Source organism: Triticum urartu, chromosome 1, assembly GCF_003073215.2.
Source record: "Triticum urartu cultivar G1812 chromosome 1, Tu2.1, whole genome shotgun sequence".
NCBI classification, from domain to species: Eukaryota; Viridiplantae; Streptophyta; class Magnoliopsida; order Poales; family Poaceae; genus Triticum; species Triticum urartu.
The window spans coordinates 206,792,122-206,936,300 of NC_053022.1; positions in this window are offsets into that span (position 1 = coordinate 206,792,122).

Below are 144,179 nucleotides of genomic sequence, written 5' to 3' on the forward strand. Positions count from 1 at the left end.
TTATTTTTCAGGACTGAACAAAGAAGGCGGAGCGGATTCTGTGTCCGGCTCCGCTGCCCGCAGAACCTGCTATCTCGCTTCTGACGAAGGTGCTGGTTCCGGCGCCCTATCAAGCGCCGGAGAAGAAGGCCAAGAAGGAGGCCAAGGGGACCAGAGGTGGCCTCCGCCATAAGGGCACTTTGGACGTGACGCCCGAAGATGCCGAAACCTACTCCCCTCCCGCCACCGACGACAAGGAAGAGGAGGAAAGCAACTCTCGCCCTGAGGGGGGAAGGAAGAAAAGGGCGGCCTCCACGCATCTGGAGGCAGAGGCGTCCAAGAAGTGGAAGGCCTCCGCCGCGGACAACTCCGCGTGGGAGATTGATAGCAGCTGCGAGTGGCGCCCCAGGATAAGCCCCTGACCCAATCGTAAGTACTCGAAGAGGCAACAAATACCTAGCCTCTTTGCTTCATAATTTTAACATGTTAAATCATGCACTTGCAGTCTAGCTCGTTCCGATCTCGAGCAATCCTTATCTTCGGGAAATTCGTTGGATCCGAAGGTGATGCACAACGGGTCCCGGCGGCCTCCTCTCCCAAGACTACGAAGGACGCTGAAGTGCTATCCCGAAGGACCCTCCCGGCTTAGGGGGAGGCATAGGAGGCCATCATGGTGGCGCCATAGGATGATACCTCGGCCACCGGACACATGGGGGAGTAGATCCCCATGGAGCGTAGCGTTGGGGGCCATATCCAATTCGGCCCCCAGCCGAATACAATCCCGGAGACCTATACGACTCCAGAATCCGGCAAGCAGCCTCCTTCGAAAGAAGGAGGTGCACTGATTCAACCAGTGACCTCTGTCCATCCAGAGACACCGGATACTCTAAGAGCTTCCATTGTTGAGGGACACCGTATCCTTATGGGTACGGTGATTGAGAGTGATCAATCTGTTAATAGCAAACTGAACGAAGCCTGCACCATCCTCCTAATAGGCTTTGAGGTAAGCGATGCAATTGTATAAAAAGAATTTCATATTATAGATAGTAGCCCATGATACTCTGTCCGGTGTTCGGAAAGAAAAGTCGGACAGAGGATCAAGTAATTTTCGCAGGAGACTAACCAAATATGTCTAAGCAGGCGTCGTTGCTGGCTGCGACCTCTCATGCTGCTGAGGTCTCCGGACTAAAGCAGAGTCTGGAGCAGGCCGAGGAAGAGCTCGGCCATGTAAAGAAGCAGCTAGAAGACAAGCAAGGTATGCAACGACATTTTGTATGTCCGGAAAGGATGAATGATTTGTGCTGACCGTAATGCCAAGATATTTGCTTGAAGCGGTGACCGAGGTGGAGGCCCTCAAGAAGGCGCTGGCCGAGGCCGAGGAGAGAGCGGGAAAGGAACAAGCCGCCCGCGAAAATCATGAGGCCAGGGTCGGTGAGGTCCAGCAGGAGCTCCAGGACACCATGAAGATTTATGAGTACTTGGAGCGCCGCGTTGTGGATCAAGAGTCTGAACTCGCCAAGGCCCACCAAAGCACACAAGATGCCCGGGTCGAAGCCCAGGGCGTCCTCTAGGAAATCCAAGAGACCAATAAAATCGCGGCGGGTCAGGTGACGGTGTCCTGGACTAGGGGGTACTCAACACGTCATCTCCCGATCTGATTGATTGGGCCGAGGACCCCTGTGGCCGTATACTCATGGGCCAGTTCGGACAACTGCCGCATACAAGGAAGATTCCACAAGACTCGGCGATCAAGACAAGGACTTCTCCCCACCGGCGTATTCGGCTAGGACTCTTGTTAACCTAGGCCTCTGGTGCATTATATAAACCAGGGCTAGGCTAGTCGATAGATCATATATACACATCAACAATCATACCATAGGCTAGCTTCTAGGGTTTAGCCTCTCTGATCTCGTGGTAGATCAACTCTTGTACTACCCATATCATCAATATTAATCAAGCAGGACGTAAGGTTTTACCTCCATAAAGAGGGACCGAACCTGGGTAAAACATCGCGTTTCCTGCCTCCTGTTACCATCCGGCCTAGACGCACAGTTCGGGACCCCCTACCCGAGATCCGCCGGTTTTGACACCGACATCTGGCCTTCATTATGCAGAGAAAATATGTGAGGAAGAGGAATCTCTTACTAACCCGGATTTGGAGTTCTCCAGGAGCGTTTGCGGATTTACCGCACAGTGTTATTATTGTTCAGGCTAGCCAGCTATCTTCGCCCGCGCAAAACCGGGTCATAAGTGTTGTGAGGGCCGCCATGGACTTCGGCTTTTCTTGGCCGAGGTGTCGGGCGAGCCATTCGTCGCGGATGCTATGCTTAAAGGCCGCTAAGGCTTCGGCATCTGGGCAGTCGATGATCTGGTTCTTTTTAGTTAAGAATCTGGTCCAGAATTTCCAGACTGTCTCTCCGGGCTGTTGAACTATATGACTTAAGTCATCGGCATCCGAAGGTCTGACGTATGTGCCTTGAAGTTATCGCGGAAGGTCTCTTCTAGGTCTTCCGAGCTGCCAATAGAGTTTTCAGGTAGGCTGTTCAGCCATTGCCGGGCCGGTCCCTTGAGTTTTAGGGGGGGGGGTATTTGATTACATGAAGATCATCACCGTGGTCCATATGAATATGGAGAATAAAGTCTTCAATCTATACCGTGGGATCTCTTGTTCCGTCATACGATTCGATATTCATGGGTTTGAACCATTCTGGGAATTCATGTTCCATTACTTAATCAGTGAAGGAGAGGGGGTGTGCGGCGTTTCTATATCGGGCTAGATGGCGACGTTGTTCGGATGGAGTCCATCTGCGGTTTTCGGCCTCGACGTGAATGTGCTTGTCATGTTCGGCTTGATAGCTGTCTCGCGCATCGGGGCACGGCCCCGCGATCCGTAGATCAATCCGGCCGAACCTGCTTTATTCTTCAGGTCCTGCCGCAGGTCATATGTATATTCCCGAGTTGTTTTATCTCTGCCTTTACGGCGAAGTGGGACGGGCTGGTGTTCGGCTTTAGTTGCCGATTTGTCCCGGCCACGTGGTGGTCGGTCAGCGGCATTACGTGCTGCTTGTACGGGCTCGCGTGCCTTGTCGTTGAATTGAGGTAGAAGTTTACGCTTCGGGTAACTTTTGGTTGGGCGCACGAGGCCATATTCCTCGGTTGCCAGGATATTAGTCCATCTGTTGTTGAGTAGATCTTGATCAGCTTGGAGTTTCTGTTGTTTCTTTTTCAGGCTCCTTCCAGTGGCTATTACCCGTTGCTTAAAGCGCTCCTCCTCGAGAGGTTCCTCAGACACGATAAAGTCTTCGTCGCCGAGGCTCACCTCATCCTCGGAGGGTGGAAGGTAATTACTGTCCTCTGAGTCTTCGTTTGCAGCCTGTTCATCAGGGCTAACTTGCCCATCCTCCCGATCGTCTTGTTCAGAGTTTTTCTTGACAGGGTTTTCTTGGTCCTCGACATCATCCAGAGTATTTGTTGTCTCTCGTGCCGGTATTGCTGTCTTTGCTGTGGCATCATTTAGAGTGGAGCCGTCGGTGCTTTGGTTGTATCTCAGGAGGTTTATCCTCAACTGGGTCTTCTTTGTCATCGTCGTTAGCTTCTTTGGGTGTATCCACCATGTACATGTCATACGAATAGGTGGTCCAGTGTCGGTAAACGACGGGTTTTTGGCCTCCTCTTCTCCGGCATCGTCGTCCATACCATCGATATTTTAGTACTCACAATGGAGCATGTCAATTAAGTCCTCGACAGTGGCTATAAAGTGGGTGGTGGGTGGGACGTAAAATTCCCCGCTCTCAGCCCCTAGTTCGGACGCTGCTCCTTTGTAATCACGAGGGATCGCATCAAGTCCAGAGCCTCGCTTAACAGCGAGGTTTGTCAAGGGAGAAAAGAATCCATGGAACATGGCGGGAACGGAATTCCTTGGCCGAGCTCACACGATGCTGACTCTGAGAGTTTGGAGCCAGTGTCCGGGAAGAGTCCGGCTTTGTGATGGTTGCCGGCGACACTGCTTCCTCCGGCTCTCCAGTACTAGACAAGTGGCCACAGATAGTCCGACGGGTTTAGAAATCCCGTCTTAGGTCCTCGCGAGGCGCTCCGGTTCTAAGGCTAGAGAGGAGGTTGGGGTCGTGAATCCATGGAAGATCAAGTCTCCTCGGATATCAGCGACATAATCCAGGTTTCCAAAACTAATCTGGTGACCTGGGGCGTAGTTGTCGATCTTCTCTAGATGGCCAAGCGAGTTGGCCCGCAGTGCGAAGCCGCCGAATACGAAGATCTGGCCGGGGATAAAAACCTCCCCTAGGGCAGCATCGTTGCAGACGATAGATGGATCCATCGAACCTTCTAACGGCGACACAGTGGAACTCTGAATGAAAGCACCAATGTCGGTGTCAAAACCGGCGTTTCTCGGGTAGGGGGTCCCGAACTGTGCGTCTAAGGTCGGTGGTAACAGGAGACAGGGGACACGAAGTTTTACACAGGTTCGGGCCCTCTTGATGGAGGTAATACCCTATGTCATGCTTGATTGATATTGGTGAGTATGAGGATTACAAGAGTTGACCTTCCACGAGATCATAATGGCTAAAACCCTAGAAGTCTAGCCTGTATGATTATGATTGCCTCTACGGACTAAACCCTCCGGTTTGTATAGACACTGGAGTAGGCTAGGGTTGTAAAAAGTCGGTTACAGAGAAAGGAATCTTCATATCCGAATGCCAGGCTTGCCATCCACGCCAAGGAGAGTCCCATCCAGACACGTGAGAGATTCTTCTGTCTTGAATCTTCACGGCCCATGTCCAACAGGTTGAATGCCCGAGGAACCCTTAATCCAGGACTCCCTCAGCAGCGTATATCGTTTCACACTCAAAGGTGACACGTTCCCTCTCAGAACCACAAGCCTTTTTGAGAGAAGCTCCGGTTAGCAAGAAGCTTATACCAAAACTTGTTGCAAATATGCCCAATTTTTTACCACAGCATGTTAGTGCCATGACATGAAAGCATGCCAAGTTTCATGATTTCCATGCGAGTTTTGGATTTAGATGAATTTAAAAACCAAGTTTCTCGATGTTCTCGGCCGAGTCACGATGCCTAGATGTTTGAATTTCATTCCCATTTCTTGCATGGGACCTAGAAGTTGACCCAAGTACACACATGTGATTTTTCAACCAACTTTGGTGCACCGAAGGATGTGCTTGCAGTTCCAATTTGGATTATGCTCATTGAATGTCCAGAAACTCAATTAATGTATAAAAAATGCCAAACGAACCCGGAATAATTCCAAAATTTAACAGGGCACTCATATAGTCTATGTTGCCTCTGTAAAGAAAATCTGGGGGGGAGGTAGTGTATATCGTTTCGCACAAAAAGGTGACGCATTCCCTCTCAGAACCACGAAGCTTGTTGAGAGAATCTCCGGTTTTGCAAGAAGCTTATACCAAAACTTGTCCCAATTCAGCCAAGAATTATAGACATGTGGAAACAGGGTTTAGATTATCCCGAACATCTCACCACCTAGAACAATGTACTCTGATTTGAATTCAACATAAAATGGATACAAATATTTGAATTGGAGATCGTATGTCACATGTAGTTTATATTGAAATATGATTACTGGTATATGCATGTTTTTGTTATCAAGATAATATTTAAATGATTGTATAAGTTGACAACAATCGTATTCAAATAAGAAAAATTGATTAAAATTTAGTCCATATGGTAGACGACAATATATATGTTCATAGGGTGGAGTAAAATGTTCATATATGATGGAAGATCAAAATGTTGGACTACATCCATTATAAACCACAAGGTCACCTAACGATATATTCGAATTCAGCATAACGTCGATTCAAAAATTGAAATTTGAGATCCTGGCATTTCTAATCATATAAAAATGTACATGATTCTTTCTTTTGGTGGGAATTGATTTGTATTTTGTTTTTGTTGAGGGAGGTGCGAATCGGTTTGGTACTGTACATGGTAATCTTGTTCTCCCGATATTTTTTACTTTTTTCTTGTTGTTTTTTAAATGACATATATAGCAATATAGTAAAAGGGGACATGACTCTCTTGTGTCTTGTATGAATTGTTTTTTTGTACACGTTAAGTTTGTTCTGCCGAACAAGGAATCTGTTCCTTGTTATCCCGAAATTTTCGAGCTCGAGTATCTTTTGTCTCATTTTCTTTGAAACTCCTGCCTCTTCAACCCGCGCCGTGCCTTGTTATCCCGAAATTTCGATGCACGTGAAAACTCCCTCTTCATCTGAAATCAGTCCCGCGGCCCACACACGCGAAATCCCCCTTCTATCCCTCAGCCGGAAATACCGGTTCAACGTTGCGGTCTCGAAAGCGGTGGGGGTACGCTGGTAACTACCCTACATTTCAGACAAGCGCGTCCCTAAGCCATGGCTCCCCCTACCTTCCCCTTCGTCCCCCAATTCATACACCGAGGCCGCCAAAATACATGAAACCCCACGCTCCTTAGTCGGCCTCCCGACCGCCGCCTAGCCGGAGACTCTTCCCCGACGACGACATCAATGCAACAGCTCGACGTCCCTCATCTACCGCACCAGATGAGGGTCTACCATCGATCTAGTCATCCTGCCAGATCAGCCGCCCCGTCCTCCACCTCCACGGAGCTGCCCCGACATTTGCCTCGTATATCGCGCCACCTACATCCCCACAACACCGTCTTGACCTGCCCCACCGGAACCGTAGCACCCTCGCCAATTCCTCCAATGAAGCCGAGGCCAACTCGGCGCCACCAAGGAGGTTCTGCACTCACCGCTGCATTTCATCTCACAGGGCTGCCGGTGCTCGATACCGAGCAGCCATGGTGGGTCTCCATCGACGGTGCCGTCGCCGGCCACTTCATCCACGGCGTCTCCTCCCCATGTTGTTGCTTCCTCGGCGATGACTTCCACACCGGCACTAGCTGCAGCTACTCCACCTCTCGCTCACTCTGTTGCTGCTGCTCCGGCTCTCGCTCACGCTGCGGCTCTGTTCTTGTTGTCGTTCACACTGGTGCACTGCTCTTGCTTTTGTTCGTGCTACTGCTCTGCTCTGATATTGCTGTCGGTCACGCTGCTGCTCCTCTCTTGCTCTTGTTCGTGCTGCTGCTCTGCTCTTGCTCTCTCGCGCGCTACTGCTGCTGCTGCACGACCTCCGGCAGCTACAGGAGTTGCCGTTTTAGCACTCGATCGCGGTTCTGCTGCATGACTTGCTCTCTGCTAGTGCATTCCCTGCTCGAGCGTCTGCCGAATTAGGCCAGTGCTTCTCTGCTACTAGTTCTCGAATGCCCTAAACATCTATTGCAATGCTCTTCTACTAGTTCAATCAGTTTTGACAATAAAATTTAGTTTTGACCGTAAAGTTCATTTTCTTCAGTTAAATTCAAAGTAAACAGTATTCACAGCATCTATCGAAGCGGCCGTGGCGCGGCCAATGCGTGTTACATCTTGCACTTTTTGGTGATGTATTTTACATCATCTATTGCAGATGATATTAGAGTCCCACTTCAGATTAACGTTGTATGTCTTGTCCTGCTTCAGCCTCGCCGCCATACACCTCACTGGAGCTGCTCCAATGACAAAACTATCCATCACAGTGGAGCAGTACCCTCAGCGCCGTTTCCAGAGGCCTCAGATCTTCTTCCCCACCTCCGATGATCACACCAGCATCATCATCCTCCACGTCCAACCCAATGATGTTGAGGTCGACAAGGCTATGCCAAAGAGGTTGTACACTTGTTGCATCACTTTGTTACTCTGCATTCATGTCGATCCCTCAGGGATCCTTTGTTATGGAATTCCTATGGTACTACTATTCGTGCATTTCTTTAGGAGTGGAGCAAAGAAAAACTACATGATTTTTTCCTTTGGTGTCTTTCAAATAAAAATGGTAGGAATTTTAATATCTAGTTGGACGTCCTTTTCAAATTAATATGCATTACTGTCATAATAAGATTCTTTTTTTTCATTTTCACGTGGTTTGACTTTAATTTGACCATGTTTCTACATTCTTGTGTTCTTCCAATTCATGTGAACAAAACACCGAGGTTCGCAGAAATCCTATGTTTCCAAATGCTCTGTTTTGCACGTGCATTCCTATCATATTCCTATGTTTTTCCTGTCCCTGTGTTTATAGAATCCTCCAATTCTAAGCAGCCCTTAAAGATTTACTTCACTTTCAGATAGGCGACAGAGAAAACTCTGTGTGTTATGTCCTGCTCCTGTCGTGCCGTCTGAGGGAGTCCTGGACTAAGGGGTCATCGGGCGTCCGGCCTGTTATCCATGGGCCGGACTGATGGGCTATGAAGACATGAAGGCCGAAGAGTGCACCATGTATGGATTGGACTCTACTTGGCGTGGAAGGCAAGCTTGGCGACTGAAGATTCCTTCTTATGTAACGGTATCCATGTAAACCCTAGATCCCCTCGGTGTCTATATAAACCGAAGGGGATATTCCGGAAAGGACACCACATATACTCATTACCATATTCATGTAGGCTAGGCTTCCAGGGTTTAGCCATTACGATCTCGTGGTAGATCAACTCTTGTAATACTCATTTCATCAAGCTCAATCAAGCAGGAAGTAGGGTATTACCTCCATAGAGAGGGCCCGAACCTGGGTAAACATCGTGTCCCCCGTCTCCTGTTACCATCGATCCTAGATGTACAGTTCGGGACCCCCTACCTGAGATCCGTCGGTTTTGACACCGACATTGGTGCTTTCATTGAGAGTTCCACTGTGCCGTCGACAAAAGGGTCGATGCCCCCTTCAATCGTCAATAATGACGCTGTCCAAGGAGGAACCTTCCTCCCCAGAGAGATCTTCTTGTTTGGCGGCTCTGTACTGCGGGCAAACTCGCTTGGCCATCTGGAGCACATTGACAGCTACGCCCCTGGCCATCAGGTCAGATTCGGAAGCTTGAACTGCGTCGTGGATATCCATAAAGACTTGATCTTTGAGGGATTAGAACCCGCGGCGATCTCTCCCCCTCATCCCGATGAACGTGACTTAAATCTGTCATCGGATCACACCTAGGAGATGGATCCTGCGGCTGCAACGACCTTAAAGCCGAAGCAGATCAAGCCATCCGAGGCCGCAGAGTCCGCGGCATTGGAGCCTCACATGGACTCGATGCCCTGCAATATTCGCTTTAACGGAACTTCAGACTCGTCTCCGGCTATAAGTTTCAGACTGTGTATGCCCGCGGACACCGAGCTAGATCGGTTATCGATCTTCGAGTTCAGCGCTGCTAATGTTTTCCAGCACTCACCTTTGGGTGACGTGCTAAAATCTTTAAAGAATCTGTCCTTGGAGAAGGACTCGCAGCCGAACTATGTATGGTTCGAGCTAGAGACAGATGATGAGGAATTTTGCTTCCCATCCGCCACCCACTTCATAGCCACCGTGTCACATCCCTAGTTCTGGTATGACCTAGACTAGCTAGTCATGTGTGCATCATGTTTAAATTTCAATGAATTTGAAATGGGGACATGTGAAAGCCTCAGAAATCATTTCTAAAAATGATCAACATTAAAAATTGCTTCGAATAAACCCAAGAAAATGATCCTGTTAAGCTATAAAAATATTGGCAAGAGGTAAAATTCAAACCAATATTTTTGAAGTTTCAGAAATGTTTATTTTGGACATTTGAGTGAATTCAATAATTAATTGCATTGGATTTATATTTGTTATATATTAAATATAAATCCAATAATTCTGAAAGTTTGTGAGTGGCTTTGAATACTTTGTATGAAGCCACATAAATATTTTCAGAAGCTACAAAAATGATTTGGGTTAGAAACTAAATCAAAACAGAGTTAAAGAAAATAGAAAACTTAAAGAATTAGAAATAGAGAGAGAGAGAGAGAAAAGCCACCTGGGCTTCTTACCTGCACCAGAGCCGGCCCAGCTCCTGTTCTGGCCCAGCCCACCAGGGGCTCCCCGGTCTTCTTCCTCCTTTGACAGAAGAACAGCGCGCGTGTGGCCGCCGCGCGCGAGCACACGCCCCGCCACCTCCTGCTTGCCGCCAAGCTTCTGGACGCCCTGGACGCCGACACGCACCCCCCTGGAACCCTGTCACTCTCTCCCGTGCTTCTCCCCTCCATTGCTCTCTCTCCCTCTCGCGTACGAGCGCAACCGTCGTCGCCGCTCGTCGTTGCCGCGACCACCGCCTCCTCCTCGCCCCCTGACCTGTCCATGAGCCCCGCCACCGTTGCCTACGCCTCCCAGTCGAGCCACATGATGAGGGAAGCCATGGAAAGCCACATTGCCGTCGACTTCACCTCTGGCCGCCGGAGATCTCCTTCGCTACCCCGTTGACCTCAGCGCGTCCCTGAGCCCGCTAAGCATCTAGTCACACCAGCCATGAGCTCCTGCTCCTGCTTCCCCTCTCCGTTTTTCCCCTCGTGCACCGTAGCCGTCGCATCGCCTGCAACCGAACGCGCCACCGCCCGTGCTCGTCGTCGGTGATGCTTTGGTGACCATTTGGTCTCAGGCATGCACCCATCGTACCCGCGCACCACGTAGACGTCGTAGGTGCTAAACGAACATCGCCACGGCCACCGCAACCGCGTCCCCGCTCACTATCGACTCCGGCCGCCACAAACCTCGTCGCTAGCGCTGCTCCAGCCACTCCCGGCCGCGCCACCACCATGGTTTGATGCGGAGGAGCATCCGCATCCCGTAGCTGTGCTCCGCGCGCCAAACAGCACTCTGTAGGCGAATCCCGCAGCGCACCGCCGCGTATGGACTCGCCGACAGCTAAACGCCGGCGACCGCTGACCCGTTTACCGGCGTGGGTTGACCCCACTACCCGGATTGACCTCCCCCTTTCTCTCACTAACTTGCGGGCCCCACCAGACTAATTACTCTAGTTAGCACTAATTAACTAGTTAGGTTAGTTACTACAGTCACTAACTAGTGGGCCCTACTACATGCATTAGTACAAATCACAGCATATTGCCATGTCATGATCATGCATCATATTGTCGCATTGCATTGATTGTGTTCTTTTTGTGTTGCTAGTGTTTGTCCCCTCTAAGTAGACATGGTTTCGACGATGAGTTCGATGACACCGATGAAGAGTTATACTATCCTCAGAAGTGTCGGGCAAGCAAAACCCCCTTGTTCATTCCGATACAATCCCACTCTCTCGCTCCTACCCTCATTTACTACATTAGGACAACAACGATTCAACTGTTACATGCTGCGATAGTTGAACCCCTTTCCTCTACATGACCTGTCATTGCCACAGTAAATAGATGAAACCCACTAGCAGGAGTAGGAGTTGTTTGAGCCCTGATGTGCCTACTCATTCATGCTTGTTTGTCATGCCTACTATTGCTTAGAGTTGTGTCAGGTCTGATTCATCGGGGATGAATTGGAAAGTTGTGAACATGTCCTACTGTGTGTGAGCTAAGTGTATTAAACACGATTTGGTAAAGGTATCGATGAGAGGCCATGTAGGAGTACATGGTGGGTGTTTCATTGGAACCGTCCTTAAGCACCGAGATCTGTATGTGTGATTTAAGAACCAGCTACTACCACGCATTTGGCCTGAAACCAATGGACACTCTCGGCTTCTTAACCACCCCTGTCCTCTGTCCAGGAGTTGCAATTAGTTTCTAGTGTTTATAGGATATGTGTTGGGAGCCGTGCGTAGCGCTGACCCTAGGGGTGGGCTATGATGCGGTAGATACACCGTGGCACGGTGTACCAGGTCGCCCGTTTGGTGTCTCGGGAACCCTGTACACATCATTCAAGTCCGTATGTGGAAACCTCGGTCAGACTCCCTGCAGATGGAACCTGGATAGGCGATGAACCTGGACTAGAGACTTGAGTGTTTAGGTAGGCCGTGGCCGACACTGTCACTGGGCTTCCGCTTGAAGGTTGCCGAGTACATGTCGTGTAAAGGGCGGTAAGTGGTGAGAGCATGTGTGAAGAAGTACAGCCCTGCAGGGTTAACATCATCTATTTGAATAGCCGTGTCCGCGGTAAAGGAATACTTGGTTGCCTGTACAGTTCATAGACAAGAGAAAGTGGATACCCTAAAATGCGCAAGATAAGCGCGAGTGTTATGGATGGCGTTCTCGTAGGGAGACAGGAGCGAATCCATAGTGGTGTATTGATATGGTGAATATGTGGACTCGTGTGCGCCACCTCAAAAGAGTTACTTGCAGTAGTAGTTCAGGTTAGCCACTGAGTCAAAGCTGGCTTGCTGCAGTTAAACCCCACCATCATTTTGTTGATAATGATGCATATGTAGTTAGTTCTGATGTAAGTCTTGCTGGGTACATTTTTACTCACGTTTGCTTAATTTATGTTTTGCAGAGAGACTTCAGTCTCGCTAGTAGTTCCATGTGGACTTCGACGTTTAGCTTGATACCTCAGCTATGATCTTGTGCCCTTGGCAGGATCTGATAGATAGTCAGGCTTCTCAGCCTTTTTCATTTATAGATGTCTGTACTCAGACATGATTAAGATTCCGCTTGTGCTTTTGCTTGTAAGACTTGATTGCTGGGTCATGAGACCCATGTTTGTAATATCTTGGCTCCTCGAGCATATTGTGTGTATGATTGAAATGCTTGGTATTTGTGGGATCCGACAACCTAGTTGTTTATCCTTGGTAGCCTCTCTTATGGGGAAATGTAGTCTAGTGCTTCCATTGAGCCATGGTAGTCTTCTTCAGCCCGGTTTACCGGAGTCCTGCTAGCCCAGTACTACTGCTCCGGAACACTTAGAGTGGACGGCATGTGATTCACTTCGTTCCTGTGTCTGTCCCTTCGGGGAAATGTCACACGGTGACTTCTAGTGTCTTGCTAGCCTGCTACAGCCCGGGTTCCCGGAGTCCTGTTAGCCCAGTTGCTACAGCCCGGATTGACACGCTAATGACCGACATGTTCGATGTTGTTTCATGTATGCATGTTCCCATCAGTTAGTGACACTTTGGGTTCCAAACTAGTCATGTCGGCCCGGGTTTGTTGTCATATGGATGCTAGCGACACTATCATATACGTGAGCCAAAAGGCGCAAACGGTCCTGGGCCAGGTAAGGTGGCACCCGTGGGAATACCGTGCGTGAAGCCACAAAGTGATACGAAGTGTTACATGCTAGATCAGTGTGACTTAGGATCGGGGTCCTGACAGCTTTGGTATCAGAGACTGACTGCCTGTAGGATTACCAGGCCAAACTGGTCGAAGTTGTGTCTAGAAATGCTTTAGTTATGTAAGGGAATTGATTGTGGAAGGGAACGTAAGGCTCTTTTTACTCCTTTACCTTATGCCTTCTGATCTGAGTCAACCTCTTCTCTTCTACGGGGATTAAGAACTAGGCTTCTCATCTTTCTAACAGGATCACGTGTTACTAATCCGTAGACTCCTAGGATTGTTGGTCTCAAGCCTCAGTTCAGTTTCTACTACTTCCATGTGTTGACAGTTAATCTCGGAACCTTGATATTGTTATTCTGAGTGGTTATGCCACCATTTTTGCAGAATGTCTCAAATCTTTTTAAGCATTTATAGCCGTTATGCTATCTGAGTCATCCCAGGTTTCTAAATAGTCTGATGCATTTGCAAATTTCTTCCTACCGTTCCAAAGTTCCTTTGTGCCAGATCAACCACACTAATTATTGCGTTGAGGTACTTTACTGCCTCGACATTTATGTTGGAGCTATTATTATGACCCTAGGTGTCTAGAGTATCACCTAGTAATCTAGCCATGTTTTGTGTTCCCAGTGTGATCATTCTGGCCATCATTCTCGAAAGCATCCTATGATGCCATTTAGTATGTAGGAATTCTATTTCTGGGTTCTTGAACCCAAGATTCACCCTACTTACTTCATGTTGATAGTGTTTGCTCGTTCCTTTAGGTTATTAGTAACCTTTGCATTAGTCCTCGAGGTCCGTCGTATTTCCTTCTTCCAAATACTACAAACCACTTAAGGTAGAAGTTTGTTGGATCAAAGGATCACAATAGGAGTGCTCTCGATGAGTTCTCCATTCATAATTGTGACTCTGCCAGTTCTACCTTCTCTGCATGGGTTATTCGGAAGAAACCTATTGAACTTGGTTCAACATATTAATCTATGCATCCACAACTCAGAAAGATATATGTCCCTTGAGTTGTCCCTCTTCATTTGTATTCCGACCATCGTCTATCAATTGATAGTCAGGAGTAATTGTGCATCCGTGTTATTGATGCTTATTATTCTTATGGTCCGTCAAGCCATTCTATTCTGGAATGACTAGGAGAAACAACCTCCTGTACCTTGTCCATTTCTACGATTTGGTCAAAGCAGTCATGTTCCGCGGATCAAATGCAATCAAGCTTTTGGTCTGTTCTACCCTGATGCATTACCCACTTTATGTCAGGAATGTCATGAGAATTGCAACTTCTCTTATGAATTGTTGATGTAGTGATACTTCTCACCATCATTTTTCATTTCCTCGGTGTCGTGTTGTCGTAACCAGAATGCCGACAAGGGAATCATGGTGTGTGAAATCAATACTCCTAGCAACTGTGTTGCTTGGTAGTTAATGGACAATATTCTCATTCTTAGCATGTTGGTTATTGAGTCATCATCGTAACAATGATCGTGCTACCTAATCCATATTTCCTGGTGCACTCTCTGATCAATGAGTTAGGATTGTGTCAATCTCTCTCTCTTTTGATCATATCATCTTGTTTCGAAAGCAAGATTGCTCCCGAGCTTAATAACATATCGGTGGTTCATGATTTTCCGAATGTCTTCTCGGAAGTGTTACCAGGTTGTCGCCTGACTGCTATGTTGAGTTTGCGATCAAGTTGGTTTCTTATAACCACCCCTCCTCCAAGAATTTGTGTTGGATACCCCGTGAGCTAGTTGGTTAAGCCAGACAACAACTTGGAGAGTTGGAAGATAACAGCTCGTCTGACTTAGTTCATGTTATTGGATCTATTGTCTTGTTCAAACTTTGATTTGAGTGTGGGCTATCCTCAAATCAAATCAGAACCAACGATGTTCGTAATGTTGTCTTACCCGTGGTTGATCCCTCAGGCATACACCATTACATCGTTTGTTCTGACCAATGCTATCACCGTGTTCACTTAATTGTGGAATTCCATATATATGGAAGCCTGGATGGTTTGTTGTTGAGCCCATCGACAACATCCTTATCTTCTCCATGTTTTTGTCGGACATCAAGCTAGTGTTGGAAACTTGTGTAAGCATTTCTGCGTGTTACGTTCATGAAGCATATGTTTGGATGAAAGAAGTGACTACCTCCGATTCACGTGCATTTGGTGAAAGTTGCCGCCGTGAATTCGAGAAAGTTAGTTTTGCTTCCTCTGGAATCATCCCAAGTCAATCATGCACATGTGCGATGTATTCTATGGTTTGGAGAGTTGCAACCTTCATTCGATATGTATCCCTAGCACACCAAGCCACCGATTGACTTGTTCAAGGCAAAGAAGTCTAGCGCGCGTAAAGACTTCGAAATCCTTGATGATGGATCCTAGCCTGAACTCGATAGTGTTATATTATAAGACTACTGTGTGGTCATTCTTGTCTTGGACATCATGCTCACATGTATGTAGCCGAACCAGCTAGTGTTTTGGAGCTTGCTATTTTAGTTCATTTCCCAAGAATTTTGCAACGTCATCTCATAGATTTGTGTTGCAAACTTTCATTTCTCTTTCTAGACCAATGAGTCTAGACTATCCTGACACCAACTAGATCTGAATCTCAGGCAGGTGTGATGGTTGGAACGTTTCCCAAGAACAATAATATTGGTCTCTTTGTAACCCGGTAAAGTGGATGTCTTGGCCAACACACCCAGCCGAAAGACCCATTATTGTAGTATCTTGATTGAGAAAATTCGCCACCTCCCCATAATGATCTCATAGAATTTATTCCAGTAGTCATTCCTTATGGATTCTTGCTCTCCCGAAGTCCGACCTTCTACCTGATGTTCTAGATACCAAGCCATATAAATAAATGGGCTATGCTAGCACATCAAGGAGAACATTAGAAGAAGAGTGCCAAATGTCTCTCGGTCAATCATTAGATTTTGTTTCCTTGGCCTCGCTAAGGAGAAATCTGAGAAGGTGTTATCTCCCTTTGCATCTTCTTTGTCCATCACTATTTATCATGGCAGTATGTTATGTTGCCAGGATCCTTTACACGGATACTGGTAAAACTTGTTGAATATGGAAATGCTTAAGTTCTTGAGAGCATGCACAATCACTAGGATTTATCGTCAGCATTAATTGGGTTCCGCTCTCAGTTTCTTTGATTATGCCATAACCTTTCAAATAGTGGAATCACTCTCTACTGTTGAGTTTCTCCCAATTACTAGAATCATTCCCAGCATTAGCATTTTGATCCTAGCTTGCACCGCCATTGTGCCATTCAACCTTGGACTACCCTTCTCGGTAATTTCTGGTCAGGATCACCTTCAAAAGTAGTCCTACCATGGGTCCCATCCATTACCGATGATAAGCAAAAATCATCCATTGTGTTGTCTTCAACAAGGTAGTCCACATCATCCATCCTAGTCTGAGTATGTCAATTCTTCGAACTCTCCGAAACGATCAATTATGATTTTCCCTAGGCTGGTATGAAAAGTTTCAATGATGTAGATATCAAAAGTAATTCTTTTGGCCACTTAAGGGAATAATTCTACGAGTCACCTTCCCCGAGGTGTCCCGTTATGGAATCATTGCAATTATCTCCTCGCTACTTGACCCCATTGAACCCCTTCATCTGTTCTTCCATCCCTTCTGAGGTGTGTTTGAATGTGTCAGCTCGAGAGATGTTGCTATGTTTCATATTGTGAGTTGATCCTGAGTTGTTCGATCTTCGAGAATATCGACCCTTCTAGAGTTTTCTTTTCCTCTCGTTGCCATGTTGACCGGAGTTCTCAGAGAAAGACGACGAGACAAAGATGGTGAAGAATCAACGTTCTTACAAAGTGCAACCTGAATTGTGAAAACTGTGTTAGTTTGCGTTTCCCCTTCATCTTACCCTAAGCTTGAATCTCGGGACGAGATTCTTGTTTAGTAGGGGTGAGTTGTCACATCCCTAGTTCTAGTATGACCTAGACTAGCTAGTCATGTGTGCATCATGTTTAAATTTCAATGAATTTGAAATGGGGACATGTGAAAGCCTCAGAAATCATTTCTAAAAATGACCAACATTAAAAATTGCTTCAAATAAACCCAAGAAAATGTTCCTCTTAAGCTATAAAAATATTGGCAAGAGTTAAATTCAAACAAATATTTTTGAAGTTTCAGAAATTTTTATTTTGGACATTTGAGTGAATTCAATAGTTAATTGCATTGGATTTATATTTGTTATATATTAAATATAACTCCAATAATTTTGAAAGTTTGTGAGTGGCTTTGAATACTTTGTATGAAGCCACATAAATATTTTCAGAAGCTAGAAAAATGATTTGGGTTAGAAACTAAATCAAAACAGAGTTAAAGAAAATAGAAAACTTAAATAATTAGAAAGAGAGAGACAAAGAGAGAAAGAGAGAGAGAAGACACTTGGGCTTCTTACCTGCAGCAGAGCCGACCCAGCTCCTGTTCTGGCCCAGGCCACTAGGGGCTCCCCGGTCTTCTTTCTCCTTTGACAAAAGGACAGCGCGCGCGTGGCCGCCGCGCGCGAGCACACGCCCCGCCACCTCCTGTTTGCCACCGAGCTTCTGGACGTCCAGGACGCCGACACGCACCCCCTGGAACCCTCTCACTCTCCCACGTGCTTCTCCCCTCCTCTGGTCTCTCTTCCTCTCATGCCCGAGCGCAACCGTCATCGCCGCTCATCGTTGCCGCGACCACCGCCTCCTCCTCGCCCCCCTGACCTGTCCACGAGCCCCGCCACAATCGCCTACGCCTCCCCATCGAGCCACGTGACACGAGAAGCCTTGGAAAGCCGCCATCGCCGTCGACTTCACCTCCGGCCGCCGGAGATCGCCTATGCTGCCCCGTCGACCTCAGCGCGTCCCCGACTGACGCTGTTTTCAGCAGAATTACCATGGTGTTATTTATGTGCAGAAACAAACATTCTCAGAATGACCTGAAACTTCACGGAGCAACTTTTTGGAAAATACAAGAAATACCTGCGAAACATGAAGTCCAGGGGGCCCACCACCTATCCACGAGGGTGGGGTGCACGCCTGCCCGCCTAGGGCGCGCCCCCCTACCTCATGGGCACCCTAGAGCTCCTCCGACTCCAACTCCAACTCTATATATTATGTCTTGGTAGAGAACAATCGAAGAGAAGGATTCATCGCGTTTTACGATACGGAGCCGCCGCCAAGCCCTAAAACCTCTCGGGAGGGCTGATCTGGAGTCTGTCCGGGGCTCCGGAGAGGGGAATCCGTCGCTATCGTCATCATCAACCTTCCTCCATCACCAATTTCATGATGCTCACAGCCGTGCATGAGTAATTCCATCATAGGCTTGCTGGACGGTGATGGGTTGGATGAGATTTATCATGTAATCGAGTTAGTTTTGTTAGGGTTTGAACCCTAGTATCCACTATGTTCTGAGATTGATGTTGCTATGACTTTGCTATGCTTAATGCTTGTCACTAGGGCCCGAGTGCCATGATTTTAGACCTGGACCTATTATGTTTTCATCAATGTATGAGAGTTCTTTATCCTATCTTGCAAGTCTATAGTCACCTATTATGTGTTGTGATCCGTTAACCCCGAAGTGACAATAATCGGGATACTTACCGGTGATGACCATAGTTTGAGGAGTTCATGTATTCACTATGTGTTAATGCTTTGTTCCGGTACTCTATTAAAAGGAGGCCTTAATATCCGTTAGATTCCATAAGGACCCCGCTGCCACGGGAGGGTAGGACAAAAGATGCCATGCATGTTCTTTTCTATAAGCACGTATGACTATATTTGGAATACATGCCTACATTACATTGATGAACTGGAGATAGTTCTGTGTCACCCTAGGTTATGACTGTTACATGATTAACCGCATCCGGCATAATTCTCCATCACCGATCCATTTCCTATGACCTTTCCATATATTGTTCTTCGCTTATTTAGTTTCCCGTTGCTATTGCTATCATCACTACGAAATACCAAAAACATCACTTTTGCTACTGTTACCTTTTGCTACCGTTACCACTAAATATTACTTTTGCTACTGTTACCTTTTGCTATCATATTACTTTGCTACTAAATACTTTGCTACAGATATTAAGTTTCCAGGTGTGGTTGAATTGACAACTCAGCTGCTAATACTTGAGAGTATTCTTTGGCTCCCCTTGTGTCGAATCAATAAATTTGGGTTGAATACTTTACCCTCGAAAACTATTGTGATCCCCTATACTTGTGGGTTACCAGTCGCCCGTGATGCTCCGGTGACCATTTGGTGCCGGGCATGCGCCCATCGTACCCACCGCACCACGTAGACGTCGTAGGTGCTAAACGCACATCACCACGGCCACCGCAAACGCGTCCCCGCTCGCTGCCGACTCAGGCCGCCGCAAACCTCGTCGCCGGCGCCGCTCCGGCCACTCCGCGGCCACGCCACCACCATGGTTGGATTCGGACGAGCGTCCGCATCCCGTAGCTATGCTCCGCGCGCCAAACGGCGCTCTGTAGGCGAATCCCACAGCGCACGACCGCGTCTGGACTCGCCGGCGGCTAAATGCCAGCGACCGATGACCCGTTGACCAGCGTGGGTTGACCCCACTAACCGGTTTGACCTTCCCCTCTATCACTGACTTGCGGGCCCCGCACGGCTAATTACTCTAGTTAGCACTAATTAACTAGTTAGGTTAGTTACTACAGTCACTGACTAGTGGGCCCTGCCCAGTTAGTTAGGGCTAACTAACTTAGTTAGTTGACTGGGTCACTGACCAGTGGGTCCCACTTGTCAGGTTTGACCTGGTCGACGCCTGTTGACTGCTGACGTCACCCTGACATAGTGCTGATGCAATAATGTAATTTCTAGATTAAAAACAATTCTAGAAATTCCTCTAATTTCTTTAAACTTCAAAAAATTCATAGTAATTCACTTGGGGTTATCAAGACTATTTTCTGGCACCGTTGCCGGGGAGCATAGCTCTATTCCTTGAGTCACTTGGGATTTATATATTCTTATCATTATGAAGAATTTGAAAGATCCAAGAACTAAGATTTATCCCTCAACTACGAGGGGGGGTAAGGAACTGCCAACTAGCTCCGCACTTGATTCACCTTCTATTTTGAGTAAGCTTGGGACACCTAAACCTGCTTCTGCTATTCGTTCTGATATGTCGCATGTTATTGATGATGCCACTTCTGCTATACATGATACTTATGATGAAACTACTTCTATGCTTGATACTACTGTGCCACTTGGTGAATTTTTTGATGAACAACTTGCTAGGGCTACAGAGATTGAAAATATTGAATCTGATAATACTGATGAAAATGATGATGAAGACTTGCCTGTTATTCCTGAGGGTTATGTTTTTGATAAAGAAGCTTCTTTAGCTATTTTAGCTTGCAAAGATAGATACGAACTAAAGAGGTTATTAGCTAAATGGAATAAGCAATCTCTAAATGCTAGGATGAAACCTGACTCTACTTTTGCTAATTCACCTATCTGTATTACTGATAAGGATTATGAATTCTCTGTTGATCCTGATATAATTACTTTGGTTGAATCTGATCCTTTTCATGGCTATGAATCTGAAACTGTTGTGGCACATCTTACTAAATTAAATGATATAGCCACCCTGTTCACTACTGATGAGAGAACTCGTTACTTTTATATCCTTAAAATATTTCTGTTCTCATTAAAGGGTGATGCTAAGATATGGTTTAATTCTCTTGATCCTGGTTGTGTGCGTAGTCCCCGGGATATGATGTATTGCTTCTCTGCTAAATATTTCCCTGCTCATAAGAAACAAGTTGCTTTAAGGGATATATATTATTTTATGCAAATTGAAGAAGAGAGTCTCCCACAAGCTTGGGGGAGGCTTCTCCAATTACTTAATGCTCTGCCTGATCATCCTCTTAAGAAAAATGAAATACTTGATATCTTTTAAAATGGACTAACCGATGCCTCCAGTGATTACCTGGATAGTTGTGCTGGTTCTGTTTTCAGGGAGAGAACACTGGATGAAGGTGAAATTCTATTGAATAATATGTTGACAAATGAAAACAATTGGACACCTCCGGAGCCAATTCCTGAGCCAATTCCTAAACCAACTGCAAAGAAGAGGGGTATTCTATTCTTAGTCCTGAAGATATGCAAGAGGCAAAGAAATCTATGAAAGAAAAAGGTATTAAAGCTGAAGATGTTAAGAATTTACCTCCTATTGAAGAAATGCACGGTCTTAATTTACCGCCTATTGAAGAAACATATGATCCTAATCCATTACCTATTGAAGAAACTCATGGTCTTGATAACCTGACACAGGTAGTAAAGGTAAATTCTCTCTATAGATATGATAAAGCTAAAATCCCATTTACTAAATTTGCTAGCCCATGCTTAGATGAGTTTGATAAATTTATGGCTAAGAAAGAAGACTTTAATGCTTATTTTGGTAGACAATTGAAATACAATTCAAATATGCTTGATCACTTGGGTGATTATACGGCTAATGTCAAAGGTGAGCTTCAACTTATTAGTAAACATGCTTCTATGGTTACCACTCAAGTAGAACAAGTACTTAAAGCTCAAAATGATTTGCTCAATGAATTAAATAGTAAGAATAATGATAATGCTGTTAGAGTTGGTACTAGAACTAGTAGAATGACTCAGGAACCTTTGTATCCTGAAGGCCAGCTTAAGAGAATTGAGCAAGATTCTCAGAGAAATAATATGGATGTACCTAGTCCTTCTAAAAGGAAGAAAAAGAAAAATGATAGGACTTTGCCTGCTTCTAGTGAACCTGTTACTGAAACACCTGAGAAACCAAATAATATTTCTATTTCTGATGCTGAAACACAATCTGGTAATGAATCTGAATCTAGTGATAATGTTAATGATAATGTTCATGACGATGCTCAACCTAGTAATGATAATGATATAGAAATTGAACCTGCTATTGATCTTGATAATCCACCATCAAAGAATCAACGTTGTGATAAGAAAGACTTTGTTGCTAGGAAACATGGTAAGGAAAGAGAGCCTTGGGTTTAGAAACCCATTCCTTTTCCTCCCAAACCATCCAAGAAAAAGGATGATGAGGATTTTGAGCGCTTTGCTGAAATGATTAGACCTATCTTTTTGCGTATGCGATTAACTGATATGCTAAAAATGAATCCTTATGCTAAGTACATGAAAGATATTGTTACTAATAAAAGAAAGATACCGGAAGCTGAAATTTCCACCATGCTTGCTAATTATACTTTTGAGGGTGGAATACCTAAGAAACTAGGAGAACCCGGTGTACCAACTATACCATGCTCCATTAAAAGAAACTATGTTAAAATTGCTTTATGTGATCTTGGAGCAGGTGTTAGTGTTATGCCTCTCTATTTATATCGTAGACTTGATTTGAATAAGTTGACACCTACTAAAATATCTTTGCAAATGGCTGATAAATCAACTGCTATACCTGTCGGTATTTGTGAGGATGTGCCTGTTGTAGTTGCAAACATTACTATACGGACTTTGTTATTCTTGATATTCCCGAGGACGATAGTATATCTATTATTCTTGGAAGACCCTTTTTGAATACTGCAGGGGCTGTTATTGATTGCACTAAAGGCAATGTCACTTTTCATGTTAATGGTAATGAGCATACGGTACACTTTCTGAGGAAACAACCTCAAGTTCATGGTATCAACTCTATTGAAAAAATTCCATCAATTATATTTGGAGGTTTTGAACTTCCTCTTCCTACTGTCAAGAAGAAATATAATATTCTTATTATTGGGGATGTGCATATCCCCGTTGAGGTAACATAGTGTTATTCAAAATTTCTCCGGTTCCATGTTATTCGGAATGAGTTCATTAACAAGACTTGATCAACCTTGTTAGTTGATTCCTTTTGATGATCATGAGATGGATGAAACTAGAAGGCACAACCTGATGTATCCTCCTTTTACTTTCTGTTATTTATATTAAATAAAATAAAAATATGATTTTTTCTGTCTGTTATCTGATTATCCATGCAATATAAAAATATCCTGAAAATAAAAGTTCTCCAAATGCCCTGAAATTTAAATATGATTTTTCTAAAATATTTGAGAATATTTGGCACTAAGAACACAGCAGGAGGAGCTGGCACCTAGCCACGAGGGTCACGGGCGCGCCCTACCCCCTAGGCGCGCCCCCTGCCTTGTGGGCCCACGGTGGCCCTCCTCCACTTATCCTTTCACCCACACACTCCTTGTTCCTCCCCCAAACATGAATAACCAATTCATACCCGAGTCCAAGCTCGTTTTGCTGCCATTTTCGATCTCCTTGCTCAAAGCACCTCTCACAAAACTACTTGGGGAGATTGTTCCTTGGTATGTGACTCCTCCATTGGTCCAATTAGTTTTTGTTCTAGTGCTTTATTCATTGCAAATTTTTGCTGCTTAGGTGACCCTGTTCTTGAGCTTGCATGTCAAATTTATATGGTAAAAAGGAATTTTGATGCATGATATAGGCCCTAGGCACTTGTAGGAGTAGTTCCTATCAATATTATTGAGTTTGGTTTACTTTTATTTTGAAGTTAGTAAAAATTTCAGAATTTTTCAGAAAATGATGAAGAGACTCGTGAGGGGCTCATCGAGCCGAAGCTCGAAGGAAAAGGCACGGAAGCCTAAGTATAATCTGCCTCGCACCGTGGAGGTTCGGTCGTGTGAATGGCCTTCCGATGATTTCTTGAGAGCAGCCGAGATTTATGAAGATTTTCATGAATTGGCTAAGAATGCAGGCCTCCCGCTTTCCTCCACGACCAGCGCGATCAGTATCTCTTACTCACAAATATCTTTGTGCAAAACTTTCATTTCCATTCTAGGAGTTCACCACCTATGGTGGAGTTTCGTTTATATGATGAGCATAAGGAGATGTCACTTTATGATTTTTGTCGGGTTTGTTTAGTCCCTTTTGAGGGCAAGACAGAGGAACCACATCGCGAGGATGTGGATGGGTTTATTGATACTATCACTGTAGGGGAAACAAGGAAGGTTTCCGATACACGAATCACTAGCATACATTTTCCTGTTTTACGCTATTTTGCATTATTTGCTAGTCGTTGTTTAATTGGTCGCAGAAACTGTGGAAACCTTAGTGTCCCTGATATGATTATTTTGCTCCATGGTTTATACGGTGATAACTCTGTTAGTATGGGCGGCATTATTGCTAAACGGTTAAGTCTGAACCGTACCAAGGGCCCCATCTTTGGAGGCATCCATGCTTCATGCCTAGCTGCACATTTTAACATACGTATTAGGCATTATGAGAAGGAAGAAAAGGTGCTGCCTCATGTTTATTTAGATTATAAAAGTATGGTGGCACATGATTTTATTGTTAAGAATAGGGAAGGAGAGCTTAAATACAAATTGTTCTTTGATAAACATCATCCTGAGACTATTTCCCTGCCTGCTCCTTCTTTGTTTGATTTATCTGCAGGCTAGTCCCTTGTTCCATTAGAGGCTATTCACGCTTACCGGAACTCTACACCAGCCATGGAGCCAGAGCCGGAACCACAAGTTGATCCTTCACGACAGTCTAATTACAAGTGGGATCCGGAGATGATTTCAAACGAATGGCAATCAGAGTCTTCTTCCTCTTCACAGTATGACCCCAACTACTATTATAGATATCCGCCAGGCCAGCCGTGGCCATAGACCAACTTAGTCGAAAAGCCTAAGCTTGGGGAGTACGTATTTCCCATCGACATTACATTTATGTTCACACACTCATTGCTAGATGTCGATGCTAATACTTTTTCATTTGTATCATCCATGCTAGTTTATTTCCTTTTTATGCTTTCTTCTTGTGTGTTTAATAAACCTTAAGAAAAACCAAAAAAAATTAGTTGTAGCTTTTAATTAGTTTACTTTCCATGCTTGTAGTAGTAATTAAAAAGAAAACCCAAAAAGATTGCATGTTCTTCTTTTACTTGTTGGGAGCTCTCCCCTGTAAATAGTTTTATTTCTTTTCTTTTCCTTGGGGGTCGATAGGAGAAGACCTTAATTAAATTGTTGAAGCGGCTCTTGTATGCATAATTGTTGATCTGACAAAAGAACCCATATTGCCTTGTCTTCTCCTGTTTATTGAATGCTTGTAGATTCCAGCTTAGTCTGATGCACGTGCACTATTATTAATATTCACATCATTCGGTCGTGCAAGTGAAAGGCAATTATGACGATATATGATGGACTGGCTGAGACGAGAAAAGCTGGTATGAACTCGACCTCTTTTGTTTTTGTAAATATGATTAGTTCATCATTGCCGATTCGACCTATTATGAATAAACATGTTTGCAATGACAACTAGGGATCATAGTTCTTGTGCCATGCTTTATTAGCTATGAGTTATAATGGTTTACCTTGCGTGCCAACATGCTATTGAAATGGTTGTGATGTGCAATGATAGGGTGGTATCCTCCTCTGAATGATTTAAGTGACTTGAGTTGGCGCATGTTCACACATTTAGTTGAAACAAAATCAACATAGCCTTCACGATATTTATGTTCATGGTAGATTATATCCTACTCATGCTTGCATTCAGTGTTGATTAATTTTAATGCATGTTCATGACTGTTGTCGCTCTCTAGTAGGTTTCTTCCCAGTCTTTTGCTAGCCTTCACGTGTACTAAGCGGGAATACTGCTTGTGCATCCAATCCCTTAAACTCCAAAGTTATTCCACATGAGTCCACTATACCTACCTATATACGGTATCTACCTGTCATTCCAAGTAAATTTGTATGTGCCAAACTCTAAACCTTCAAATAAATATCCTGTTTTGTATGCTCGAATAGCTCATGTATCAACTAGGGTTGTCTGTATCTTCCATGTTAGGCGGGTTATTCTCAAGAGGAGTGGACTCCGCTCCTCACTCACGAGAAAAATGGCTGGTCACCGGGATGCCCAGTCCCATGCTTTATGCAAACTAAATCAAAATAATTGCAAACAGAACTCCCCCTGGGACTCTTGTTAGTTTGAGGCACTCATTGTTTCGAGCAAGCCATGGATTGATGCCTATAATGTTTGTAGCATGGAAGATATCGCCATCTCTTGGTTGTTATGTTGACAATGAAAGTATACCGCTCAAAATATTATTCATCTCTATTTCAAAACCGAGCTCTGGCACCTCTACAAATCCTTGCTTCCCTCTGCGAAGGGCCTATCTATTTACTTTTATCCTGAGTCATCATCCTCTTATTAAAAAGGCACCAGTTGGAGAGCACTGCTGTCATTTCATTCATTATTGTTAGTTTACATTGAGTATGACTTGACTAGATCTCTTTTACCATGAATTACAATGTCTAGTCAGTCCTTGGTCTTTAAAGGTGCTCTGCGTTTTTGTTTTGCGGTCTCAGAAAGGGCTAGCGAGATACCATCTTGTTATATCATATTATATTTGTTTTGAGAAAGTGTTGTCATCTGAGATTTATTATTATTGCTCGCTAGTTGATTATGCCATTGATATGAGTAAACATGAGACCTAAGCGTTATTGCGAATGTGGTTAGTTATAATCTTTGCTGAAAACTTGAATGCTGGCTTTACATATTTACAACAACAAGAGCAAAGAGAGTTTGTAAAAGTTTTTCTTTATCACTTTTAGTTTGTCAACTGAATTGCTTGAGGACAAGCAAAGGTTTAAGCTTGGGGGAGTTGATACGTCTCCGTCGTATCTACTTTTCCAAACACTTTTGCCATTGTTTTGGACTCTAACTTGCATGATTTGAATGGAACTAACCCAGACTGATGTTGTTTTCAGTAGAATTACCATGGTGTTATTTATGTGCAGAAACAAACGTTCTCGGAATGACCTGAAACTTCACGGAGCAACTTTTTGGAAAATATAAAAAATACCTGCAAAAGATGAAGGCCAAGGGCCCAACACCTGTCCACGAGGGTGGGGGCGCGCCCCTACCTCTTGGGCCCCCTGGAGCTCCTCCGACTCCAACTCAAACCTCTCGGGAGGGCTGATCTGGAGTCCGTTCGGGGCTCCGGAGAGGGGAATCCTTCGCCATCATCATCATCAACCATCCTCCATCACCAATTTCATGATGCTCACCGCCGTGCGTGAGTAATTCCATCGTAGGCTTGCTGGACGGTGATGGGTTGGATGAGATTTATCATGTAATCAAGTTAGTTTTGTTAGGGTTTGATCCCTAGTATCCACTATGTTCTGAGATTGATGTTTCTATGACTTTGCTATGCTTAATGCTTGTCACTAGGGCCCGAGTGCCATGATTTGAGATCTGAACCTATTATGTTTTCATCAATATATGAGAGTTCTTTATCCTATCTTGCAAGTCTATAGTCACCTATTATGTGTTATGATCCATTAACCCTGAAGTGACAATAAGCGGGATACTTACCGGTGATGACCGTAGTTTGAGGAGTTCATGTATTCACTATGTGTTAATGCTTTGTTCCGGTACTCTATTAAAAGGAGGCCTTTATCCCTTAGTTTCCATAAGGACCCCGCTGCCTCGGGAGGGTAGGACAAAAGATGTCATGCAAGTTCTTTTCCATAAGCACGTATGACTATATTCGGAATACATGCCTACATTACATTGATGAACAGGAGCTAGTTCTGTGTCACCCTAGGTTATGACTATTACATGATGAACCGCATCCGGCATAATTCTCCATCACCGATCGATTGCCTACGAGCTTTCCATATATTGTTCTTCACTTATTTACTTTCCCGTTGCTATTGCTATCATCACTACAAAATACCAAAAACATCACTTTTACTACTGTTACCTTTTGCTACCGTTACCACTACTATCATATTACTTTGCTACTAAATACTTTGCTGCATATATTAAGTTTCCAGGTGTGGTTGAATTGATAACTCAGCTGCTAATACTTGAGAGTATTCCTTGGCTCCCCTTGTGTCGAATCAATAAATTTGGGTTGAATACTTTACCCTCAAAAACTGTTGCGATCCCCTATACTTGTGGGATATCAGTCGTCGGGGATGCTTCGGTGACCATTTGGTCCCGGGCATGTGCCCATCGTACCCACCGCACCACGTAGACGCTGTAGGTGCTAAACGCACATCGCCACGGCCACCACAACCGCGTCTCCGCTCGCTGCCGATTCCGGCCGCCGCAAACCTTGTCGTCGGCGCTGCTCCGGCCACTCCCCAGCCGCGCCACCACCATGGTTGGATGCGGACGAGCGTCCGCATCCCGTAGCTGTGCCCCGGGCGCCAAATTGCACTCTGTAGGTGAATCCTGCAGTGCACCACCGCGTCTGGACTCACCGGCGGCTAAACACCGGCGACCGCTGACCCGTTGACCGGCGTGGTTTGACCCCACTGCCCGGTTTGACCTCCCCCTCTCTCTCACTGACTTGCGGGCCCCGCCCGACTAATTACTCTAGTTAGCACTAATTAACTAGTTAGGTTAGTTACTACAGTCACTGACTAGTGGGCCCTGCCCAGTTAGTTAGGGCTAACTAACTTAGTTAGTTGACTGGGTCACTGACCAGTGGGTCCCACTGGTTAGGTTTGACCTGGTCGACGCCTGTTGACTGCTGACATCACCCTGACGTAGTGCTGACACAATAATGTAATTTCTGGATTAAAAACAATTCTGGAAATTCCTGAAATTGCTTTAAACTTCAAAAAATTCATAGTAATTCAACCATAACTCAGATGAAGATAATTTATATATGAAAAATGATCAGAAAAATACAATCTATCCATTTATTCTACCTTCATGCATGTTCAACCAACTTATACCCACTGTATAAGTGAAAACATGATAATGGCATTTTAAATACTTCTTATGGAGTTTGCATATGAACCCTTGGTTCATATGTACTTCATTTAAATTGTTGCTAGATGCATTAGTACAGATCACATCAGATTGCCATGTCATGATAATGCATCATATTGTTGCATTGCATTGATTGTGTTCTTTCTCTGTTGCCAGTGTTTGTCCCCTCTAAGTATATGTGGTTTCGACAATGAGTTCGATGACACCAATGAAGAGTTATACTATCTTAAGAAGTGCCAGGCAAGCAAAACCCCCTTGTTCATTCCGAGACAATCCCAGTCTCTCCCTCCTGCTCTCTTTTACTGCATTAGGACAACAATGATTCAACTGTTACATGCTACGATAGGTGAACCCCTTTCCTCTGCATGACCTGTCATTGCCACAGTAAATAGATGAAACCCACTAGCATGAGTAGGAGTTGTTTGAGCCCTGATGTGCCTACTCATTCATTCTTGTTTGTCATGCCTACTATTTCTTAGAGTTGTGTCATGTATGATTTATCGGGGATGAATTTGAAAGTTGTGAACATGTCCTACTGTGTGTGAGCTAAGTTTATTGAACACGATTTGGTAAAGGTATCGATGAGAGGCCATGTAGGAGTACATGGTGGGTTGTTTCATTGGAACTGTCCTTAATCACCGAGATCTGTATGTGTGATTTAAGAACCAGCTACTTCCATGCATTAGGCCCGAAACCAATGGACCCTCTTGGCTTCTTAACCACCCTAGTCCTCTATCCAGGAGTTGCAATTAGTTTCTGGTGTTTATAGGATATGTGTTGGCAGCCGCGCGTAGCGCTGACCCTAGGGGTCGGCTATGATGCGGTAGATACACCATGGCACGGTGTACCGAGTCGCCCATTTGGTGTCTCGGGAACCCTGTACACATAGTTCGGGGCCGTATGTGGAAACCTCGGCCAGACTCCCTGCGGATGGAACCTGGATAGGCGATGAACCTGGACTAGAGACTTGAGTGTTTAGGTAGGCTGTGGCCGACACCCTCGTTGGGCTTCCGCTTGAAGGTTGCCGAGTACATGTCGTGTAAACGGCGGTAAGCGGTGAGAGCGTGTCTGAAGAAGTACACCCTTGTAGGGTTAACATCATCTATTCGAATAGCCGCGTCTGCGCTAAAGGACTACTTGGTTGCCTGTATAGTTCATAGACAAGAGAAAGTGGATACCCTAAAATGCACAAGATAAGCGTGAGTGCTATGGATGGCGTTCTCGTAGGGAGACGGGAGCGGATCCATAGTGGTGTATTGATATGGTGAATATGTGGACTCGTGTGCGCCACCTCAAAAGAGTTACTTGAAGTAGTAGTTCAGGTTAGACACTGAGTCAAAGCTGGCTTGCTGCAATTAAACGCCACCATCATTTTGTTGATAATGATGCGTATGTAGTTAGTTCTGATGTAAGTCTTGCTGGGTACATTTGTACTCACGTCTGCTTAATTTATGTTTTGCAGAGAGACTTCAGTTCCGCTAGTAGTTCCGTGTGGACTTCGACGTTTAGCTTGATACCTCATCTACGATCTTGTGCCCTTGGCAGGATCTGATAGATAGTCAGGCTTCTCAGCCTTTGTCATTTATAGATGTCTGTACTCAGACATGATTAAGCTTCCGCTTGTGCTTTTTCTTGTACTCAGACATGAATAAATACTCTGAGTCTTAGAGTCTTGTTGTGATCCCATGTTGTATTTGCACATATCGAGCATATTGTGTGTATGATTGAAATGCTTGGTATGTGTGGGATCCGACAACCTAGTTGTTTATCCTTGGTAGCCTCTCTTATGGGGAAATGTAGTCTGGTGCTTCCACTGAGCCATGGTAGTCTGCTTCAGCCCGGTTTACCGAAGTCCTGCTAGCCGAGTACTACTGCTCTGGAACACTTAGACTGGCCAGCATGTGATTCACTTCGTTCCCGTGTCTGTCCCTTCAGAGAAATGTTACGCGGTGACTTCCGGAGTCCTGCTAGCCTGCTACATCCCGGGTTCCCGGAGTCCTGTTAGCCCAGTTGCTATTGCCCAGATTCACACGCTGATGACCGACATGTTCGATGTTGTTTCATGTATGCCTGTTCCCGTAAGTTAGTCCCACTTTGGGTTCACGACTAGTCATGTCGGCCCGGGTTCGCTGTCATATGGATGCTAGCAACACTATCATATACGTGAGCCAAAAGGCGCAAACTGTCCCGGGCCAGGTAAGGTGGCACCTGTGGGAATACTGCTACGTCTTGAGCTTGCGTTGGTTTTCCCCGAAGAGGAAGGGATGATGCTGCACAGTAGCGTAAGTATTTCCCTCAGTTTTTGAAAACCAAGGTATCAATCCAGTAGGAGGCCATGCTCAAGTCGCTCGTCCCTGCACAAAACGATAGCTACTCGCAACCAACGCGATTAGGGGTTGTCAATCCCTTCACTGTCACTTACGAGAGTGAGATTTGATAGATATAATATTTTTGGTATTTTTGGTATAAAGATGCAAAGTAAAAATTAAAGGCAAAGTAAAAAGCAAAGCAAGATTAAAGTGATGGAGATTGATATGATGAGAATAGACCCGGGGGCCATAGGTTTCACTAGTGGCTTCTCTCAAGAGCATAAGTATTCTACGGTGGGTGAACAAATTACTGTTGAGTAATTGACAGAATTGAGCATAGTTATGAGAATATCTAGGCATGATCATGTATATAGGCATCACATCCGTGACAAGTAGACCAAAACGATTCTGCATCTACTACTATTACTCCACTCATCGACCGCTATCCAGCATGCATCTAGAGTATTAAGTTAAAAAAAGAGTAACACTTTAAGCAAGATGACATGATGTAGAGAGATAAATTCATGCAATATGAAATGAAACCCATCTTGTTATCCTCGATGGCAACGATGCAATATGTGCCTTGCTGCCCCTTCTGTCACTGGGAAAGGACACCGCAAGATCGAACCCAAAGCTAAGCACTTCTCCCATGGCAAGAACTACCAATCTTGTCGGCCAAACCAAACGGATAATTCGAAGAGACTTGCAAAGATAACCAATCATACATAAAATAATTCAGAGAAGATTCAAATATTATTAATAGATAGACTTGATCATAAACCCACAATTTATCGGTCTCAACAAACACACCGCAAAAAGAAGATTACATCGAATAGATCTCCATGAGAGAGGGGGAGAACTTTGTACTGAGATTCAAAGAGAGAGAAGAAGCCATCTAGCTACTATGGACCCAAAGGTCTGAGGTAAACTACTCACACTTCATCGAAGGGGCTAGGATGATGTAGAAGCCCTCCGTGATGATGGCCCTCTTCCAGCGGAGCTCCGGAACAGGCCCCAAGATGGGATCTCATGGATACAGAAAGTTGCGGCGGTGGAATTAGGTTTTTGGCTCCTATTCTGATCATTTGGGGGTATGTAGGTATATATAGGAGGAAGGAGTACGTCGGTGGAGCACCGAGGGGCCCACGAGGCAGGGGGCGCGCCCTAGGTGGGCACGCCCCCACCCTCGCGACCTCCTCTTTGATCCCTTGCAGTAGGGTCCAAGTCTCCTGGATCAAGTTCGGTGAGAAAATCACATTCCCGAAGATTTTATTCCGTTTGGACTCCGTTTGATATTCTGTTTCTCCAAAACACTGAAATAGGCAAAAAAACAGCAATTCTGGGCTGGGCCTCTGGTTAATAGGTTAGTCCTAAAAATAATATAAAAGTGGAAAATAAAGCCCAATATAGTCCAAAACAGTAGATAATATAGCATGGAGCAATAAAAAATTATAGATACGTTGGAGACGTATCAGGCATCCCCAAGTTTAATTCCTGCTCGTCCTCGAGTAGGTAAATGCTAAAAAGAGAACCTTTGATGCAGAGTGCTACTTGGCATAATTTCAATGTAAGTCTTCTTCATTGTGGTATGAATATTCAGATTAGACAGATTCAAGACAAAAGTTTATATTGACATAAAAATAATAATACTTCAAGCATACTAACAAAGAAATTATGTCTTCTCAAAATAACATGGCCAAAGAAAGTTATCCCTACAAAATCATATAGTCTGGCTATGCTCCATCTTCACCACACAAAGTATTAAATCATGCACAACCCTAATGACAAGACAAGCAATTGTTTCATACTCTAACTTTTTCAAAACTTTTTCAATCTTCACGCAATACATGAGCGTGAGCCATGGATATAGCACTATAGGTGGAATAGAATGGTGGTTGTGGAGAAGACAAAAAGGAGGGGAAGATAGTATCACATCAACTAGGCGTATCAATGGGCTATGGAGATGCCCATCAATACATATCAATGTGAGTGAGTAGGGATTGCCATGCAACGGATGCACTAGAGCTATAAATGTATGAAAGCTCAACAAAAGAAACTAGTGGGTGTGCATCCAACTTGCTTGCTCATGAAGACCTAGGGTAATTTGAGGAAGCCCATCATTGGAATATACAAGCCAAGTTCTATAATGTAAAATTCCCACTAGTATATGAAAGTGACAACATATGAGACTCTCTATATGAAGAAAATGGTGCTACTTTGAAGCACAATATATGAGACTCGCTATATCATGGTGCTACTTTGAAGCACAAGTGTAGAAAAAGGATAGTAGCATTGCCCCTTTTTATTTTTTTTCTTTGGCCTTTTTTTATTTGGGACAATGCTCTATTAAAATATAATCATCACACTTCTATTTATTTACAACTCAATGATTACAACTCGATACTAAAACATAGTATGACTCTATATGGATGCCTCCGGTGGTGTACCAGGATATGCAATGAATCAAAAGTGACAAGTATGAAAAATTATGAACGGTGGCTTTGCCACAAATACTATGTCAACTACATGATCATGATAAGCAATATGACAATGATGAAGGTGTCATGATGAACTAGATTGTGGAAAGTTGCACGGCAATATATCTCGGAATGGCTATGGAAATGCCATAATAGGTAGGTATGGTGGCTGTTTTGAGGAAGGTATATGGTAGGTGTATGATGCCGGCGAAAGGTGCGCGGTATTAGAGAGGCTAGCAAAGGTGGAAGGGTGAGAGTGCGTATGATCAATGGACTCAACATTAGTCATAAAGAACTCATATACTTATTGCAAAAATCTAGAAGTTATCAAATCAAAGTACTGCGCGCATGCTCCTAGGGGGGATAGATTGGTAGGAAAAGACCATCGCTCGTCCCCGACCGCCACTCATAAGGAAGACAATCAATAAATAAATCATGCTCCGACTTCATCACATAACGGTTCACCATACGTGCATGCTACAGGAATCACAAACTTCAACACAAGTATTCTTTAAATTCACAACTACTCAACTAGCATGACTTTAATATTATCACCTCCATATCTCAAAACAATTATCATGCTTCAATCTTTTCTTAGTATTCAATACACTCAAAAGAAAGTTTCACAAATCTTGAATACCAAGCATATTATTATTAAGCAAATTACCATGCTATTAAGAGACTCTCAAAATAATTTAAGTGAAGCATGAGAGATCAATAGTTTCTTTAAAACAAATCCACCACCTTGCTCTAAAAGATCTAAGTGAAGTACATAGAGCAAAATTATAATGCTCAAAAGATATAAGTGCAGCACATAGAGCAAAATTACTTAGCTCAAAAGATATAAGTGAAGCACATAGAGCAAAACTACTTAGCTCAAAAGATATAAATGAAGCACATAGAGTATTCTATGAAATTTAATTCATGTATGGCTCTCTCAAAAGGTGTATACATCAAGGATGATTGTGGAATACTAACAAACAAAGACACAAATAATAAAAGACGCTCCAAGCAAAACACATATCATGTTGGTGAATAAAAATATAGCTCCAAGTAAATTACCGATGGAAGTGGACGAAAAGAGGGGATGCCTTCCGGGGCATCCCCAAGCTTTGACTTTTTGGTGTCCTTGGATTATCTTGGGGGTGCCATGGGAATCCCCAATCTTAGGCTCTTGCCAGTCCATGTTCCATAATCCATCACAAGAATTCACCCAAAACTTGAAAACTTCACAACACAAAACTCAAAATAGAAAACTCGTGAGCTCCGTTAGCGAAAGAAAAACAAAAGACCACTTCAAGGTACTGTATTGAAATCATTATTTATTTATATTGGTCTTAAAACTACTGTATTCCAACTTCTCTATGGATTATAAACTATTTTACTAGCCATAGATTCATCAAAATAAGCAAACAACACACGAAAAACAGAATCTGTCAAAAACAGAACAGTCTGTAGTAATCTGTAGCTAGCGCAAGATCTGGAACCCCAAAAATTCTAAAATAAATTGCTGGACGTGAGAAATTTATCTATTGATAAACTGCAAAAAGATTTAACTAAATAGCACTCTTCAAATAAAAACGATAGCAGTTCTTGTGAGCGCTAAAGTTTCTATTTTTTACAGCAAGTTCAACGAGACTTTCCCCAAGTCTTCCCAATGGTTCTACTTGGCACAAACACTAATTAAACACAAAAAACACAACCAAAACATAGGCTAGATAATTTATTTATTGAATAACAGCAAGGAAAAATATTGGGTTGTCTCCCAACAAGCGCTTTTGTTTAAAGCCTTATAGCTAGGCATTGGTAATTTTAATGATGCTCACAAGAAAGACAAGAATTGAAGCACAAAAGGAGCATCATAAAGCATGTGACAAATACATCTAAGTCTAACATACTTCCTATGCATAGGCATCGTAAAGGCAAACAAATTGTCATACCAAGCAAAAACTAGCATATGCAAGGAAGCAGAAAGAAACAATACCAATCTCAACATAACGAGAGGTAATTTAGTAACATGAAAATTTCTAAAACCATATTTTCCTCTCTCATAGTAATTACATGTAGGATCATAAGAAAATTCAACAATATAGGTATCACAAAAAATATTCTTAACAGGATCCACATGTATGCAAAGTTGACACTCTTCCAAAGTAGTGGGATTAACATTAACTAAAGTCATGACCTTTCCAAATCCACTTTTAATATTATTGCAAACATTATAATCAATCTCATATTCATCATGGGGTTTAAATAAATTTTCAAGATCAAAAGAAGAATCACCCCAATCATGATCATTGCAACAAGTAGAGGACATAGTAAAACTAGCATCCCCAAGCTTAGGATTTTGCATATTATTAGCACAATTGACATTCATAGAATTTATACTATCACCATTGCAATCATGCATTCTATTCAAAGATCTATCGTGAATCGCTTCATAAAGTAATTCATCACACTTTTCAGATTCACAAATTTCGAGCAAAACCTCATAAAGATAATCTAGTGCACAAAACTCACTAGCAATTGGTTCATCATAATTGGATCTCATAAAAAGATTAGCAAGTGGGTGAGGATCATAGATCTTAGGTTCTCTGTTTAGTAATAAATAAAAAACTATTCCAACCATACGAGCAAGCAAGAAATAGGCAAAAGAGGCAAATTGGTAAAGAGAGGGAGGATAGAAAGAGAGGGCGAATAAAACAACAAGGGTGAATTGGGGGGGAGAGGAAAACGAGAGGCAAATGGCAAATAATGTAATGCGAGAGATAGGGATTGCGACGGGTACTTGGTATGTTGACTTTTTGCATAGACTCCCCGGCAACGGCGCCAGAAATCCTTCTTGCTACGTCTTGAGCTTACGTTGGTTTTCCCCGAAGAGGAAGGGATGATGCAGCAGAGTAGCGTAAGTATTTCCCTCAGTTTTTGAGAACCAAGGTATCAATCCAGTAGGAGGCCATGCTCAAGTCCCTCGTACCTGCACAAAACGATAGCTACTCGCAACCAACGCGATTAGGGGTTGTCAATTGCTTCACGGTCACTTACGAGAGTGAGATCTGATAGATATAATATTTTTGGTATTTTTGGTATAGAGATGCAAAGTAAAAAAGTAATGGCAAAGTAAAAATCAAAGCAAGATTAAAGCGATGGAGATTGATATGATGAGAATAGACCTGGGGGCCACAGGTTTCACTAGTGGCTTCTCTCAAGAGCATAAGTATTCTACGGTGGGTGAACAAATTACTGTTGAGCAATTGACAGAATTGAGCATAGTTATGAGGATATCTGTCAGGACCCCGATTCCAAGTCACATCGATCTAGCCGGTAACACCTCATGTCACTTTGCGGCCTCACGCACAGTATTCCCACGGGTGTCGCCTTACCATGGCCCGGGATCGTTTGCGCCTTTTGGCTCACGTATATTATAGTGTCGCTAGCATCCATATGACAGAGAACCCGAGTTGACATGACTAGTCGTGAACCCAAAGTGGCACTAACTTACGGGGACAGGCATACATGAATCAACATCGAGCATGTCGGTCAGCAGCGTGCGAATCCGGGCTGTAGCACTGGGCTAACAGGACTCTGGTGAACCGGGCTGTAGCAGGCTAGGCAGGACTCCGGATGTCACCGCGTGACATTTCCCCGAAGGGACAGACACAGGAACGAAGTGAATCAGATGCCGGCCAGTCAAGTGTTCCGGAGCAGTAGTGCGGGGCTAGCAGGACTCCGGTGAACCGGGCTGTAGCGGACTACTATGGCCCATGGAAGCACAAGACTACATTTCCCCATAAGAGAGGCTACCAAGTATAAACAACTAGGTTGTCGGATCCAACACATACCAAGCATTTCAATCATACACACAATATGCTTGATGTGTGTAAATACAACATGGCATCACAACAAAACTCTACGACTCAAAGTATTTATTCAATAGGCTCCGAGGAGCGAGATATTACAAACATGGGTCTCATGACCCAACATTTAGAGCATACAAGCAACAAGCACATGCGGAAGCTTAACTTGTCTAAGTACAGACAACTACAAATGAAGAAGGCTCAGAAGCCTGACTATCTACAAGACCCTCCCAAGGGTACAAGATCGTAGCTGAGGTAACAAGCTAAACGTTGAAGTCCATGTGGAACTACTAGCGAAACTGAAGTCTCTCTACAAAACATAAATTAAGCAAACGTGAGTACAACTGTACCCAGCAAGACATACATCAGAACTAACTACATATGCATCTGTATCAACAAAGGGGTAGTGGAGTTTAACTGCAGCAAGCCAGCTTTGACTCGGTGGCTATCCTAAACTACGACTGCAAGTAACTCTTTTGAGGAGGCGCACACGAGTCCACATATTCACCATATCAATACACCACTATGGATCCACTCCCGTCTCCCTACGAGAACACCATCCATAGCACTCACGCTATCTTGTGCATTTTAGAGTATCCACTTTCACTTGTCTATGAACTATGCAAGGGGTCCAAGTTTCCATATCCGACGAATCCGGCTATTCGAATAGATAATGTTAACCCTGCAGGGGTGTACTTCTTCACACACGCTCTCGCCACTTACCATCATGTACACATCGTGTATCTCGGCAACCTTCAAGCGGAAGCCTAGCGAGGGAGTCGGCCACGACCTGACTAACCAACAAGTCTCTAGTCCAGGTTTATCGCCTATTCGGGTTCCATCCGCAAGGAGATCCAGCCGGGGTGTCGCTCACGACCCCAAACGATGTGTGCAGGGTTCCCAAGCCCACCTCGACGGATGGATCTACGCTTGGTACACCATGCCACGGTGCCTAGTCTGTCCCAAGCCCACCTGTACCGGGTACCACTTGGTATACTACTAACGCAACCTACAAACACCAGAAACTAGTTGCAACTCCTGGACAGAGATCAGGTTGATTAATAAGTCAAGAGGGGCACTTTAGAATTCCAATGCGTGGTAGTAGCTGTTCATGGATCACAAACACATAACTCAGTTCCTGAGGACGGCTGCAATGAGACAACCCACCATGTACTCCTACATGGCCTCTCACAGCTACCTTTACCAAATCGTGTTCACACACTTAGCTCTCAATGGTAGGACATGTTCACCACATTCCAATTCGTCCCCGATGAATCAGACCTGACTCAACTCTAAGCAGTAGCAGGCATGACATACAAGCATGAATGAGTAGGCACAACATGGCTCAAACAACTCCTACTCATGCTAGTGGGTTTCATCTATTTACTGTGGCAATGACAGGTCATGCAGAGGAAAGGGTTCAACTACCGCAGGATGTAACAGTTGAATCGGTGTTGTCCTAATGCAGTAAAAGAGAGCAGGAGCGAGAGAGTGGGATTGTATCAGAATGAACAAGGGGGTTTTGCTTGCCTGGCACTTCTGAAGATAGCATCTTCATCAGTGTCAACGATCACAACGTCGGAACAACGTCTACCGAGGGAACAACCACCGACAAACACAAAAGGAACCACAATCAACCCAATGCATATTCATATGAATGATATGTCATATTAAAGTACTGAATTGACCTAGTTTAACAGTTGGTCATATTCATTGAAGTGGAATTCAAACCTATACCAAATTCCAACTCCAAAACTAATTACCATTTATTCCATAATCATGAATTGTCCTATTCAGTGAGGTTAACTTGTTCAAACATGCATGAAAATGCCATAAACAAATTCTTTGGATTTTTCTGATAATTTTTCATATATAAATTATTTCATTTGGAGTTACGGTTTAATTCCTATGATTTTTTGAAGTTTTGCTAATTTTCTAGAATTTTCAAAATAGAAATAATCCAGAAAATCATTTATTGTGTCAGCATGACCTCATGCTGACTTCAGCAGGTCAACGGGGCTGCTCAGGTCAAACCTGACCCATGGGGCCCGCGTGGCATTGACTCAGTTGACTAGCAGGGTTATAATTAACCTAAACTAGAGCTGTTAGCAGGGCCCACTTGTCATTGACTAAGAGGATAACTAAGCAGTGATTAGGCCCTAATCTAACCACTACCACGTCAGCACCACCGGATCAAGTCGTGGGCGAACTTACAGGACGGCGGTGGCTTGTCGGAATCTCTATTCCGGTGACCATTCACGCGGCGGAGCGCACCTACGCATTGCGGGCGATCGGCCGCATCCATCTACGCAAGCGAGAGGGGATGAGGTGGTCGGAAACAGCAACGGCGGCGAGCGAGGTGGCGGCCGGAGTTCGGGCATCGACCAAGACGACGCCTCAGAGCATGTTAGGAGCAGCGGTTGGGTGTTTTGAGCTCCTGGAAATGCGCTGAGCGCGTTGCTATGCTCGACCGTGAGGGGAAGAGCTCAGGAGCATGGGCCTGCTGGCCATGGCGGACGGCGGCGCGGGAGCTCGCGAGGTACTGCGCTGTGACATGAGGACGACGAGGGGATAAGGGGGGAAAGGGACCAGAGCTCACGGCGAGGTGAAGGGTGCAGACAGTGGGGCTGGGGACGACTGGGGTGGCGCGAATCGGCGCCGGCGATCTCGGTGGCCCGAGGTAGAAGACGACGACATCGAGGGCGTTGCAGTGCTTCCCAGCTCATGTGGCTCGGTGGAGTTGATGGCGACGGCGTGGCGGATCTCTGCAGCATGTTGGATGGGCGAGGGAGGGCCAGTGGCCGTGGCAACAACGAGCGGCGGCGATGGCAGCGCTCGGCCATCGGGAGGGGAAGCAGAGGAGCGAGGGGAGAGAGAACCAGAGAGCGAGGGGCTTCGTGGCCGTCTCCGTGGCGCAAGGACACGGCGAAGGGGAAGCAGGAGGTGGAGCTCGGTTGCGCGCGCGTCGACACGGCGTCGTCCTCCTGGCAGAAGCTAGGAGACGACTGGCAGGGTAGGTTGGTGGGCTGGGCCAACTGGGCCAGCTCCAAGTAAGTGGCTGGGCTTCTCTCTCTCTCTGCCTTTTCTAATTTATTCTGTTTTCTATTTTTCCGTTTTATGTTTGCAAATAAAATACCAACCAAAACACTTTGGTTAATTCTGTAAATTTTTGTGAGGGATATTTGAATTATTTTCAAACCACACAATAAATTTCAGAATATTTGGAGCAACCAATATTTAATGGTAACTTTTAAACTCCAACTCAAATACCATAATGATTTAATTCATTGACCAAAATGTCCTAGAAAAATATGCATCATCTCTCGTAGAGGCTTTCACCTTTTTCCATAAATCATGAACATTTTAAAAGGATATTTTGAGGTCATTGAAAATATTTTGGTTGAACCTATTTGAATTGCATTTGTGCTAAGGTTTATCAATCCCCATTTCAAATTTATTAAATTTAAACATGATGACATGAATACTTATGAAACTAATTGCAATCAAACTCTAGGGCTGTGACAACTCACCCCCACTAAACAAGGATCTCGTCCCGAGATTCAAGACGTGGGGTAAGAAGACAGAGGGAACACAAAGCTAACACAAGTTTCTCGATCCAACTTGCACTGCTTTTAGAGCGTTGATTCGATCACCATCATTGTGTCAATGTCCTGCTCTGAGAACTCCAACCAACATGGCGACGAGAGGAAAGGGGAAACTCTAGAGGGATCGATATTCTCTAAGATCGAGCAACTCAGGATTAACTCACGGAATGAGCCATAGATACATCTCACGAGCTGAGACGTGAAGCACGCATCAGGAGTGATGGAAAGAGGTAGATGACAAGATTCTACTGGTAGGCAAAAATCCCATGCTAAAATGGGTGGGGCAAGATCTCAAGATAGCAATGAAATAATCACCATGGTTCTATAATGGGGCACCTTAGGGGAGGTGACTCGTAGAATTATTTCCTTAAGTGGCAAAAAGAATTACTTTTGATATAATGATCATTGAAACTCTTTATGCCAGCCTAAGACAATCACAAATGATCGTTTGGTGGAGTTCAGAGGAATGGCATACCCGGACTAGGATGGATGATGTGGAATACCTTGTTGAAGACAACGAAATGAGTGATTTTGCTTGCGCGTGCTCTCAAGAGCTTGAGGATTTCCATATTCATCAAGGTTCTACCAACATCCGTGTCAAGGATCCTGGCAACACAACATACTACCATGATGAATAGTGATGGATGATGTAGATGCAAAGGAAGATAACACCTTCTAAGAGTTCACCTTAGCGAGGCCAAGGAAACAAAATCTGGGTGATTGACCGAGAGACATTTAGCACTCCGCTTCTAATTTTCTCCTTGATGTGCTAGCGCAACCCATTTATTAAAATGGTTTCGTACCTAGGACATCAAGTAAAAGGTCGGACTTTGGGAGCACAAAAATCCATAAGGAACAACTATTGGAGTAATCCCTACGAAATCCTTATGGGGAGGTGGCCAACTTCTTCAATCAAGATACTACGATAATAGGTCTTCCGGCTGGGTGTGTCAGCCACAACATCCATTTTACCGGGTTACAGAGGGACCAATGTTATAGCTCTTGGAAGACATTCCAACCATCATATCAGCCTGTGACGCCCCCGATTTAATCGTACACTAATCATACACGCAAACGTGTACGATCAAGATCAGGGACTCACGGGAAGATATCACAACACAACTCTACAAATAAAATAAGTCATTCAAGCATCATATTACAAGCCAGGGGCCTCGAGGGCTCGAATACAAGAGCTCGATCATAGACGAGTCAGCGGAAGCAACAATATCTGAGTACAGACATAAGTTAAACAAGTTTGCCTTAAGAAGGCTAGCACAAACTGGGATACAGATCGAAAGAGGCGTATGCCTCCTGCCCGGGATCCTCCTAAACTACTCCTGGTCGTCGTCAGCGGGCAGCACGTAGTATTAGGCACCTCCGGTGTAGTAGGAGTCATCGTCGAAGGTGGCGTCTGGCTCCTGGGCTCCAACATCTGGTTGCGACAACTAGGTAGAAGGGATAGGGGGAAAAGAGGGAGAAAGCAACCATGTGTACTCATCCAAAGTACTCGCAAGCAAGGAGGTACACTACATATGTATGCATTGGTATCAACTGGAATAAGGCTATTATATGTGGACTGAACTGCAGAAAGCCGGGATAAGGGGGGATAGCTAGTACTTTCGAAGACTATGCTTCTGGCAGCCTCGTCTTGCAGCATGTAGGAGAGAGTAGACTGAAGACCTCCAAGTAGCATCGCATAGCATAATCCTAACCGATGATCCTCCCCTCGTCGCCCTGTGAGAGAGCAACCATCGGTTGTATCTGGCACTTGGAAGGGTGTGTTTTATTAAGTATCCGGTTCTAGTTGTCATAAGGTCAAGGTACAACTCCAAGTCGTCCTGTTACCGAAGATCACGGCTATTCGAATAGATTAACTTCCCTGCAGGGGTGCACCACATAACCCAACACGCTCGATCCCATTTGGCCGGACACACTTTTCTGGGTCATGCCCGGCCTCGGAAGATCAACACGTCGCAGCCCTACCTAGGCACAACAGAGAGGTCAGCACGCCGGTCTAAATCCTATGGCGCAGGGGTCTGGGCCCATCGCCCTTTGCACACCTGCACGTTGCGAACGCGGCCGGAAGCAGAACTAGCCCCCTTAATACAAGAGCAGGCTTACGGTCCAATCCGGTGCGCGCCACTCAGTCGCTGACGTCACGAAGGCTTCGGCTGATACCACGACGTCGAGTGCCCATAACTGTCCCCGCGTAGATGGTTAGTGCGTATAGGCCAGTAGCCAGACTCAGATCAAATACCAAGATCTCGTTAAACGTGTTAAGTATCTGCGAACGCCGACCAGGGCCAGGCCCACCTCTCTCCTAGGTGGTCTCAACCTGCCCTATCGCTCCGCCTCAAAGTAATAGTCGGGGGCCGTCGGGAACCCAGGCCCACCACTACCTGGATGGAGCCACCTGCCCCTTCAGCCCCCATCTCCGAACAGTATCATAAGTAATGTAACTGTGTAAAGTATATAGTATATGCCCGTGATCACCTCCCGAAGTGATCACGGCCCAGTAGTATAGCATGGCAGACGGACAAGAGTGTAGGGCCACTGATGGAACACTAGCATCCTATACTAAGCAGTAGGATAGCAGGTAATGGTAACAACAGTAGTAGCAAGGACAGGCTATGCATCAGGATAGGAATAACGGAAAGCAGTAACATGCTACACTACTCTAATGCAAGCAGTATAGAGAAGAGTAGGCGATATCTGATGATCAAAGGGGGGGCTTGCCTGGTTGCTCTAGCAAGAGAGAGGGGTCATCAACATCGTAGTCGTACTGGGTAGCAGCGGCGTCGGTCTCGATGTCTAGCGAGAGAAGAGGGGGAAGAAACAATAATTATAATGCAAACAAATGCATGATGATGCATGACATGACAAAGCGCGATGCTAGGTGTGCCCTAACGCGGTACGAGGTGGTACCGGTGAAGGGGGAAAAACATCTGGGAAAGTATTCCCGGTGTTTCGCGTTTTCGGACCGGTGAACCGGAGGGGGAAAGTTGCGTGTTCGCTATGCTAGGGATGCGTGGCGGACGAACGGGCTTATGTACAAAGCTTTTTCATCCGAGCTATGGTTTATTTTATATTATTTTTCAAAGTTTTAATTTAATTTTAGAATTATCAGAATTAATTTAATTAGGAAATGCCATTATGATGTCAGCATGACATCAGGGTGATGTCAGCAGTCAACAGTCAGTTGACTTGGTCAATCTCACGCATGGGCCCCACTGTCATTGTCTAACTAACTAATTGTTTAGTTAGATTAATTTGCAGGTTAATTAGGTTAATTAGTTAGTTAACAGAATTAATTAAGTTAACTAATTAAGTTAATTAATTAATTAATTATTTTATTTATTTAATTATTACTTTTTAATTATTTTTAATTTAATTTTTTTTATTAAATTAAACGTTCTGGGCCATGGGCCCCACATGTCATTGGCCCCTGGCCTTAGCAGGCACAGGGTGCCGCGGGCGGGTTACGGGCGCTAGCGCCAAGCGCCCAACGGGGCGATCCCGGGCGCACCAGCGACGGCCGACAGGGCACCGGACTTGCCCGCGGGGAGGGGTGGTCGGCGCGAGCACGGACCGGAGCAGGACGGGGGTGGCCTCGGCCCGGAGAGGCGATGCAGGGGCGCGACGGGCGAGGTTAGGCGCGCGGGCCGCGGCTAGGGGAAAGGCGAGCGCGTGTGCGGGCGGCGACGGGTGTGCGCGTGCTCACCGCAAGCACGAGCACCGGGCTGCGCGAGTGGTCGCGGGGGCGGGCGCGCGCGAGCTGGGCATGACCAGCGCGGGGTGATCGCAGGCAGGGCTCGGGCAGACGTGCGCGTGGCGACGAAGAGAGGCGCACCGAGCGGGGTAGCAAGGAGAGGAGGGGGTCTCACGGCGGGGAGCAGGGTTCGTGGCAACGGGGGTCGGGGTGGTGGTCGGAGACGATGGCGTCGATGTAGACGAGGCAGACCGACGAGGGAGCGCTCTGGGGAGGAGCTTCGGCGGCGGCGACGTTCGGTCGGGAGGCGGCGGTTGGCGCCGCGAGCCCCAATCCGATCTGGATCGGGGGGGGGGGCGCGTCGGGGGGGGGGGAGTGGGGGAGTGATTGGGTTAGGTTACGGGAGGGAGAGGATAAGGGGTAGTGGGGGGAGTGGCCGGCTGGGCCAGTCGGCTGGGCCTTTGCCCAGTTGGGCTGGCTAGCTGGGCCACAAATGGCCCAGTGGGGGGTCTGCCTCTCTTTTTTGTTAGATTTGTCTTTTCCTTTTATTTATTTCACTTCTTTTTTTTTCTTTCCTGTCTTACTTTAGGTTCCTTTTAATTTTGTTTTAGCAAAATACCAAAATGGTACCTATTTTAACGTTACCAAATATGCCACTACCACACTAACTTGCTACCCAATTCTAAAATAGCTTCGTAATTTTTTTAATATTTAAAAGTATTTAAATAATAGTTTTCGCTACTGTTTTATTCATCTTATAGTATTGAAATATTTTATAAAGGTGTGGTTTCTCCCCCATAATTACCTGTGCAATATTTGGTTCACTCCGAACATTTTTGTTTTAATATTTGAAAACTTTTATTGTTTGCTAGATTTTGAATTTGAATTTGAATCGGTTTCGAACTAACTCGAGTTTATCAACAGTAACCGAGGTGACGTGGCACCACTAGCAGAGTTTTACTGTAGCTTGATTATCCGGGCGTCACAATTCTCCTCCACTACAAGAAATCTCGTCCCGAGATTTAAGAGGTAGAGCAAGGGGGAGAGGTCTGGTTACGATATACTAACGAGTCTTCTCGGTCTTGGTTGCTCTTCCCGAAGTAGTTGATCCCTTTTGGTGATGTCTTCATTTCTCTACCCCAGGTCATCATGATGAAGTGGCCATCCTTCCTTCGGAGTCTTCATCATACTAACGTAAGAATAAGGGGGTATACCGGAAGAATGGACCTCTGCAGGGTAGACTATCTGGTAGACAACATCGGGGATGGTGGCGGAAAGTAACTCCCGAATGAAAACTTAAGACAACATCGAGAGCAAAGTAAGTAGGTACCATGAGAAGTTTTCGAGCAGGTAGGCAATCGTTCGATGCCTGAAACAAAGTGTGAAAGGGGTTCAAGCAACAGGAATAAGTATTGTGTTTGATACCAGAATCGATGATCTCTCGGAAGGTGGCTCGTGAATTACATATGAGGCCATGCGCAAGGAACAACGTTGGGAACAGGGGTGTACACAAGAGTCAAGTTTCGATCCTGTGGAACTGTGGGTTATGGGCCCACCATGTGGGTTAAAAGAAGGGAAGCGGTGGTTTCTTGCACGATCATGTAAACAATGGATGTCAGAGGGTAGCCTGTTGATTATGTCGGCAACAACGTCAGTGCCAAGGGCGAGGGATGAAGAGAACCATTTTTCCTGCTCGTTGAACGAGGCGGACCAATAGGCAATGTTCTCGTCCATCGGTGGCTACCGGAATGTCATCAACAATAGTAACAGGGTCTTACTGATGGAGTGGTACAACAAGGTGCTTACCTAAGCAGGGAAATGTCACTGCTCAGTTAAGTCAGATTACTGGAAAGGTTAAACAATACAATGGAAAGGAAATGTGATCAATAGATTAAACAGAACAATGGAAAGGAAAATGTGTTTAAATACATATTTTAGGGGTATATCCTTCCCAAGGACAAACAGAGCATGATATCCGTGACAGGATATAATGCAGAAAACCCTTTAGGAAAAAGGGGGAGAAATCTCATGGCATTACCATACAATGGTGTTTGGATAACTTTACAAAGAAAATTTAGCATTGTGCTACAGATGTTCTTATTGAAAACCGAAGTACCACATACATGCTTCGAGATAGCATTGGCATGGTCTTCAAGCAAAGGTCAGACTTTGGATAGAAAGGAACCATCGGAAACAACTTATAGATTAAGTCTTACAATTTCCTCATGGAAGAATGGGTAACCTTGCTGAACAGTAAACTATAACAACAGGGCCTCCGGCCAGGTGTGTTAGGCACGACATCACCTTACCAGGTCACATAAAGACCAGTGTTTTATCTCTTGGAAAATATGTCCCAACCATCATATCTGACCGAGATTCAGATTTGATTGGAGTCAGGATACCTCATACTTAGGATGCATAAGAAGAAAAGGTGCAACACAATTTACGAGATGACGTTGAAAGATTCTTGAAAAATGAACTATGGAAGTGAGTTCCAAAACAAGAGTTCATCATTAAACCAAGGAAATGACGAGGGGTGGCTGATGGAGTCAGCGACAATTCATCGAGATTAACAAAAGATGATTTCCACCATTATGTGAGCAAGGAGATAACATTAGTCAGATCAAATGATATAATGATGTATGTTCGATCAAAACATACTCAATAGAACATTGATAGAAAGGTGCACCCGGAAATCTGGACTAAGTAGCACGATTAATGTTAGAATGGTGATTCGATAACCAATGGTCTAAGAATGAAATATCGCCCATTAACTTCAAAGCGATAGGGTTGCTAGAATTTTTGAAGTCGCACATCATAGTTCAATTGGCGGTTTTCCGGTTAGAAACAACACGGGGACCAAGAGATGAATGTATATGGAGGGATATTTCACTTGTATCAAGAACTCTCAAGAGGTGGTGAAATTCCCATGACTTTCTTGACATAAAAGGTGGTGATATTCCAAGGTAAAGAAGAGCAAATGTTGGATAGCAATGAACTCAAGGTATAACACAAAACATGATCAAGTTTATGTTGGAGGGATGGCAATAAAGCGGTCGATGATAAGACAAATCATCGAGGTCAAGGATGGTATTCCTCATCACGAATTCGATTGATATCCTAGAAGAGCTCAGAATGTTGATGATGATCATGACACAATTCTTGAGAGATTTCATGAAGATGTAATCCATCGGCGATGACATCAAGTCAAAGGAATGATGAAGCAAAAGGTTATTGGAACCACGAGTATGACACAAACTCGAAACCAAGCTTGTGGTTTAAGGAGAAATGATATGATGAGGAAAATCGACGTAAGCTTAGTTCATCATCGAAAATTGTGCTCCGGGAAGAAGGACCAGGTAGCACAGTTAAGAACAACACGATAACGATATAGCCGATCAAGCTAGGAATGACTTGAAGGATTATTTAAACTCGTAAGCAACGGAAATTATTTAGGGTTATTGAATCGGAGTGCGGAATCGATTCACTATTCGGTGTTCTCGGTTGACGACAACCCAGAACCTAGGAACAACTGGATCCGGTGAGTAATAATAGTTGATGAAGAACCCATAAGAAGTTATGATGTCCCATGATATCTCGAGATACCATGGGGTAATACTCGACGACAGACCAAAGTAGAGGTTGGACTGGGGTATTGCTCTGCAGAAGACAAATGCTTAAACTTGCACGAGAAATGGTATTTCAAAGAGAACATGGTCGGAACCACGTCCACATATACAAGATGAACTTATAACAAGGGGATAATTATTTTAAGAGAAGCTTCCATGATAAGGTATACATCGGGTCCATGGGCATGAACACGGGTTCAAGGTCGACTCCCACTTGTTCAACGCATAACCTTTCATTCACCTCTCGTATTTCGAAAATGACATTAGTTGTTGAAAATTTTACCTGGTGCAATACCAGATAATTATGACCCGTGAAATCTTTCGGGTTCACACGGATTAGGGAAGGCATAGGTTCAACCCGTCAGGGCATCTTGGAACATAAACCACAAACTTCGGAGTAAATAATACAAGCTCGAAAGTAGAGCACGGTTCACAAAGCGGAGGATACAATTTACCAAAGGCATTATACCCATGGAAAGGCTCACAAGGTTATTCAATATGAAGGACACGGTCGGATAAAATCCGACAAAGGGTCTGGTGGTCCACAAGGGATCTGATGTGAGCATCGATACTCAACCAGAGGAGGAAAGAATGCAAGGAGGCCAGATTATAGAAACAACTGACTAACTCAAAGATCAAATGCAAAGGAATTATGAATTCCAAGACAAGGGATCAGAAGCAATGCTCTGATTAGGGATGGATAAGTTGACTAGCCTTAGGGGTACAATCGATGGCGATTTGGTTGGTCGAGATCAAGCTCATGTTTAAAATGACGTCTGAGCCGGTAGGATAATCCTAGGATTCGACTGATGATTGTGAACATTTGCAACTTATTGAATCAATGGACTCAAAAATGATAGTGACCAAGGATGCCACTTGTATTTGTATACTTATGGGATTAACCATAATGCAAGAAAGCAAGAGTTTCAAGAACAACTGGCGGTTGAGGATTTTCGAAAGACCAAACAATATTTCAAAGTCTTTTGCGGAACACAAGAACAACTGGGAATGAGTGTATACTCGATAAGTCCGAGGAATTATCCGTAGGGGTAATTTTGCGGCAAGGAACTACAAGACAGTGGTACAAGGGATTCTTTAAAGTTGGAGAGCAATTCGATGCACCTTGTAACAACAAGAGAACCTCGGAGTAATGCTATGAACAAGAAGTGCATGCCGTTATCCATATGTATATATCGGTAGTAGGGAATTGAAAAGGCAGAGGGCATAAGGGTCTCGGGAATGATCGAAGAGTATCTTCAAAATCTTCTGGTGTAGTAGACGATCATCTGTAATAAGGGGCTCTCCGGAAGGAAGTAATTACGAGAACCTATAGTTAGAGTTAGCAAAATCTTTTAACCCGAATAGAAGATAGATCAGAGTCCCAGAGTAAGGATCGAGGAGTAAAAGATTCTAATACCATCCAAATGGTGATGTGGGCACGTAAGACACACATCCATGTTAGTAAAAGTTTTGTAATGTCTAGACTCGACTTCGGCCAAGGAGTGTGAAAGGGGGATTCCTACAGGTAGTCGGCTCTAATACCAACTTGTGACGCCCCCGATTTAATCGTACACTAATCATACACGCAAACGTGTACGATCAAGATCAGGGACTCACGGGAAGATATCACAACACAACTCTACAAATAAAATAAGTCCTTCAAGCATCATATTACAAGCCAGGGGCCTCGAGGGCTCGAATACAAGAGCTCGATCATAGACGAGTCAGCGGAAGCAACAATATCTGAGTACAGACATAAGTTAAACAAGTTTGCCTTAAGAAGGCTAGCACAAACTGGGATACAGATCGAAAGAGGCGCATGCCTCCTGCCCAGGATCCTCCTAAACTACTCCTGGTCGTCGTCAGCAGGCAGCACGTAGTAGTAGGCACCTCCGGTGTAGTAGGAGTCATCGTCGAAGGTGGCGTCTGGCTCCTGGGCTCCAACATCTGGTTGCGACAACCAGGTAGAAGGGATAGGGGGAAAAGAGGGAGAAAGCAACCGTGAGTACTCATCCAAAGTACTCACAAGCAATGAGCTACACTACATATGTATGCATTGGTATCAACTGGAATAAGGCTATTATATGTGGACTAAACTGCAGAAAGCCGGGATAAGGGGGGATAGCTAGTACTTTCGAAGACTATGCTTCTGGCGGCCTCGTCTTGCAGCATGTAGGAGAGAGTAGACTGAAGACCTCCAAGTAGCATCGCATAGCATAATCCTAACCGATGATCCTCCCCTTGTCGCCCTGTGAGAGAGCGACCATCGGTTGTATCTGGCACTTGGAAGGGTGTGTTTTATTAAGTATCCGGTTCTAGTTGTCATAAGGTCAAGGTACAACTCCAAGTCGTCCTGTTACCGAAGATCACGGCTATTCGAATAGATTAACTTCCCTGCAGGGGTGCACCACATAACCCAACACGCTCGATCCCATTTGGCCGGACACACTTTTCTGGGTCATGCCCGGCCTCGGAAGATCAACACGTCGCAGCCCTACCTAGGCACAACAGAGAGGTCAGCACGCCGGTCTAAATCCTATGGCGCAGGGGTCTGGGCCCATCGCCCTTTGCACACCTGCACGTTGCGAACGCGGCCGGAAGCAGAACTAGCCCCCTTAATACAAGAGCAGGCTTACGGTCCAATCCGGTGCGCGCCACTCAGTCGCTGACGTCACGAAGGCTTCGGCTGATACCACGACGTCGAGTGCCCATAACTGTCCCCGCGTAGATGGTTAGTGCGTATAGGCCACTAGCCAGACTCAGATCAAATACCAAGATCTCGTTAAACGTGTTAAGTATCTGCGAACGCCGACCAGGGCCAGGCCCACCTCTCTCCTAGGTGGTCTCAACCTGCCCTATCGCTCCGCCTCAAAGTAACAGTCGGGGGCCGTCGGGAACCCAGGCCCACCACTACCTGGATGGAGCCACCTGCCCCTTCAGCCCCCATCTCCGAACAGTATCATAAGTAATGTAACTGTGTAAAGTATATAGTATATGCCCGTGATCACCTCCCGAAGTGATCATGGCCCGGTAGTATAGCATGGCAGACGGACAAGAGTGTAGGGCCGCGGCCAGGGGAAAGGCGAGCGCGTGTGCGGGCGGCGACAGGTGTGCGCGTGCTCACCGCAAGCACGAGCACCGGGCGGCGCGAGTGGACGCGGGGGCGGGCGCGCGCGAGCTGGGCACGACCAGCGCGGGGTGACCGCAGGCAGGGCTCGGGCAGACGTGCGCGTGGCGACGGAGAGAGGCGCGCCGAGCGGGGTAGCAAGGAGAGGAGGGGGTCTCACGGCAGGGAGCAGGGTTCGTGGCAACGGGGGTCGGGGTGGTGGTCGGAGACGATGGCGTCGACGTAGACGAGGCAGACCAACGAGGGAGCGCTCCGGGGAGGAGCTTCGGCGGCGGCGACGTTCGGTCGCGAGGCGGCGGTTGGCGCCGCGAGCCCCGATCCGATCTGCATCGGGGGAAGGGGGCGCGTCGTGGGGAGGGGAGTGGGGGAGTGATTGGGTTAGGTTACGGGAGGGAGAGGATAAGGGGTAGTGGGGGGAGTGGCCGGCTGGGCCAGTCGGCTGGGCCTTTGCCCAGTTGGGCTGGCTAGCTGGGCCACAGATGGCCCAGTGGGGGGGGTCTGCCTCTCTTTTTTGTTAGATTTGTCTTTTCCTTTTATTTATTTCACTTCTTTTTTTTTCTTTCCTGTCTTACTTTAGATTCCTTTTAATTTTGTTTTAGCAAAATACCAAAATGGTACCTATTTTAACGTTACCAAATATGCCACTACCATACTAACTTGCTACCCAATTCTAAAATAGCTTCGTAATTTTTTTAATATTTAAAAGTATTTAAATAATAGTTTTCGCTACTATTTTATTCATCTTATAGTATTGAAATATTTTATAAAGGTGTGGTTTCTCCCCCGTAATTACCTGTGCAATATTTGGTTCACTCCGAACATTTTTGTTTTAATATTTGAAAACTTTTATTGTTTGCTAGATTTTGAATTTGAATTTGAATCAGTTTCGAACTAACTCGAGTTTATGAACAGTAACCGAGGTGACATGGCACCACTAGCAGAGTTTTACTGTAGCTTGATTATCCGGGCGTCACAATTCTGAGATTCAGATCTGGTTGGTAACAGGATATTCCAGATTCACCGAGACTAGAAGAAAATGGAAGTTTGCAGCACAAATTGACAAGACGATGTTGCGAGATTCTCGGGAAAAGAACTACGATAGTAAGCTCCAAAACATGAGCTGGTTCTGCTACACACATGTGAACATGTTGTCCAAGACAAGCATGACCACAGAGTAGTCTAACAATAAAACACTACCAAAGTTCAGGTGAGGAACCATCATCGCGGATAAGGAAGTCCTTGCATAAGTCATGTGATTAGCTTTTATGAAGGAACTTCTTCTCCTTGAACAAATCAGTTAGTGGCTTGGTGTGTTAGGGAATACATATGTAGTGGAGGTAATTAATCTACCAAACCATAGAATACTTCGCACTTATGCATGACTGATTTGGGATGATTCCAGAGGAAGCAACATTGACTTTCTCGAATTCACGGCGGCAACTTGCATCAAGTGCACATGTATTCCGAGAAGTCTCTTCTTTCATCCGAACATATGCTTCATGAACGGGACATGAGGGCAATGCTTATAAAGTTCCCAACACTGCTTAGATGTTCGACATGAATCATGGACAAGATAAGGATGTTGTCGATGGGCTCAACAACAATTCATCCAGGTTCCCATGAAGATGGAATTCCACGACTATCTGAACAAGGTGATAGCATTGGTGAGACCAAAGGATGTAATGGTGTATGCCCGAGGAATCAACCTCGAGTAAGACAACATTACGAACATCGTTGGTTCTGATTTGATTTGAGGATAGCCAACACTCAAATCAAAGTTTGGACAAGATAATAGATCCAACAACTGATCACGAGGACCAATTGATGAAGATATCATCTTTCTTCAACACACACACACAAAAGCTAACCCTTAACACGAACTAAGTCAGACAAGCTTTTATCTTCCAACTCTCCAAGTTGTTGTTTGGCTTAACCAACTAGCTCAGGGGGTATCCCACACAGATCTTGGAGAATGGGTGGTTTGGAGGAAAACCAACATGATCATGAACTCAACATAGCGGTCAGGTGACAACCTGGTAATACTTCTGAGAAGATAAACGGAACGTCACGAACCACCGATATGTTACTAAGCTCAAGATCAATCTTGCTTTTCAGGGCAAGATGATATGATCAAGGAAGCGAGGGATTGACACAATCCTAACTCATTGATCGAAGAGTGCACCAGGAAATATGGACTAGGTAGCAAGATCAATATTAGAATGGTAGTTCAATAACCAACACGCTAAGAATGAGAAAATTGTCCATTTACTACCAAGCATCGAGTTGCTCGGAGTATTGATTTCACACGTCACGATTCACTTGTCGGTATTCCGGGTGCGACAACACGACACCGAGGAATGAATAATGATGGCGAGAAGTATCACTACGTCAAGAATTCATAAGGGAAGGTGCAATTCTCATGACATTCCTAACACAAAGTGGATAATACTTCAGGGTAGAACAGACCAATAGCTTGATTGCATTTGATCTGCGAAATACAACTGCTTTGACCCAATCCAAGAAATGGATGAGATATTGGGGTTTGTTTCTCCTAGTCATTCTGAACTAGAATGGTTTGACGGACCACAAGAATGATAGGCACCGATGAACGAATGCTCACATACTCTCGACTATCAATTGATAGATGAAGGTCGGAATATAACTCAAGGGGGACAACTCAAAGGAACATATACTTTCTGAGTTGTGGATGCATAGATTAGTATGCCGAACGAGTTCAACATATTTCTTCCGGATAACCCATGCAGAAAGGTAGAACTGGCAGAGTCACAATGTAGAACGGAGAACTCATCAAGAGCACTCTGGTTGTGATCTTTTGGTTCAAAAGAACTTCTGCCACAAGCACTTCATGGTATTTGGAAGAAGGGAATACCACAAACCTCAAGGACTATCGCAAGGTTACTAATATCCTAAAGGAACTAGCATCACTATCAACATGAAGCAAGTAGGGTGAATCTTGAGCTTAAGAACCCAAAAATAGAATATCTACTACTAAATGGCATCACGGGATGCTTTCAAGAATGATGGCCAAAATCATCACACTGGGGATACGAAATCATTGTTAAATTATGGAGGACACCTAGGGTCATAATACTAACTCCAACATACACGTCAAGGCAACGGAGTACCTCAACACACCGATTAGTGTGCTTAATCTGGCCCAAAAATATAACGGGAACATGGAGGAAAGATTTGCAAGTGCATCAAACTATTTAGAGACCTGGGATGACTCGGATAGCATAATGGCTGTAAATGCTCAAAAGATTTGAGACATCCTGCAAAAATGGTGGCATAACCACTCAACATCACAATACCAAGTGTAGGATCTAGAAGTAGATGTGTCTAAAGGGGGGGTGATTAGACACTAGGTGCTAAAGTTGCAATTTTTAATCTTTTTCGGTCTAAGTGGAGTTTAGGCACAATTACAACACACACAATACATATCAAGCAAGCATGCAAAGAGTATATGAGCAGCGGAATGTAAAGCATGCAAATTGCAAGAATGTAAAGGGAAGGGTTTGGAGAGATCAAACGCAATTGGAGACACGGATGTTTTTCCCGTGGTTCGGATAGGTGGTGCTATCCTACATCCATGTTGATGGAGACTTCAACCCACGAAGGGTAACGGTTGCGTGAGTCCACACAGGGCTCCACCCAAGGGCAACGGTTGCGCGAGTCGACGAAGGGCTCCACCCACGAAGGGTCCACGAAGAAGCAACCACCCACAAAGGGTCCACGAAGAAGCAACCTTGTCTATCCCACCATGGCCATCGCCCACGAAGGACTTGCCTCACTAGCGGTAGATCTTCACGAAGTAGGCGATCTCCTTGCCCTTACAAACTCCTTGGTTCAACTCCACAATCTTGACGGAGGCTCCCAAGTGACACCTAGCCAATCTAGGAGACACCACTCTCCAAGAAGTAACAAATGGTGTGTAGGTAATGAACTCCTTGCTCTTGTGCTTCAAATGATAGTCTCCCCAACACTCAACTCTCTCTCATAGGATTTGGATTTGGTGGAAAGAAGATTTGAGTGGAAAGCAACTTGGGAAGGCTAGAGATCAAGATTCATATGGTAGGAATGGAATGTCTTGGTCTCAACACATGAGTAGGTGGTTCTCTCTCAGAACATATGAGTTGGAATGATGTGTGTGTTCTGATGGCTCTCTCACTGAATGAGAAAGAGGTGGAGGGGTATATATAGCCTCCACACAAAGTTCAACCGTTACATAGTTTTCCAATCTCGGTGGGACCGACTCAATAAACTCGGTCTGACCGAAATAGTAAACCTAGTGACCGTTAGGAATTTCGGTGGGATTGACATGCAACTCGGTAGGACCGATTCGGTTAGGGTTTGGGCATAACGTAATCTCGGTGACACCGATTACACAAACTCGGTGAGACCGAATTTGGTAATTAGCTAACCAGAGAGTTGGTCAGGCAAACTCAGTGGGACCGATTTGCTCTTTTGGTGAGACCGAGTGGAACTCGGTGAGACCGAAAAGTTACAAAGGGGAAACACTGAGTTTACATTGCAATCTCGGTGGGACCGATTCGCTCTTTCGGTGGGACCGAAAAGTTACGAAAGGGAAACAGAGAGTTTGCAACCCCATCTCGGTGGGACCGAGATCCTTATCGGTAGAACCGAATTGCTAGGGTTTGGCAGTGGCTAATGACAAGTGAAACTCGGTGGCGCCGGATAGGAAGAATCGGTAGGACCGAGTTTGTCTTAGAGTTTAGGTCATATGTGGATATGGGAAAGTAGTTGAGGGTTTTTGGAGCATATCACTAAGCACATGAACTAAGAGGCTCATTAAGCAACACCTCATCCCTCCTTAATAGTATTGGCTTTTCCTATGGACTCAATGTGATCTTGGATCACTAAAATGTAAACGTGAAGAGTCTTGAGCTTGAAGCTTTAGCCAATCCCTTGTCCTTAGCATCTTGAAGGAGTTCCCACAACCTTTAGTCCATGCCACTCCATTGTTGAACTTATGTGAAACATGCTAGATAGAAGTGTTAGTCCAACAAGAGATATGTTGTCATCAATTATCAAAACCACCTAGGGAGCACTTGTGCTTTCAATCTCCCCCTTTTTGGTAATTGATGGCAACATACATCAAAGCTTTAGATAAAGATATACAGAACAGCAAGTAAAGCTTTGGAAGAACATGTAGCAGGCATAGGCTCCCCCTACATGTATGCACTCATGTAAATATGAAATATAGAGGCATGTGAGAGCAAAATCATGATAGAGTAGGCAATGTGTTACATGTATCTTGGCCATATGCATCAGAGAAAAAGATTATTAAGGAAAATACCTTCATGCTCATGAGTCCTTCTTGCAAACAGTATGTACATAAGCAAGAACTCCTCATACTCATGATTTTGATTCATATACTTACCTTGTGGTCTCGAGTTGGCTTAGGATGGAATGAACCTGCAAACAAGGTTAGATAACACAGGTACGTCCACTAGCCAGAGCAAACAAAAGAAACCACAAGAATGCCAAGACTGGGATGACATGTAGAGAGTGATAACATTGGATTCAACATGTCCCCAAGAATAAAGATATGCAATGAATTTGGCTGATTTCTTTTCCCTTAGGTGTCTTGCTCCCCCTGAATCTTACATGGGATATTGGGAGAAGATAGGAAACAGAAAATCAGAGCTGAATAGAACTTGATTCAAATGAGTTCATATGAACATGTCTTTCCCCCAAAAAGACATGTGGCATCTCTCCTCTTGAACATCAAGCATCTGGGATCCTTGAGTATTTTTCTCTCCCTGGAGATCTCTCTCTCACCCTTAACAACATCTGAGATCCTTGAGACTTTCTCTCCCCCTTAATACTTTTTCTCTCTTGGTGTGATCTCTCTTTCCTACAAGCTTTGATGTGATCTCTCTCTCCCCCTTTGACATCAATTTCCAAGAAGGTTTTTCCTGGAATCCGTCGAATGGGTTTGGTCCTTGAGATTCAGCACAAAGCAGAGAATAAAATTGTGATGCTTGTGGAGGACAAGATTCATTGAGTGGAGCTGGATCATAAGAAATGTAGAACAAGTGGAAAACTGTTTTTCTGATTGCAAAGTCGGTGGCACCGAGTGGCACATTACGGTGGTACCGAAAAGATTCGGTTGGACCGAAATTTGCAAGTCGGTGAAACCGATTTTACACAGAGAAAAACACTTGTCACCTCAGCTCACTAGTCAAGTAAGATCTCACAAAGATTTGCAATGAATTAGCTGATGGATTTGCAAGGAATTTGATGCAGAAATATGTAGAACAAGAACAAAAAGAAAAGAGTGAAGTTTCTAGATGAAGTTTTTTTTTGAGAGAGAAGGAAACACATATGCAAGGAACAAATGCAATAACTCAGAAAAGGACACAAGAGAACTTCATCTAGAATTGGGCGGTGACATAGTCACCTATGTTAGAGTATATTGACTTAGGAGTCAAGGGAGGACACTTGATCATAGGTCATACTCATCGTTTAAGCTCAAAATGGGGTTACCATTTTTCGTTTAAGCATCTTGATGTATTCACATCTTGTTGAGTTGCTTTGACTCATGTCTTGGAGTAAAGCTTCTCTAAGATGGAATGACATACCTTGGGTGGTGGTGTGGTTCTTTCTCATGTAGTTGAACTTGTGTGGGTGCTCAAGGTTGATGTAGTTCATCAAGAGTTGGGAGCACCACTTGGAGTTTGAGTTCATCTACCTACATGGGTTAGTTCTAGCAAGGAAGAGCACTTGTGTATCCAAAAATGACAATCATGAAGCTTAACATAGAATTTGTCAAAGGATATGTTTGAATGGTTTTGTGCTTCCTTGTCTTCAACCACTATTGTGTAGAGTCTTGGTGATGTAGAGATTGCTCAAGATATGAGTGAGTCACAATCTCATGGAATTAGATTCAACCAAGCACCTACATGGGTTAGACAACATGCAAGGTGCAAATATATCCAAGACATAAGATAGTTATCATAAGAGATATATCATGGATTAGTCATAAGCTCATGTCTTGAATGTATCCAATGGAGTTTCTACTCCAAGTTTGAGGCATCAATGATGTTCAATTCTCCTCTCAACCTGCAAAACACTTTCTCATCAAGCGGTTTAGTGAATATATCCGCTAATTGCTTATCGGTGCGAACATGCTTAAGATTGATGTCACCCTTAGCAACATGATCTCGAATGAAATGATGACGAACTTCAATATGCTTAGTTCGAGAATGTTGTACAGGATTATGACCAATTTTGATAGCACTTTCATTGTCACAAAGCAGTGGAACATGTCTCACATAAATCCCATAATATTTAAGAGTTTGGGTCATCCAAAGCAATTGAGCGCAACATGAACCAGCGGCAATGTATTCCGCTTCGACGGTGGATAAGGATACCGAGTTTTGTTTCTTGGAAGACCAAGACACAAGAGATCTACCAAGAAATTGACAAGTACCCGAAGTGGACTTTCTATCAACCTTGTCTCCGACATAATTTGAGTCGGAATAGCCAACAAGATCAAAAGAAGACCTCTTAGGATACCAAATGCCAAAATTTGGTGTATGTATTAAATATCTCACTATCCTTTTCACAGCCTTAAGATGACAATCTTTAGGAGCAGCTTGATATCGTGCACACATGCACACACTTAGCATAATATCGGGACATGAAGCACATAGGTATAACAATGAACCAATCATAGAGTGATAAACCTTTTGATCAACAGGTTCACCATCTTTGGTCAAATCATTATGTCCACTAGTAGGCATGGGTGTAGACATACCTTTGCATTCTTGCATATTGAACTTCTTGAATAAGTCCTTGGTGTAATTTGTTTGAGAGACAAATGTACCTTCCTTAGTTTGCTTGATTTGCAACTCGAGAAAGAATTTGAGTTCACTCATCATAGACATCTCAAACTTCTCTGACATTAGCTTTCCAAACTTTTCACTAAAGAGAGGGTTAGTTGAACCAAATATGATGTCATCAACATAAATTTGGCATACAAATAGTTCTCCATTAACCCTTTTAGTAAAAAGAGTAGAATCAATTTTACCAATTTCAAAACCACTGGTAGTAAGGAACTTGGTCAAGCATTTATACCATGCTCTAGGAGCTTGTTTAAGACCATAAAGAGCTTTGTGAAGTTTGTAAACATGACTTGGTTTCTTAGGATTGACAAAGCCGGGAGGTTGTTTGACATAAACTTCCTGCTCTATTTCTCCATTTAGAAAAGCACTTTTAATGTCCATTTGGTACAAGGTGATATTATGGTGATTAGCATAGGCAAGTAAGATGCGAATGGACTCAAGTCTAGCAACGGGAGCATATGTCTCACCATAGTCTGTACCTTCGACTTGTGTGTATCCTTGGGCGACGAGCCGTGCTTTGTTGCGAACCACTTGTCCATCTTCATCTTGCTTATTGTGGAACACCCATTTGGTACCAATGATGTTGTGGTTGTTGTCGGGCTTCTCAACCAATGTCCAAACTTGGTTTCTCTCGAAATTATGTAGCTCTTCATGCATAGCGTTTATCTAATCCGGATCTTCCAATGATTCTTCAACCTTCATTGGTTCAATGCTAGAGATGAATGAATAGTTTTCACAAAAGTTAGCTAAACGAGTTTTTGAGCGAGTGATTCTCCCGGTTTGTATATCATTGAGGATTTGCTCGACGGGATGATCTTTGGCAATTCTTGCTCGAACTCGTGAGAGCTTTTGCTTGGGTCTTTGTTGAGCATCTTCTTCATCTTGTTCTTCTTCTTGGCCTTCTTCATTGTTAACGTCATCGTTCTCTTGTCGTGGTGGAGAAGGAGGTTGTTGATGTTCATCTTGACGTACTTCCTCATTTTCTTCATCTTGGTGTGGCCCACTTGTGGATGCTTCCGTGTCGATTCTTGGTTCACCTTGTCATGAAGTAGAAGCTTCCACTTGGACGGATGAAGTACTCTCCTTCACCTCCGTTGGACGAATTTTGCCAATAGACAAGTCTTGAATTGCTTCTGAGGGGTATTTGTCTCCTACATCAATTGGCAATTGCTCTACTTGCGAGCCATTAGATTCATAAAACTTCACATCTACCGTCTCTTCAACCTTTCGGGTGAAATTGTTGTAGACACGGTAAGTGTGAGAGTTTGATCCATAACCAAGTAGAAAACCTTCATGAGATTTAGGAGCAAACTTTGAACAACGATGCTTATCAAGAATGTAGCACTTTGAGCCGAATACTCGAAAGTATCCAACTTGAGGCTTGTTACCAGTGAGGAGCTCGTATGCCGTCTTGCCGAGTAGCTTGTGAAGATATAAGCGATTTGTTGCGTGACAAGCTGTCTCAACCGCTTCTGCCCAAAAGTGCTTTGGCGTCTTGTATTCATCAAGCATTGTTCTTGCCATTTCGATGAGCGTCCGGTTCTTCCTCTCAACAACTCCATTTTGTTGAGGTGTGTATGTAGCTGAGAACTCGTGTGAAATCCCTTCTTCGTCAAGAAAGGTGTCCACATTTGCGTTCTTGAACTCCGTTCCGTTGTCACTCCGAACCTTCTTGATCTTCACATCAAACTGATTTTGGGCTTTCCTAGCGAAGTTTCTGAAGATCTTCTGGACCTGCGATTTGTCATTAAGAAAGAACACCCACGTAAATCTTGAAAAATCATCAACTATAACTAGACCAAAAGAATTTGCACCGAGACTCTTGTAAGCATTGGGACCAAAAAGATCCATGTGAAGCAGCTCGAGTGGCCTCCTTGTGGTCATGATGTTCTTCACGGGATGTCTTCTTCCAACCTGTTTACCTGCTTGACAAGCACTGCAAAGTCTATCCTTATCAAATATGACATCGTTAACTCCAAGGATATGATTTCCTTTAATAAGCTTGTCAAGGTTTCTCATGCCAACGTGACCTAGTCGTCTATGCCACAACCAGCCTTTTGAGGATTTAGCAACGAAGCAAGTTTTAGGTTGTGCCTTTTTAGAGAAATCGACAATGTAAAGATCACCTCTACGCATACCCGTAAAGACCATTTTATGATTGTCTCGACGAAATACTTGGCAATCTACCTTAGTAAATAGGACGTTCAAACCGAAATCAGCAAGTCTAGATACTGAAAGCAAGTTATAGCCAAGAGATTCAACGAGCATGACATTTTGAATGGAACTATCATGTGAGATGGCCACCTTACCAAGGCCAACCACTTTACCCTTTGAATTATCACCAAAGGTGACATATTTTCGAGGGCCATTGTTTTCAGCAAGCTCACGGAACATCTCTTCATCTCCGGTCATATGATCAGTGCATCCACTATCAAGAACCCATTCCTTTCCTCCTGATTCATATCCCCGAAGATTTGCCATAAGACCAAAATGTCTCATTGCATCATCAAGATCGGAGTCACTGTCATCATCATAATAATATTCATGTTCATCATGATCTTGTGACTCATCATTTCCTAGAGAGGGTAATTCATTAGATAAATGATCAAAGTGGTTATTATTATGAATTCTTATAGCTTTGAGTATGATGTCATTAATGATTCCAACATTTCCTTTAGCATGCTTAAGATTGGCAAGTTCAAGAAGACATTTCCCAAAACTAGGATCACTAGAGTTCATTTTACTCAAGGCAATAGATTTATGGAGAATTTCATCCAAAGTTTTCAAGGAGTGATTGGGAAACCGTTCCTCAAGAAATTTCCATATAGTATAGGCGCAATTTTGAGTAGGCAAACTAGCAATCAAATCTTTGGGCAATCCTCTAATGATGAGCTCAATAGTTCTAAGATTGCGAATCATGTCAATATCTTCATCTAGGGTAGGATGCAAGGGATCAATATGAGGTGCACAAGGGCTAGCAATATACTTGTTCAAATGATATTGATTGAAGATTACAAGCATCTCATTTTTCCACTCATGAAAATACTTTCCATCAAGAATAGGCACTCTATGTCTAAGACTCCCTAAAGTAGACACATCCATCTTCCTCCAATGGTGATTAAACCAAGGCAATGGAGACCAAAGCTCTGATACCACTTGTAGGATCTAGAAGTAGATGTGTCTAAAGGGGGGGTGATTAGACACTAGGTGCTAAAGTATGCTGAACTAGAATGGTTTGACGGACCACAAGAATGATAGGCACCGATGAACGAATGCTCACATACTCTCGACTATCAATTGATAGATGAAGGTCGGAATATAACTCAAGGGGGACAACTCAAAGGAACATATACTTTCTGAGTTGTGGATGCATAGATTAGTATGCCGAACGAGTTCAACATATTTCTTCCGGATAACCGATGCAGAAAGGTAGAACTGGCAGAGTCACAATGTAGAATGGAGAACTCATCAAGAGCACTCTGGTTGTGTTCTTTTGGTTCAAAAGAACTTCTGCCACAAGCACTTCATGGTATTTGGAAGAAGGGAAAACCACAAACCTCAAGGACTATCGCAAGGTTACTAATATCCTAAAGGAACTAGCATCACTATCAACATGAAGCAAGTAGGGTGAATCTTGAGCTTAAGAACCCAAAAATAGAATATCTACTACTAAATGGCATCACGGGATGCTTTCAAGAATGATGGCCAAAATCATCACACTGGGGATACGAAATCATTGTTAAATTATGGAGGACACCTAGGGTCATAATACTAATTCCAACATACACGTCAAGGCAACAGAGTACCTCAACACACCGATTAGTGTGCTTAATCAGGCCCAAAATATAACGGGAACATGGAGGAAAGATTTGCAAGTGCATCAAACTATTTAGAGACCTGGGATGACTCGGATAGCATAATGGCTGTAAATGCTCAAAAGATTTGAGACATCCTGCAAAAATGGTGGCATAACCACTCAACATCACAATACCAAGTGTAGGATCTAGAAGTAGATGTGTCTAAAGGGGGGGTGATTAGACACTAGGTGCTAAAGTTGCAATTTTTAATCTTTTTCGGTCTAAGTGGAGTTTAGGCACAATTACAACACACACAATACATATCAAGCAAGCATGCAAAGAGTATATGAGCAGCGGAATGTAAAGCATGCAAATTGCAAGAATGTAAAGGGAAGGGTTTGGAGAGATCAAACGCAATTGGAGACACGGATGTTTTTCCCGTGGTTCGGATAGGTGGTGCTATCCTACATCCATGTTGATGGAGACTTCAACCCACGAAGGGTAACGGTTGCGTGAGTCCACACAGGGCTCCACCCAAGGGCAACGGTTGCGCGAGTCGACGAAGGGCTCCACCCACGAAGGGTCCACGAAGAAGCAACCACCCACAAAGGGTCCACGAAGAAGCAACCTTGTCTATCCCACCATGGCCATCGCCCACGAAGGACTTGCCTCACTAGCGGTAGATCTTCACGAAGTAGGCGATCTCCTTGCCCTTACAAACTCCTTGGTTCAACTCCACAATCTTGACGGAGGCTCCCAAGTGACACCTAGCCAATCTAGGAGACACCACTCTCCAAGAAGTAACAAATGGTGTGTAGGTAATGAACTCCTTGCTCTTGTGCTTCAAATGATAGTCTCCCCAACACTCAACTCTCTCTCATAGGATTTGGATTTGGTGGAAAGAAGATTTGAGTGGAAAGCAACTTGGGAAGGCTAGAGATCAAGATTCATATGGTAGGAATGGAATGTCTTGGTCTCAACACATGAGTAGGTGGTTCTCTCTCAGAACATATGAGTTGGAATGATGTGTGTGATCTGATGGCTCTCTCACTGAATGAGAAAGAGGTGGAGGGGTATATATAGCCTCCACACAAAATTCAACCGTTACACAGTTTTCCAATCTCGGTGGGACCGAATCAATAAACTCGGTCTGACCGAAATAGTAAACCTAGTGACGGTTAGGAATTTCGGTGGGACTGACATGCAAATCGGTAGGACCGATTCGGTTAGGGTTTGGGCATAACGTAATCTCGGTGAGACCGATTACACAAACTCGGTGAGACCGAATTTGGTAATTAGCTAACCAGAGAGTTGGTCAGGCAAACTCGGTGGGATCGATTTGCTCTTTCGGTGAGACCGAGTGGAACTCGGTGAGACCGAAAAGTTACAAAGGGGAAACACTGAGTTTACATTGCAATCTCGGTGGGACCAATTCGCTCTTTCGGTGGGACTGAAAAGTTACGAAAGGGAAACAGAGAGTTTGCAACCCCATCTCGGTGGGTCCGAGATCCTTATCGGTAGAACCGAATTGCTAGGGTTTGGCAGTGGCTAATGACAAGTGAAACTTGATGGCGCCGGATAGGAAGAATCGGTAGGACCGAGTTTGGCTTAGAGTTTAGGTCATATGTGGATATGGGAAAGTAGTTAAGGGTTTTTGGAGCATATCACTAAGCACATGAAGCAAGAGGCTCATTAAGCAACACCTCATCCCTCCTTAATAGTATTGGCTTTTCCTATGGACTCAATGTGATCTTGGATCACTAAAATGTAAAAGTGAAGAGTCTTGAGCTTGAAGCTTTAGCCAATCCCTTGTCCTTAGCATCTTGAAGGAGTTCCCACAACCTTTAGTCCATGCCACTCCATTGTGGAACTTATCTGAAACATGCTAGATAGAAGTGTTAGTCCAACAAGAGATATGTTGTCATCAATTATCAAAACCACCTAGGGAGGACTTGTGCTTTCACCAAGGTTCTGAGGCCAGCTATGAACATATGGAAGTAGTAGGAACTGAACTGAGGCTTGAACTCAACAATCCTAGGCAACTACGATTTAGTAACACGTCATCCTGAGAGATAGAAGAGAAGCCTAGTTCTTAACCCCCGTAGAAAAGATAAGATGACTCAGATGAGAAGGGCATAGGGTATAAGAAGTAAAAAGAGCCTTAGGTTCCTTTCCACAATCAATTTCCTTATATAACTAAAGCATTTCTAGACTCAACTTCGACCAGCTTGGCTTGGTAAACCTACATGCAGTGAAGCTCTGATACCAAAGCTGTCAGGACCCCAATTCCAAGTCACATCGATCTAGACGGTAACACCTCATATCACTTTGCCGCCTCACACACGGTATTCCCACGGGTGTCGCCTTACCATGGCCCAGGACTGTTTGCACCTTTTGGCTCACGTATATGATAGTGTCGCTAGCATCCATATGACAGAGAACCCGGGCCGACATGACTAGTCGTGAACCCAAATTGGCACTAACTTACGGGGACAGGCATACATGAATCAACATCGAGCATGTCGGTCAACAGCGTTCGAATCCGGGCTGTAGCACTTGGCTAACAGGACTCTGGTGAACCGGGCTGTAGCAGGCTAGGCAGGACTTCGGATGTCACCATGTGACATTTCCCTGAAGGGACAGACACAGGAACGAAGTGAATGACATGCCGGCCAGTCATGTGTACCGGAGCAGTAGTGCTGGGCTAGCAGGACTTCGGTGAACCGGGTTGCAGCGGACTACTATGGCTCATGGAAGCACAAGACTACATTTCCCCATAAGAGAGGCTACCAAGGATAAACAACTAGGTTGTCGGATCCCACACATACCAAGCATTTCAATCATACACACAATATGCTCGATATGTGTAAATACAACATGGCATCACAACAAAACTCTATGACTCAAAGTATTTATTCAATAGGCTCTGAGGAGCGAGATATTACAAACACGGGTCTCATGACCCAACATTCAGAGCATACAAGCAACAAGCACATGCGGAAGCTTAACTTGTCTGAGTACAGACAACTATAAATGAAGAAGGCTCAGAAGCCTGACTATCTACAAGACCCTCCCAAGGGTACAAGATCGTAGATGAGGTCACAAGATAAACGTCGAAGTCCACGTGGAACTACTAGCAAGACTGAAGTCTCTCTACAAAACATAAATTAAGCAAACGTGAGTTCAACTGTACCCAGCAAGACTTATATCAGAACTAACTACATATGCATCTGTCTCAACAAAGGGGTAGTGGGGTTTAACTGCAGCAAGCCAGCTTTGACTCAGTGGCTATCCTGAACTATGACTGCAAGTAACTCTTTTGAGGTGGCGCACACGAGTCCACATATTCACCATATCAATACACCACTATGGATCCGCTCCCATCTCCCTACGAGAACGCCATCCATAGCACTCACACTTATCTTGCGCATTTTAGAGTAGCCACTTTCACTTGTCTATGAACTATGCAAGGGGTCCAAGTTTCCATATTCGAGGAATCCGGCTATTCGAATAGATAATGATAACCCTGCAGGGGTGTACTTCTTCACACACGCTCTCGCCACTTACCACCATGTACACATCGTGTATCTCGGCAACCTTCAAGCGGAAGCCTAGCGAGGGAGTCGGCCACGACCTGACTAACCAACAAGTCTCTAGTCCAGGTTTATCACCTATTCGGGTTCCATCCGCAAGGAGATCCGGCCGGGGTGTCGCTCACGGCCCCAAACGATGTATGCAGGGTTCCCAAGCCCACCTCGATGGATGGATCTACACTTGGTACACCGTGCCATGTTGCCTAGTCAGTCCCAAGCCCACCTGTACCGGGTACCACTTGGTAGACTACTAAAACAATCTACAAACACCAGAAACTAGTTGCAACTCCTGGACAGAGATCAGGTTGATTAATAAGTCGAGAGAGGCACTTAAGCATTCCAATGTGTGGTAGTAGTTGTTCATGGATCACAAACACAAAACTCAGTTCCTGAGGACGGATGCAATGAGACAACCCACCATGTACTCCTACATGGCCTCTCACCGCTACCTTTACCAAATCGTGTTCACATACTTAGCTCTCAACGGTAGGACATGTTCACCACATTCCAATTCATCCCCGATGAGTCAGACCTGACTCAACTCTAAGCAGTAGCAGGCATGACAAACAAGCATGAATGAGTAGGCACAACAGGGCTCAGACAACTCCTACTCATGCTAGTGGGTTTCATCTATTTACTGTGGCAATGACAGGTCCTGCAGAGGAAAGGGTTCAACTACCGCAGCATGTGACAGTTGAATCAATGTTGTCCTAATGCAGTAAAAGAGAGAGGAGGAGCGAGAGATTTGGATTGTATCAGAATGAACAAGGGGGTTTTGCTTGCCTGGCACTTCTGAAGATAGCATTGAGTCTTCATCAGTGTCAACGATCACAATGTCGGAACAACGTCTACCGAGGGAACAACCACCGACAAACACAAAAGGAACCACAATCAATGCAATGCACATTCGTATGAATGATATGTCATATTAAAGTACTGAATTGACCTAGTGCAATAGTTGGTCATATTCATTGAAGTGGAATTCAAACCTATAGCAAATTCCAACTCCAAAACTAATTACCATTTATTCCATAATCATGAATTTCCCTATTTAGTGAGGTTACCTTGTTAAAACATGCATGAAAATGCCATCAACAGATTCTTTGGATTTTTCTGATAATTTTTCATATATAAATTATTTCATTTGGAGTTACGGTTTAATTCCTATGATTTTTTGAAGTTTTGCTAATTTTCTGTAATTTCCAAAATAGAAATAATCCCGAAAATAATTTATTGCGTCAGCATGACCTCATGCTGACTTCAGCAGGTCAATGGGGCTGCTCAGGTCAAACCTAACCCGTGGGGCCCGCGTGGCATAGACTCAGTTGACTAGCAGGGTTATAATTAACCTAAACTAGAGCTGTTTGCAGGGCGGGGCCCACATGGCATTGACTAAGAGGTTAACTAAGCAGTGATTAGGCCCTAATCTAACCACTGCCACGTCAGCACCACCGGATCAAGTCGCCGGCGAACTTACAGGACGGTGGTGGCTTGTTAGAATCTCTATTCCGTCGACCATTCACGCGGCGGAGGCCATCTACGCGTTGCGGGCGCTCGGTCGCATCCATCTACGCAAGCAGGAGGGGATCAGGTGGTCGAAAACAGCAACGACGGCGAGCGAGGTGGCGGCCGGAGTTCGGGCATTGACCAAGAGGACGCCTCAGAGCATGTTAGGAGCAGCGGTTGGGTGTTTTGAGCTCCTGGAGACGCGCTGAGTGCGTTGCTATGCTCGACCGTGAGGGGAAGAGCTCAGGAGCACGGGCCTGCCGGCCATGGTGCATGGCGGCGCGGGAGCTCGTGGGGTACTGCGCTGTGACACGAGGATGACGAGAGCTCACAGCGATGTGAAGGGTGCAGACGGCGGGGCTGGGGACGACCCAGGTGGCGCGAATCGGCACCGGCGATCTCGGTGGCCCGAGGTAGAAGACGACGACATCGAGGGCGTTGTTGTGCTTCCTAGCTCATGTGGCTCGGTGGAGTTGACGGGGACGGCGTGGCGGATCTCTGGAGCATATTGGATGGGCGAGGGAGGGACGGTGGCCGTGGCAATAACGAGCGGCGGCGACGGCAGCTCTCGGCCATCGGGAGTGGAAGCCGAGGAGCGAGGGGAGAGAGAACCAGAGAGCGAGGGGCTTCGTGGCTGTCTCCGTGGCGCGAGGACAGGGCGAAGGGGAACCAGGAGGTGGAGCTCGGTTGCGCGCGCGTCGACACGGCGTCGTCCTCCTGGCAGAAGCTAGGAGACGACTGGCAGGGTAGGTTGGTGGGCTGGGCCAACTATGCCAGCTCCAGGTAAGTGGTTGGGCTTCTCTCTCTCTGTCCTTTTCTAATTTATTATGTTTTCTATTTTTTTGCTTTATGTTTGCAAATAAAATACCAACCAAAACACTTTGGTTAATTCTGTAAATTTTTGTGAGGAATATTTGAATTATTTTCAAACCACACAATAAATTTCAGAATATTTTAGAAAACCAACCAAAACACTTTAATGGGAACTTTTAAACTCCAACTCAAATACCATAATGATTTAATTCAATGACCAAAATGTCTTGGAAAAATATGCATCATCTCTGGTAGAGGCTTTCACCCTTTTCCATAAATCATGAACATTTTAAAAGGATATTTTGAGGTCATTGAAAATATTTTGGTGGAACCTATTTGAATTGCATTTGTGCTAGGGTTTATCAATCCCCATTTCAAATTTATTAAATTTAAACATGATGACATGAATGATTATGAAACTAATTGCAATCAAACTCTAGGGATGTGACAATATCTAGGCATGATCATGTATATAGGCATCACGTCCGTGACAAGTAGACCGAAACGATTCTGCATCTACTACTATTACTCCACTCATCGACCGCTATCCAGCATACATCTAGAGTATTAAGTTAAAAAAAGAGTAACGCCTTAAGCAAGATGACATGATGTAGAGAGATAAATTCATGAAATATGAAATAAACCCCATGTTGTTATCCTTGATGGCAATGATGCAATACGTGCCTTGCTGCCCCTTCTGCCACTGGGAAAGGACACCGCAAGATCGAACCCAAAGCTAAGCACTTCTCCCATGGCAAGAACTACCAATCTAGTCGGCTAAACCAAACGGATAATTCGAAGAGACTTGGAAAGATAACCAATCATACATAAAAGAATTCGGAGAAAATTCAAATATTATTCGTAGATAGACTTGATCATAAACCCACAATTCATCGATCTCAACAAACACACCGCAAAAAGAATATTACATCGAATAGATCTCCACGAGAGAGGGGGAGAACTTTGTATTGAGATTCAAAGAGAGAGAAGAAGCCATCTAGCTAGTAACTATGGACCCGAAGGTCTGAGGTAAACTACTCACACTTCATCGGAGGGGCTAGGATGATGTAGAAGCACTCCGTGATGATGGCCCTCTTCCAGCGGAGCTCCGGAACAGGCCCCAAGATGGGATCTCGTGGATACAGAAAGTTGCGGCGGTGGAATTAGGTTTTTGGCTCCTGTTCTGATCGTTTGGGGGTACGTAGGTATATATAGGAGGAAGGAGTACGTCGGTGGAGCACTGAGGGACCCACGAGGTAGGGGGGCGCCCCCCACCCTTGTGACCTCCTCTTTGATCCCTTGCAGTAGGGTCCAACTCTCCTGGATCACGTTCGGTGAGAAAATCAGGTTCCCGAAGATTTTATTCCGTTTGGACTCCATTTGATATTCTGTTTCTCCAAAACACTGAAATAGGCAAAAAAAGCAATTCTGGGCTGGGCCTCCGGTTAATAGGTTAGTCCCAAAAATAATATAAAAGTGGAAAATAAAGCCCATTATAGTCCAAAATAGTAGATAATATAGCATGGAGCAATAAAAAATTATTGATATGTTGGAGACGTATCAAATACCGTGCGTGAAGCAGCAAAGTGATATCAAGTGTTACATGTTAGATCGGTGTGACTTAGGATCGGGGTCCTGACACACAGTCGATGACTTAACCGACAAGCTTGACTATGGCTCCGAAGACATCGACAGTATGGACGATGATGCCGATAAGGAGCAAGGCCAAGACCCATCATTCACTGGACGTTGGACGGCTACCTCTTCGTACGACGTGTACATGGTCGATACACCTAAAGGATCTAGCTACGACAAAGAAGAGCCAGATGCGAATAAAACCTTCGAGACACAGTTAAAGCGTCGGTGTCCCAAACGCCGCCCCAAGCCCCGCCATTCAAAGGACGGCAACACTGGCACCAGAGAAAATAGTACTTTGGGCGACGCCGAAAACAATGAAGACCCTGTTGGGGCTACATCCGAACAGAAACATGACAGCAGGCAAGACAACCCTCACAAACAGGCCATAGAAGATGACTCAGAGGATGATAGTTACCGTCCACCCTCTAAGGAGGAGACAACGAAGACTTCATCGTGCTTGAGGATCCTCCGGAGCAAGAGCACTTTAAGCTTCAGCTCATAGCCACTACAAGGAACCTGAAAAAGGAACAACAGTAGCTTCAAGCTGAACAAGACCTGCTCGTCGATAGATGGACTGATGTCTAGACAGCCGAGGAATACGGCCTTAACTGCCCAGCCAAGAGCTACCCGAAATGCAGACTGCTACCTCAATTCGATGAGGAGGCGCCGGAGCACATATCCCCCTCGCGTAATGCGGACCGACCACCACGTGGTCGGGACAGGGCAGCTGAACGGCCACCTTGCGGTCGGGATAAAGCGGCAACTCAAGCCAAACAGCAGCCCGCCCCACCGCCTCACAAAAACAGGGACATGCCAGCTCGGGACAATACATACGATCTTCGACAGGAATTGGACAATAGAGCAGGACACAGCAGATCTATATACGGATCGCAAGGACGTTCCCATAATCATGACGACACCTACCTATTCAGACGTCACAAACTTAATCACACCCGGGCCGATAACCACAGACGGACGTCGTCGGATATACGCCGTGACGCGGCCTGCTATAGAGGTGCCGCACACCCTCTCTGCTTCATAGACGAGGTGTTGGATCATGAATTCCCTGAGGGGTTCAAGCCAATCAATATTGAATCATACGACAAAACAACCGACCCCGCAGTGTGGATCGAATATTTTATTCTTCACATACACATGGCCCGAGGAGATGACTTACAAGCCATCAAATACCTCCCATTAAAGCTCAAAGGACCAGCTCGACACTGGCTAAATAGTCTGCCTGAGAACTCCATCGGCAGCTGGGAGGACTTGGAAGAGGCCTTCCTCGACAACTTCCAGGGTACATATGTCCGGCCACCCGATGCCGATGACTTAAGCCACATATTTTAACAATCCGGAGAATCTGCCAGAAAATTCTGGACTAGGTTCCTAACCAAAAAGAACCAGATCGTTGACTGTCCGGAAGCTGGATCTATAGCGGCCTTTAAGCATAACATCCGAGACGAATGGCTTGCCCGCCACCTCGACCAGGAAAAGTCGAGATCCATGGCTGCCTCACGACACTTATGACCCGCTTTTGCGCAGGAGAGGATAGTTGGCTGGCTCGCAGTACAAACACAACCAACGAAACAGGCCCCTCCGAGGCCAAAAACAACACCGGCAAGCTCCGCCGCAACAGACACAAACGTTGAAGCAATGGCGATAACGACGATGACACTATAGTTCCTGCCGGATCCAGTGGCTCCAAGTCCGGCCAGCGAAAGAAGCCCTATAAAAGGGGTAGCGGAGGACCATCCAGCTTGGACCGCATACTCGATCGTCCTTGCCAGATACATGGCACCCCAGACAAACCGGCCAACCATACTAACAGAGATTGTCGGGTTTTAAACAAGCCAGCAAGTTCAACAGCAGAAACAAGGAAGGAGAATCACAGTGCGAGGATGATGACGAATAGCCCCGGCACCCGAACACTGGGGAGCAAAAGAAATTTCCCCCTCAAGTCAAAACAGTGAACATGATATACGCCACACACATCCCCAAAAGGGAGCGTAAGAGCGCACTTAAGGACGTCTATGCGTTAGAGCCAGTTGCCCCGAAATTCAATCCGTGGTTGTCATTTCAGATCACCTTTGACCACGAAGATCATCCAACCAGTATCCGCCATGGCGGTTAAGACGCACTGGTCCTCGACCCAATCATCGACGGATTTCACCTGACACGGGTCCTAATGGACGGTGGTAGTAGCCTCAACCTGCTCTATTAGGATACAATACGTAAAATGAGCATCGACCCCTCACAGGTCAAGCCCACGAAGACTACCTTTAAAGGACTCATACCAGGCCTAGAGGCTTGTTGTACGGGCTCAATAACTCTAGAGGTAATATTCGGTTCCCCAGATAACTTCTGAAGCGAAGAACTAATCTTCGATATCGTCCGATTTTGCAGCGGCTATCACGCCCTGCTCGGACGAACCGCATTCACTAGATTCAATGCGGTGCCACATTACGCTTATCTCAAGCTCAAGATGCTAGGCCCACGTGGCATCATTACAGTAAATGGAAACACGGAACACTCCCTCCGTACAGAGGAGCACACTACCACCCTAGCAGCAGAACTACACAGAGTCCTTCTCAAGAAGCATTATAATCTGGCTGCTGAGCCCCTGGACATCATCAAGAGGGTCCGTACCACACTGTAGCAGGACAGCTCGGCTCGTCAAGAGCCGAATTAGCAATTTGACCTTCGTCCTAGCCCCGATGAGGCAATGGAACTAATATTGCGCGTACATAAACTACGCACTCAAAACCCCATGGGAATTGACAGAGGCATAACTCGTTCGTGATCCACTGTACGGCTCGACCGACCCTGGGATTCGCACGCTTTTACTTTTTCTTTTTTACGGGTTTTCTTCTCTTTTGGAGGTCTATGCGGACAACCCGCTTGCAGAACACACCAAGGAGGCAAGGAGCTCTGGCTTACAAGGGAATCCCCAGGTGGCATGTATCTGGCAAGGAGCTCTGGCTTACAAGGGAATACCCGCACATAGCTCGCCCTTGGTTACGGCATGTTAAATAGCCCTACTTGCTGCACTACTTGTACAAGGTACGCCTTGACGTACTAGTCACATCACAATGGTGAATACACGGTAGCGTCAGCTTATTATTTCATTTTTCCGTTTACTCACCTCGGTATTAATTACTCACTGCACACGTACACCATGGTACATATTACTATGCCAGGGGCTTCATTACACCCAACACTACGGCAATAAAGAGTCTGAACACTTTTATAGTATAGTTCGGCACCCCGAACTTATAGCATTATATGCATTGGCTCCAAATCATGTCTTTGGTCAATAGTTGGGTTGCCCAGCTCCTGTGCTTGCTACTTTACGTTCCGCTATATCGGCTAGGGTAGTAAAGGGAGAACTACTGCGATTGTGTCCCGGTTCTTCCGGACGAGAACCTCAGTAGAGAAAGTCGAAAACTGACTGTCATGATGTGGCGAGAGCTGGTCAGCTGTTCGAGAGGTTCCAAATTGTTAGAGATTCTTTTCCGCTTCTTGCAAAGAATCGGTTCCCCTGATTAGGCGTGCATAGCGCCCCTACTTCGGTCTTTCGAATACTAGGGGCTTCGCCAACTTTCTTAATTGTCAAATTCCTATGGCTAAGTGCGGGCGGTAAAGGCCGCATAGTCTGATTGCCTTGTTTGTTGCACTAAACACCTCCTTTAAGGACTAGAATGTGGAGTAAAGAGTGTTTAGATTTATCCCGAACAACCCCGTACTATCTATGTGGGGGCAGAAGCTGACGACTGGTCAACCCTCAGAGTTAATAAATGGCCACACGGGAGGTAAATTTAAATCATAAGCATTATACTACATAACACCATTGTTCCATATTACAGGGCAAGGTAATACACATGTTATCATGGGAATATGATATCCTTCGAACATTGCTCCGCCACAAGGCGGGACCCCTCCAGGACACCATCAAATAATGCTCAGGTCGATGATGCTCCTTGCCCTCCGGCGGCCCCTCGATCATTAGCTTCATGGCATCCAGCTTCGCCCAATGCGTCTTAATGCGGGCAAAGGCCATACATGCACCTTCAATACAGAACGACCACTTCACGGCTTCAAGCCGCAGATAGGCACTCACAAGCCGCTGCACAAGTCCGAAGTAGCTGCTAGGTATTGGATCGGCAGGCCACAGCCAGACTATCTGGTCCTTCATGGCTAGCTCTGCCAACTTATGCAGCTCAACCAACTGCTTTAGCGCCAGATGTTCGGATCCGAGATATTGGGACCAGAATAGCTTCTTTGTAGACATCCCTTCTTCGGCTCTATAATGCTCGGCATCATTTGACACACTGTGCGGCAGATCTCTAAACACCCCTGGAAAATCCAAATTCAGGATAAGTACAAGGAACGTCTCTTCTACACACTTGCTATGCATGGTGAAAGATTTCCCCGCCGTAATCTTCTTGGCCGCTGAATTTCCTAGAGGGCGCTCCGGGCTTCAACTCGTGCATCATGCGCGCTCTGGCAAGCCTTCGCCACTTCAGACTCTTGCACCTTACAATCGCGCTCCAAGGACTCAAACCTCTCTATCGCGCCCTGGAGTTGTTGCTGCGCCTCGCCAACCCGGGCCTCGTGCTCCTCGCGTGAGGCGCGTTCCTTTCCCGCTTTGTCCTCGGCCTCGGCTAGCACCTTCTTAAGGGCCACCTCCTCGGTCGTGGCCACTAATAAAGTTTATGACACTTTAGTCTGGCTGGACTACTCATTTTTACGAACTGTACCCACAGGTTACTGCATACCTTGGCTATCTCCCAGCTGCTTCTTCACGAGGCCGAGCTCCTCCTCGGCCCGCTCCAATTTCCGCTTCAGTCCAGAAACTTCCATAGAACGAGCAGTGGAAGCATGCAGCGATACTTGCTTATTAACATAGACAACTCAGGTTAGACTCCTGCGATATTTATTCTCGATCCTCTATTTGGCTTTTCCTCCCGAACACCAAACAAAGCATCAGGGGCTACTGCCTATACGGCGATATTTTTCCTACAATCACATTACTCACCTCAAAGCCCATTACAAGGCTGGTGTAGGCTTTGGTCAGTTGGCTTTTGACAAACTGAACCTTCTCTATTACCATTTCCATAAGGACACGATGCTCATCCACGATAGAGGCGCCTCGTAGCGCCTCCAACAGATTATCCAATGCCTCTAGTTGGATAGAGGTCACCGGTGGAATAGGCACATTCCCTCCTTGAGGGGAATGCAGTTCACTGGACCTCGGAGCCATGTAGATCTCCGGAATGGTATCGGCTGAGGCCCGAAGGGAAATCGGGCCCCGTCACCAGTCCCCGTGGGCACTTTTTCCCCCGTATGTCCGGTGGTCGAAGAGTCATCATAGGACGTCACCCCGATGGTCTCCGGAATCTCCCTCGGCCTGGGAAAGTCTTTTTGGACACCACCTCGTCATCACCCTTGGGTGAGATGGAATGAGCAGGTGGCGGAGACATGCTAGCCATCTGCTTCGAGTCCAGCAAATCCTCTGTCGAGGATCGCGGGGAGCCATCGCGTGCCGGACTGTAATGACAAGGTTTAAGATGTATCAATATTACAAACCGAGAAGGCCAGATGTTTTTGATTCTGGTACTCATGAGGCGGCCCGAGGCTTGGTTCGGTGAGGTCACTCCGGACTGCTATCAACATCCCACGCGGAGTTATCCGCGAGGGAGCCTCTCCCCCTCTTGGGTGCCTCCACCTCCAAACTCATGGAGGCCTCCCTTTCTCCCTTCTTCCCACAGGAGGGAAGTCGCCTCCCTCCTCCTCGTCATCGTTGGTGACTGAGGGGTCTATCTCATCGTCAGACGAGATGACCAAGGTGCTCCTTCGGTGAGGCCCACTCCTGGTCCCCTTGGCCGTGGTTTTGACCTTCGTCTCCGGCACGTCGTAAGGCGCTGGAAATAGCATCTCCATAAGGAGTGGGGTTTCTTCGTCTTCGGGCAGCGGAGCCGGACTATTAATCCGTCCTTCTAGGTTGACCCAGGCATGAAAAATAAATTGGTAAGAAGGCTTAGTATCCTTCCTCGAAGTGTGTCCTTAAATACTATACCTCGATGGCTTACCGAATTGGCCTAACGCTTAAAGTTGAGCCCGCGATCTTTGTTCAAGGGTGCCGGCGTCTCGCTGCACTTGAAGAGCACCTTCTAGATATCTTCGTGCGTCGTGCCAAAAAGCCTTAGTAGCGTCTGCTTCTCGGCCGGATCAAACTCCCACAAATAACAGGTCTGGCACTGACATGGAAGGATCAGGCGTACAAGCATGACCTGGATCACATCAACGAGCTTGATCTTTCGGGTTATCATATTCTGTAGGCACGTTTGGAGCCCTGTGATCTCTTCCAAAGATCCCTAGGTCCGGCCCTTCTCTTGGCAGGAGGTAAGCCGCATCGGGACTCCGGATCGGAATTTGGGACCCGCCGCCCAGTTGGCGTCGCGCGGCTCGGTGATATAGAACCACCACGATTGCCATACCTTCACCGTCTCTACAAAGGAGCATTCGAGCCAGGTGGTATTGGGAATCTTGCCCACCATGGCACCTCCGCACTCGGCCTGTTGGCCGTGCACCACCTTTGGCTTTACATTAAAAGTCTTCAGCCATAGGCCAAAGTGAGGTGGGATGCGGAGAAAGGCTTCGCACACAACTACGAATGCGGAGATATTGAGGATAAAGTTGGGGCCAGATCGTGGAAGTCCAACCCATAGTAAAACATCAATCCGCGGACAAATGGATGAAGAGGGAATCCCAGCCCATGGACGAAGTGTGTGAGAAGCACAACCCTCTCATGGGGCTTGGGGGTAGGGACGATTTTCCCTTTTGCCGGGAGTCGGTGAGCAATCTCCTTGGCTAGATAACCGGCCTCCCGGAGCTCCGTGATGTCCATGTTCTTAACGGAGGAGGCCATCCACTTGCCTCCAGTTCCGGATCCAGACATGATTGGAGTGCCTTCTCGAACGAGGAGAAGCTGAAAGCTTGGGCTTTAGAGCTCGAGGACAGAAGGACCGAAGATGAAGAAGGGTATGGATAAAGGGAGAGTGTCCTTATCCCGTTATAAAGGCCGCGAATATCAAGCGCCTCCCCACATCCTAAAAGCTCGCCTATTCCCAAGGGCTGTAAAAACGGCACGGTTGGGTTACCCATGCCCACATTGATGAGAATCCCGCGATAAGGGACATGATCTCTGCTTTCACTAGACCTACCAATGGCAACCGCGTCTCAAGACGTGGAGCGGCAGACAAAAAACAGTTCAAAATTATAAATGGACAGACGCGATGTCATGTTGGAAAAAAGCTGCCAACAGATTAGATTCGTGCAAATATTATATTCTCTCTGCGGTTGTGTATGGTGTGCGTAACAGGTCAGGATACGATCATTGCATTCGAAGACTATCTTGGAGTTCGGAGAAAGGGGAACCCACCTTACAATGCGAAGACAATCAGCGTGCCAGACTCCTCGTCATTGAAATCCAGGTTCAGGGGCTACTGAGGGAGTCCTGGACTAAGGGATCCTCGGGCGTCCAACCTATTATCCATGGGCCGGACTGATGGGCTGTGAAGACATGAAGGCCGAAGACTGCACCTGTCTGGTTTGGACTCTACTTGGCGTGGAAGGCAAGCTTGGCGACTGAAGATTCCTTCTTATGTAACCGATTCCATGTAAACCCTAGATCCCCTCAGTGTCTACATAAACTGAAGGGGATATTCTGGAAAGGACACCACATATACTCATTACCATATTCACGTAGGCTAGACTTCTAGGGTTTAGCCATTACGATCTCGTGGCAGATCAACTCTTGTAATACTCATATTCACCTCGATCAATCAAGTAGGAAGTAGGGTATTACCTCCATAGAGAGGGCCTGAACCTGGGTAAACATCGTGTCCCCCGTCTCCTATTACCATCGATCCTCGACGCACAGTTCGGGACCCCCTAACCGAGATCCGCCGGTTTTGACACCGACACCATCATCCACCCCACCTGAGGTGCACCATCGATAGAAGCGTTCACTTCAGAAGAGATTCCCCCTACAAACTTTCTTTCGCCGCCTCAGATCATCTTCCCCATTGCCGGAAGCCACGCCAACTACATTACCATCATTGACTGAGCAGATGAACCTGAGGACTACACAGTTCCGAAAGAGAGGTCGCAGTCTTTCATGCTTGCTTACGTTATACATCGGTTATTATTACTTGCTACTTTCTCGTTCAAACTTGAGTTTTAAAATGTTCGTGGGCCTCATATCGAGGCAGCAACGAATAGTATCTGCCTACTACCTGGTTCATCTGGGGTCTTCTATGTGGTTCATGTTGGGTAGGCAACAAACAATAGATGATCCATTCTCTATCTTTTTAAACTGAATCTATAATCTACCTGCTATCATTAGTTTTGGATCTATCCACTCGTTTTCTACCATCAGTCTTGATTTCTGCATGCAACCCTTAGCCCTTACAAAATCTAATTAATTTTTTATTATGCATGTCAGTTATTGTACACAATCGTAATGAACATGTAGAGAAAAAGAAAAGACCGTTGCGTTGGAATACAATGTCATGCAGACAACACTCCATTGTGGCCGAAGTGCCCCCTCTCCTGCCATTCCAGATTGTATTGCAGAGGAAGATAACATATCAAATGGGGATTCAGAGGGAGCTGACCACTCCTATTTACCACCTGAGGTGTTTTCTCTAACCTGGCATGCTCATGTTGGTCATATCATGCATATGGCGCCTCACATTGCTAACATTATCCATCCTATATGTCATCAGCTTAGTTTAGATTTGCTTTTTGTGAATGCCACATGTTTGGTTTCTATATCATACTCCCACCGTTCCTAAATATTTGTCTTTTTAGAGATTTCAACAAGTGACTACATACGTAGCAAAATAAGTGAATCTACACTGTAAAATATGTCTATATACATCCGTATGTAGTAGTCCATTAGAAATATCTAAAGAGACAAATATTTAGGAACGGAGGGAGTATATGGGAATTATGCAATGCCATCTTCTTTGGCCAGACATCATATACGTGAATCATGAAATGCCATCGTATATGTGAATTGTATCATGCCATATTTTTTTCATAATGTATTCTATTTTCAACAATGTTTATACATTCATCTACTCTTCCTGTGCATCAGCCATTTGAGTTGGTCATGGAAAATCTGGAGTGGGAACAAGGTCTTCTGAGCAGTCAATACTACCAGTCGATGCAGATTTCTTACTGGTTACAGATAGCTCCTCAGAGCAGGATTCATAGACAGATGACTAGTCGTATCCCCCCAGGTGCATGCTCTAACTTGGCAAGGTTATATTGCTCATATCATGCATATGGTGTCTTGCATTGCCATGCCATCTGCTTAGATTACACATGCTTGGTGTGAATGCCTCATGTTTGCTTTCTATATCAGATATGTGAATTATGCAATGCCATGTTTTTCAGCCAGTTATCATATATGTGAATTATGCACCGCCATGTAGCCAGGCATCATATATGTGAATTATCTCATGCCATCTTTTTTTCATTACGTATTCCATTTGTCGACAATGTGTTTATATTGAACTACCCTTCGTGTGTATCATCCATTTGAGCTGGTTATGGAAAAATAGGGAGTGAAAACAAGGTCTTCAGAGAAGGCAATGGTACCTGTTGAAGCATATATCTCGATGGTTACAGGGAGCTCCTCAGAGGAGGATTCAGAGACAAATGCCAGTCCTATATCCTACCTGAGGTGTATGCTCTAAGTTGCAATGTTTATATTTCTCATGCCATGCGTATGGTGTCTTGCGTGGCTTAATTTAGACATCGTATGCACAATATTGAATTCCATCTGCTTAGTTTAGAGATCATACATGCGAGTGCCAGCTGCTTAGTATATGAATCAATTATGTTAATTATATCATGCTATCCTGTATACTTAGACAACATTTATGTGAATTATTTCATCCCAACCTATTTTTAGAAAGAAATCATATAGTTTTGTCATGTCATCCTGTTTAGATACTCATCATATGTTGAATTATGCCATTATATCCTGTTAAGTTATCCATCATATATCTGAAACTATGTCATGCTATCCTGTTTAGTTAGGCATCATATATGTGAAATTATGTCATGTTGTTCTGTTTGGTTAGACAACATATATGTGAACTACCACATCTGTCTATCATACAATGTATGTACGTTCAATTTCTTTTCTTGTTTATCAGCCATTTGAATTGGAGGCGTGATGGCAGTATCTAAAGGAGCAAAAACCCGTTCTTCACAAAAGACAGTGCTACCCATTGATGCAGATAGAACCATGGTTGTACTGGCCAACAAACATGCCCCACCACACATAATAGACACTCTTCCAGATTGCACACTTACAACGTTGGGCAAAGAACCAGCTACAACCCAGCTAACCCCAACCCCAGCGGATAGTAACCCACTTCTAGTTGACAAAGCACCATGTCCACCACAGAGTAATGCCACACGAGCAGTTTGTAAAGCAACTGCAGTGCCCAATGCACGAAGACCACCACAGCGAACCCAAACTCCACGTTTAAAGTAGAAGAGCAACTATTCTTAGGTCAGATTTCGTAGCTATGGTCCATACTCCTTTGCTGTTGCAGTTTAATAAACAGTTATGTTCTCATGTGATGCACATTACAAGTGTTGCCAATGCTGTGTAGTTTCTCACACTAATATTCTGTCTATGCTGCTGTGTCTTAAAAATATATGAGTTGAACTGTGTCTCTATCTTGATTTGGCAACATAAACTAGAATGATATGGACAATACAGTGACCATAGTACATAGATATATGTTTGTTTCATGATATTATCCTGTCCACCTTACTACTGAACCGGTTTACCAAAATGAGTTTGGTATACTACATGCTAAACCTGGAATGCGTCTGCTTGTTTCTCTTGTAGTATGCGAACAGAATATTGGAGAAGAGCACCCCACTATGCAATGGTAGAGAAAGTAATGAAGATAAGGTTCAAGATAGTGAGACAACCCTGTTGGTCTTGAAGAAAGGTGATAAAAATGATCCTGTAGACAGTGCGAAAACCCCATAGTCCTGCGTTCATGTAGTGTTCGAGTTACTGGCCAGTACCGCTGGCACAAGCTCTTCGACCTCACTGCTTGAATCACTTCAGCTTCTTCAGTCTCAGCTACAAGCTGAAAGGCATCAGTCAACTGTGCTGCGGCAGGAAGCGGAAGGTGTGAGGAAGTCCCTGCAGAATTCAGATGCATACTTTCTAGTTCAATAGCAAGTGCTGGAGGATTTAAGTGCCAAACAAGAGAAAGTTAATAAGCTTTCTAAGCATCTTGCTAGCATTATTGGTACCCAGTATATTGTTTCTTGAGCTCTTCTAAAGTGGTTTCAGTTCTGGACTTGTTTTGCTACGATGTTTATTTGCACTGGCCACCAAGTTTGACAACAAGTGTATATGATATGCTGCTTTGTTCCCTATATTTGCACTGTTGGCGAACTTTGATGCCTAGTGGATGTAATATGTGTAATAGCCATGATAGCCTAGCGTAAGTTGCTTGCTTATTTATTTCCTTGTTATCTTGTTTATTTGTTTGCTTGTAGTCAGTGTAGTTCTTTTTCCTTGGTTTGCTAGTGGCCGCAATAACCTATTTTTTAAAACTAGGCCACAATAACCATGGGCTACATATTTACTCTAGTTACCATGGGGAAACAATGGGCCTTCTTAGGGCCATAAAAAGAATGAGCCTTCTACGGGCCGTAGCATCAATGGGCCTTCTACGGGCCATAGCATCAATGGGCCTTCTACGTGTTGTATGATCGATAGGCCAAACATGGGCCGATAACATACCGCATTATGAGCCGTAAATGGGCTAGATTTGGAATCGTCCGTTCATGGGCCGACAAAGCATGTCGTCGTTAATCGGTCATATTTGATGACATTATGAAAACTGCCCAATAGATTAACTGGCTGCAAATGGGATGATTGTAACCACGGGCTAAATTTGGCCCACAAGCAGAAAAGGCCAATGACGGGCCGTAAGTAATCGAATGCTGGAAATGAGCCCAAGAATAAATGGGCCCTGAGAAGGCCAAAAGATAACACGGGCTAGAAGCGGCCCAATGGAATAATGGGCCGTTAATAGGTATAAAGGGGTACACTGCTCATTGCGGGCCAGATTCACCACGGGTCGTTAATGGGCCAAGACTTACAAATGGCCTCGTATCGGCCGAAAGACATCATGGGCCATACATGGGCTAGAAGTTACAACGGGCAGGAATCATATTGGACGGCCCAGATGAAGTTGCTGGGCTTAATTCTGATAGGCCGTAACGGGCCGTGAGTTAGCGGGCCGTAAATGGGCTATATACGAACAGGCCACTAATAGGCTTTCCGTGGGCCGGCCCGTTACCTTTTGACCAAGTCAAATGGGCCAGCCTTTTCATTGGAATGGGCCTCTGTTGGGCCGTGCCACATGTCGACGTATCATAGGCGCCTCCTGTCCAATGAATGGATGACATCTGTCCCAACGATGAGCCAACACGTGTTTCTTCCGGCCAATGAGAATTTTACACGTGGAAAATCCTCACTGGTCCGGGCTATTAGCGGGTTATTGGATCCAAAACCGGACCCGATAGCTTAACGACAACCCGTTATGGTGGATGCCATGTGTCGGTCACCCTTGAGGAAAGCACTTCCATGAAGTGTGATTTATCATCATGGAAGTGGACACTTCCGTGATGATAATTTTGGTAATGTCATGGAACACTTCTACAACATCACATGTACGACTATCTTGATTCTGCCATAAATTTGTCATGGATGTACATGCATGACAGAAAATGTGACCTACTGTGACAAACACGTACCATCATGGAAGTGTATTTGTTTTGTAGTGCCCCCCCCCACCGATAGTCGAACGTTGTGGGTAGGTATCCATGCCACAGAGAAAAATTGCACCTCTGCCCTCTCAAATTCTAGCAGGCCAGCCGCCCTATATCTTTGACGTGGGCAAACACAAATTCGATGGCACTCTTTATCGATCGCGCAGCCACACACTTCACCCCTGTTTCTGATTCGATCGATATCTCACGCCGATGATCCCTCCACTCTCTTCTTGTGGATCGCTCCCTCTATATATGATATATCCATGACTCTGTTTCACACACATTACATATGTTATGTTTTTTTGTTTCAGATATCATCGACACATTGCCTTGGTTTCGCACAAACCATCTCTCTCACACCCACCCACGTACGTACCTACACCTAAAGAAGAGGAGCACGCAGGACGCACGTACTCACGTCACGTTCCCGGCCACACCCGCGCGGGTACACGGTTTGAATTCGTTTCTTTACGAAATGGCAGCCCACGTGATAATTTGACATGTGTAGCGGTTCTTTACTCGAACAAGGGTCGGGTACCATGCTTAGACGGAACAAAGTTCGACATGACACATTAGTATTAAATAAAGTTGTATATTCCACCTCAATGGCGTGTAGTAAAGAATATAAAACGATTGCCGTGGGGAAAATGGAAAAATCTGCTCCACTATATACAACAGAGCTTGCCTGCCGGGGTTTGTCTGTCGTCACACCATCTCACACAAGGCGGCGGCGACCTCTATCTCTCTCATCGTTGGTCAGTGATCCGGCTGCATCCCGTCCACCGGCAGAAAGGGAGGATGTGCATCGTTTCTCCGTTCGACGGTGTTGAGGCAGCACATCCCGATTAGCGGTACCCGCCATTCTCTCAGACCAAGCTCCGGCGCGGTAGGGCCTTCGCCACTTGCTCGCTGGCGCAGTATGGGCAGATCCCGGCTGCCGGCGCCCTCCTAGTAACATCCCGACGACCCTCAGGTATAGTTCCCTCTGGGTTTGTTCCACTGTCCATATTCCCACGTTGCTGCATGTGGATCTTCTTTAGTTGTTTGCTTAAAACGTATCTCGGCCGAGGTACTTTCCATATTGCAATCTCGTCCTCAAACTATTTTCGATAAACCACCATGCTGCTATCTTTCCCTTAATACATGGAATATGCTTCTTTTTTGTCGGCGCATGTGTCTTCAACTCGTGTTATTCGCCAATAATTGTTTCCTTTCTACCTCTTTTTTGCAAATAGGGCTATCCATTTCACCTTGTTGATATTGCGACCTTTTGGTGAACTGCACAGATCACTTTTTTCTTAAGAGTGCTTTGTGTAGTTCCACCAAAATGTCACACGGGCAACGTTTTAACATTTCTGTGGGACTGCAGAAAGGGAGATTGGTTTTGCTAGCCTCCTCATCCAACTCCATGCCTAATCTTGTCCAACAAGTAGATAGTCCTAAAGAGATATCGCACAGGTGATCGGCTTCTATTTGTGTGTGTTATGTTTTATCATCTAGTTCCACTATTACTGTAATCACACTGACTGGATATCTTTGCACACAGGGATGGTCAGCTCGATTTTAGTGGAGCTGCACAAAATGATCCGATTTTGGTGTCCTCCGTACACCCCCTTTTGGCTAGAGCGCTGGGTGAAACTAGCTACCAAGCGATGAACATTGTTCCTAGGAAATGGACCCATGCCTATGAACAACATCGATCAATTATATATTTTTATTTATTTGTACACCTTCTCACAAATTTGTCTTTAGTTGTCATGTGAATATTGGCGCTGATCTGCGAACCATTGAGATGCATTAGCAGACATGGTAGTTTCATTTGTATTTGATGGAATGTTTTAACGAGATAATCTTGAGGCAAGAGGACACATGAATCGTAAGTTGAAACCTTTTTTTCCTGCGGGAACCAAAGTTGAAACCTTCGTATCATCACAGTAAAATTTCATTAAAATTATGCATACATATAAACAAATCCTGAAGGATTGATAGCAATGCCAGAAAGAATTCAACTTTGTTTCGGTGACATGTGGGACATCCTTCATCCGGCTCCACCTGCCGTGCAGCAATATTGAGTGCACAACTGCAGGGAAAGATTCACCCTAGTCGTTGCGCCGGATTAGTAATGACTAGTGAGCAGTAAAATCAAAGAGCCACACCTTCACCACAGTAAGTTGCTCGGACGAAGCAACCATCATTTCTCTGTTCCTTGAATCCGCTGGTACTCCCATATTCCCAGAGTAATAAGTTGCTCGGGCGAAGCAACCATCACTTCACCTTTCCCACAGTAAGTACCTCCTTGGGCCCACTGAAAAATCACTTTTCTCTCTCCATCAAGTGCATTTATTGTCAATCTAACCCTGTCACCGAAACACCTCTTTGGCTACAGTTAGTTCAGGGTTAGTCATGAGTTAGTCTAACCTCTAGCTAAGTTAGAGTATCCAAACAGGAGAAGTATAGGACATGCAAGTTGCTCAAAGCATACAGTCAAATTCATACGTGAAATGATCTTTTTTCTTTTTGAAAACGGAATGTGAAAGGATCTTCGAATGATATAATTTTCAAATTATATAAAATCTTATCAATAGTCAAAGCCATCCTCGAAGAATACATTAGCCCCTACTCCCTCCGTCTAGGTGCATAAGTCAACTTGCGAAAACCAAATAATCCAAAAATACTTAGGCGTGGTGCATTAAGTCCCACTTTGTTTCTTGTTTGATGACACATCCACCAATAAGAGACGTGGGGCGTGCATGTTCTCAATGACTTGGACTACCAAACACGACATGCAATGGTTAGTTCATTGCATGCAATGCTATTAATTAGCAAATAAATATTAATTTCTCTCGTTTTCCCCTCTTCCTTGGTCACGGTGCACAATCTAAGATGACTTATTCACTAGACGGAGGGAGTATGTAAAATCTTACCAATAGTCAAAACCAAGTGTTACTACTACACCAAACAAGTTCAAAACGAGAAACTAGACCCACTCACGGCACGACACGCCTGTCTTGTTTGGTCTGTCGGTCAAAGCGCTTCCTCTTCTTGGCATAACAATAGAGTACAATAATTTTTTAGAATGCTCTTGGCATGCCGCTAACATGTGATGAGTTAACCGACCTCAATACATGGCAAAAACGCCAGCCCTCCGCACTTTTAGAGAGACGAGGAGCGAGAATCAATATGGGCTGGTGGATTACTAGAGCTAGGAGTCGCACGGACGCCAAGAAATATGGTGATAGCGTGGGTTGGCCACATACAGTATGATGTAACTACACTAGGCTACTGTGTTTCGCACTTGTCCGGTCTACTGTGAAGATGATTGGTTGATTATATATCGCTAAATAATATAAAATATTATGAGTGCAACTCTCCACCACGAGGTTCCTATCTCCTTCTCGGTCGTCGGGAATCTATGTTCTTCCACTCTTTTTTGACATGAGCTTTGTTCATCCTTTTGGCAACACACGGGACATCTAGCATCAAGGTGCACGTGTCATGCAAGAAAATGGAGATAAGCAGTGCGTAAGTGAGTCGTGCACTACGATGGCACCTAGTACTACGTAATATTTTTCCTCCTCGATGGCACATGAATAGTGCACGTACTCAATGACGGAACACGGGATGGTAGCCATGGACATGGTCGGCCCTTTTTGGAGAGAGTACTAAATACGTATTAAATTTGATGTGTCCCGTCAACTCGCTGAACGACGAGAAGCACACACTGAATGATGGAGCACGGGATGGTAGCCATGGACATGGTCAACCCTTTTTGGATACTACTTTTGATGTGTCCGGTCTACTCGCAAACGAGGAGAAGCTTTGCTTAGTACACTATCGATTGTAGTACCATCATCATTCTTTGACTTTCGGAAGAGGCGAAGAGCCAAGCGCATGGTCACCTACTCACAGTATAACCGGCCGTGTTTGCACAAATTTTTTAACGTAGTACCTGGGAGTATTGCTCCAGTGGTCATCACACGTGAGCCAATCGATTCACACCCTTCCATGCTCCATTTTGTCTTGCATTCCTTCCTCTGTCCAGCACGCTAACAAGTGGGCCCAATGGTCATGTATGCCAACGTGGTAGTTAATTATTTTGCAAGAGTCATCTATCACACCCTTTCGATGCCACGTCAATGTACCCACTAGACACAAGTTATACTTGTTCGGTTCAACCACCTCCCTAGATGTTTGGAGAGGAATTGGCCTATGCCACCTGCCCACCTATAGAACCGCCTCACACTTAATGTTTATTTGCTAATTAATAGCATTGCATGCAATGAACTAATCACTGCATGTCATGTTTGCCAGTCTCAAGTCATTAAAAGCATGCACACCCACATCTCTTATTGGTAGATATGCCAAGAAACAAGAAACGAGGTAGAAGTTAATGCACCGCGCCTATGTTTTTTTGGATTACTAGCAGAAAAGGGCCCGTGCATTGCACCGGGAGAAAAATAATAATCATAATGTTCAATGGAATGACCATATTTTGCTGCATCACTGAGATAGACTATCACTCTCAATTTTTTCCTGAAACCATGAACATTTTTTGAACTCATCCACATATGTGAAATCGTGAACATTTTTTGAATTAATGGACACTTCTACAAATTTTTGAACATTTTGTACTATTTGCAAACATTTTTTAAAACATGAACATTTTGTTTGTTATTTTTTCTAGAGTATTACTACTCAAATTTCAACCATATATGCCACTCAAAATTCCCCTCTCCCAAAAATTTCACGGCTATTTAGTTGAACATTAGCTGTTTGTTAAGAGACAGTTGAAAAGATGATTTTATCCATGGCCATCAGGTGCATTGCCATCGGGTGTTCATGGCCACCGAGAACGTTTTTGTTAAACAATTTTTAGGAGGTGGCACACTATCTGAAATCTTCCTAGTCAAATGATGCGTGTAAACAAAAAACAAAAAAGAACCCAACCGACCCCATCCTTCCCAAATCCTCCCGCCGTCACCACCAACTGCTCATCGCGCCGCCACCGCCATCCCTCGCCGCCGAGACCCAGCACACTTCAACCGCAATCTACACCAGCGCGCTGCCACCGCGGACTTCACCAGCGTGCCGCCACCGTGAACTTCCCGGTCTCCAGCCCAGGTCCTCGTCCTCCGACCTCCCAACCCCTGCTTACCCATTGCCCTTCCTAGCACGCTGCCCCCACCCTCTTGCACCCTACATCCACTATCCCACTGCAGGCAATGGATCCCTCCAGCAGGCCCCATCCCCCGCCCCTCCGGCCTTCTTCCATAAACCCGGTAGTGTCCTTCTTCGACAGAGCCGGCCTTCTCCCCATACAGCTACCCTACTCACTGCCCGAGCAACAGTACGCCGCCGTCTGAGCCCCCGTGCACAGCCACTTCTTTCCCTGGCGTCGTGCCCTGCCCCAACCCGCCGTCCCCGACGACCGCCTCAAACTCATGGTCACCCTGCCCGAGCCCCACCGCTGCGTGCACCCTGCACCTCGCTGCCCCTTCTACTCGCGCCACCAATGTCCTTTCGCTGCTGCTGCCGCTGGATGAGGAACCAAACATCGCTGGATCCAGGATAGCGCGAGCCCATGATTGGGAGCTGCTGCGTGTGCGTAATGCTCGGTTGCCTCCACCCTACATCATACCCAGCAGCCGTCGAGCTCGCCGTTCAGCCATATATTTGGTCTGGACACGACCTGCACCTGGAGCATGGCATGGAGCAATGGCGCCGCTGTCTGAGGCCCGCGGTTTCAATCCTTCTCCCGCTGGCAATTGAACTGCAGTTCATGAGGCAGTAGAACCGCATGTGGGGCTCGCATCCATTATCTCATGTGCTCTTGCTTGCTGCCTCCACCGCAAGATGACGAACAGATCCGCGCGCCATCGGGAGACAGTCCACACTTATATATACATGTATTGGGCTTGTGTGTAAATCTTTTCATAATGATATCCGAAAATAAGGTTGAAATCTCTTTTCAAAAAGTGTAAACATTTTTAATATGCTTTATATATATTTTACAATCTTTTTTGGCTTCGAGCTCCAAATTTGTGTCACTTGGTTTGTCTTTCTCTTGCTTTAGTTTTTTGCTTACGAAAGACAGAGGCCTGCCGGAATTGCGTTTTGCGAATGCTTTAGTGACCCTAGTTCCACACGTATATATTGATATATTCGTGATACGTATAGATTTGTTATTAGGTGATACTAAAGTACAATAAATTATTTCACAGTATTAAATTATTTTAATGTCAGTTTTGAATATACTTTTCTTATTTTTGTCTCATTGTAGCCTGAGGTCCAAATATATGAACGACTTGGCTCCAATTAACATTGTGGCTCTGCAGAATCGTTGCCGTACATCATTCAATAGCTCCACACAGCCTCCGGCCACAGCCCACACACACGCTCGACTCCTTGTGTGGTTGGGCCTTTTTTTGGATTGGGCTTAGGTTTTTTAGATGGCCTGGCCAGTGTTTAGTTTTGATATATTGGCCAGTGTTCTGTTTTTTTCATAACCGGTGTTCAGTTCTGATACGTATTTGGCTACAGCTTGGTCGTGTGACTTGCCATGTCCGATTGAAGTAATGCACATTCTCGTTGTTTTTTAATTTATGTCTCCCTGCCATTAGGTGCACATAGAAACGTGATAGGTTTTTTGTGAGAATGAAACATGATGGACTATGGTTCTAAGTTTTCGATTTAGTATAGATAATTTGGCATACGTGTCTGTTAGTCTGCTATAGTTTCTACTTTTCTATTTTAATTCTTTTAATTCTGGCACATATACATGTTAAATATGTGTTATGCAAAAACTATTATATCTAAACCGTTACTTTTCTCATCAAACGATGCAAATAATAATCGTAAAAGTGTATTATGACATAAGAAGAATGCGTATTATGACGGTGAACCCAACAAAATCAATCCGTGCTTTATTATTATTAGGGAGAGATTTGGTTTTCGTAAGATGACTCCTAGACGGAGGGAGTATTATATTTGAAGGCTACAAGGTTGGCTATAGATGACGTGGCAATGTCATGCAACCATCAGCTGGTTATACTATTAACCATGCTCTTATAATACTCCTATATTTAGGAACGGATGGAGTAGTTGGCATGCATGATACTACCTATAATACTCCCATTACAACCAGCCTGTTAGAATTAAAATACCTAATCTAAATGGTCGGCGCCCGATCTCTTTGTCCTCCTCCAGCATCCGACAGAAGAAGAATCGAGCAAGACACCGGCTGTATTTGTCGGCGTAGCCTCGGTGGTGGTCTTCATGGTATACAATCGGCGGCGGCCTCTCGTGTTCTACTTTTCCTTGATGATGGCGGCGGGCAGGGACGTGCTACCCGTCACCTCGTCCACATTCGCGTAGTCGCATCACCTCGGCGACATCCGCGACGGCTTCTTTCTCTGCTTGCATGTCGCGGTTACGTGCACATCGACGGCGAATGGCGCAGTGGCAGACATTGGAGGCGTTGTACGACGCGGCGACGTCGAGGGCAGCGATGATGCCCATGCCGCCATGCTCCCCGACAAGCCGGCGTGGAGCAAGTCGGCAATCTTCCTCGAGATGTATTAGAGAGGCCAATTACGGAACCACGCGCTGGCTTAGTGCGGCAACTGCCTCCGACGGGCTAGGCGAGGTAGGTGGAGAAGCGAGTTGCCGGGCTCGGCAGGCCACCCAGACGAGTTTTATGCCGGAGAAGTGCTCTTCCTGCTCGTCGGATGCCGCCCATAGAGTGGACAAAATGGTGGAAGGAGGAGCTTGGCCGTCGTTCTGCTGCTGAACGGACGTGTGTGGCCGGGGATGGTTTCTCGCATTCCACATGGGTTTCTATATCTATAAGAACTTCTTCTTCTTCTATTCTTCTATTTCTATCTATATATAGTGAACCAATTTTAAGTAGGACTAAGAACATCAATCGTAACCGTTGATCTTCTAGATCCAACGGCCAATATTAGTAGGATTAGCATGAACAGTACACTGCTACTACCTCACATGTGTTCTAGAACAATCATGCACCCTTTCTATAAAAAAGAAGCCCATAACTAGCTCCAATGGGCTGTGTTGCCACATGACCACTAGATGGTTTAATTGAGCCCAGTCGAGATGGTTTAGTAGGAGAGTGTGGATATTTCTCAAAAAAATAACACGTGGAAAAAGTGAAGCAACGTGCAGTTCTTGTTAAATGAACGTACAGTTATATGGCATTAATACTACTTCCTACTTTTAAAATATTGAAATAATATCAGCATTTATACATCACTATAATTTCTTCTTCTTTGAATCTATTAGCACATATATTACTTCTTTTCCCTTTTACCAAAATCACTCTGTTATATTAAGACGTGCCTTGCACATGTAGACATACTAGTCTATATATAGTGTACCAATTTTAAGTGGCACTAAGAACATCAGTCATAACTCCGTATGTTCACCGTGATGCAAGAGGTGCGAGTCGAGGAACACTGTTGGAGACACCCCCCATAATTTTCCTTGTCATCATCTGAGTCCTAGAAGATCTCACCCACATCATCATTAGGCATGCAGCCGCCTTCATAGAGAACGTGCGCAGAAGGAGTAGAGCGACTGGGGATGCACCACGTCAAGGGCACTCCGTACGTGCTCGTGTGCGTGCAGTGTGCGTGCTTTTCCATCGGTGCTAGCTCTAAGGCCGAGGCTGCTGTCGTCTTCGTCTCCGGTTAGTCGTTGAGCAACAACGGCAAAGAGGTGCTGCATGAGATGAGTAGGCGTTGTTGTGTGCGAGCTTCGGTGTAGCACGGCGAACCAGACGTCGTCGCAGATGGCGCACGCCTCCATGCAGTCGCGTGTGTGCGCCTGCATGTGTAATTCACATGCATTCTGCGGCCGTGTGTGTTTGCATGCAGGTGTTGTGTACGTGTGTTGTGTGCTCCATGCTGTGCGCGTTTGTGCATGAGTTGGATCGGCATGAGTTAGTGCGTTAGCGTGTGTACATGCATGGCTGCATGCATCCTGTACATGCGTGGCTTCTTGCGTGGTTATCAATACTTCCTCCGTCTTGGTTTATAAGACATGCGCGTGGTTCTAGGTTGACAATTTAACTAGCTAAATATATATCATATTGGATGAAAAATATATGTTTAGAAACTACATCCACTTAAGAATCTAATGATATACTTTTGGTGACATATAACTCATATTTAGTTAGTCAAATCGATGACATAGAACTAAGCGCATGCACTGTAAACCAAGACAGAGGGAGTATAAACTAATAAAATATCTTCAACTTAGCATCCTGATGTATCGTCTCTAGTGGTTAGCGAATATTTCATGTTCTTTTACTTGTTTATAGGTGGGCAGGCAACAAAAACAAGGGAAAATGCGCAAGGTTCGTTGCAAACGTTCCACTGCGAGGTTCCTTGCTCCTTCTCGGCCGTCGGGAATCTATGTTCATCCACTCTCATTTTTTAGGTGAGCTTTGTTCATCCTTTTGTCAACACGTGAGACATCTAGCATCAAGGTGCATGTGTCATGCAACAAAATTGAGATAATCAGATAAGTAGTGTGTAAGTGACTCATGCACTTCGACGGCACCTACTCCTACTACGCAATATTTTTTCTCCGCGATGGCACGTGAATAGTGCATGTACTCAACGATGGAGCACGGGATTGTAGCCATGACATGGTCAGCCCTTTTTTGGAGAGAGTACATACTAAATAACTTTGATGTGTCCCATCAACTCGCATAAAGATGAGAAGCTTGCATACTACACCTTCTTCCTCGCCAACGCGTGCGCAGTGGCTCATAGCACGAGGAGAAACTTTTGCTTATAAGCGGTGGACGTGTAGCGGTTCATTTGGTGTTAGATTGCCAGAAGTACTACTGTAGTGCCACCATTATTGTTCAACTTCTGGGAGAGGTGAAGATCCAAGCGCAAGGCTAGCCATAGTGGGAGTAACATAAATAGGAGTACCTCCTTTTTATTCTAGAAATAACCACACACCAATATTGGACGGTAACAGCACAAAAACTGAATCAAAAATCAAAACCTTCCCGCCAGGCACCAGCTGAGCCCGCCGCTCCACATTGATGGCAAGTCAGGGCGACGCGACCTCTCACTACTTCCCCCGTTGAAGCAGCGCGCCGACCGAGGGCACCTCCCGTTGCATGCACAGCATTTCAGACTACACATACTTTGTGAGACAAAAGGTCGGGCCATTATTAATGATATAGTATTATACTAAAGGGACTAACTATTTTAAGCAAGCTACGTATAATACTAGATGATGTGTCAACTTCATATAGCTGGATGTTGGCTATACTATTAACCATGCTCTATGTGTGGTGTGAGTCGGATAATTTATTAAGTCATTAATTAATAATTAATGAACGCCTTAATTACTCACCTGTTTCTGATTCTTTTGGATAGTGGGGCTATTATTGGTCTTACTTGCACGACCAACCTGACAGGCTCTACCCTAGCCGTTGCTATATCATATGGTTTCGCACCATTCCAAATCTTAGCGCCGCCACGCAATTCCTCTCCATCCCTCCTTGCGGCGTGCACCGCGAGAAGAGACAGCAGTCCTCCAAACCCCGCCATCCTGTATGGGAGAGGGGCTATCAGGTTTTTGGGGAGCACACTCCTGTGACTGCTGCCAGCAACGACTTCCTCAACGGCAACCTTCTTCCCCGACCTCGGTAACCTCTTCATCAACGACATGAGTGACAACATCAACCATAGCGGTTCTGCTCCCGCTGTACAGTATGTGATTCTGTCCTCCTAGTTTAGTCCGCATCATTACTTTGATCTTTGCAATTGTCGTCATGATATATTTACTGTTGATTCGGATTACATCTCATAGGAAATCCAATCCAAAAACATGATTATAGGCAATTTACTCCGAGTGGTTTTGCTGCGCTTTTGAAGCCGCCTACTTTTAAGAGGGTGCAATATAAAAGGTGGCGCACAAGAGTAGTATATTGGTTTCAGATCATGTACTGCTATGACGCCACTAAGGGTAAGCCTGAGGGCGATCTTAATCCTACTCCACGGGAAGCTTTTGAGAACGTGGATACCCTCTTCAAAGCCGCCCTGCTGATTGTTCTTGACGATTCCGTTGTGGATTCATATATGTCGTTTGATAGTGGCAAAGACACGTGGGTTGCGCTCGAGGCCACGTTTGGGGCCTCAGGCGCTGGCAACGAGTTGTGCGTCATGGAGCAATTCTGTGACTACAAGATGAATGACGAGCGCTCTGTTGTTCAGTAGACTCATGAGATACAGTCACTCCCTAAGGAACTTGAGTACTTCAAGTGTGTGTTGCCGGACAAATTTGTTGCTGGGACCATCATTGCCAAGCTTCCACCTTCGTGGAACGATTTTGCTACTTCTCTGAAAAACAAGAGACATGAGTTTTCCATTTCGAATCTCATTAGCACCCTTCATTTTGAAGAGAAGGCCAGAGAAAAATACACACGTGCTTGGGTCGCTGAGGGAGCTTCTAGTGCCCACATGGTACATGAGAAGAACTTCCAGCCCAACCAGCCCCAAAACAACAATAACAAATCTCAGGGGAAAGGCAAGTTTGATGCAAAGAACAAGCCGTCACATTCTACCAACTTCAAGAAGAATTGTCATAGCGGGAAGGGATAGAAACCTCAGTTTTGGTAACACCGCACAAACCTTATATGGCTGCATCTACCTGTTGTCAGCTAACCTCATGGTGCTCCAGGTATTCCTACATTCGTAACTAGGTACAATCACCACTTCAAGATGAAATGAGCTTATTCATACATTGACTTGCTGATTGCAGTGCGAAACGATCCTGTAATGTGTGGAGTAGCAAACAAGCAGTGTAGCCAAAGGTGCAAATCAACCAAGGACTTATGAAATTATATATAATCTTCCTCATGCAGGTCAGTATCCCCTTGATCCAGATGATAATGTTTTGTCATGCCGAGCTATTGATATGTGCTAATGTTTTGCAACACCATTTAAGTATAGTTATTGTTTTCCTATCTTTTCAGATTCAGGACAATGAAGATGATTTTCAGGGGAACTGCACAATATGGACTCATGTTGAGTCATCTCTATTGCCTCATGTGTTTGGTGCAAATGTGTCAGCAGCAATTGCAAGATGAGGCAGCTAGCTAGCTGTGGAGTTGCAAACATGCTCAAAGTGCTCGCAACAGTGAGAAGAAACAAGCATGCCCAGGAAATTAATGTGTGCGCAGGGAGGCCCTTTGCTCAGCAGAATCGACCAATTTTCTTTATTTCCACACCTTCTCACAGCTTTGTATTGGTTATAGTATGGTGAATCATCGAGATGCATAAACATGCTGAACTTTTGTTCTTCTGAATGTTAGTATGCATATTTTATCTTATGAAGCTTAGTTTAATGTAAATGTGGACTAGCCTATGAAGCTTCACAATCTAGTAAGTATATTGTAGGCATGTTATTTGAAACTTCACTTTGCCGTGCTACGTGACCAGTGTGAGTGTCTGCATCCAGTACCGCATCCTCTAATTTGGTGAATGCCAAGTTGAAAAAGGTTACGGATGAGTAGTGATAAGCTCGAGGCATATATTTTATTATTTTGAATGGGCAATAAGATGGAGAGTGTCTTGGGTTGGCTCTAGCACAAGGCCCTCCAGTACGAAACACGGGTAGCCGACTGGGCCAATACAAAAGCCTATCCATCTTAAAGCCCGTTTGTTTCAGTTTTTTGCGAGGAGAAGCCCATATTTCTTGAAGAGGGGGTGATCCGAGGAAAACCCTCCTTCCTCCTCGCTTCCAGTTACGCTTCCATCTCGCCCCAATTCCCCCTGCTCCCCATCTTCCTCACCCTTCCAAAAAATGTGCTCACCTTCTTCCTCACTCATACAGAAAACGCCTGCTCCTCTTCTTCCACTCCTATATAAAGCCCCAGCTGAGGGAGTCCTAGATTAGGGGGTCTCCGAACAGCCGGACTATATCCTTTCGCCGGATTGTTGGACTATGAAGATACAAGATTGAAGACTTCGTCATGTGTCCGGATGGGACTCTCCTTGGCGTGGAAGGCAAGCTAGGCAATACGGATATGAAGATCTCCTCCCTTGTAACCGACTCTATGTAACCCTAGCCCCCTCCGGTGTCTATATAAACCGGAGGGTTTAGTCCGCAGGACACCATACAATCATACCATAGGCTAGCTTCTAGGGTTTAGCCTCTACTCATATTATCAAGAAGAATCAAGCAGGACGTAGGGTATTACCTCCATCAAGAGGGCCTGAACCTGGGTAAACATCGTGTTCCCTGCCTCCTGTTACCATGTGTCTTAGACGCACAGTTCGGGATCCCCTACCCGAGATCCGCCGGTTTTGACACTGACATTGGTGCTTTCATTGAGAGTTCCACTTTGTCGTCACCATAAGGCTTGATGGCTCCTTCAATCATCAATAGCGATGCGGTCCAGGGTGAGGTTTTCCTCCCCGGACAGATCTTTGTATTCGGCGGCTTCGCACTATGGGCCAATTCGCTTGGCCATCTGGAGCAGATCGAGAGCTACCTCTTACCTTTACTCTCCTCGAGCTGCCTGTTGGTAAGGCCGAGCTCATCCTCGGACCGCTCCAGGTCCTGCTTCAGCGCAGAGACCTCCGCAGTACGTGCGGCAGCGGCCAGCAGTGAAGCCTGCACATACACATAGATATTTTTCTGATTAAACTCTTGAGTTATCATTTGATCCTCTATCCGACCATTCTTTCCGAACACTAAATAGAGCATCAGGGGCTAGTATCCATGCAGGCTTATTTTCCTATATCTTCATTGCCTACCTCAAAGCCTGTTAGGAGGCTAGGGCAAGCTTCGGTCAGTCCGTTCTTGGCTGACTGAACTTTCTCGATCACCACACTCATGATAGTGCGGTGCTCCTCGTTGATGGAGGCGCTACGAAGCGCTTCCAGCAAGTTGTCCGGTGCTTCTAGATGGACAAAGGACACAGGCATGGGCGGCTGGCCCCCCTTAACGGGGGATCGCCCGCCGGAGTCCAGAACCACCGAAGATTCCGGTGTAGTGTTTGGCTGGGGGACGAACCTGGAGCCCATTGGAGTCCGGATCCCTTTTGCGCCTAGGGTCCGAAAGGTCGCCTCGAGGCGCCCCCAGGACTGCCTCCCCTTGGCCCGGTGCCTGTTGAGACAACACCTCGGCTTTGTCCGCAGGGTAAGGGGTGGAGGCGGTCGGAAGAGAACTGCTATTCATATCCGACGAGTCCAACGAACCGCTCGACGAAGATACGTCGAGATGAGCTTGGGACGGACTGCATAATCATGTTCAGCTTGAGAAGAAGCAATGTAGTAAAACATACCATGAATTGCTATGGTGTCTGGATATGTACGACTTCGCCAGGGGCTTGACCCTGGGTAGCCACTCGTCGCCGCTGTAGGCGGCCGTCGTGGAGCAGTCCGGAGGGAGGGTCCTGCCCTTCTTGGACCCCTCGGCCTCCTCGGTTGGGTCGGCCTTCCATTTCTTGTCTCCCCCGGCTGGGGGTGAGAACCTTCCTCTTCCTCCGCCTCGTTTTCGTGGGCGGAGGGCGCGTCAGAGTTATCGGATGATGAGTCCGATACAACCTTGCGCCGAAGACCCTTTTGGGTCCCCGCGGCCTTCTTCGCCGGCACCTTGTAAGGTGCCGGAACCAGCATCTCCATCAGGAGAGCTTCTGCAGGATCCTCCGGCAGAGGGGCGGGGCTATCAATCCGCTCCGCTGTCTTCACCCAGTCCTGTTAAAGCCATGGAAGGCTTAGATCCCGCACATGATTAAATTGGGGCAAATGGATACCCTGTGAAATATAAAAACTTACCAGATTGGCGCGGCGCCTTGCGCTGGGTCCATGGTCCTCGGTGAGGGAAGGAGGTACCTCGGCACCCTTGAACAGCACCCTCTAGACATCCTCGTGCGTCGTGTCATAGAGCTCTCGCAGCGTCTGGTGCTTGGCCGGGTCGAACTCCCACAAGTTGAACACCCGTTGTTGACACGGGAGAATCCGGCGGAAGAGCATGACCTGGACCATGTTGACGAGCTTGATTTTCTTGCTCATCATGTTCTTGATGCAGGTCTGGAGTTCGATCAGCTCTACCGAGGAACCCCAGGACATGCCCTTCTCTTTCCAGGAGGTGAGGCATGTGGGGATTCCGGATCGGAATTCGGGGGCCGTCACCCAGTTGGTGTCGCGCGGCTCGATGATGTAGAACCACCCCGATTGCCACCCCTTTATGGTCTCCACATAGGAGCCTTCAAGCCAGGTGACATTAGGTATCTTGCCCACCATGGCGCCTCCGCACTCCGCTTGCTGGCCGACCACCACCTTCGGTTTGACATTGAAGGTCTTCAGCCATAGGCCGAAATGGGGCTTGATGCGGAGGAAGTCCTCGCACACGACGATAAACGCCGAGATGTTGAGGATGAAATTGGGGGCCAGATCATGAAAATCCAGCCCGTAGTAGAACATGAGCCCGCGGACAAACGGGTGGAGAGGAAATCCCAGCCGCGGACAAAGTGGGTAAGAAAAACTACTCTGTCATGGGGTTCGAGCGTTGGGATGATCAGCCCTGCATCTGGCAGCCGGTGCGTGATATCCGCGGCCAGATATCTGGCTTCCCATAACTTTTTTGATGTCCTCCTCCGTGACGGAGGAGACCATCCACTTGCCTCCTGCTCCGGACATGCTTGGAGTGGTTTGAGAAGTAGAACGCGAGCTTGGGCGCTGGAGCTCGAGTGCGTGATAATGGATCAGCAAGGAGGTAGAAGGCATGGGTAAAAGGGGGTAAATCCTTGTCCATTTTTAAAGGCGAAAGAGGCGATGCGTCTCCCCACTTGCCTGGTAAAACCACTTATTCCCCAGGAGCCGTAACTGATGGCGCGGTTGGGTTACCCACATCTGTATCGATGAGAATCACGTAATAAGGGGGACACGTCTCTGCTTTGACAAGACGTGTCAAGAAAACCGCCCCATGTTATGTGCGGTGCGGGTTGAGAGAAACGGTTCGAATAATGACCGAGCCATGACATGACATTGTGCTGTCAGAACGCGTCAGTGGATTAGATTTGTGGAAATATTATTCTCTCTGCGGTAGTATGTGGAACTTGTTTTGCAGAGCCGGACACTATTCTGGTGTTCGAAATCTTCTATGGAGTATTCGGAGGAGGAACCCGCCTTGCAATGCCGAAGACAATACTGCGCGCCAGACTCATGATCATTGAAGCCTGGTTCAGGGGCTACTGAGGGAGTCCTGGATTAGGGGGTCTCCGGACAGCCGGACAATATCCTTTGACCGGACTGTTGGACTATGAAGATACAAGATTGGAGACTTCGTCCCATGTCCGGATGGGACTCTCTTTGGCGTGGAAGTCAAGCTAGGCAATACGGATATGAAGATCTCCTCCCTTGTAACCGACTCTGTGTAACCCTAGCCCCCTCCGATATCTATATAAACCGGATGGTTCAGTCCGTAGGACAACATACAATCATACTTTAGGCTAGCTTCTAGGGTTTAGCCTCTACGATCTCGTGGTAGATCAACTCTTGTCATACTCATATCATCAAGAACAATCAAGACTGACGTAGGCTATTACCTCCATCAAGAGGGCCCGAACCTGGGTAAACATCATGTCCCCTGCCTCCTGTTACCATCCGCCTTAGACGCACAGTTCGGGACCCCCTACCCGAGATCCGCCGGTTTTGACACCGACACCAGCCCTCCTTCTTCCCCACTCGCACTGCCACTAGGCTCGTCTCTAGCTACTCTACTCAAACCTGTGATCTCGGTGCAACGCCCACAAGGAAAATGGAGTCGGCTGGCCCCAACGCCAAGAAGATGAGGCTGCTGCCAGTGGCGACCCCGGTTGTAGATCCCACACCCGGCATACGGAGAGAAGCGGCGAGCCCCCCCCCCTCGCCCACCTGGATCTGAGGAACCAGTAGAATCTCTGGTGGACCGCATCAGCGATCTCCCCGACGTCATCCTTGAGGAGATCATCTCTCTTCTCCCCACCAAGTATTTCTACCACACACAAGTCCTCTGAACTCGGTGGTGACCTCAATGGCGCACCGCACCCCTCAATCTCGATTGTCGTCAGATATCTGTCCTTCTTGACTTTGATCTCCTCAGAGCCATCGTCTCCTCTCACTAGCAGGTCCCCGTTCAATGCGTCTGCATCCTGACATGCTACCTTCTGTCCATATCCGATACGGTGGACGCTTGGCTGACATCCCCTGAATTCTAAAAACTCCTGCAGTTTGAGTTTTACCATTACCACGAAAGTTTCATACCATGAACATACCAAAAATTCATGCCCACACCACCGTTGTCCATCTCGCGGTTTTCCTCCTCTCTCCATACCGCCACCTTCGCCCTGTGCCATCTACCAGACGATCAGGTACAAATGCTTGGACTGCCACTGCTAGAAAAAACTTTTGCCAATGGTGGTTTATCTGTCGGAGGCCTCACTTCACAGCATCATCAACTCCAGTTGCCCTGCCCTGGAGCGCTTGCTGACTGTTTTGGGAATAGAAATCCCTATCAGTTGTCTCCAAATAAAGTGGCCTCACCTTAAAATCATTGGAATTTGTTTTGAAGGAAGGCACCTCGTCATCGAAGATGCCCCTTCACTTGAAAGGTTTCTCCTTGATAATTGTTATAAACCTTCGCAAATAATTGTCATCTCTATGCCCAAACTGGAGACCTTGGATGTAATTTGTGATCCATTTAATGATCACAAAGAGTTGGTGTTTGGCTCCTCACTTTTTAAGGTACCGTATATTACCATGTACACATTTGTAATCGTAAGCTGCATTTTTTATTTGTGCGCATAAGTTTTAAATCATCTTGGAGTACACTTTGGGTACTAATATTATGTTATATGCTCAATGAAGAGTTCGTCCATGGATAGCCTGTCAATGTTGCTGGATTTTTTCAAGATCTTATATATCGGAATGTATAATTATGATTTGAACATAATTATTGGCTTGTTGTGATGCTTTCGGTCTCTGGAGAATTTATATATGGATGTGATGATTTCATGCACATCGAAAGATTGTATATATTGTACTTGAATTAACCGTTCAGCTATTGCTCTTTCGACATACTCTTTTTCAGACCTTAACTGTTTTCAAATCTACATGTCTACTTAGGTACTGCAAGTACATGGACAAAAACATATAACCAATCGGTGGAGTAATAAGCACCAGGATTTTCTCAGTTCTCATGACATTCGTTTGGGGACAATAAGGATGGAAGGATATGCATCCAACCAGGCAAATAGAAGCTTTGTCACATTCTTCGTGTTGAATGCGAGGTTACTATTGTCCCTGAGTCTTAAGTTTTACCGCAAGATATTTCTCACGGACGGACATGTTGAAGAGCAAAAAAAGAAGTTTTGAGTGGACAAATGGGCTTCTAAACGTGCTCGGCTTCTATTTACAACAAGTTGTAGTCATCGTGCAATAAATTTTTATGCACAGGATGTTGATTTTAGGGCTCAGACCGATTCATTTGTTTGTGACTGTGAAAAAGAGTGGTTGGGTTAGATGTTACTGCCATGTTCAATCTTGGTTTTGTCTAAAAATTTGATGAACAATTAATCCTTGGGCTTTTTCTACCGTTTGTAAGCTTGAGTTACATGTTGTTGCCCACATATTCCCCTCCACCTGCCACTACACTGCCGCATCTTCCCGTCTGAGGCCTCGCTGTCGTTCTCCGCCTTGGGTCGCTCGCTGTGCCCGCCTTCGTCTGACGTTGTCAACATGGTCAACAACCAAGAGGAATCAGAAGATGACTATATGTGGAGAGGCTGACAGTAGGGACCCACCAGGGTCATTGCATTACGCAAGGAGGTGACTCGTTATTACAAGCCAGGACAAGTCATCGATGTCTCATCTCACACCGGCGATGCATAGGCCCACGCGGCGGCGGATTTGTTAAAATTACACAACAAGCGGATAACACCAGGGACCCAGCAGCTCGCCTAGTTGTTTTTTAAGTTTCAGAGTCGGAGCTCAACAACACGTTGTGCGCGGGATGTGGCTCGTCTAGCCCACGCTTACGCTTTTATTTAAGCACATGACGAGCCCAGTTGTTATCTTTTTTCTTTCTGAAAATGGTTAGCCCAGTCTTTTTTTGGAGAACACCAAAACCGAGGCCTACTTGCTTTTCTCAGCCATGCTGGGCAGGAAATCTTTCAAGACAAGGAGGGAGGGATGTAAAGTAGTAAGAAATGGGCTTCCCCAGAAAATGGGCTATAAGTTTTTAAACTGAAGCCAACCGGCAATTACTTTAAAATATCATTTTTTTGGATTTCTCTACTCTCTACTCTTATAAAAACCAAAGCCAACTGGCAATTACTCCTACAATTACTCCTAAAAACCAAAGATCGTCTTTTCTCCCACAAGATAAACTACTCCTACAAATGCATCTTCATGTTCCATGCAACGCACGGGCATCTTGCTAGTTAAGATTTTAAATTTCATTCATTTTTTTGCGGAGAATTGTTTTTTGAATATTATTTTGATATAATTTTTTAAAAAATATTTTTAATGCGACTCAAAATTTCATGATTAAAAGAGTTTGGACCCCACCGAAATATGAAAAATTCCATTGAATTTTTTAACGGTGCCTAGAATGTATGGTCTCTAATGCTAATAAACACAATATGGGCTTCAAATAACCTTAAGAATTAGCAAATGGCTATAAATTATTGAAAATAATGGCTAATGGGTTGTATGTTGTTTTCCACAGATTTGGAGGCTGACTTCTGGGCCTACTAGGTTGACGATGACGTTGTCCTAAATTTTTTTGACGCGTACGCAAGGCTTTGTCAACTTAGTCAACACGGAGCAGTGACTGTTGGATGTCCATCCAATGGCCCGTTCTTCTTCAATCTCTGATCTTCCTGCTCTAGCCGCCCAAACCAGTGCCGGTGGGACTGCCTCCTGCCTCCTCCCGTTGCTGGCTCTGCTGCCGCCAGGCCATCCCTCTACCCACCCGCACATCCTGTTATTTTCCGGCGATGTCAGCCTCACCCCGCAGCCGACTAGTCAGTGCTCATACACCCCTCAGCGTGGGCATCCGCTGTCGTGGCTTCGCCGGCTCCGGGTCGTGCCCTTCCTGGTCCTCGCCCTCGTCCACTGCGTTTGTGCTCTTGGCTCGGCGAGGTCAACATGGTCAACAAACAACAGCTATTGGAAGAGGCTGACAGTAGGGGTCCACACAAGGAAATGCCTCCTTATTACGTGCAAAATATTGATTCCTCCAGCTGACAGCTAGGACCCACCAGAAGGGCCTCTGTATTTCTTAAAAAAAATGTTCCCCCTGCTGTCAGCTCGGATCCACTAGCTATATCTTCGCACACAAGGAAGTGCCTCCTTATTACGCACAAAAAAATGAATACACCCCCTGCTAGCTGGGACACACCATTGTGGGAGGATGACTTGTGGTCCTACTAAGATGACGGGGACGGAGGGCTTTGTCAACTTAGTCAATATGAACGATTCTAGTTCCAGTGACCGTATGATGTCCATCCAATGGTCGTAGTGCTCCTTCAACCTCTATTCTTCTTGCTCCAGCCGCCCAAACAAGTGTCGGCTGTGCCGCCGGCTCCTGCCTCCCGTGTCCGCCTGTGCTGCCACTACCGGCCATGCCATCCCTCTATACTCACCCACACCTCCTGGTATTCTTCGGCGACGGCAGCCTCACATGGCAGCCGAAGCAGTCAACACACATACTCCCCTCCATGTGGGCATCCACTGCCACGTCTTCCCCGGCTCCGCGTTGTCCCCTTCCTAGGACTCGCCGTCGTCCATCGCCCTGTTGCTCTCGGCGTGGCGTGGTTAACGAACGACTTCGATCAGAACAGTACGGTACATGGAGAGGCTGAAAGCTGGGTTCACGGGCATAGCAAGGAAGTGCCTCCTTATTACGCGAAAAATAATGATTCCTCCACCTGACAGCAGGGACCCACCGGACGGGCCACCGTATTTCATGAAAAAAATGTTCCCCCCTTGACTGTTGGGAGCCACCAACTACATCTTCGCACGCAAGGAAGTGCCTGACAGTCGGGACCCACCTGGTCGAAGCGCACGTAGCGTTGTCATTCTGGTCGCGAACGCGTATGTACATACGATTGGTCTGTCTCCAGGATGCAGCGATGAACCGTGGCCATGTAACGAAGGGCACGTGTCATAGTAGAGGCGCGCACGTAGCATGTACATGTACGAATAGTGGCCACGGTGCAAGAAATTAAATACGGCCATGTACGTAGATACGGGCGGGGTCTCGAACGCCTAGTCGCGCATACATATGACCAGGGCTCGTGTAAATGGCTGTGGCCGGGTCGGAATGGAGAAACTATGTAACAGAACGCATGCTGTTCATCAGGAGCCAACCGGCTTGGATGGAACAGCCGATGGAAACGAGGCCTGGCGTACCACAGAATGAAGGAAACGGCCTTGTGTTCGACTGGCCATGGTCGAAACAGGATCCTCTTCATCGGGAGGGGTCTGGCGTACCGCAAAATGAAAGAAACGGACCTCCTATGGGCGAAATGGGGTCCTGTTGATCGGGAGGGGTGTGGCAAACCGCAAAACGGACTTGTGTTGGAGTGCTACGGTCAAAACGGGGGTCCTGTTCATCGGGAAGGGTGTGGTGTATGACAAACCGGGACTCTACGAGACACTGTTCATCTCCACCGTCGACCTCCTCCAGCCTCCATGGGCTGCTGTTCATCCACTGTCGACCTCCTCCAGCCTCCACCTACGACTGTTCATCCACGAGCTCCTGTTCATTTAGCCTCCACCGTGCGCTCCTCCATCGGCTACTGTTCAACCAGCCCTCTCCATGGGGTCCTGTTCAACCACCCCTCCACGGGCTATTGTTCATCCAGCCCTCCACTAGCTACTGTTAAACCAGCCCTCCACTGGCTACTGTTCACCCAGCCCTCCACGGGGTCCTGTTCATCTAGCCCCCCACGGGGTCCTTTTCATCCACCGGCTCGATCGATCGGGGTCATGTTCATCCAGTGGCTACGACCTCTATTACCAAGGGGTCTTGTTCATCCAACCCCCCACCGGGAACTGTTCATCCAAACCCCCTCAACAACGCTCAATGTTCATCAAGGGAAGGAGGTAGCAGTGTTCGACTGGCTTCAGTTAGCAGCAGTAGCGAAGGAATCACTTGGGTTCAGTTAAAAGCAAGGGATCGATCGATCGCTACGCGTAGCCTGAAATGCAATCGCTCGGGTTCAGTTATAGCCCAACGCCTCGGTCGGGTTCAGTTAGAGCCCAACGCCTCGCACACACACGTGTACGTACGAGAGAAACGTGCATCGCTCGGCCCCCGACCACCCACCGTAACCGGGAACTCCCCGATATTTTCCTCGCCCTCGCTTCTACCAAAGTTTTTTCCGTCATGGACGACCCAAAGAATGCCATGCAGCTGCGTCTCCAGCCCGCCCAGGACGAAAAGCCCATTTTTTGTCATGATTTTTTGTCATAGAAGTCGGAGCCCACCACATCTATGATGATACCGGGTTTTGTCACAATTATCGTCGTAGAAGTGTCATAAGTATGACAAAAAAAATTTCGTTCGGCCCAAAATGTCACGGATGTGTCTTTTTTTTGTAGTGATGCAACCTGAAAAAGGTTTATATAATCACCATGATAGGTCAAGTCAATCATTCTTTAATTTTTTAGAGCAAAAAATAACCCATAAAAACATAGTAGGTTTATATAGTCACCATGACATGTCAAGTCAATCATTCTTTCATTTTTTAGAGCAAAAAATAACCCATAAAACATACTCTACAAATTAGCAAAAGAAGGATCCCAAGGTTTATATAATTGCCATGATAGATCACTATAGACATATAATATATCTTTGTAATTACCATGTCATAACATTTAAATGAAACTTGAGATATGCAACTTCCCACCGGGTCACCCATCCTTTGACTACTCCAGCCCGAGCTCGTTTAACTTCTGTGTTCTATTCGACTAGGATAGCGGATGGGAAGCCACCCCTTGGTGATAAGAATTGCCTCCTTGCCATTAAGGTGTTTCACGCTGGTCACCCTAAGGGACCTACTCCCTCCTATCAAACACATTTGTGCTTTTAGAAACGGTGTGGGATATTTACATGGCCGGTGTGTCACCGCTAGCCTTCAATGAGCACTGACACTCGTAGTGGGAAAACGATGGGAGAAGAGGTGGGAAACCGATGAGAGGAGTGGCGACAAACGGTAGCCTGTTTAGAAGACCTAGTAGAGAAGGAAGTGTGAGCTAGCACGACGCACGCGCACCGTGCTTACCCATGTACTGCATGTGCTGTCGAAAGGGCTTAGGGTTTCCGTTCGATTTGGGGGCATCCAACGGTGCACACGTACGATCCGTGGGGTTTGGGTTGTGGCCAATTAGAATGCACGACTCACATCGCGTGCACGGCAAGGGGGGAGGGGGCATCGTCCAAGGTTTGGTAGTCACATGGCTTTCGTGAGTGAACCGTGTGCTACTTGAAAACATTTCGTGAGAATAATCTCTGTTTTTAAATTCCCATAAATCCAAAACTCACCTGAAAATTGTGAAACCAAGCATGGTGTCACGACATGGCACATATATGTCAAGGAATTTTTTTCGTCCATTTTGGCACAAGTTTGGTACAAGCCTCTTACAAACCGAAGCTTCTCTCAAAGAAGCCTCATGGTTCCGATAGGTAAATGTGTCCCCCTTGTGGGCGAAACGTAATCACTGCCTCTTTTCTCCTTGTATTTTCTTCTATAGGCAACATGGAACGACATGATATCTATGCTGAAATTTAAACTTATTCATGGTTCGTTTGGCGTTTTTATACACTAACTGAGTTTCCTAGGCATTTAATGTCCATAATTCAAATATGAACTTCAAATACATGCTCCAGTTCACCAAAATGGCTAGAAATTTATACATGTGTCCTTTGTTGCATGTTTAGGTCCCATGCCAGGAATGGGAATGAATTACAACTGTACCCGTGTCTTGGCTCATCCTCAAACATTTGGAATCTTGGTTTTTAAATCCTTGTAAATCATAAACTCACCAGAAAGTCATCAAATGTGGCATGGTGTCACATCATGGCACATATATGTCGTGGTAAAAACATTGTCCAATTTGGGCCAAGATTTATTACAAACCTCTTACAAACCGGAGCTTCTCTCAAAGAAGCTTCGTGGTTCCGATAGGGAAACGTGTTCGCCTTGTGGGCAAATCGTAATCACTCCCTCTTATGGCCATGTATTTTCTTCTACGGGCAACATGGAATGACAGGATGTCCGTGCTGAAATTTAAACTTATTAAGGGTTCGTTTGGCCTTTTTATACACTAATTGAGTTTCCTAGGCATTTCATGTCCATAATTCAAATCTGAACTACAAATACATGCTCCAATTCACCAAAATGTCTAGAAAAATTATACATGTGTCCTTAGGGTGCATGTTTAGGTCCCATGCCAGGAATGGGAACGAATTACAACCGTACCGGTGTCCTGGCTCATCCTCAAACATTTCAAATCTCGGTTTTTGAATCCCTATAAATCCAAAACTCACCAGAAAGTCATCAAAGCTGGCATGGTGTGACGTCATGGAACATATATGTCGTGTTAAAAACATTGCCAATTTGGGCCAAGATTTATTACAAACCTCTTACAAATCAGAGCCTGTCGCAAGAGCCCTCATGGTTTTGATAGGGAAATGTGTCCCCTTGTGGGCCAAACGATAATCGCACCCTCTTCGAGCCAACACCGAACAACGGGAGATTTGCGCTGAACTTTGAAATTAATCAGGGTTTTTGACATTTTTTATTCATTAATTGAGTTTTCTAGGCATTTAATGTCCATAATTCAAATCCGAACTACTAATACATGCTCCAGTGCACCAAAATGGCTAGAAAAAATGTACATCTTTCCTTGGGGCATGTTTAGGTCCTATGGAACGAATGGGAACTAATCAACTGTCTCGCCATGCTCGCTTGGCCTCAAACATTGCGAATCATGGTTTTTAAATCTCTATAAATCCAAAACTCTCCTGGAAATCATGAAACTTGGCTTGGTGTCACTACATGGTACATATAATTGTCCAATTTTGGCGAAGCTATATTACCAGCCTCTTACAAACCGGAGCCTGTCGCAACCCTCGTAGTTCAAATAGGGAACATGCCCCTCTTGTGGGCGAAACAATAATCGCTGCATCTTCTCGCCTTGAACTTTGTTTTCTACAGGAAACATTGAATAACAGAAGTGTCGTGCTGAAATTTGAAACTATACAGGGTTCATTTGGCCATTGTATATATTGCTAATTAAGTTTTCTACGCATTTAATGTAGTCCATAATTCAAATTTGAACTACAAGCACATGCTCTAGTGAAGCAAAATGGGTGGGAAATCGTACATGTGTCATTGGGTGCATGTTTAGGTCTCATTTAAGGAATGAGAATGAATTACAAACTTGTCGTCGTCCTGAAACATTGAGAATCTCGGTTTTTAAATCCCAGTAAATCAAAAACTCACCCAAAAAACATGAAACTTAGCATGGTTTCATGACATGGCACATATATGTCGTGGTAAAAAAATCGTCCAGTTTGAGAAGGGGCGCACACGTTAGTTGCCAACGATATCATTTTTGAAACAAAAAGCTGACACGTTAATATCGCAAATGGTTGTATTATATTAACCATGTAAAAATTTAACCATACTCGGTGGCGTGTGTGCGGCTGTTTGACTAGACGGGACGAGCGTGAGATGTCCGTCATGCAGGCTTGACGGGACACGTGTGACTAGTCCGCCGCGCAGGCTCGACGGGACGCGTGCATCCTGTCCACCTCGTAGGCTCAACGGGACACGTGCGAGCAGCAAGGCCGCCCCTGCTCACCGGGAAGCGAGCCCTTTGACCTCTATGCACCAGCCGCCGCCCGCCTCACTCACAAATTCTCCATTAATGGGTCAATTAAAGCACCTGGACAGAGGGTGTTTGCTTGTGATCCCATGGCAGCATTTGCTTTGTTCGTGTTTTCAACTCATATTCCGGCCTAATTTAAATTGCCACACAATACGACCACAAATAAAATGGCAACTGATAATACGACAAAAATTAACAATGGCCCACATAATAATTGTCTTACATATTTTGGATAGTTTCAAATGCCACATGCGGCAAAGCCTGGAAGAGACGGGGGCAAGAGAAGATGGAAATTGCAGACAATGATCTGGGTCACTACTGTCTCTACTCGTCGATGGATCGCTAGGCGACGACATCCTCCAGCTCCTTCAATTCCTCACGACTTTGCTGGAAAGCAGCCACGGATTCCTCCACCTCCTGCTCGCGCTCGATCCGGAGCTTCCTCAAGTCACCCATCAGTTCCTCGACGACCGCTGTCAGCCTCATCCCCGAGGCACTGCTCTGCTCATCCGGTATCTTCCAGCCGGTGGCCTCCTCCTCCTTCTCGACAAGCACCTTGAGGAGCTTCACATTGTCACCCATAAGTTGCTCGACAAGGACGGTCGCCTTGTCAACCGAGGCATCGCTGATCTTAAGAAGCTTCATCAAGCCGTCGACCAGCTCCTGCTGCTTAGTGACGCCAGCGAGAATGTCGCCGTCGCCGGCCAAGGACTTCAGGAACGCCAGCTTGTCACAATGGTCGATGTTGTGAGTGCGCTTGTGAGAGCCCTCGCGTGCCCATGAGAGCTCGTTCGAGGGCTTCGCGGTTGTAACACCCCGGATATGATTTACCCAATATGTACTCGAACTCTTGCCGTTTCCGGCGTTAAGTTATTTTATTTTCTCGTGTTAGGGTTTTTGTCTCCGTGTGGTGTTCTCGTTGTCATGCATCTCATATCATGTCATCATGTGCATTGCATTTGCATATGTGTTCATCTCATGCATTCGAGCATTTTCCCCGTTGTCCATTTTGCATTCCGGTGCTTCGTTCTCCTCCGGTGGTCAATTCTACCTTTCTTTTGTGTGTGGGGATTAAACATTTCCGGATTGGACCGAGACTTGCCAAGCGGCCTTGGTTTACTACCGGTAGACCGCCTGTCAAGTTTCGTACTATTTGGACTTCGTTTGATACTCCAACGGTTAACCGAGGGACCGAAAAGGCCTCGTGTGTGTTGCAGCCCAACACCCCTCCAAGTTGGCCCAAAACCCACCTAAACCCTCTCCATCATCTAGAGCGTTCGATCACGATCGCGTGGCCGCAAACCGCACCTCATTTGGACTCTCCTAGCTCCCTCTATGCCTATATAAAGACCCCCTCCTCTAAATTCGCGGATCTCCTCTCCCAAACCCTAAAAATCGGATCTCCGCCGCCACCGGACACGTCCGGACGGAGCCGGACGCGTCCGTCGCCACCGCCTGCCCAACCGGGAGGTGCCACGTGTCCCCGGCCGGCCTCCTCCGCCGAAGCCCGCGGGAGCCCGCATCCAGCCCCCCCGGCCCATCCGGCCAGCGCCGCCGCCCGCACCCGCGCACCCGAGTGCCCACCGCCTCCTTCGCCGTCTCCGGCTGCCGGACGCCGCCTACCACCGCTCGCCGCCGCCCTCTTCTTGCGCCGGGCCCCCTCGACCGCGCCGCCCCGTCGCAGCTCCGGTGGCTGCCGCCCCCGCCGACGCCGCCCTCCTCCACCGCCTCGCCGTCCTCCTCCCTGCCGGCAAGTCCCCGGCGAGCTCTCCCTCCTCCAGCCATCTCTCTCCTCCGGCGAGCACTGTTCCGGTCATCCTCAATGTCCACGCCGATCCGGATCCAGATCTGAGAAAATATCTCGGGTTGACTTTTGCCCGAAACCCTAACTTTTTGCATATTTCATCGTGCTATAACTCCGTATCCGTAGCTCCGTTTTGGGCATATAGCATATCAAAATGTTAATCTCATAGAGTACATCATTTCATATCATTGCATCATTTTCATTTGAGTTCATCTTGATGCCTGAAATGCTGTTAGAAGGGTGCTACTTGAGATAATTGTCAGATCTGCTGATCCAATTAGATATTTGTCATTTTTGCCATGATTATTGTGTGCATGATATGCCCATGAGCTCTACATATGTTTTGTTAAGGGTTTTGCCATCTTTCCAGAGGTGCAACCCATGTATTTTTGTGATGTATGTGGTGACTAGCACGAGCTTGCAAAGTGAGGCATTTGCTAATGCTGATTTCAGGGACTTAGCATTTCCACGAAGTCCTTGAGCTGTTTATCTCATATGTCCATATGTTCATGTTGTTTCCTACTGATCCGTGTCTCTTTTGAGGATGATCAGTAAGAATGTTTTGTTAATATTGTAGTTCTCTATCCATCCATGTCTTTGTTTGCAATTATGGAGCACCCTAGCTTGAGTCAATCGAGCTCTACTTTTGTCATTTCGTGGAATCTGGGCAGATTGTCTACTTGTTAGCGATTTTGCCGATGATGTTGTAGTTGATCCGTGCATGCTATGCTATTGTTCTTGCCATGTCTAGCTTGTATTTTGTGTATTCTTGATGGGTGTATGCCTTGCTTGTCATGACTTCCTCTGTAGTGAGTGCATCGAGCTCGTAAACATGCCTACTTGATATCTGTTTTCAGCATGCTCCAGTTTTCACTAAGTCTGTGATCTGATTATGTTTTTGCCATGTTCACATGCTTGCAAATGTATTCTCTGATCCCTTTTGGCTCAAGGTCACTAAGGGACTTTTGTTAAGCTCTTTGAGTAGCTCCATGCCATGCTTTACTTTGCCATGTTCAGGTCTTGTAGCATATAGTTTTCATGCTCCGAAGAGTGCTATCTGATTTGAAATTCCAGACAAGTGTTAATTTCACTAGGTCAGAAATCTGTTTGTCAAATGCATTTTTGCCATGCTTGTTTGAACCTGTTAATGGATGAATTGGCCGTATCTCAGTGCTAGACTTTTGTTAAGCATCTTGAATGGATCCCTGCCATGTATTTTTATGCCTTGTTTGAGTGCTATAGCATGTTCATCTTGTTGCATTTAGATGGCTACTTGATGCAAATCGCAGAACGTGATCATATTTGAATTGCTTGCCATTTCCAAATCATAACTCCGATTCCGGCGTTCTTTATATCGTTTTCAAGCAATTTCATCTCATCTTTCCAGTGGCTCACTTGGATTTCCATGTTGAGGTCAGGTTCATGCATTCCTTTTCACATCTTGCATATGCATCCCGCATCGCATCCCGCATAGCATACCATCCATGCATCTTATTGTTTGAGCTTTCACGTGGTTGATTGTGTCCTTGTTGCTTGTTTGTCTTGTTTGGGTAGAGCCGGGAAACGAGTTCGCTAATGAGGAGCCCGTTGAGTTTGCTTTCGAGGATCCAGTCAGCTCTGACAACTTTGCAGGCAAGATGATCATACCCTCGAAATCACTACTATCTTTTCTTTGCTAGATGCTCGCTCTTTTCCTATGCCAATGCTACGATGCCTACCACTAGATTTCAAGCCTCTCAAATTGCCATGTCAAATCTCTAACCCACCATATCCTAGCAAACCGTTGTTTGGCTATGTTACCGCTTTGCTCAGCCCCTCTTATAGCGTTGCTAGTTGCAGGTGAAGATTGGAGACCGTTCCTTATTGGAACATTATTTACTTGTTGGGATATCATTATATTGCCATGTTATCTTAATGCATCTATATACTTGGTAAAGGGTGGAAGGCTCGGCCTCTCGCCTAGTGTTTTGTTCCACTCTTGCCGCCCTAGTTTCCGTCATATCGGTATTATGTTCCCGGAGTTTGCGTTCCTTACGCGGTTGGGTTATAATGGGAACCCCTTGACAGTCCGCCTTGAATAAAACTCCTCCAGCAATGCCCAACCTTGGTTTTACCATTTGCCACCTAGCCTTTTCCCTTGGTTTTCGCGGACTCAAGGGTCATCTTATTTTAAACCCCCCCGGGCCAGTGCTCCTCTGAGCATTGGTCCAACCTAGAGCACCATGCAGGGCCGTCCCTTGGCAACTTGGGTTATGTTGGCTCCCGTACGCTTAGCTTATCCGGTGTGCCCTGAGAACGAGATATGTGCAGCTCCTATCGGGATATGTCGGCACAGCGGGTGGTGTTGCTGGACTTGTTTTACCATTGTTGGAGTTGTCTTGAAGAACCGGGATACCGAGTCTGATCGGAACGTCTCGGGAGGAGGTCTATTCCTTCGTTGACCGTGAGAGCTTGTCATGGGCTAAGTTGGGACTCCCCTGCAGGGATTTGAACTTTAGAAAGCCGTGCCCGCAGTTATGGGCAGATGGGAATTTGTTAATGTCCGGTTGTAGATAACTTGAACCTTAATTTAATTAAAATGAATCAACAGTGTGAGTTACCGTGATGGTCTCTTCTCGGCAGAGTCCGGGAAGTGAACACGGTGTTGGAGTAATGCTTGCGCAGGTTGTCCTCTAGTTTCTCGTTCGCGCTTTGCCTCCTCTTCTCGCTGTCTTTTGCGAACAGGTTAGCCACCATATATGCTAGTCGCTTGCTGCAGCTCCACATGTTTTACCTTGCCTTACCTATAAGCTTAAATAGTCTTGATCGTGAGGGTGCGAGATTGCTGAGTACTTGTGGCTCACAGATTACTATTACACCAGATGCAGGGCCTGATGTTTTCGCTCCAGATGAGACGCTTGAGCTCAAGTGGGAGTTCGACAAGGACTCTCAACGATACTACGTGTCTTTCCCTGATGATCAGTAGTGGTGCCCAGTTGGGGTGATCGGGACCGTGTCGCATGTTGGGTTATCTTTTATTTTGGCGCCGTAGTCGGGCCATGAGTGTTTGGATGATGTAATGTTATTTATGTACTTTGATTGATGTGGCGAGTGTAAGCCAACTATGTTATCTCCCCTTTTATTATCTATATACATGGGATGTTGTGAAGATTGCCTAACTTGCGACATATGCCTTCAATGCGATTATGCCTCTAAGTCGTGCCTCGACACGTGGGAGATATAGTCGCATCGAGGGTGTTACAAGTTGGTATCAGAGCCTTCCCCGACCTTAGGAGCCCCCACTGATTGATCGTTTTTAGCAGCCGAGTTGTGTCTAGAAAAATGTTTTGAGTCATTTAGGAATTATATATCGGAGAGTTAAGGAATTCTTTTTACTTCCTAGTCTCCTCATCTCTCTGGTAAGGCATCCTGACGTAGAGTTTTGACTCTTCTCTTCTCAAATTTTCACAAATTTTTTTTAGGATCACGCGGGTATCTTGGAATCGTTCCGATGGTTTTGTGACGAGAACATTGTCTTGGTGCCTCCTGTCAGGGGTTTTGTGGAAGTGTCCTGGGGAGTTGAGAGGTGTTGTCGTCATAATTTTATCGTTGCAATTCTGGAATACCTGAGTTTAGTACGCCAACATCGAAAATCTCTTTTATGCAGTTCGTTGGTGAGATAACCTCGACGCCACCCAGTACTGGGCGGGAGTTCGGGAGTATCGCCATAACTTTTAGAACGGATGCTTTTCGAAGGTTGAGGTAGATGGTTTCCGAAGTTTTTTCTCGGTTATGTGTTGAAGGATGGATACAACTGGATGTAGCATTTGCTAGATTTGGGTGAGATATTATGCTTCCCCTATATCCCCAACACCTGATTGCATAACCGGAAAGGTTCGGGAGTTTCATAGGTGGGAATTCTTGTAGCTCTAGTTCTTCTTCCACGAATATTGGTTTGAGATTGGGATTTCTTACCGAGTATTCGTTCTTGATCCGTACCTTGTTGATTTATTTCTCTACCTGAATTCTAAGTGGCTTCTCAATTTATGTATATGTGACCATTTCAAGAGGAATGCATTCGTTCATTTTGTTCGGATGTGAAGACTATATGTTGCAATTTTCATTCCATTGGACTCAGCTTCTTTTATCTGTCTATGTGCTAACGGTGGTCAACCTCTTCAGGATGGCTCCCGCTAAGAGCACCAATCAGAATCAGAATCAAGATCCGCCACCACCCCACCTCCTCCGGAGGCATGGCAAGCTGTGATGGCCGCAACCAATGCAAACACACAGTTGATCATGCAAATTCTTCAAGAGCGCAATCAAGGCAACCAAGGGAACCAAGGCAACAATCAGAATCACTTTGCTACACTCAACCAGTTCCTTGCTAACGGGCCAAAGACTTTCAGCAATTGTGCTGAGGCAACCGATGCTGACGATTGGCTAGTGGATCTGTGCAAGCATTTCGAGTGCAGTAACGTCAGGCCTGAGGACTTTGTCAAGTTCGCTTCCTTCCAACTCAAAGATCAAGCTGCAGAATGGTTCCAGCAGTACAAGGATTCCAGAGGTGGACGTGCGATTACCTGGGATGAATTCCGTCAAGATTTCAAAGCTCATCATATTCCCCAGAGCGTGGTTGAAAGCAAGCGTGAGGAATTCCGCAACCTGAAGCAAGGCTCTTTGTCTGTCTATGACTACAACAAGTTGTTCCAGAAGCTCACCCGCTTTGCTAAGTAGGACGTACCTGATGAGAAGAGCATGATATACCAGTTCAGGGGTGGTCTCAGAGAAGAAATTCAGCTAGCTCTTGTTCTCTTTGAGCCCTTGAGGTACGATGAGTTCTACAACATGGCATTGAAGCAAGAGGCTGCTCAATTGAGGTGTGATGCTTCCAAGAAGCGAGTCAGAGATGCTACTCCTTCTTCCTCTACTCAAGTGGCCAAGCAGCAGAAGTATTGGCTTCCTCCTCCTCCGTTGCGTCAGCCGTATCAGCAGAAGAGCAAAGGTGGCAGTGGATCTTCCCACCCACCCAACCCCGGCTTTCAGAACAAGACTTGGTCTCAAGCTCCAAGATCGAGTGCTCCGTATCACCGTCCGCTTTCAGAGGTCACGTGCAACAAGTGCCAACAGAAGGGTCACTATGCCAACAAGTGCTTCAACCAGAGTCGTCTTCCTCCTCCTCCTCCTGTGAGATCGGCAAGTACAGTTGTGGTCAAGCATAGCCCCAAGCACGCCAAGGTCAACTTGCTGAATGCAGCTCAGGCAGAGGACTCGCCAGATGTTATCATGGGTAACTTTCCAGTTAACTCTTTTCCTGCAAAAGTTCTTTTTGACACTGGTGTATCGCATTGTTTCATGTCAAGATCATTTGTTTCCAAGCATGACTTCGTTTCGCAAATGTTGGGTAAACCTATGGGAGTGGTTTCTCCGGCTAAGTCTATGAGGGCTACTTCAATAGTCCCGGATGTTTCTATCATGTTGGGTGATTTCATGTTTCTGGCTTCCCCAATGGTTCTTGGTAACTCAGATATTGATCTTATTCTCGAAATGGATTGGCTTTCTAAGCACAAGGCTCAGCTTGATTGTGCAGCCAGGCAGATTCAATTGACTCATTCATCTGAGGATGTAATTATCTTTGCTGCGAATGACGATACCATCCGTCTGTTTTCTCTCAATGAGAAGGGTGAACTAGATGCCATCTCGCAAATTCCAGTCGTTTGCGAATATCAAGATGTCTTTCCAGAAGAGCTTCCAAGAATGCCTCCACACCGGCCAGTTGAATTCGTCATCGATCTTGAGCCTGGCACGGAACCAGTGTGCAAGCATCCTTACAAGCTCGGACCTGAAGAGTTGAAGGAGCTGAAGAAGCAACTCGATATTCAAGAGCGTATGGGTCTCATCCGGCCTAGTTCTTCCCCGTGGGGTTGTGGTGTTATTTTTGTGAAGAAGAAGGATGGAACGGACCGACTTTGTGTTGATTACCGTCCATTGAACAAGAAGATCATCAAGAACAAATACCCACTTCCCAACATCAACGAGCTGTTCGAACAACTCAAAGGTGCCCAAGTATTCTCCAAGCTTGATCTCCGTATGGGTTATCATCAGATTCGAATCCGTGAACAAGATATTCCCAGGACGGCTTTCAGGACAAGCTATGGTTCATACGAGTACACTATCATGTCTTTTGGCCTCGTCAACGCTCCTCCGACTTTCTCTCGCATGATGAACTTCATCATCAATGCCTACACCAATGACTTCGTTTTGGTCTATCTCGACGACATTCTGGTTTTCTCGAAGGACAAGGAAGATCATGCCAAGCACTTGCGTTTGGTACTCGATAAGCTGAGGGAACACCAGTTCTACGCCAAGTTCTCCAAGTGTGAATTTTGGCTAGATGAGGTTCTTTATCTTGGTCATATCATCTCTGCCAAGGGCATTGCGGTGAATCCTGATAAGGTGTCTACAATTATGAATTGGGAACCTCCTCAGAACGTGAAGCAACTCCGTAGCTTCCTCGGTCTTGCAAGCTACTGCCGAAGATTCGTTGAAAACTTTTCTAAGATCGCGAAGCCTCTCTCAAATCTTCTCCAAAAGCATGTCAAGTACGTTTGGTCTCCGGAGTGTGACATTGCTTTCAACACTTTGAAAGAGAAATTGATCACTGCTCCAGTTCTAACTCCGCCTGATGAATCCAAGCCGTACGAGGTCTTTTGTGATGCCTCTCTCCAAGGTCCTGGCGCAGTATTGATGCAAGAGAAGAAAGTTGTTGCTTATACCTCTCGCCATTTGAAGCCCAATGAGAAGAACTACCCCACTCATGACCTCGAGTTGGTGGCAGTAGTGCATGCTCTTTTGACTTGGAGACATCTCTTATTGGGAAGAAAAGTGGACATCTTCCCTGACCACAAGAGTGTAGGATCTAGAAGTAGATGTGTCTAGAGGGGGGTGATTAGACACATAATGCTCAAGTTGCAATTTTTAAGCTATTTCGGTTTAAGTGGAGTTTTAGGCACAATTTCAACACACACGATACATATCAAGCAAGCATGCAAAGAGTATATGAGCAGCGGAATGTAGAGCATGCAACTTGCAAGAATGTAACGGGAAGGGTTTGGAGAGATCAAACGCAATTGGAGACACGGATGTTTTTCCCGTGGTTCGGATAGGTGGTGCTATCCTACATCCACGTTGATGGAGACTTCAACCCACGAAGGGTAACGGTTGCGCGAGTCCACACAGGGCTCCACCCAAGGGTAACGGTTGCGCGAGTCCACACAGGGCTCCACCCACGAAGGGTCCACGAAGAACAACCTTGTCTATCCCACCATGGCCATCGCCCACACAGGACTTGCCTCACTAGCGGTAGATCTTCACGAAGTAGGCGATCTCCTTGCCCTTACAAACTCCTTGGTTCAACTCCACAATCTTGTCGGAGGCTCCCAAGTGACACCTAGCCAATCTAGGAGACACCACTCTCCAAGAAGTAACAAATGGTGTGTAGGTAATGAACTCCTTGCTCTTGTGCTTCAAATGATAGTCTCCCCAACACTCAACTCTCTCTCATAGGATTTGGATTTGGTGGAAAGAAGGTTTGAGTGGAAAGCAACTTGGGAAGGCTAGAGATCAAGATTCATATGGTACTAATGGAATGCCTTGGTCTCAACACATGAGTAGGTGGTTCTCTCTCAGAACATATGAGTTGGAATGGTGTGTTTGTTCTGATGGCTCTCTCTTCGAATGAGAAGAAGGTGGAGGGGTATATATAGCCTCCACACAAAATCCAACCGTTACACATAGTTTTCCAATCTCGGTGGGACCGAATCAATAAACTCGGTCTGACCAAAAATGTAAACCTAGTGACCGTTAGAGATTTCAGTGGGACCGACTGGATCAACTCGGTGAGACCGATGTGCTAGGGTTAGGGTAAATTCAAAACTCGGTTTGACCGATTACTCAAACTCGGTGGGACCGATTTGGGTAACAAGTGAAACTGAGATTTGGCCAAGCAAACTCGGTGGAACCGATTGCATATCTCGGTGGGACCGAGAATATTGCAATGGGTAACAGAGAGTTTGCAAGCCCATCTCGGTGAGACCGAGATCCCATCGGTGGGACCGAACTGATTAGGGTTTGGCAGTGGCTTATGACATGTGAAACTCGGTGGCGCCGGATAGGAAGAATCGGTAGGACCGAGTTTGGCTTAGGGTTTAGGTCATATGTGGATATGGGAAAGTAATTGAGGGTTTTGGAGCATATCACTAAGCACATGAAGCAAGAGGCTCATTAAGCAACACCTCATCCCTCCTTAATAGTATTGGCTTTTCCTAAAGACTCAATGTGATCTTGGATCACTAAAATGTAAAATGAGGAGTCTTGAGCTTGAAGCTTTAGCCAATCCTTTGTCCCTAGCATCTTGAAGGAGTTCCCACAACCTTTAGTCCATGCCACTCCATTGTTGAACTTATCTGAAACATGCTAGATTGAGATGTTAGTCCAACAAGAGATATGTTGTCATCAATTATCAAAACCACCTAGGGAGCACTTGTGCTTTCAATCTCCCCCTTTTTGGTAATTGATGGCAACATACATCAAAGCTTTAGATAAAGATATAAAGAACAGCAAGTAAAGCTTTGGAAGGACATGTAACAAGCATAGGCTCCCCCTACATGTATGAACTCATGTAAATATGAAATAGAGAGGCATGTGAAAGCATAACCATGACAGAGTAGGCAAGGTGTTACATGTATCTTGGCCATATGCATCAGAGCAAAAGATTATCAAGGAAAATACCTTCATGCTCATGAGTCCTTCTTGAAAACAGTATGTACATAAGCAAGAACTCCTCATACTCATGATTTTGATGCATATCCTTACCTTGTGGTCTTGAGTTGGCTTAGGATGGAATGAACCTGCACAAACAAGGTTAGATAACACAGGTACGTCCACTAGCCAGAGCAAACAAAAGAAACCACAAGAATACCAAGATTGGGATGACATGTAGAGGGTGAGTACAAGGTACCATATTGAATTCAACATGTCCCCAAGAATAAAGATATGCAATGAATTTGACTGATTTCTTTCCCTTAGGTGTCTTGCTCCCCCTGGATCTTACATGGGATATTGGGAGAAGATAGGAAACAGAAAAATCAGAGCTGAAGGTTATGAATAGAACTAAATTCAAATGAGTTCATATGAACATGTCTTTCCCCCAAAAAGACATGTGGCATCTCTCGTCTTGAACATCAAGCATCTGGGATCCTTGAGTATTCTCTCCACCTTGGAGATTTCTTTCTCCCCCTTAATATATGGGATCCTTGAGTATTCTCTCCCCCTTGGAGATTTCTTTCTCCCCCTTAATATATGGGATCCTTGAGTATTCTCTCCCCCCTTGAGGTCTCTCTCCCCCCCTTAATATTTTCTCTCTTGTAGGTTTGGTCCTTGATGTTTCTCTCCCTTGATGTGATCTCTCTCTCCTACAAGATTTGATGTGATCTCTCTCTCCCCCTTTGACATCAATTTCCAAGAAGGTTTCTCCTGGAATCCGTCGAGTAGGTTTGGTCCTTGAGATTCAGTACAAAGCAGGGAATAAAACTGTGATGCTTGTAGAGGACAAGATTCATTGAGTGGAGCTGGATCAGCAGAAATATAGAATATGTATCAAACTGTTTTTCCTGTTGCAAAATCGGTGGCACCGAGTGGCATATTTCGGTAGTACCGAAGGGATTCGGTTGGACCGAAAATGGCAATTCGGTGAAACCGAGTTCATCACAGAGAAAAACACTTGTCACCTCAGCTCACTAGTCAGGTAAGATCTCACAAAGATTTGCAATGAATTAGCTGAAAGATTTGCAAGGAATTTGATGCAGAAATATGCAGAACAAAAATCAAAAAGAAAAGGGTAAAAGGTTTCTAGATGAAACAAATATGCAAGGGACAAATGCAATAACTCAAGAAGGAACACAAGAGAACTTCATCTAGAATTGGGCGGTGACATAATCACCTATGTTAGAGTATATTGACTTAGGAGTCAAGTTAGAACACTCGATCATAGGTCATACTCATCGTTTAAGCTCAAAATGGGGTTACCATTTTTCGTTTAAGCATCTTGGTGTATTCACATCTTGTTGAGTTGCTTTGACTCATGTCTTGGAGTAAAGCTTCTCTAAGATGGAATAACATACCTTGGGTGGTGATGTGGTTCTTGCTCATGTAGTTGAACTTGTGTGGGTGCTCAAGGTTGATGTAGCTCATCGAGAGTTGGGAGCATCATTTGGAGTTTGGGTTCATCTACCTACATGGGTTAGTTTTTGCAAGGAAGAGCACTTGTGTATCCAAAAATGACAATCATGAAGCTCAATCATAGAATTTGTCAAAGGATATGTTTGTATGGTTTTGTGCTTCCTTGTCTTGAACCACTATTGTGTAGAGTCTTGGTGATGTAGAGATTGCTCAGGATATGAGTGAGTCGCAATCTCATGGGATTAGATTCAACCAAGCACCTACATGGGTTAGACAACATGCAAGGTACAAATGTATCCAAGACATAAGATAGTTATCATGAGAGACATATCATGGGTTAGTCATAAGCTCATGTCTTGCATGTATCCAATGGAGTTTCTACTCCAAGTTCGAAGCATCAATGATGTTCAATTCTCCTCTCAACCTGCAAAACTCTTTCTCATCAAGTGGTTTAGTAAATATATCCGCTAATTTCTTGTCGGTGCGAACATGCTTAAGATTGATGTCACCCTTAGCAACATGATCTCGAATGAAATGATGACGAACTTCAATATGCTTAGTTCGAGAATGTTGTACAGGATTATGACCAATTTTGGTAGCACTTTCATTGTCACAAAGCAGTGGAACATGTTTCACATAAATCCCATAATGTTTAAGAGTTTGAGTCATCCAAAGTAATTGAGCGCAACATGAACCAGCGGCAATGTATTCAGCTTCGGTGGTGGATAAGGATACCGAGTTTTGTTTCTTGGAAGACCAAGACACAAGAGATCTACCAAGAAATTGACAAGTACCCGAAGTGGACTTTCTATCAACCTTGTCTCCGGCATAATCCGAGTCGGAATAGCCAAAAAGATCAAAAGAAGACCTCTTAGGATACCAAATGCCAAAATTTGGTGTATGGATTAAATATCTCACTATCCTTTTCACAGCCTTAAGATGACAATCTTTTGGAGCAGCTTGATATCGTGCACACATGCATACACTTAGCATAATATCGGGACATGAAGCACATAGGTATAACAATGAACCAATCATAGAGCGATAAACCTTTTGATCAACCGGTTCACCATCTTTGGTTAAATCATTATGTCCACTAGTAGGCATGGGTGTAAACGTACCTTTGCATTCTTGCATATTGAACATCTTGAATAAGTCCTTGGTGTACTTTGTTTGAGAGACAAATGTACCTTCCTTAGTTTGCTTGATTTGCAACCCGAGAAAGAATTTGAGTTCACTCATCATAGACATCTCAAATTTCTCTGACATTAGCTTTCCAAACTTTTCACTAAAGAGAGGGTTAGTTGAACCAAATATGATATCATCAACATAAATTTGGCATACAAATAGTTCTCCATTAACCCTTTTAGTAAAAAGAGTAGAATCAATTTTACCAATTTCAAAACCACTTGTAGTAAGGAACTTGGTCAAGCATTTATACCATGCTCTAGGAGCTTGTTTAAGACCATAAAGAGCTTTGTGAAGTTTGTAAACATGATTTGGTTTCTTGGGATTGATAAAGCCGGGAGGTTGTTTGACATAAACTTCCTCCTCTATTTCACCATTTAGAAAAGCACTTTTAATGTCCATTTGGTACAAGGTGATATTATGGTGATTAGCATAGGCAAGTAAGATGCGAATGGACTCAAGTCTAGCAACGGGAGCATACGTCTCACCATAGTCCATACCTTCGACTTGTGTGTACCCTTGGGCGACGAGACGTGCTTTGTTGCGAACCACTTGTCCATCTTCATCTTGCTTGTTGTGAAACACCCATTTGGTACCAATGATGTTGTGGTTGTTGTCGGGCTTGTCAACCAATGTTCAAACTTGGTTTCTCTCAAAATTATGTAGCTCTTCATGCATAGCATTTATCCAATCCGGATCTTCCAATGCTTCTTCAACCTTCATTGGTTCAATGCTAGAGATGAATGAGTAGTTTTCACAAAAGTTAGCTAAACGAGTTTTTGAGCGAGTGATTCTCCCGGTTTGTATATCATTGAGGATTTGCTCGACGGGATGATCTTTGGCAATTCTTGCTCGAACTCGTGAGAGCTTTTTCTTGGGTCTTCGTTGAACATCTTCTTCATCTTGTTCTTCTTCTTGGCCTTCTTCATTGTTGACGTCGTCGTTCTCTTGTCGTGGTGGAGAAGGAGGTTGTTGATGTTCGTCTTGACGTATTTCCTCATTTTCTTCATCTTGATGTGTCCCACTTGTGGATGCTTCCGTGTCGATTCTTGGTTCACCTTGTCGTGAAGTAGAAGCTTCCACTTGGACGGATGAAGTACTCTCCTTCACCTCCGTTGGACGAATTTTGCCAATGGACAAGTCTTGAATTGCTTCTGAAGGGTCTTTGTCTCCTACATCAATTGGCAATTGCTCTACTTGCGAGCCATTAGATTCATCAAACTTCACATCTACCGTCTCTTCAACCTTTCGGGTGAAATTGTTGTAGACACAGTAAGTGTGAGAGTTTGAGCCATAACCAAGTAGAAAACCTTCATGAGATTTAGGAGCAAACTTTGAACAACAATGCTTATCAAGAATGTAGCACTTTGAGCCGAATACTCGAAAGTATCCAACTTGAGGCTTGTTACCGGTGAGGAGCTCATATGCCGTCTTGCCGAGTAGCTTGTGAAGATATAAGCGATTTGTTGCGTGACAAGCTGTCTCAACCGCTTCTGCCAAAAAGTGCTTTGGCGTCTTGTATTCATCAAGCATCGTTCTTGCCATTTCGATGAGCGTCCGGTTCTTCCTCTCAACAACTCCATTTTTTGAGGTGTGTACGTAGCCAAGAACTCGTGTGAAATCCCTTCTTCATCAAGAAAGGTGTCCACATTTGCGTTCTTGAATTCCGTTCCGTTGTCACTCCGAACCTTCTTGATCTTCACATCAAACTGATTTTGGGCTTTCCTAGCAAAGTTTCTGAAGATCTTCTGGACCTGCGACTTGTCATTAAGAAAGAACACCCACGTAAATCTTGAAAAGTCATCAACTATAACTAGACCAAAAGAATTTCCACAGAGACTCTTGTAGGCGTTGGGACCAAAAAGATCCATGTGAAGTAGCTCGAGTGGCCTCCTTTTGGTCATGATGTTCTTCACGAGATATCTTCCTCCAACCTATTTACCTGCTTGACAAGCACTGCAAAGTCTATCCACATGACCTAGTCGGTTTCTCATGCCAACATGACCTAGTCGTCTATGCCACAACCAACCTTTTGAGGATTTAGCAACAAAGCAAGTTTTAGGTTGTGCCTTTTTAGAGAAATCGACAATGTAAAGATCACCTCTACGCATACCCGTAAAGACCATTTTATGATTGTCTCGACGAAATACTTGGCAATCTACCTCAGTAAATAGGACATTCAAACCGAAATCAGCAAGTCTAGATACTGAAAGTAAGTTGTAGCCAAGAGATTCAACGAGCATGACATTTTGAATGGAACTATCATGTGAGATGGCCACCTTACCAAGGCCAATCACTTTACCCTTTGAATTATCACCAAAGGTGACATATTTTCGAGGGCCGTCATTTTCAGCAAGCTCACGAAACATCTCTTCATCTCCGGTCATATGATCAGTACATCCACTATCAAGAACCCATTCCTTTCCTCCTGATTCATATCCCCGAAGATTTGCCATAAGACCAAAATGTCTCATTGCATCATCAAGATCGAAGTCACTATCATCCTCATTGTAATATTCATGTTCATCATGATCTTGTGATTCATCATTTCCTAGAGAGGGTAATTCATCAGATAAATGATCATCAAACTGGTCACTTTTATGAATTCTTATAGCTTTGAGTATGATATCATTAATGATTCCAACATCTCCTTTAGCATGCTTAAGATTGGCAAGTTCAAGAAGACATTTACCAAAACTAGGATCACTAGAGTTCATCTTACTCAAGGCAATAGATTTATGGAGAATTTCATCCAAAGTTTTCAAGGAATGATTGGGAAACCGTTCCTCAAGAAATTTCCATATATTATAGGTGCAATTTTGAGTAGGCAAACTAGCAATCAAATTTTTGGGCAATCCTCTAATGATGAGCTCAATAGTTCTAAGATTGCGAATCATGTCAATATCTTCATCTAGGGTAGGATGCAAGGGATCAATATGGGGTGCACAAGGGCTAGCAATATACTTGTTCATATGATATTGATTGAAGATTACAGGCATCTCATTTTTCCATTCATGAAAGTACTTTCCATCAAGAATAGGCACTCTATGTCTAAGACTCCCTAGAGTAGACACATCCATCTTCCTCCAATGGTGATTAAACCAAAGCAATGGAGACCAAGGCTCTGATACCACTTGTAGGATCTAGAAGTAGATGTGTCTAGAGGGGGGGGATTAGACACATAATGCTCAAGTTGCAATTTTTAAGCTTTTTCGGTTTAAGTGGAGTTTTAGGCACAATTTCAACACACACGATACATATCAAGCCAACATGCAAAGAGTATATGAGCAGCGGAATGTAAAGCATGCAACTTGCAAGAATGTAATGGGAAGGGTTTGGAGAGATCAAACACAATTGGAGACACGGATGTTTTTCCCGTGGTTCGGATAGGTGGTGCTATCCTACATCCACGTTGATGGAGACTTCAACCCACGAAGGGTAACGGTTGCGTGAGTCCACACAGGGCTCCACCCAAGGGTAACGGTTGCGCGAGTCCACACAGGGCTCCACCCACGAAGGGTCCACAAAGAAGCAACCACCCACAAAGGGTCCACGAAGAAGCAACCTTGCCTATCCCACCATGGCCATCGCCCACACAGGACTTGCCTCACTAGCGGTAGATCTTCACGAAGTAGGCGATCTCCTTGCCCTTACAAACTCCTTGGTTCAACTCCACAATCTTGTCGGAGGCTCCAAGTGACACCTAGCCAATCTAGGAGACACCACTCTCCAAGAAGTAACAAATGGTGTGTAGGTAATGAACTCCTTGCTCTTGTGCTTCAAATGATAGTCTCCCCAACACTCAACTCTCTCTCATAGGATTTGGATTTGGTGGAAAGAAGATTTGAGTGGAAAGCAACTTGGGAAGGCTAGAGATCAAGATTCATATGGTAGGAATGGAATGTCTTGGTCTCAACACATTGAGTAGGTGGTTCTCTCTCAGAACATATGAGTTGGAATGGTGTGTGTGTTCTGATGGCTCTCTCTTCGAATGAGAAGAAGGTGGAGGGGCATATATAGCCTCCACACAAAATCCAACCGTTACACATAGTTTTCCAATCTCGGTTGGACCGAATCAATAAACTCGGTCTGACCGAAAATGTAAACCTAGTGACCGTTAGTGATTTTGGTGGGACCGACTGGATCAACTCGGTGAGACCGATGTGCTAGGGTTAGGGTAAATCCAAAACTCGGTTTGACCGATTACTCAAACTTGGTGGGACCGATTTGGGTAACAAGTGAAACTGAGATTTGGCCAAGCAAACTCGGTGGAACTGATTGCATATCTCGGTGGGACCGAGAATATTGCATTGGGTAACAGAGAGTTTGCAAGCCCATCTCGGTGAGACCAAGATCCCATCGGTGGGACCGAACTGATTAGGGTTTGGCAGTGGCTTATGACATGTGAAACTCGGTGGCGCCGGATAGGAAGAATCGGTCTCACGTACATCTTCACTCAGCCAAATCTCAACCTCAGGCAAACTCGATGGGTCGAAATGATTCAAGAGTATAATCCGAGTATCGAGTATACTCCAGGCAAGGCCAATGTGATTGCTGACGCATTGAGCAGGAAGGCTTACTGCAACAGTCTGATTCTCAAGCCTTATCAACCCGAGCTTTGTGAAGCTTTCTGCAAACTTAATCTGCAAGTTGTTCCTCAAGGTTTCCTCGCCAACCTTCAAGTCTCTCCTACCTTGGAAGACCAGATTCGCCAAGCTAAGTTTCTCGATGCTATGGTGAAAAAGGTGAAGATTGGGATTGCCAAGAGTCAACCCAAGTACAAGTGCTACCGCCTTGATGACAAGGACACTCTCTTCTTCGAGGATCATATTGTTGTGCCCAAAGGTGAACTTCGTAAAGTGATCATGAACGAGGCTCACAATTCTCTCCTCTCCATCTACCCTGGGAGCACGAAGATGTATCAGGACCTCAAGAAGGCTTATTGGTGGACTCGAATGAAGCGCGAGATTGCTCAGTTCGTGAATGAATGTGATGTCTGCAGAAGAGTGAAGGCAGAACACCAAAGGCCAGCTGGTCTCCTCCAACCTCTTGCCATTCCAGAATGGAAGTTTGACCACATTGAGATGGACTTCGTGACTGGGTTTCCAAAGTCCAAGTGTGGCATTGATGCTATATTCATTGTCATCGACAAACTCACGAAAGTGGCTCACTTTCTGCCTATCAAAGAGTCAATCACTGCAGCTCAATTGGCGGAACTCTATACCTCTCGGATTGTCTCTCTGCACGGTATTCCACAAGTGATCTCTTCAGACCGTTGCAGCATCTTTACCTCCAAGTTTTGGGATTCTTTTCAAAAGGCCATGGGCACCAACATCTGCTTCAGCACAGCTTTCCATCCTCAAACTACCGGTCAAGTCGAGTGTGTCAACCATATTCTTGAAGATATGCTCAGGGCTTGTGTGATCTCCTTCGGCATGAAGTGGGAGGATTGTCTTCCATATGCTGAATTCTCCTACAACAACAGTTTTCAAGCAAGTTCGGGCAAGGCCCCATTTGAAATTGTATGGCAGGAAGTGCCGTACCCCTCTCAACTGGTCTGAAACCGGTGAACGTCAGCTTTTGGGTAATGACTTAATCAAAGAGGCAGAGCAAATGTGCAAAGTCATTCGAGATAATCTCAAAGCAGCCCAATCCCGCCAGAAGAGCTACTATGATTGTAAGCACCGTGATTTGGCTTTCGAGATCGGAGATCATGTTTACCTCCGCGTCTCTCCTATGAAAGGTACTCGTCGCTTCGGTACCAAAGGGAAGCTTGCCCCTAGATACATGGGACCTTTCAAGATCGTCAGCAAGAGAGGCGATCTCGCCTATCAACTCGAGCTTCCTTCAAACTTTGCAAATGTTCATGATGTGTTCCATGTCTCTCAGCTCCGAAAGTGCTTCAAGACTCCTGACCGCACCGTCAACTTCGAGGACATTGAGCTCCAAGAAGATCTCTCCTATCGTGAGCACCCCGTTGCTATTCTTGAAGAGACTGAACGCAAGATTCACAACAAGTCAATCAAGTTCCTCAAAGTCAAGTGATCACACCATTCCGACTGTGAAGCTACCTGGGAATGCGAGGATCACCTCCGTTCTGAGTACCCGGCGTTCTTTCAGTCCTAGATCTCGGGACGAGATCCTTTCGTAGTGGTGGAGTGTTGTAACACCCCGGATATGACTTACCCAATATGTACTCCAACTCTTGCCGTTTCCGGCGTTAAGTTATTTTATTTTCTCGGGTTCAGGTTTTTGTCTCCGTGTGGTTTTCTCGCTGTCATGCATCTCATATCATGTCATCATGTGCATTGCATTTGCATACGTGTTCATCTCATGCATTCGAGCATTTTCCCCGTTGTCCGTTTTGCATTCCGGCGCTTCGTTCTCCTCCGGTGGTCAATTCTAGCTTTTTTTCGTGTGTGGGGATTAAACATTTCCGGATTGGACCGAGACTTGCCAAGCGGCCTTGGTTTACTACCGGTAGACCGCCTGTCAAGTTTCGTACCATTTGGACTTCGTTTGATACTCCAACGATTAAATGAGGGACCGAAAAGGCCTCATGTGTGTTGCAGCCCAACACCCCTCCAAGTTGGCCCAAAACCCACCTAATCCCTCTCCATCATCTAGAGCGTTCGATCACGATCGCGTGGACGCAAACCGCACCTCATTTGGACTCTCCTAGCTCCCTCTATGCCTATATAAAGACCCCCTCCTCTAAATTCGCGGATGCCCTCTCCCAAACCCTAAAAATCAGATCTCCGCCGCCGCCACTGCCTGCCCAACCGGGAGGTTCCATGTGTCCCGGCCGGCCTCCTCCGCCAAAGCCCGCGGGAGCCCGCATCCGGCCCCCCGGCCCATCCGGCCAGCGCCGCCGCCCGCACCCGCGCACCCGAGCGCCCGCCGCCTCCTTCGCCGTCTCCGGCGGCCAGACGCCGCCGACCGCCGCTCGCCACCGCCCTCTTCTCGCGCCAGGCCCCCTCGACCGCGCCGCCCCGTCACAGCTTCGGTGGCCGCCGACCCCGCCGACGCCGCCCTCCGCCGCCGCCTCGCCCTCCTCCTCCCGGCCGGCAAGTCCCCGGCGAGCTCTCCCTCCTCCGGCCATCTCTCTCCTCCGGCGAGCACTGTTCCGGTCATCCTCGAAGTCCGCGCCGATCCGGATCCAGATCTGAGAAAATATCTCGGGTTGATTTTGCCCGAAACCCTAACTTTTTGCATATTTCACCGTGCTATATAGCATATCAAAATGTTCATCTCAGAGAGTACATCATTTCATCTAATTGCATCATTTTCATTTGAGTTCATCTTGATGCCCGAAATGCTGTTAGAAGAGTGCTACTTGAGATAATTGTCAGATCTGCTGCTCCAATTAGATATTTGTCATTTTTTCCATGATTATTGTGTGCATGATATGACCATGAGCTCTACATATGTTTTGTTAAGGGTTTTGCCATCTTTCCAGAGGTGCAACCCATGTATTTTTGTGATGTGTGTGGTGACTAGCACGAGCTTGCAAAGTGAGGCATTTGCTAATGCTGATTTCAGGGACTTAGCATTTCCACTAAGTCCTTGAGCTGTTTATCTCATATGACTATATGTTCATGTTGTTTCCTAGTGATCCGTGCCTCTTTTGAGGATGATCAGTAAGGATGTTTTGTTAATCTTGTAGTTCTCTATCCATCCATGTCTTTGTTTGCAATTATGGAGCACCCTAGCTTGAGTCAATCGAGCTCTACTTTTGTCATTTCGTGGAATCTGGGCAGATTGTCTACTTGTTAGCGATTTTGCCGATGATGTTGTAGTTGATCCGTGCATGCTATTCTATTGTTCTTGCCATGTCTAGCTTGTATTTTGTGTATTCTTGATGTGTGTATTCCTAGCTCGTCATGACTTGCTCTGTAGTGAGTGCATCGAGCTCGTAAACATGCCTACTTGATATCTGTTTTCAGCATGCTCCAGTTTTCACAAAGTCTGTGATGTGATTATGTTTTTGCCATGTTCACATGCTTGCAAATTTATTCTCTGATCCCTTTTGGCTCAAGTCACTAAGGGACTTTTGTTAAGCTCTTTGAGTAGCTCCATGCCATGCTTTACTTTTCCATGTTCAGGTCCTGTAGCATATAGTTTTCATGCTCTGAAGACTGCTATCTGATCTGAAATTCCAGACAAGTGTTAATTTCACTGTCTGAAATCTGTTTGTCAAATGCATTTTTGCCATGCTTGTTTGAACCTGTTAATGGATGAATTGGCCATAGCTCAGTGCTAGACTTTTGTTAAGCATCTTGAATGGATCCCTGCCATGTATTTTTATGCCATGTTTGAGTGTTGTAGCATGTTCATCTTGTTTCATTTAGATGGCTACTTGATGCAAATCGCAGAACGTGATCATATTTGAATTGCTTGCCATTTCCAAACCGTAACTCCGATTCCGGCGTTCTTTATATCGTTTTCAAGCGATTTCATCTCATCTTTCCAGTGGCACACTTGGATTTCCAAGTTGAGGCCAGGTTCATGCATTACTTGTCACATCTTGCATATGCATCCCGCATCGCATCCCACATAGCATACCATCCTTGCATCTTATTGTTTGAGCTTTGCACGTGGTTGATTGTGTCCTTGTTGCTTGTTTGTCTTGTTTGGGAGCCCGTTGAGTTTGCTTTCGAGGATCCAGTCAGCTCTGACAACTTTGCAGGCAAGATGATCATACCCTCGAAATCACTACTATCTTTGCTTTGCTAGATGCTCGCTCTTTTGCTATGCCAATGCTACGATGCCTACCACTTGCTTTCAAGCCTCCCAAATTGCCATGTCAAATCTCTAACCCACCATGTCCTAGCAAACCGTTGTTTGGCTATGTTACCGCTTTGCTCAGCCCCTCTTATAGCGTTGCTAGTTGCAGGTGAAGATTGGAGACAGTTCCTTATTGGAACATTATTTACTTGTTGGGATATCATTATATTGCCATGTTATCTTAATGCATCTATATACTTGGTAAAGGGTGGAAGGCTCGGCCTCTCGCCTAGTGTTTTGTTCCACTCTTGCTGCCCTAGTTTCCATCATATCGGTGTTATCTTCCTGGAGTTTTCGTTCCTTACGCGGTTGGGTTATAATGGGAACCCCTTGACAGTCCGCCTTGAATAAAACTACTCCAGCAATGCCCAACCTTGGTTTTACCATTTGCCACCTAGCCTTTTCCCTTGGGTTTTGCGGACTCAAGGGTCATCTTATCTTAAATCCCCCCGGGCCAGTGCTCCTCTGAGCGTTGGTCCAACCTAGAGCACCGTGCAGGGCCGTCCCTTGGCAACTTGGGTTACGTTGGCTCCCGTACGCTTAGCTTATCCGGTGTGCCCTGAGAATGAGATATGTGCAGCTCCTATCGGGATTTGTCGGCACAGCGGGTGGTGTTGCTGGACTTGTTTTACCATTGTCGGAGTTGTCTTGAAGAACCGGGATACCGAGTCTGATCGGAACATCTCGGGAGGAGGTCTATTCCTTCGTTGACCGTGAGAGCTTGTCATGGGCTAAGTTGGGACTCCCCTGCAGGGATTTGAACTTTCGAAAGCCATGCCCGCGGTTATGGGCAGATGGGAATTTGTTAATGTCCGGTTGTAGATAACTTGAACCTTAATTTAATTAAAATGAATCAATAGTGTGAGTTACCGTGATGGTCTCTTCTCGGCGGAGTCCGGGAAGTGAACACGGTGTTGGAGTAATGCTTGTGCAGGTTGTCCTCTAGTTTCTCGTTCGCGCTTTGCCTCCTCTTCTCGCTCTCTTTTGCGAACAGGTTAGCCACCATATATGCTAGTCGCTTGCTGCAGCTCCACATGTTTTACCTTGCCTTACCTATAAGCTTAAATAGTCTTGATCGGAGGGTGCGTGATTGCTGAGTCCCTGTGGCTCATAGATTACTATTACACCAGATGCAGGGCCTGATGTTTCCGCTCCAGATGACGCGCTTGAGCTCAAGTGGAAGTTCGATGAGGACTCTCAACGATACTACGTGTCTTTCCCTGATGATCAGTAGTGGTGCCCAGTTGGGGTGATCGGGACCGTGTCGCATGTTGGGTTATCTTTTATTTTGGCGCCGTAGTCGGGCCATGAGTGTTTGGATGATGTAATGTTATTTATGTACTTTGATTGATGTGGCGAGTGTAAACCAACTATGTTATCTCCCCTTTTATTGTCAATATTACATGGGATGTTGTGAAGATTGCCTAACTTGCGACATATGCCTTCAATGTGATTATGCCTCTAAGTCGTGCCTCGACACGTGGGAGATATAGTCGCATCGAGGGTGTTACAGCGGTGTGACGGGACATCTCTGCTGCTGCTGCGGCTTCGCGGTGGGACCTCTCTAGTGCCTCTGCAGCCTTGGTCTTTGCTGCCTGGTTATATATCCACCCTAAACTCCTACCGGTCATGGCGAAACGACTTGACAAGAAAGACTAGTTCTGTTGGTGATGAGGAGTGGAACTGTGAAATAATTTTCGAGTGGGTAGTCTTTATAGCCCGGTGCTAAGTGTGACCACATATTAGTTTGATAGGTGTGAACAGATTTGCAATTACTTATTGCATTGTAATCTGGAATGTGATGAGAAGCAAGGTGAAAATTTATTGATGGCAGAAGGTTGACACATGGTTGCTCGCCGTTGAGGCAGCCGCGGCGCGCTCTGCTGGCATTAGTCGGAGCATTTTGCTCGCCATTGAGGCGGCCGCGGCATGCTCCGTTCATCCAAGTCGTCTGTTTGCCACGTATCACACACATCTTGTTAAGTTGAACTGTTTCTATTGTGTTCCCTTATCGGAAACAGTTTGTTCCAGTGAACCATATGTCGTATATCACACACACCTTGATCTGGCTAACCGTTTCTGTTGCACTCCCTAATAGCAAACATCTTATCGGAGTGAACTGTATGCCATATATCGCACACACATTGATATGGCTGCCCATTTCTGTTGTTCTGCCTCATCGCAAATAGTTCGAGTGGATTAACTATGTGTCCTGCATTGCACACGCAACTTAAATCTGAACCGTGTTTGATGGCTCCGCCATCGCAAACATTTTGCACCTTTTTTGATGGTTTTTTACACCCTCGTTTGCGATTAATGCATCGCACATAGTTTCATCAAAGGGTCTCTTATCATAGTGTCGTGTTAACAGCATCCTATAGTGTGGTGGTCTACACTGTAAACTGTCGCAGTACGGCATGATGGCGCTGTCTCGACCAGACACGAGGTCTTTTCTTTGAACACTAGTCAATTCATCTATTTGCCACATATTTTTTCTCCCTTGCTGACATATAGGCCCCACACGTCATCTTTATGCTGGCATGGCAGGCAAGATAGTTCTGGTAGCCCTGTCTCGACCAGTCATGAGGTTTCTTGTCCGGACAATAGCGCATTCATCCATTTTCCATGCATTGTAGATATTGGTCGATCGAGGCCTTGCTAGATATTGAGACTTCCCAAATGCGCTTTTGTGTGAGAGAGATATTTATATATATACTCTATATATTTATTTATATTTATACTACATAGTGTACTAGTTTTTCACTTTTGATTCTCAAGACCAAGTACCAACGTGAACCACTAATAGAGCCAATCGGGCGGGTCAGAATGCTAGGATTCATATCTATAGTTGCTAGTGGAGGGTACTACTATTATCTAGAAGCATCGGTCAAAAAGAAAGGGAGATACCACACTAGAGAGGTAGATCAATTGTTGTTTGTCGGATAGAGAGGGGAGTCCTAACTAGAGAGGTAGATTTATCGGTGTATGTCCGAAAGAGAGGGAGCTGAGAGACCTAACTAGAGAGGTAGATTGATGGTTCTAGAAAAAGGGTGGTAGATCGATCAGTGTGTGTCGGAAAGAGAGGGAGATACCTAACAAGAGAGATAGACTGATTGTTGTGTGTGTGTGTGTGAAAGAGGGAGAGACCTAACTAGAGAGGTAGATCGATCAGTGTGTGTCGGAATGAGAGGGAGACACCTAACTAGAGAGGTAGATCGGTTGGTGTGTGTCAGAGAACGACAGGGAGAGACCTAACTAGAGAGGTAGATTGATCAATGTGTACTAGAGAACGAGAGGTATATACCTAAATAGAGATGCACATAGATTGGCGTGTTTGTAGAATGAGAGGTGGAGACCTAACTAGACAGGTAGATCGATCAATGTGTGTCAGAAGGGAACCGGCCGGATCTCTAAACACCAGTCTAACACCCTGGATTTTCGCTACTGCAAAAATTATTTTCTAGTTTTGTATTTTTTTTCTTTTTCTTTTAGTATTCCTGGATTTTATTTGCACTATTGTGTTTATTTGAGTAGTGACTTGTCTAGTTACGTGGGATTAGCATTTTGACGCCCAAAACCATAATTTCCCATTCTACTAACTGAAACCCTAGGACCCAGTTACACTATAACACCCTTTTCCCTTGCACATCTCACCAATTAAATGGGGCGATCCTCCTAGACATATCTTCACCATTTCTATCATCACACACCGCACTTTAGTCATAGTTTAACTAGTTTAATCCATTCAAGTTTTCGCCAGATCTGTCAGTTTGCAAAGCAAGTGACCCTATGAAGGTCAATTTTGCATAAATCAGCATTAACCAATATCATGCATATCCACAAAATTTGAGCCCCACCCAACTACCATAGCTCCCTTCACAATTTTCTAAAGTTAGTGTCCACACCATCGCGTTGTGAAGGAAATACCATTTTCATCGACCCATTTGAGCTCAAACTTTTCATGGTGACGAGAACACCAATTCCACTTAAATTTCATTTAATTCCATCACTCCATTTAACCATAGTGAATTTCCAAAGAAATGGACCAGAGAACAACTTTCTATAGGAAGTGCATTTCACACTCAACCAATTGATCTCAAATCTTGCACACATCTTCATCATCATATCAAACTGCACCACACAAAAATTTAGCCTCTTTCACCACACCAAATGAGCATAACAAGCTCTCAAAATTTTTTGTCCAGGAGGCCACTTTCGGCGTGAAGTACCACATTCACTCATGCAATTGTCCTGAAAATTGTGCACCCTCATACAATACCCGTCTACACCAAAATTTAGACCTTAGTAAATTTCCAATGTTTCTGCCAGAAACCTTGACGGGATGCTCGACTTAATCCTGTTGCTCCAGACACCCTTCAGCCTCCACACACACACTAAACCAACTAAGGACTAACCCCTAGACATACTTTAACAAGCCAAATCACCCTCGTACTTCTAGAAGCCATGGTGATCATGAAGTTGGTTGGTCACCAACGCACTCTGGACATGAACATCAGCTCTGTCATCGTGTCCCACCGCCCAAGGCCAGCTCCGAGACGTCCTGCCATAGTGCAGCATGCCACACGGGTCTAGACCCTCCCTGGTTCCCCTCCCCTCTCCACTATCACCCTAGGACCCCGTGCCATCGCCATTGCCGGCACTATGCGCCCGTGACGCTCACGATGCCACCCATGCCCGAGGCCCTCCTCCACATCTTCTAGCTTGAACAGACCCCCATAACTGCCCCAGCGCCACTACGCACCTTGCCGCACCATAACTCTAGCTTGCCGCAACTAGCTAGCCCTGCCATGGCCACGGCGGTTGTGCCTCTCCACTCTCACCGTTCGGCCTATAAAAGCCCCGCGAGACTCCCATATCACTCGCACCACCTCAGTCTCTCTCCCTAGACCATCCTAGCCGAAGAGCTCGAGCCCTCGTCCTTTAGTTTTCCCCTTGGCCAAAGCTCTGCCACCGGTGAGCTTTACTCGACTTACCCCACCATAGGCTCCCTAGCCTAACCTAACTATGCCTCTAGACCTCCGTGACTAGCCCGACACCACCCACACCCTCAATACCGCCAGAACACCACCAGAACCTCGACCCCAACCACACACGCCGCCGGCGACCGCCATGGTCGAGTGTGCACTCACATGCGGGGATCCCCAAAGCTTGTACCACAACCACTACAAAGAAAAGACACATCCATGACATTTTGGGCCGAACGAAATTTTTTCCTGTCATACTTATGACACTTCTATGACGATAATTGTGACAAAACCCGGTATCATCATAGATGTGGTGGGCTCCTACTTCTATGACAAAAAATCATGACAGAAATTGGGCTTTTCGTCCTGGGCGGGCCGGAGACGCAGGTGCGTGACATTCTTTTCGCCGTCCATGACGGAAAAAACCATGGTAGAAGCGAGGGCGAGGAAAATGTCGGGGTGTTCCCGGTTACGGTGGGTGGTCGGGGACGAGCGATGCATGGAGGTTTGAGCATTTCTCTCGTACACGCATGCACGTCGGTGCGAGGCCTTGGGCTCTAACCGAAGCCGAGCGAGGCGTTCGCCTACTGAACCCGAGCGATTGCACTACAGGCTACGCGTAACTAAACCCGAGCGATTGATCGATGGCTGTTAGCTTAACCCGATCGAGCGATTCCTTCACTACTGCTGCTAAATGAAGCCGATCGATGCTGCCTCTCGATGAATAGTGAGAATGGCTGGGGTTTTGGATGAACAGTTCCCGGTGGGGGTGGATGAACAGGACCTCGTGGTGTTGCCTCTGGATGAACAGGACCCCGATCGATCGAGCCGGCTGGGGCTGGATGAACAGGACCCCGTGGAGGGCTGGATGAACAGTAGACTGTGGAGGGCTGGATGAATAGTATCCCGTGGAGGGGTGGTTGAACAGGAGCCCGTAGAGAGGACTGGTTGAACAGTAGACGGTGGAGTAGCGCGTGGTGGAGGCTGGATGAACAGGAGCCCGTGGATGAATAGTCGCAGGTGGAGGCTGGAGGAGGTCGATGGTGGATGAACAGTAGCCCGTGGAGGCTGGAGGGGGTCGACGATGGAGATGAACAGTATCCCGTGGAGTCCCGTTTTGCGGTACACCACACCCCTCCCGATGAACAGGACCCCCGTTTCGACCGTAGCACTCCAACACAAGTACGTTTCCTCCGTTTTGCAGTACGCCACATCCCTCCCGACCAACACGACCCCGTTTTGACTGTAGGAGGTCCGTTTCCGCCGTTTTGCGGTACGCCGGACCCCTCCCCATCAACAGGATCCCATTTAGAACGTGGCCGGTCGAACACAAAGTCGTTTCTTCCATGGTGCGGTATGCCAGGCCTTGTTTCCACCGCCTATTCCGTCCAAGCCAGTTGGCTCCGACGCGTTTTGTTGCCTCCCGATGAACACGACGCATTCCATTGCCTACCCATGAACACGACGACGACACTGTTTTTTTTTGCGGGCGACGACGACGCTGTTTCTCCGTTCCGACCCAGCCATATACACGAGCCCCGGTCATATGTATGCCCGAGTAGGCGTTTGAGACCCCGCCCGTATGTACGTACGTGGCCATATTTTCTTTCTTGCACACTGGCCGCTGTACATATGTGCATATGCTACGTGCACGCCTCTACTACGACACGTGCGCGACTTTACATTGACTAGTATGTATGTACACATTCGCGACCAGATGACAACGCTACGTATGCTTCGACCAGGTGGGTCCCAAATGTCAGGCACTTGCGTGCGAAATTGTAGCTGGTGGGTGCCAGCAGTCAGGGGGTGAATCATTTTTTTTGGCCGGGGTGCACTTCCTTGCATGCAAAGATGTCGCTGGTAGGTCCCAGCAGTCAGGGGTGAAACGTTTTTTTGTGAAATATGGTTGCCCGTCCGGTGGGTCCCTGCTGTCAGGTGGAGGAATCATTATTTTCTGCGTAATAAGGAGGCACTTCCTTGCTGCGGCCGTAGACCCAGCTGTCAGCCTCTCCACGTACAGTCCACGTCTGACGGAAGCCGTTCCTTGACCACGTTGACCACGCCGCGCCAAGAGCCCCCGGGCGGTGGACAACGGCGAGGCCTAGGAAGGGGATGACGCAGAGCCGGGGAAGACGCGGCAGTGTATCCCCATGCGTAGAGTATGAGGATTCACTGGTTCGGTGCGGTGTGAGGCTGTAGTCGCCGCAGAATAACAGGGGGTGTGGGTGAGTAGAGGGATGGCCTGGCCAGTGGTGGGAGTAGTAGGGGGCGGTGAGGCCGCCGCCGCATCGCAGCCGGCCACGGAAGGCATGAGCACAAGGCATGACCGGCGCTGGTTTGGGCGGCTCGAGCAAGAAGACCAGAGGTTGAAGAAGCACTACGGCCATTAGATGGAGATCGTACGGTCACTTTAGCTAGAATCATGCATATTGACTTAGTAGGCCCACAAGTCAGCCTGCCACTATACTGGGTCCCAGCTAGCAGGGGGAGTATTCATTTCTTTGTGCGTAATAAGGAGGCACTTCCTTGCGTGGGAAGATATAGCTGGTGGGTTCGAGCTGTCAGCGGCAGTAACGTTTTTTTCGCAAAATACAGGGGCGCTTTCAGTGGGTCCTAGATGTCAGGTGGAGGAATCATTATTTTAGGCATAATAAGGAGTCATTTCCTTGCGTGCGGCCATGGACCCAGCTGTCAGCCTCTCCACGTACAGTCCACTTCAGATGCATGTCGGTCGTTGACCACGTCGACCAGGCCGCGCCGAGAGCACGAGGGCGGTGGACGACAGCGAGGCCTATGAAGGGAATGACACAGAGCCAGGGAAGACTCAGTAGTTGTTCCGCACGCGGAGGGGAGTACGACTGTACGAGGCGTTACTGGTTCGTCTGCCGTCGCCAGAGAAGAACAACAGGTATGGGTGAGTAGAGGGATGGCTAGGCCAGTGATGGGAGTACGACGGGGCGGTGAGGCCTGCGTGGCAGCACAGCCGTCCGCGGGGAGGAGGGAGCAGGTGATACGTCTCCGTCGTTTCTACTTTTCCAAACACTTTTGCCCTTGTTTTGGACTCTAACTTGCATATTTTGAATGGAACTAACCCCGACTGACGCTATTTTTAGCATAATTGCCATGGTGTTATTTTTGTGCAGAACTAAAACTTCTCGGAATGACCTGAAAATCAACGGAGATTATTTTCGGAATATATAAAAAATACTGGAACTGTTCACGAGGGTGGGGCGCCTAACCCCCTGGGCGCGCCCCCTGCCTCATGGGCCCCCTGACGCTCCACCAACCTCCAACTCCATATATTCACTTTCGGGGAGAAACAAATCAGAGAGAAGGATTCATCGTGTTTTATGATACGAAGCCGCCGCCAAGCCCTAAACTCTCTCAGGAGGGCTGATCTGGAGTCCGTTCGGGGCTCCGGAGAGGGGAATCAGTCGCCATCGTCATCATCAACCTTCCTCCATCACCAATTTCATGATGCTCACTGCCGTGCATGAGTAATTCCATCGTAGGCTTGCTGGACAGTGATGGGTTGGATGAGATTTATCATGTAATCAAGTTAGTTTTGTTAGGGTTTGATCCCTAGTATCCACTATGTTATTAGATTGATGTTGCTATGACTTTTCTATGCTTAATGCTTGTCACTAGGGCTCGAGTGCCATGATTTCAAATCTGAACCTATTATGTTTTCATGAATATATGTGAGTTCCTGATCCTATTTTGCAAGTCCATAGTCACCCATTATGTGTTATGATCCATTAACCCCGAAGTGACAATAATCGGGACCATTACCAGTGATGACTGTAGTTGGAGGAGTTCATGTATGCACTATGTGTTAATGCTTTGGTCTAGTACTCTATTAAAAGGAGGCCTTAATATCCCTTAGTTTCCAATAGGACCCTGCTGCCACGGGAGGGTAGGAAAAAAGATGTCATGCAAGTTCTTTTCCATAAGCACATATGACTATATTTGGAATACATGCCTAAATTACATTGATGAACTGGAGTTAGTTCTGTGTAACCCTATGTTATAACTGTTGCATGATCGATCGCGTTCAACATAATTCTCCATAATCGATCCAATGCCTACGAGCTTTTCATATATTGTTCTTCACTTATTTACTTTTCCATTGCTACTGTTACAATTACTATAAAACCAAAAATATTACGCTTGCTACCGTTACCACTATTATCATATTACTTTGCTACTAAATACTTTGCTGCAGATATTAAGTTTCCAGGTGTGGTTGAATTGACAACTCAACTACTAATACTTGAGAATATTCTTTGGCCCCCCTTGTGTCAAACCAATTAATTTGGGTTGAATACTCTGCCCTTGAAAACTATTGCGATCCCCTATACTTGTGGGTTATCAAGACTATTTTCTGGCACTGTTGCCGGGGAGCATAGCCCTATTCTTTGAGTCACTTGGGATCTATATCTGCTTATTACTATGAAGAACTTGAAAGATCAAAGAACCAAAAAAATTCCCTCAACTATAGGGCAGGTAAGGAATTTCCATCTAGCTCTGCACTTGATTCACCTTCTGTTTTGAGTAAACTTGCGACACCTACACATGCCATTGATTCTGATAGGTCGCATGTTATTGATGATGCCACTTTCTGCTTTGCATGATATTTATGATGAAACTACTTCTATGCTTGATACTACTGTGCTACTAGGTGAATTTCTTAATGAACAACTTGCTAGGGCTAGAGAGAATGATATTATTGAAACTGATAGTATTGATGAAAGTGATGATGAAGATTCTCCCCCTAGATACGAATTGCCTGTTGTTCCTGAGGGTTAAGTTATGGATGAAGAAACTTCTAGAGACTTTCTTGCTTGCAATGATAGATCTGATCTTAAGAAATTATTAGCTAAGCTTAAAGAAAAGTCCTTGAATGCTAGAATGAAATATGACCCTGCTTTTGCTACTACACCTATCTTTATTACTGATAAGGATTATGATTTCTTTGTCGATCCTGAGAAAATTACTTTGGTTGAATTTGATCCTTTCTATGGCTATGAATCTGAAACTGTTGTGGCACATCTTACTAAATTAAATGTATAGCCAACCTATTCACTAATGATGAGAAAACTCGCTATTATTATATCCTTAAGTTATTTCCGTTCTCATTAAAGGGTGATGCTAAAACATGGTTTAATTCTCTTGATCCTGGTTGTGTGCGTAGTCCCCAGGATATGATGTATTACTTCTCTGCTAAGTATTTCCCCGCTCATAAGAAACAAGCTACCTTAAGGGAAATATATAACTTTGTGCAAATTGAAGAAGAGAGTGTCCCACAAGCTTGGGGGAGGCTTCTCCGTTTACATAATGCTTTTCCTGATCATCCTCTCAAGAAAAATGAAATACTTCGTATCTTTTATAATGGACAAACTGATGCTTCCAGAGCCTACCTACATAGTTGTGCTGATTGTGTTTTCAGTGAAAGAACTGTTGACCAAGCTGAATTGCTATTGAATAATATGCTGACTAATGAAAATAATTGGACAGTTCCTGAACCAACTCCTAAGCCAACTCCAAAGAAAAGGGGTATTCTATTTCCCAGTCCTGAAGATATGCAAGAGGCAAAGAAATCTACGAAAGAAAAATGTATTAAAGATGAAGATGTTAAGAATTTACCACCTATTGAAGAAATACATGGTCTTGATAACCCGACACGAGTAGTAAATGTAAATTATCTCTATAGATTTGATAAATGTGAAATCCCATTTACTAAGTTTGCTTGCCCGTGCTTGGATGAGTTTGATAATTTTATGGTTAAGCAAGAAAACTTCAATGCTTATGTTGGTAGACAATTGAAACACAATGCTGATATGCTTGAACACTTGAGTGATTATATGGCTAATGTTAAAGGTGAACTTAAACTTATTAGTAAACATGCTTCTATGGTTACCACTCAAGTAGAACAAGTACTTAAAGCTCAGAATGATTTTCTCAATGCATTAAACAATAAGAAAAATGATAATGTTGTTAGAGTTATGACTAGAGGTGGTAAAATGACTCAGGAACCTTTGTATCCTGAGGGCCATCCTAATAGAATTGAGCAAGATTCTCAGAGAATTAATATTGATGCACCTAGTCCTTCTAAGAGTAAGAAAAAGAAAAATGATAGGACTTTGCATGCTTCTAGTGAACTTGTTGTTGATACACCTGAAAATCCCAACGATATTTCTATTTCTGATGCTGAAACACAATCTGGTAATGAACGTGAACCTACTGATAATGTTAATGATGATGTTCATGTTGATGCTCAACCTAGCAATGATAATGATGTAGAGATTGAACCTGCCGTTGATCTTGATAACCCACAATCAAAGAATCAACCTTATGATAAGAGAGACTTTGTTGCTAGGAAGCACGGTAAGGAAAGAGAACCATGGGTTCAGAAACCCATGCCTTTTCCTCCTAAACCATCCAAGAAAAAAGATGATGAGGATTTTGAGTGCTTCGATGAAATGATTAGACCTATCTTTTTGCGTATGCGTTTGACTGATTTGCTTAAAATGAACCCTTATGCTAAGTACATGAAGGATATTGTTACTAATAAAAGAAAGATATCGGAAGCTGAAATTTCCATCGTGCTTGCTAATTACACTTTTAAGGGTGAAATACCAAAGAAACTTGGAGATCCAGGAGTACCAACTATACCATGCTCCATTAAAAGAAATTATATTAAAATTGCTTTATGTGATCTTGGAGCCGGTGTTAGTGTTATACCTCTCTTTATATCGTAGACATGATTTGAATAAGTTGACACCTACTGAAATATCCTTGCAAATGGCTGATAAATCAATTGCTATACTTGTCGGTATTTGTGAGGATGTGCCTGTTGTGGTTGCAAACGTTCTATTTTAACGGACTTTGTTATTCTTGATATTCCCGAGGATGATAATATGTATATTATTCTTGGAAGACCCTTTTTGAATGCTGCAGGGGCTGTTAATGATTGCAACAAAGGCAATGTCACTTTTCATGTTAATGATAATGAGCATACAATACACTTTCCAAGGAAACAACCTCAAGTCCAGAGTATCAATTCTATTGGAAATTTTTTAACAATCACTATTGGAGGTTTTGAATTTCCTCTTCCTACTGTCAATAAGAAATATGATATTCTTATTATTGGGGATGTGCATATCCCCGTAGAGGTAACCTAGTGTTATTTGAAATTTCTCCGGTTTCATGTTATTCGAAATGAGTTTGTTAACAAGACTGATCAACCTTGTTAGTGGATTCCTTTTGATGAGCATGAGATGGATGAAGTTAGAAAGCACAACTCTCTGTACCCTCTTTTTACTTTCTGTTATTTATGTTAAATAAAGAAAAAAAATAGTATTTTCTGTCTGTTTTCTGGATTATCCATGCAATAAAAAATACCCCAAAAATAAAAGTTCTCCAAATGGCCTGAAATTTAAATATGATTTTTTCTAGAATATTTGAGAATATCTGGCACTGAGAACACAGCAGGGGGAGCAGCCACGTGCCCACGAGGGT